Below are 144,179 nucleotides of genomic sequence, written 5' to 3' on the forward strand. Positions count from 1 at the left end.
TACTTTATAATAAAACTCATCTGTTAAAGAAAATGATGATAGGACATTCATTATAATAAATCAAATATCACATAGCTGAGAGGGTGATAGAGCAGATCGGTATCCCTCGAAAAAACATTGTCAACCTTAGCTTTGCCGCGGTTGACAATGTTTTCTCGGGACCCAATCTGCTCTATCACCCTCTCAGCTATGTGTTATTTATATCTTATCACATATTTTGATACGGATACGGATAAATTTTTAAGATTTACCTGTTATGTTTCATTAAATTGTTATAATTGAACTTTTTTCCCCTCTTTTCTGCAACACTTAAATATGTGATAAATTGCTTAAAGATTATAACATGTTTTTCCATATTTGCCCTGGTATCATCCCTCGACCCATATCGGCCCTCGGCTAAAGCCTCGAGGCCGATATGGGAGTCTCGGGATGATACCAGGGCTAATATAGAAAAGGGCTTGTTATAATCTATACATATTGATTTCATCCAAGAATGGTCGCATATATCATGTGGATTCTGTTTAGGTTGTCATGAATGACATTTATTTGTATCTAAATTATTGGTATTAACCAGTATATAAATCAGAGATAAACGTCGTAATGTAACTAAACACCAGTAAGTAAAATATATTGGGATGCTAGAATACATAAAGAATAAAGAAATAATAATGAGTGAGATAAAATAAAATATAGAGAAAAGTAACAGACAGTTAAAGAATATAGAAATAAACAACACCCCCAATCCGGACCCTCATTGTATACACGAGAATCTGGATGGAAACACAGAATATATAGAATAATAGATAAGGACAGTAGGAAGTGACAGGGGCGTAGCAGCCGGTACGGCAGGTACGGCACTCGCCGTACCAATAATGTTCGTTGGTACGGCATGCCGTACCTAAAATTTATATATAAAATATAAAAAAAAGCAAAGGTTTTCAACGGGAATAAAGAAAAAAAAGATATTACAGAAAAAAAAATAATGATAGAAAAGTCCATGTAGAAGTCATATATATATATATACCAACATACGGTATACATTCATAAGCAAAGTTCGAAAACTCGTATAAGTAGTATATACGATAACGAGTAATTGCCCTGTATTAATCAAAGTACGGAATTGTTTACTTACAAAAGATTTTAATTGATCATGCATATGGTCATGAACAGTCATAGTACTATCAATAGCATGGAAGAATCAAAGTTAGAACTCTCAAATGGAGAAACAAACGTTGTGCAGCAAGCATGGAATTTTGTGCGACTGGCATACAAGATTAAAGTTTAGCAAGCTATAAAACCAGTTTTAGTCCAGAATTTTCTCCTTTAGAAAATACCTGTACCAAGTCAGGAATATGAAAGTTGTTATTCATTCGTTTGATGTGTTTGAGCTCTTGACTTTACCATTTGATAACGGTATTTTCGTTTTGAATGTTCCTGGGCGGGGTTCAGTATTTTTGCTATTTTATTTTTTGCAATACAAATATTGTCAGTTACTCTGTATGCATGCACCTTAAAGTTTAGGTAATAATGACTAAAATATAAACGAGTTGTCCCAATTTAATTGCCGTGCCGATCTATCCGCTACAGAGACAAATAAACGATCTGCACATTGTTAAAATGCACATTCTGCTTGTAGGCACCAAGACGATCGGAATATAATCCAACTTCAACAACATCATACAGTAACACACTTTTACTGTTTTATTAATAGTCATGTGTTGGTAATATCTATTTGGCGTGGCTCGGTACTTATACATCCCGCCACCGTGGATATAAATCTAGCAGTCACATAGTAGACGTGCCAACCTTTGCATGATCCTAAGAAATAAAGTACATAATGATAGACCAGTCCTAGTCGCAGTGATTTTTTTTTATTTTAGTCACTGAAGCTCTAAGTCTGATCTTCGACGGTTTACAAATACGTTTAATGCTATTAGAAAATGTTATTCCATTATATTCCCCGAACTCCTAGCACCTAACTGTACATATATACATGTCATATGCATATAATTACAGAAATACATTAATACTAAGGGATTCGAATCAGTATTTCCCTCAATATATTAATCGGTCTCCCTGTAAAAAAAAAAGGCAAATAACTGCATATAATTTTCTTTTCTTCTGATCTTTCCTATATGATATGTGCCGGGGTGGTGTGTGTCCAGGACCTTAAGCTTGTCAAGACTGTCTCACCCAATTACGATCCTAACCATGAAAATTTATACTATATATTCCAAATGGCTTTGAATCTACTAAAATTGTTGAACTTGTTTAAACACAAGTAGATCTTCCTCTTATTAAAATTGAGAATGGAAATGGGGAATGTGTCAAAGAGACAACAGCCCAAACATAGAAAAAGGCAACAGCAGAAGGTCACCAATAGGTCTTCAATGTAGCGAGAAATTCCCGTACCCGGAGTCGTCCTTCAGCTGGCCCCTAAACAAATATATACTAGTTCAGTGATAATGAACGCCATACTAATTTCCAAATTGTACACAAGAAACTAAAATTAAAATAATACAAGACTAACAAAGGCCAGAGGCTCCTGACTTGGGACATGCGCAAAAATGCTGCGGGGTTAAACATGTTTGTGAGATATCAACCCTCCCCCTATACCTCTAGCCAATGTAGAAAAGTAAACGAATAACAATATGCACATTCAAATTCAGTTCAAGAGAAGTCCGAGTCTGAAGTGTAAACTTAGATGGACCGGAAAAGCATTTCAGGATCGAATGACTGACATAAGAAAAGATTTCTGATACAATGCTGTTCTACACTTTATATGTTGTGTGTCATTCGTTCGTCTTGTGTCATAGTTATGAATATTACACAGTTGTTAAGGGATAATATCGCTTAAATAATCAGGGGTCTTATTGTGAAACATTTCATGTTTTTTACGTCTTTCTGATAGTAACTCCCATCCTGTTTCGTTGTATAATTTGTTTATGGACGATGACTTAGTACCGCCAGTAACTATCAATGCCGCTTCAAATTGCATATTTTCTAGTTTCACAATGAAAATAGATTTTTTCGCAGTGTTATAGATTCGTCGTTTGTCTTACCCTTACTTGATATTATATGAGAAATTCTGAAGTTTATCCATCATGTTTATTTATTGGTCTTTGTAAACCGGGAATTTTGAAAATCTGTTCATCGGTCTGATCATAGTTCCCTTTACTTCCTGAATACGTTTAGCGAAGATTTGATAGTATAAAATTAGTTTAATAATTTCCTAAAACCGGTATGCATATACGGAATGGTGCTCATTTTTTTTTTCTGTCAAAAAATTTCAAGTATTGTAGGAGCATGATAAGGCCTGGCAAGGTGTCCAACACAAAGTTAAAGTATTTATTTTAGTTAAGATGTTCAACGGCCTTCAACTTTTTTGATAAAGTTTAATTGCTGCCTTTTCGACACGATTCATGTTTCAAATTCTGTTTTCTATAGTTTGAAATTGAATTAAACACAAAAGAGTAAAATAATTGCCCATAAAACTAGTTTTACAGGAACGAAATTTAAGTGTCAGGAGATTGTTAGAATGCAGGATTCAAGTTTCACTTTTTACCCTAAATTTTTATGATTTTGATTTAAAAAAAAAAGCGTCATATTTTAAATTGTTATCCATAAAACTAGGGTTTTAGAGAATCAAATTTAAGTGTCTGGAGGTCGTCAGAATGCAGGATTTTGCACTATTTATTAAAATTTTCTCGGGGGCCTTGAGCGGCCCCCGAACCCCTTGCCGCATAACCGCCTCTACGAGGCGGGATGCGTCGCTTCGCGACCCATCATGATTTTCTGCCGTACCAATATAAATTAGGATGCTACGCCTCTGAGTGATGCATTAATAAAAAAAAGATAGAAAAAAATAATAACTGTTTGAGAATAAAACATGAAACACCCCTGGGTGTTGAAACAGTAACGGATTGCTATGTACTCATATTGGTAATAAATGCTAAAAGTTTACATGCGGACAACTGCAGTTCTCCTCTGCACTTATGTAGAAAGGAACTAAACGGAATAAAATGAACTAAAACTTAAGATAACCAAATGTAGCTGTATTCGCTCCTTTCCATTTACTTCTTTAGACTGATTTGTAAACAACAGATGATTCAGTAATAGAAGAAAAGAATCAATCGGATGATGTTGACGATTTAGAGTTTAACGTCCAGTGACAAATATCATGTGCATATGATAACGACAACACGTTATATGTACCCTGTGTTGTATTAGAAAGACACTTTCCGACGGATTTGAGAACGTGCTACTTTGAACAGACACAAAAATTAAGGCTGAAGAAAACGTTAATAATAGATTCATGCATATTCCAGCAGGCAATCCATATCTATTTATTGAAGTGACACGCCCCTTAATAAAATGCAAAGGAAGTCAAAATAAAAATGTTCTTACTAGAAGGATACTGTTGCAGCGTATTGTCATTTGTTTTTTACTCAAGAGCATCTCATTCTTAACTTTTTCAAAGGGAAAATATAAAGGTAGCACAACTATTGTCGTGGCTAAATAACTCTTAACTGACACAATTTCAATTGTCCAACCCATTAACAGACTTTATTTCCATAATGTTCACTAAAACGTGGTATTACTCACGTTATATTACAATTATGAAATATTTACTAATTTCAATTTATATTTTAGAACCAAAGTACGATTTTGTGTCATTTAAATGATATTTAAAATTGTTTTTTTCGCCTTTCATTACAAAAATTGCTATGCGTATAAGCATAAATACTACATACTTGCGCGACGCCTTTTAGTTTTACTGAAAACTGCGCAGACTATGAAATGTTTTTACAGTTGGAAAATGTTCTATGATATATATCATTTTGTCAGACACTTTTCTTTTTTTGATTTGATTCTTATAATGTACCTAAAATCTGTATATTAAATAGATTTTAATATTAAAATTGTGCGTTTTACTCTTAACAGACGTATAACCAACCTGATTAACAGACCAACCGCCGATATAGCCGCATACTCAATATAGATTAACCGACCTATCTCTCGGTTAGCCGAGTGTCGGCCGTGATCTAATACACGGCTGTATTAAATATCATTCGAAAGCTAATAACCTGTACTTTCTGGTTTGCCCGGTCGTAAAAAAATCGTACAGTGCATTTTCTGTTAAATCAAGATCAAAGGTCATGAATAAACATTCCAGTTTTTTGCGATTACTAAACAAAAAGCCATTTTCTAATTCTTGTACCATAAAATTTTCCAAAAGATTATATGAACTTTATGGAACATGATATATTATTTCCAAATCAAACAAAACATAAGAGGTTAGATGCGCAATATTTCCCGAAAAATTGAAATTTATCACAAATCCTAAAAAAATGAAAAATTGTTCCAAAAGCAAAATATATCTTGGGGAATCGATATTTGTATGCTAAAAAAAGAGGTAAATATATATGTTTTAGGTCAAGGAATATTTGTTTTGTAATTTTAAGATGCAATTATTAATTATTGTTCATAGAACAGCCTTGTATTGAAGTGTTTGCAGTTGCCCAAAAATCTGCCATCTGCAAATAGTGATCATTTTGTTATTCTATGTTAAGATAACACATCGCTTATTGTCAATATCAGGGAGGAGAATGATTTTCCATAATAAAAGAAAGAGTATTTAAAGTTCGAAAAGAATATATACGAGCTAATTGTGGTAAAAATATGTTTTTTACGAAGTCAAACTTATTTACTTTTTGTAATCATGTTTAAATGCAAACATGACTCTGCGACTGAATCGTAGGCAACATTGAAATAAGTAACCTTGTAAAGAAACACTTTCTTGTCCAAAGCGGGATGTAAACGAACTAAATAGAATTCTGCTGCTTCTTATTTACCGTAAAATCGTGTTAGTCATATTAAATGTGTTTAGAAGTTTAATCGCTTTAATTGTTTGAATAAAAGATGCTTTGATCATTATCAACATAAGCTTTTAAAATACAAATGCAGGTCATTGTGTATGTAAAACACTATAAGCAGTTGTGAAATAAAAAAATGAAAAAGTTGAGTACCCTTCCTGACCTCATAAGATCATTCGCTGTTTTAGGCAGTGATCGTTTTCATGGTGTGCAGTGTTTTGTGGACTGTTGTTCGTCTCTTGGACTTTAATCTAATTTTGTTCATTGTTTTAATTAAGTTTATTTGATTCATGGTTTGAGATGTTGATTGTCCCTTTGGTATTATTTTATTTTAAAGACATTAACTTGCAGTAATGAAAATCGGCAAAAAACGAACAAGACAAGCAACAGTATACAAAACCCAACATATAAAACTACAGATTAAGTAACACAAACCCTCCAAAAATATTTGGGGTGAACTCAGGGGCTCCCAAAGGGTAAGCAGATCATGTTCCACATGTGACACTTATCTTGTGGCTATGTAATTCCTAACTCGGTGCCAAGCCTTATTCGGTAGGTGGCAATCAAGGTAGAGATGACGGTATTTTGGTTACGTCGATTGGAACTTATCAGTCGTCATCTGACGAAACAGATATTTCATAGTTGTCAACCAACTCATAGTGGCGTCCATAAAATGTTCTAAGGGATAATTTCAATTTTGTATTTGAACTCTGGTTTAAAACCATATTCGAACCACCATTTTTCTTCAAATGTCCTGTACCAAGTCAGGCATATGGCAGTTGGTATCCATTAATCTGTTTCTTTGTATGTTGGCGTTTGTTTTTGAAGCAGTTCAGTGTTTCTGTTATATCGTTGTGTGTCTCTTATAGTTGATGCATTTTCCTTGGTTTTGGTTTGTGACCCGGATTTGTTTCAGTTACTAGTAAATCGATTGATGACTATTGAATAGCAGTAAACTATAGTTGCCTTTATTTAATATCTTCATTGTGAGCAGTTACGCACTATCACGAAAATCGTGAAAGTAAATGCAAGCTCTGAAATATTGTATCAACTTGGAGATATATGCGTTACAATTGGGCAAGTGTATAAATAAAAAAGTTTATTTAATGTCGCGGGCAGTACGTCGACTGAGCATGCAAAGCATGCTATTAGTATAGATAGGCAGCCGCTGCTATAATATTGCTACATAGAAATGAAAACTTTATAATTTGGTAGTAAGGAGTGTTTTTATGGGTTGATTTATACTCTTCTCTTTTGTCGTAAAACTTGTTTTCAACCAACCCTCATCGTCGATTTCAAGATACGTGATAGAGTTAACTATATCTGTTGAGTCTTTTATTTTCAATTTCAATGGAAAATACGATTCCAACATTGTCACAAATTTGGCATTATTCAGTGAGATGACATCATCTATATAGTGGAAAGTGAAGTTTCAAGATAATGGTAGCTTCTTTTCAGTCGTCATCAGAAACTCTTGCATGAAGTCATCCTCCTATTCAGGAAGTCTAGTTGTAACTAGAATCGTTGCGGAATAATTATTCTTATTTGATGAATTAATGCGTTTAAACAATGAACAAAGCAATTTAAACAATCAAGAAGTCATGTTTTATAATGTTTTTACTGGTTTTTTAGTTCTTTGAAATTTCAATTTATTTTCTATTTATGTTTGTCTAAATCTTCAATTTCTTTTTTATGGTTCACATTTAATAAATAAAAGGTCTTTTCACTACATCAATATTTATGATAAAGCTACAAATCAAACAATTAGAAAAGTCGAAAGATGTTTAAATTATTGCAGTCTGGTAGTTAAAATGCAGATTGCAATCCCTTAGTTTCGCCCCCTTTCAAGCAATAGTATGATTTGCGCACATATTTTTTTACTTTAAATTTTTCAATTTCTTAAGAATTTGTTGAATAAATCTTATATTGACAACATACAATGTTTAAATAGGAAGAAATGCTTAAAAGCTGTTTTTTTTCGCAGATGGTGGTATTTTGGGCAACTGTATGAGTTGTTATGATTTGCTGTTTGATTAGAAGTAAGCATAAGTTTAGGAAATTTATGATGTCAAAAACTTCTTTGATAGTCATTACAGGGTTTTACTTAGTTTTAAGTGATTAGCAGTTGCATCAGATAGAAAAATTTGGGTTTTCACACATTTTGTTAACTTTTGCTCGAATTTCAGGAAACATGTGCTATCTAGCAAAAAAACGCTTTAAATATATAAAAATGCATATGATTAATGTCTGTTAATCTCTCTGCTAAAAGTTTAAATTGTTCGCATATATAAACTTAGTGTATAAAAGTCATATTATGCAATCAAGCTGAAATCTTAGAAAATATGTACTTATTCGTCCTTGACCTTTGATCTTGATTTGACGGAAATTGCACCGTCCGATTTTTTTACGACCGGGCAAAACAGATAGTACAGATGTGTAGTTTTCAAATGATATGTAATTTAGCCGTGTGTTAGGTAGGTGCATTAAGAATTTAATGTAATGGTTAAAGTCACTCGCCTAAAAAGCGAATTGTTATTTCACTATTTCACCATGTTCACTTTCTTTATTGATTGAACAACAAAAATCAAACTTAAGATTTTTTATATATCTCTTAGCTAGTGCCCCTTTAAGTGGGAATGCGCAAAGTGTTTTAGCCGATATTGTTCAGACAAGCGTAAAGACTATAACAGAAAACAGAACAGAGCTTTTCCGTGAGCAGCTTAACAATATCTGTAAAAGATTAAGAATTACCTGAATTGGCGCAAGAGATTGAGCGTAAAGCATATCCCAAAGCTGAACTGAAACTACCAGATATCTGAAGCTGAGTTCATTTCATTGATACATAAGATGATGCAGATACATGTTTGCGTTTACATCGACCTCACAAAAGCGCTAGATGATGCAGTTAAGTTCTAGCTGTTGAGCTCAAGGCATGTCATATCGCGGATAAACAGAGGGACAAACCTTCGAGTATTCGAAATTTTGCTATTTCGGAAAGTTTAGAAGTATCGCATTAAACAGCTATTTTATGTGGTAGAAAAACGACATTTACTGATTGACAGGCTCCTGACTTGGGACCACAGGCACTTTTCTCAGAAAAAATGTCCTATCTACCTTAATATTAAAGTATATAGTACATTTTATTTCTGAGGCAATTGTCTGTGCTTTAGACCAGGAATTTACACTGATTGATTTTCATGATTTTATAGCATGTTCATATTTTGTACTATTACACCACTATTCCAGGTTAGGAGATAGTTGGACGCCGCAAATATATTAAACCACGCCACATTGTGTGTGGGTCTGTCCAAAGTCAGGATCCTGTAAATCAGAGGTTGCCGTGTGATGCTATATATCGTATTTGTTTTCAATTATTGTTTTGTTCATAAATAAAGGCAACAGTAGTACACCGCTATTCGAAAGTCTTAAATCTATTTAGAGAAAATAAAACCGGGTTACAAACTAAAACCGAGGGAAACACATTAACTATATATGAGAAAAACAAGGGAACAACAGAAACACTGAACTGCAACAAAAAAATAAACGCCAACATACATAGAAACGGGACTATTTGATGACATCTGCCACTTTCCTGTCTTTGTAAAGGACATGTTAGGAAAAAAAGGGTGGGTTGAATCTGGTTTGATGGGTAGAAAAAGCTCAAATGAGGCGGTAAGTTTTCTCATTTAGACTGTTTTAATATTTTTCTTTTCCGTGCTTCTTAAAGCTGACTATGCAGTATGGGTTTTACTCGTTGTTGAAGGTCGTTCGGTGATCTATCGTTGTTAACTTTTATGTTATTTGGTCTCTGGGGGAGTTATCTAATTGGCAATTATATAACACCTTCATATAAAAAAAGGTAAAAAAAAACATAAAAAAAACCTGAGGTAATTGCTTCAAATCCTAAAATAGCTTGACCGGGTGCGTTGACAGAGTTGCAGACTCCTTCTCTGCAACCATACTCTGGCATATAATTCTTCATCCAGCCAAAATATCACAACCAAAAATACGACACAATTGTAGATCAAACGCCCAGTGTGGTATCTGAATATATATAAGAAAACTAGTCGAAACCGAGTTGAAACACTGCAAATTGTCGTATCCGATAATCGATCAGCCAATTTGAATTTTCTATTTCAGTCGTCAGATTCCCTTATAACTCTATTTTAGTGTCAAATTTTCTGAACATCGTCAGGAACATTGTCTGGAGTAATGACTTAATAATTTAATTCTCCATTATTTATATAATGTTGGTAGATCTTAACACATTAATAACCTCTGTTTTTGTTAACTTTTAAAATTTCTGGATGCGTTTTACCCAAATATATTGTTCACGTACATTTATTATCTAAATCTAGGATCACCTGGTTTTGGTGAGGCCTGTGAGTTTTTTATGTTGTTTTTTTTTTGTGTACTATTGTTTGTCTGTTGGCCTTTTTCTTTTTTAGCCAAGGTGTTGTCAGTTTATTTTTGACTGATGAGTTTGAATATCCCTCTGGTATCTTGTGTTTCTCTTGTACATACGTATTTTAAAAGACAAACAGACAGATAATAGTGCAGAAGACACGTATAAGAAACGTACATAACCAATGCATTTAAAATCAACAAAGATATTTATTGACATACACTTATTTTTAGAAAGACATGAAAATAAACAATACAATTAATTATTCGTACTTGGTAAATTTTTGTCATTTGATATATCAGAATAGGATTAACAACAGGTCAGATATTATGAAAGATCCAAGCAAGAAATAAAGACAACATACTCAGTAGTATACCAGTGTTCAAAAGTCATAAATCGATTTGGAAAAAAAATCCTGGTTACAAGCCAAAATCGAGGGAAATACATCAACTATAAGAGAAAAACAAAGGAACAACAGGAACACCGAAGTGAAATAAAAACAAACGCCAACAAACATGACAACAAAGCAAAAATAAACGACTTAAACTGAAGGATTTAAAACAAAAAATGGTCGTGAAGAACATAGATAAAAACAAATCAGGAAAATCCTCAAAATGTTATGAAAATATTGAAATGCCGATAAAACCCCAAATAAAGCCAACCGGACAAAGAACTAGTTCAACATTATTAGGTTAGTTGTTATGCATCTCTTCATATATCCTTAAAACAGAATTATCTATATTAAATAATTTTAATTTTTCATATATGATAACAGGTTTGTAAAATACATTATACGTATACATGTTTCTTTATCATCTCTTTTTTTTTTTTTCAAAAAATAATTTATTATATAATAGTATGTTGATTGATAACTAATAATTGATAAAAGTATAAAATTTGCGTAAATAATGTTTTGATTGATATCATTGTAATAAACAGAAACAGTATGTAAGAATGATATATACGAATTATGGAAAATTGCTCACTGGAGTACGTCAACAAGTTTGTTTTACTTTTTAAATTCGGTCCGTCCACATTCTGCATACACTATGAAAAACTACAAGAATTCGTTCCATTACCAATCAAATAGTTGTCCATTAATATACATGATTTTTGTTTTGCTCCAGGAAAAACAATATAAATATATATAAAAGTTGAAATGTAAACAAAATACAAGTTAAAGATTTAGAGCCAAATTCTGTGTATTGGTACATTTAGATAATATCTTTAGTCTTTCTGTCCTCTTTCATAAGACAACATGCTGAGATAAATCCAATTATCTGTAAAAAAAAAAAAAAGAATGAACATTTAGTATTATTACGTAAAACATAAAATAATAACAGGAAATATTTAGACAATATACGTATAGTGTCTTGAAATATGAAATTTATTTGTATGAGTCTTAGAAACGGGAAAATGCGAGGTTCTACCGAGCATTTTCCCGTTTCGTGCCGAATACAAATAAATTTCATATTTCAAGATACTATACGTATATTGTTTTTATACTGAAATCGATAAAAAAATACTTAAATAATAAAAATATGAAACAAATATTATTAAAAAAAGTGTTTGGAATTTCCCCCTTGGGGGTACCATTTTGGGGTATTTCCATAAACTTTTGGTAATCTAGGCGGTAAGCATTGAAATAGAAAGAGAAAATGAATTTAATTAATAACATTTGATAAACATGGTATATAAATTACCAATTTGAAGACATAACAGGTTTAAATTCATAAAAGTTTGACCATTGTTACTACACGTTGTCATGGTTGTGACGTGACGTTGTAAGTAGGCGGGGCTTATAGGTGAGTTAAGGTCATTGACGTATAAAGCTAACATTTATACGTATAGCTTTATCTGTATAGTAAAATAGCTGATTGCAGTATAAAAATGTATTTTACATTACATTCTAATAAGATGTTCTTCTCTCGCTTTGAAAACAAAGCCATGCTCTTATTCCAATAAAAACGGGCTGCGCGTGATTGGCGTCACATTTTCAATTGTAACGACAGCTGTGTTTTTAACAACGCCGCAAATCAAAATGCACATTTGTGTTGGTGTTGCTCACTAGGAAATTAAATAAAATCATTTTAAAAGTAAGTTTACATGTAATTGTTCATTTGTTTATCGGGAAACGGTTGCTTAACAAAGCGTTTTGGCTTTATCAATTCAAAATGGATGCCTTTTACAGTCCGCTTAGACATACAAAAGTTCAAACTTTTCCTTTTAGAATCGAAATGATTCTATCATACCATACTCTGTGCTTATTTTAACATGGATAGGCATTATATTTGTCAACATTTTATGCCTCGCTAACACTCTGCATAAAGATATTGACAAATGTAATGCCTACCAATGTTAATATAAGCATATAGCATGGCAGTATAGAATTATTTCTTAAACAAACTATACGAAAACAAACTACACATGGTCTAATTTGCAAGTCCTAAGTCTGGAGTCTGGAGTCTGTAAATCAGTGTTGAACCACAATCTTATAACCAATGGATAGACCTGATATCTTCTGTTTTTAATAAATACAATTTTAATATGCTTCCAATTCCAAATTTGTCTTTTCGGTTTATAACTTATCTCATTCATGCCTACAAAACGTTTATCAAACACTTACCTGTAAACCACCCATACCTGCTGCAATACCAACCATTATGTTGAAATATTTACTGAATTCTTCTTTCAGGGCTTCATAACATCCCTAAAATGATAAATCTGTGCATTAATGTAATGTTTTTGATATATACTTATTAGACATATAAATGTAGGAAAAAGGATAAGCGCAAGTTCATATAAGTTAAATCCCGCTCTACTATTAACTAGTAATTTTAAAACGTACTTTCAATATTTTCTGTATCGAGATAATGCAGAAAGAAAACATTTCATGGTGATCTATAATTAAGAGACACAGGTTAGTAAAGATAAAAGAGAACATTGATTATCGGGAGTTATTGGCGGAGAATTTACATGTTTTGATAGGTATGCACTGATCAATGCCATCGAATGACAATATTGAAACAGTTTTAGTAAGGTGCTTGTTTCACAAAATTAGATTAATGTAATTTTAGTTTTGAAAGATCCATAAAGTGTTTCGCGATTCAGACACACAAATGAACAAAAAAACTTAATTCCTCTCTAGGGAACATAGTCCTCGTTATCATGGGAAATTATCACCATTACATAGAAACATTGTCTTCATTATTTATGTTGGATTAACACTTTGATTTACCAAAGTTAGTACCACATCTTTTAACTATGAAGATTATAATTGAATTGTAATTAAAGGTTATTATAAATATAGAACAGCGGTATACTACTGTTGACTATATTTAACCATATGGACTGTCCATGGGATGAAACTTACTGTAGTATGCGCTCCAGTTTGAGTAACTGGACATGTGTTGTTCACCATAGAATTTATGAAGGTTGTCATTTCATCAGGGAAAGCATCTTTATTGTTAAACTGACAACATGTCAGAGGTATAGTTGCATTTGCTGTGATGTAAACACCGCTGGAATTATACGCATATGTTGTATTCCATGTGGTTATAGAAGCATATTCAGTTCGATTGACCACTCCACAACAATCAAGCTGAATTAATTAGAAATTCATATTAAGGAAGTTACAGCAATTCAAATTAAACATTCAACATGCTAATTTGTTAAATTCGTAAAGTATTGCAAAAATAAAGGGTTTTTTTTTGTACCAAATATAATAATTTTTATCAAAATGAAAATTTTGAAACGATGCATTTTGTTTTACCATGTCGAGGTGGTCGAGTAAGTTTTTTTGAAGTTTGTATAAAATTATATTGAAAAACTCTTGGCAGCAATCTTCCAGATACTAATAAATCATAAATATTTTCAAAGCATTCCGGAGCCTTTGAATATATAGTTTAATACATATTTTAAGTTGACATATAAAAACTACTTCTCTATAATCATCCTGAAAATAAAATACAACGGAATAACAGAGAGCCCGGACGAGCCATTCATATGTCATTATCGGTTGATATTACAAATTCCTACTTACCAGTATTTGTGCAAGGTCAAATGCTAAGCTGACAGCATTAGAAGTAGCATATGGACCAATATAGTTGTCATTCAACATGGTTTGTAAATTATCTTTTGCGTATGTCTCCATCTGTCAGATAGATTTAGGCATTATCGTAATAAGTATCAATCATTCAAACTACTAGTATGGTAATCAATCGTTAAATGTACCAGCAGTATGCTTTCAGTATTCAAAGTTTGTACCATCATAATTATCTTTCTTTTATTATGTTTTACTTTTGGTATATATTACACGTTGAAATGTCAATGACATGTTCAGAAATGTTCAGAAGTGAACGCCATGTATCAAAGACAACCGCTTTGATATGTTCATAATTGTAAATTAAACTGTTAACAATTAAAATTTGTATTTTTGAAAAACTAAGGCTTTTCTACCTCAGGAATAGATTACCTAATGCTTAGTTCGTTTCTGTATTTGTTACATTTTAATGTTGTGTCGTCATTCTCCTCTAATATTTAATGCGCTTCCCTCGGTTTTGGTTTGTGACCCGGATTTGTGTTTTTCTATCGATTTATGAGTTTTGAACATCGGTATACTACTGTTGCCTTTGTTTACCTTAGCTGTATTTGGCAAAACTTTTAGGAATTTTTTATCCTCAACGCTCTTCAACTTCGTCCTCTATTTGGCCTTTAAAACATTTTTTTATTCGCGCGTCACTGATGAGTCTTTTGTAGACGAAACGCGCGTCTGGCGTAAATATAAAATTTTAATCCTGGTATCTATGATGAGTTTATTTGCAAATTGATAGAGATGTTAGTTAGTGTTAATTCACAACTCAGCAATTATGGCTGCCCGAATAACACCGATCCATTACCAAATACTTAAATCTATTTCTCGATTTGCACTATCAAACAGTCATAATTAAGTCTCATCAAACGAAGTTTGTTTACTTTTTGCATCTTAATCTGTTCGTGAAAGATAACAGACAGTCAAGTTATATGTACCTAAGTTTCTACAGTATGAAAGGCAAAACTTTGTATTTTTGACACGTTCATATCATGGTATGACCAGACATAACATATGTAAAAGTACCTTATTCATGAAAACTGCCGCCAGTATTGCAGCCGCCACTTCCAAAACAATCATCAATCCTACTATAATTACGTACTGAAATTTAAAACAATATGAAAACTGCCAATAAAATCAAAACGTCATTTAGAGGCAACCATTTCAATTTAATAGTAGAAATTATTGTGTTTTTGTCTTGTCTGATAACGATTTCTATTTTCATTTTCTCAAATAGATTTGATAGCCTGAGTATGAAGAACATTACTTTGCGTTAAAGGTACAAAGTTAGAAAATGTTGAACGGAGGAATTTCCTTAAAGCGAAAGGTTATCAGTTCATGTGCCACTACGAGTTGGTTGACTGTATATGTTCCAGCTGCCGTAATCACAACCCTGTCCTCTTCGAATGTGACCTTCCAAATTAGATTTATGAACGGGCTTGAACTAACATGAGCAAGACGAAAGGTGCCACATGCCGAACAGGATCTGCCTATACTTCTGGAACACAAGCGCTCACCCTTTATTTTTGGTGCCATTGGGTTATGTTGTTCAGTCGTTATTTTTCTATGTTTTCTATGGTGTGTTTTGTTAACTGTTATTTGTCTAAAATTGATAGTTTTAGGGCTATTTTTGGTTAGTTTCCGACTTATTTTGAATATCCCTATGGTATCATTCGCCTCTCTCATATAGATATTGAGCGTCCAAATGACTTTACTACATTTATTACAAGTTTAGTAATTGAAAGCTATGTAACTCAGTCAATAATTGTAGAAATCTTCAGACAAATAAAGACAAAAACGTGACAGCTGAGGTTCGGTAAGTTTATTTCGTTATGTTTTATTCTTTACTTACTGTCCTTAGTAAACATTTGCTCTTCAGGCATGCGCCACAACATCCAACAAATGATATGCATAAAATGAATGAACCTATGGCAATTAAGACATGGGCGGCCCTTTCTATCAAAGATGGTGCATCAATAGTGTCTACAGCTCCATCAGTTGCGCTACGAGCCAATATCAGAATATCATTTTTTGCCACAAGGACATATATTCCGCCACCCAAACACGCACCACCGAATAACTGAAATATATATAACGATATATGATATATGACTTGATATATCACTTGATGATTCAAAAGTTAAAACAAAAAAGGGGGGATTTGGATAAAACTTGATGTTTATCAGCATTTTACAATTCCTATACATTTCGAACGCCATCTTACTATAACGAATGTCGTTGTTAAATGTGATGTGTGCTTCTTTGTTGAATATTTGTTTATTTTGAGATTGTGACACAGTGATGACTGCTGTACCCATATTTTCACAATTTTACATATTATGTCTATTTGTTCACGCATCGTTGTAAATATAATGGAATTTGATCGGCTGTCATACAAGTGAGAGATTTGGCACTATAAAACCAGGTTCAATCCACCATTTTCGACAGTTGAGGATGCCTGTACTAAGTCAGGGAAAATAATTATGTTTTATTAGCATGAAGTTTAAGAGTGGATGAGAAGAATACTATGTCAGCCTTTGTGTTTGTTTATCTCCTTTAGAGAGTCTCTTTTTTCTGTAGGGAAAGTGAAAATGGATAACAATGGAATACATTTGAAATTTTTTTTTCAGATTCATCATAAAATTCAAAATAGAAAACGGGTTCAACCTTTTGTGTCACTTTCAAGATGTTTGAATCTGAACATACGGAGTTTGATATAGCCTCATCGGAAAATTTGGCAAAGTAATAATTCTGTCATATTTCCTTTCCATATTGTTATCTTAGATATTAACAATTTTATGAGGAATTATTATAAAGAAATTGGTAAAGGAGATGTTATGTTCTAGTATACGTCAATGAACAGCAAGCTTCTTTAGAATACAAATCAGATGTGTTTTGTTTAGATCAATGCCATATTGCTACATTGATTGTGTTTTTTGTGTTATTTCTATCATAAAGCTTTTAAAAGTGTTGTAAAGTTTGATTTTTTTTTTTTAAATATCACTTTAACAATTGAAAAATCTAAAACGTCCTTACAATTCTTAAACTTCTAAAAATATTAAGCCTTTCATGTTACTGATTGTTGCAAGTTTGATTTTACCTAAGGTATAAACTTTCCTTATTTCATACAACAGTTTAACATTATATGTAATTAAATAAAACACTTTGCTTACCAAGAAAAGTATTCCAAATGTGATCAGAAAACATTTTGACAATCCGTCACAACATCCCATATTTTTCCTCTTCGGAAATATTTTTTAAAAATCGTGTATGTCCAGTGTAATACAAATGTAATCTGCCAATCAGTTCGTGACTCTTATTCTTTATATATGCACATTAGAATAAAACTCGAAGGTAAAATGAAGTTAAATGGAAAGAATTTAAACTTACAACATTGTTATTTCAATACAAATCGTAATTATGTCTTTCTTCACGTTGTATGTTATTTCCATAATTACCTAAAGTTAACAACTTTTAAACTTTACAATAATTATTTTCAATTCTATATGACTGAAAAAATAGTTAAAACATAATTGTTTGTAAATTCAGTAACAGGCAAAGAGTATTCCAAACAGTAAAATATATTTTTATAAGCTATACATATGTATTTTTTTTTTTTAAACTTTTACCATAATTACTGTTATCCATTTTTCTTACACATTAGTTGGAAAATAATATGCCCCCAAAAAACTAGTATCAGCAAAACACATGTAAAGCTTATGATGAACACAATTAAAAGAGGGTGTTGCGTCTTCTACGAGGCAAGTTAGAAAGAAAGCATACATAGCTTAATCCAAGGAATATCAAACCTCTGTCATACTGTTTACTCTAATGATGCAAATATTAAATGCTTCATAACCAATATTTTTAGCTTATTAGTTCAATGCGCTTCTGACTTAGCTCATCAATTTTAAATTCTATATAAGCACATCCTTAAATTTATTGACGTTCACATACTTCGACTTTAACCAATATAAACGATCATTTCAAGAGATATCGTAATTCAAAACAATTTCAAGTATAAGATATATATATCGTTTGGGGTTTCTTTTAAATGAAATGAAACTATCATCATGATAAAAAATATAAAAAAATAGTGTCAGTAATGAAATTAATATAGGATATCTGAAAAAAAAATGACATTAGTTAAAAGAAAAGACAATGCAAATTCTATTGAAATCCAATGGTTTGCAGGTCGTTGGTCACTGTAACAGTTGTAAACCGTGCATAAGGACGAAGAAAAAACGGAGGAAGGAATATACATATGGGTCTCTGTGTGTAACTCATATCAAACTGAAAAACGCCATTATGTATAGTTCTCTATTTTCAAATGGATGTACTTTTCACTTATTATTGATAGGGATTTAAAATCTTTTGAATTTCATGATATCTTATAGATGTTTATCAATAGAAGTTTTCACCCGTTTCAAAAACACATTTAATCATTGTACAGATAGAATATTCTTATAATCGATTTAAACTCGTTTTTTAACCTTTGAGGGAGAAACATTTGATAATACCAGTTTATATTATTTTTTTACATTGATTGCAATGACTACGAGGAAAAATTTAGGGTAAGACTTTTTCTGTATGAACTTCTATTTTAATTGCTTCTGATCTTATTTATTTAAGTTTATTGTATAACTCCCATTAGCAAAGTGGATGGCCTAGTGATCATTGTGTCTTTTCGGACGTCTGTTTTTATTTTTCTTCTCTTACTCTCCCCACCCCATACTTTCTACCTGTTACTCATATGACACAACTGACTGCAATTGACTCAAAATCTTCAATTTTTATTATGCACCATCTGGTTGTTATTAAGTTTAACTTTGAGGTTAGGAGTTTTCCGTAGTTAATTCAGAGTAAATACGCAGTGTACATGATGTATGAATGACTACAACAAATGCAGCAAACATACGTAATACAAATTAACTAATTTTAGATCACAGCTGAAAAATGTACACCCCTGCCTCCAATTTTGTAAAGATTTGCCTACGAAAATGTTTTTATTGCAAACTACGTTGTACTGCATTGTGGCATCGTGTAAGGTTTGTTCCCGATTGTCCAAATTTGTGAAATTTTGAATATTGATTGTCCCACATTTTTTCATGTTAAATGTTTTTAAATAAACGGTGTAACTGTGGTTTGTTTTGCAATATCATTGGTTTCATAAGTTGAAATCATCCAATTGTAGTAACCACAATCTAATCATGTATTCTTCGAAAGTGACCTGATGAATAAGAATTACCACCAGATTTTTACTTACAAGAACCTGAAATCAGTTTTCTTGGGGGTTCGTTTTGCTTAGTCTTTAATTTTCTGTGTTATGTATTGTGTACTGTTATTTGTGTTTTCGTCATGTTTCGTTTTTTTTGCCATAGGATTGCCAGTTTGTTTTCTACTTATGAATTTGTGTCTTTTGCTGTTTCTTTTATGAATCAGTTATTTGTTTTTATAGTGATTAAGATTATATTAAAGTGTTGACTTCTGTACCCCAATTTTTGACGTTTTTACCTATTATGTTTGTTTGTTTTGCTCACACATTGTTGTCAATATAATGGAATTCTATGAGACTGTTATACAAGTGAGAGGTTTAGCTAGCTTTAAAACCATATTTAATCTACCTTTTTCTAAATAAGGAAATGTCTGTACCAAGTCAGAAATATGACAGTTGTTTTCCATTCGGTAGATGTGTTTCAGCTTTTGATTTTGCCATTTTATAAAGGACTTGCCGTTTTAAATTTCCCTTGGCGTTCGGTATTTTCGTTATTCTACTTTTGAATATCCCTATAGTATATTTTGCCTCTCTCGTAATCAATATCATAAAACAGAATAAAATATGTTAATGCCAAAATATTTCCTCTTTTTTTTTTTTTTTTTTTTTTTACATCAAATTGACTTATTAGCTGTAAATATCTGATACACAAATATATTACAATTAAAAATAATCCGATTGTCTAAAATTTAAACTTCCCAATAGATACACAAAGACATACTCCAGATTGTCCTTCGTAATTTCTTTATTTCTTGCCTGTAATTTCATAAAGTAAGACATAGTAAATATAAGAACAAGGAGATGTTGTATCATTGCCAATGAAGCCAATTTCTACCAGAGTCAAAATGGGATGAAAGTAAATTAGTCTTGGTTACAGTTCAACCTGCAATTAACAAAACGCCAGCATAAAGTAAGATATACAAACGGTCCCGACAAAACAACAATATGATGATTATTTCATTGAAATGCAGACAGTAAAATTAAACCATTAGTCTATTTTATCTAAAGATTTATATTTTTCTTTTTTTAGGACTCTCTACAGTTTTAAAACGACAGTTTTATTCACACTATTAACCGTTTTTCACTTCGTAGATCTTAAAGATTATGCCTCTTGTGATTTCAACAACCTTTGTCATGGATGCAAAATTAGCCCTTTATTTATTTTGGACTGTTCAAAGAGAAACATATCAACTATTCCCATTTTCCCACTTGGAGTACATGTCGTAAACCTCAAATTTAATGAAATTGAAATAATCAGAAATGGAACTTTCAAAATGTTACAAAATCTTACCGAGTTGGACCTTTCCTTTAATCAGTTGGTCGAGTTAGAAAGCGATGCTTTTGTTGGATTACATAGATTACAGAAACTCAATCTGCAAAATAATACACTCAGATACAGTTTCCTATCCATCCCAGAATCAGTGTTTATGCCCTTGATATCATTAGAGTACTTAAATATAAAGTTTAATCACAAACCTGCAGAAGACAACTTACTTGAAAGTGATATATTTGACCTATACGCACCGACACTGGAAACGCTTGAAATTGACGTGTTCGTTCCTGTTAATTCACTAGACTCCGGTATTTTCACATCAAATATCACAAGTTTGAAAACACTTATTACTGGAATTTGTGTGATAACTGAACTTCGAGAAGCAACGTTTGATAATTTTGAAAAATTAGAGTATATCGATTTATCATCTTGTCCAATAGAAAGATACCAAAGTAATACACTGCAGTATAGGAATATCAAATATTTGGATTTATCGAACACGCAATTTTTGTCTGACGATATTAGCTTTTTTGCCTTTATGAACGACATTAAGACATGTTTTGTTGATACACTCGTTTTGTCAAACACTGTAACGGATTATGATGAGGTCTTCCATCATTTCATTTCAACTCTTTTTAAGTATTTGTCCAATACACAAATACGAGAATTGCGTTTGAGCTATAATTTTTTAATGAAAATAGAATGGCGAACCGATGAAATTTCTAGTGACATGGCGAAAATAGATTTGTCACATACAAAGACAGAACAGCATGCATACAATCATGATATTCCGAGTACTCTTCAAATTTTAGATCTTTCACATAACTCTCTCATCCGATTTGCTTATCCAATGGAAAATGTTGTGTGCTTAAATTTAAGCCATAATATTCTTTCAGAAATTGAATATGACGTGTATGTGAACAATGTCGGGACTGGTGTGAAAGAATTAGATCTATCGTACAATCTTATAACTAGTTTGGCACAATTTACCTTCCATCAATACTCATCATTAGAAAAATTGATTCTTAGCAATAACGAATTTAATGAGATCACATTTGACTTTGAACATCTTACAGATTTAAAATTGTTAGATTTATCCAATAACAGAATAAAATCATTTAGTCATAAAAACATGGAGATTTTGTCAGAATTGATGGAAAACAAAAACTTTTCTTTAAATTTGGAAAATAACAACCTTCAATGTACCTGTGATACAATTATTTTTCTTAGTTGGATGCAACAAAACCTCCTCCATTTCGTGAACAACAATTTATATAAATGTCAATTCAAAGATGGTAGTGTTGTGGTTCTTAATGACCTAAATACAATTATAACACTACTAGAAAGACAATGTCTATCTTTAACGGGCGTCATCGTTTGCACATCTCTGGGTATCTTAATTACGTGTATCATCATTGCAATAAAACTGGTTTATCGAAATCGTTGGATAGTACTTTATTACTATTATCTCAAGAAAAGTAAAACTCTTAACACTTCGGAATCGACAGAGTTAGAAGAGGGCTTTGTATATGACGCATTCGTTGCTTATGCGGAAGAGGATATGAAGTTCGTTCATGAAGATTGCATTCAAAACTTGGAAACAGACAAGAATTTAAAACTTTGCATCCATCACCGAGACTTCATTCCTGGAGAAGAAATCACCGTCAACATAACTAACGCTATCCACAGAAGTAGAAAAACAATATGTATAATCACCAAATCTTTTCTGGAGTCATACTACTGCATGTTTGAGTTCAACATGGCTAAAACAGAGGGGATTTATTCTCGAAAGGGAGAGAATACGTTAATACTGGTGTTCTGTGAAGATATCTTACCACGTGACTTACCTCTTGTGTTGTTGGAGCTTGTTCAAAGGAGATCTTACATTCCATATCATGATGATCAAAGAGGAAATATTGAATTCTGGGGCAGAATAAAAGAGGCTATTTGTGGCAATGAGTTGGAGGTACGGATGCTGAACATTTCATCTGTGTAATATAACTCTTCTCAATTATATTCAGCCTTAACATATCCAATATAGAGTATATAAATCATGTATATGCAAAAAGTCTAAAAGATACGAGACTTATTATTTGTTACGCCAGACACTCTTTTCGTTTTCATAAGACTCACCAGCTAGTAGCGCATGAACCAAAACAGTTTCAAAACCAAATCATATTATTACAAAGAATCAATAACTGAAAATTCCGAAAAGTTGCGCCAAATGCGCCTAAAACAATTTATAATTGGGTGTAAAAAAACAAACTTTAAAAGTTAGAATGGAACCTAAATAAAATCTCTAAATTGATCGAACGTATAATAATTATCATTGTGTCAACGTAGAACATAGAAAATAATAAAATTGAGAATGGAAATTGGGAATGTGTCAAAGAGACAATAACCCGACCATAGAGCAGACAACAGCCGAAGGCCAACAATAGGTATTTAATGCAGCGAGTATGTTATAAATCATCATTCAGTACTCGCACTGACGCACTCGGGGACTGACAGTCCACCTACAGAGATAATTACACTTAGAAAAAGAGCTAGGATTATCTTTTAACTTTACGTTCCACTTGAAAGATTATCTCGTCTCAATAATTAATTCAAAGTTTGCCGACTATTTTGAATGCATCAATCGCGTCGAACTTGAAATGAAATATACAAAAGATACAGTTAAATCTGCATCATAATTGGTTGAGAACAAAACTTTAATATAATCGATATGATTATAGCGTTCCAATTGTTACCTTTTCATTTTTGTGTAACAGCATTCCAGCAGCGCAAGCAAATGGACGATAGATCTCCCAGTTAAAGCGATGTTTGATAATCCTGGTACCTTTGATAACTATTGATAAATAATATGTTTCAATTGTCGTACCCATAATCTCGTCCTCTTTTCCTTATACATGACACCCCTTAGTTTAGTACGATACATGAACAACATGGCGGGTGTCTCATGTGCAGTCATGTGCCACAGGATCTGTTCCAGGAGGACACCTTAGTTCACCCCGGTTTATGGTGGGTTCGTGTTGATCAATCTTTCGAAATTTTGTTTTTTGTAATGTTGTTTGTCTTTAAAAGTTTTCCGTTTATATCAGTTAGTCATCTTCGTGAGTTTGTATATGCCTTTGGTGTCTTCCGCCTTTCTTTCATAAATTTCATGCTTCAGAAAATCATTTGAATTACGGAAAAGACCTTGATTATTCATAGCTCGTATTATTTGCCCGAATATATTTTTACTTTTGCCTTGGATCCTGGCTCACTGATTGACGGTATGTAAACCAGAGATTGGGCCAGTTTCACAGGCTTGCTTGTACCTGTCTGAGTCCCATGGGTTATATCTGATTGTCAACGTTTCTACAATAAGAGGTCAAAAGTGTTTCACACCTCGAAAACAACGCAATATTTTACATAAAAATATTTAAACAAAACTGTCTTAACAAAATTTCTGACCGACTTGAATGAAAATTTATACATCAAATACAGAAATATCTGCGGTTTGATGCATAAGTTTTGAAATATACTTATTTGAAATTTACTTTTTACAAAATCACTGTTTAAATACAAATCTGATTTTTGCCACAAAAACATGTGCATATGTGTGTTCTGAAAAAAATGGATTATTCGTATTCAAATAATAATTTCTCAGGAATAGAACGTCATAAAAACATTTCATTATAAACATAAAAAACTGCAAAAGTCTTTGAGGTTAACAGTAAAAGTTTTATTAAAAAGGACCTGAAATAAGTTATTTACATAAAAGAAAATGCTTTTTTTATGAAATGTATAACCATTTTAAGCATGTTTATATGTGAAACACTTTTGACCTGTGACTCTGTAAGAGTTTCGAATTTCAAATACTTAGGCATCATTGAATAGACATTTAAGGTTCATTGCACCTCTAGGCAGTTAAACTGGTACCGTTTAAGTTTGTTACTATAAATACATGTCAACACAAATATATTGTTTTAGGAAAAGATGAATCACACTTTGTCAAACCCCGCTTTAGTTCAAACAAATGATTCGTATAGACTGAAACCAAGATGCTTAATTCTTTTACTGGCAATATATTTTGTATATTTGGAGGACTATTTTTTCAACAAACAATAGTCATTCAACATGTGGGAGTCGACAGTTCTCCTTTTCTTGTCGACTTGTTCCTTTGTGTTTATTCGTATGAGATAGACTTCATATATGAGCTTTTAAGAAAGTATTAAAAGTAGCTAGCAATATCCATTTCTTACAGGGACCGTTATATAGATGATAATATGTATAAAAATTTAAGTGGCTTTGTTTAGAACATTTAATCCATCGAACTTAAAATTAGGTATACCACAGATATAGTAATTTTTGTCTCATATTATGACTTACATTTAGAAATTGATAATTCAGATCCGATGACAACAAAAGATGACGAATAAAGGGGTAATTCCAGTTTAGCAAAATTTTTGAACTTTCCATGTCCATACAGCAATATTATAGCATGTCCATGTATATCGTGTATATATCTCCGGTAAACACGATATTCTAGGACTTTTGTTTCCTATAATGATTTTCTTGAGGGTTGCTATGTCTTAAGAAACTATTGAACTGAGAGTTCCCATTGGGAACAGTGACCCTAAGTTGTACATAGTTTTTATGTCATTCTGGCTTTAATTTCAATGTAGCATTAATTGAACTTGTTTCTCTTATCCTTTTCTTTCTTTACAATGGCATTGTCAATTTCTCTCGACTACAATTTCCATTTTCTTCACTGTTTACGGAATATCCGTTTTACTGATATTTTCCTAAGTTCGTGACTACAACCCCGTCCTTTTTTTCAAGAAAGTGACATATCTAGTTAGACTTGTAACAGGGTTTGTTCTAACATGATCACATGTGGACAAGGTCTGCTTATCCTTCCGGAGCATCCGAGATCACCCCTAGTTTTTGGTGTGTTTCGTGTTGCCAAGTATTTAGTTTTCTATGTTGTGTTTTGTTTGTCTTTTTTTCATTTTAGCCATGGCGTTGTCAGTTTATTTTCGTTGTATGAGTTTGAATATCCCACTGGAATATTTTGCCCTTCTTTTGAAGATAAGTTCTATCGAAAAGAAAAAAAAATCGCCTATTACAAGTTCCAGCAGAAAAAAGAGAAAAAGGTAGTGATACATTACCATGGCTTAAAGTTGGCCTTTCGTGTACCCAAAACAGGCGAGGAAGTCAACTAAGGAGCGATGTGATTGGATGTAAGGGTATAATATATATATAATATATTCTTATTTATCTATGAATAACTGCAGTGTGTATATATACAATATAAATTTTGAAACACATCGAAATATTTTCTTTCGAATTATTCTAAAAGGCATCCAAATTCACTGTAAAATGACAGTGGACATGGATACCATGCATAAATAAGCTCAGTTCGAAGAATGACATGCTACCATTTGACTTCAATTTCTAAAGCAGAACAATTAAGTTCTAATATCACTTAATACTGTTTTGGTCAGGTTTTTATTATAAAAAGTAGTAAATTTAGAAAATGACAATATTGTCGCCTATGGAAGAATAAGCAGTCTATACCGTTTACCTATAAGAAAAGCCGGAATCAATCTGATTAAAGTTAAGATCTACCACAACTCGTGTGGCCGTATATATATATATATATATATAACGGGAAACGAGTCGGTTTTATTTTCCTATATAACTTCCTCTCTTTTCTCGTCTTCTTTCATGAGACAACAAGCAGACAGGAATCCAAACACCTGTATAATAAGAATACTTTGTTTTAAATGTGATTAATTTTTAGTACATGCTATATTAGATTTGAACTAGCTTTTAGTATCAATTTTAGATCAGTAATAGGTGTGTTTTTGTAAGTTGACTGGTGCGTGTGTCATGCAACTTTATACATATTTTGTTCTAATGTTGTGCTGCTACTATAATGTGAATAGCAACACCATACGTTATATCTTTCTTCAGTCCAGGCCAAAACATACATTTGAGTGTTTGTTCCGTTCTTACTCTCATAGTTTTAACTATCGAATTATAATCTATTTTGCTATGGTAAGGGCTTTTTAATGATGTGTTACAACATTGTCTTTGTACCTAACCCAAAATTCTTACTTTTCAGAGCAAACTTATATGTGTGTATGTGTGTGTATGTGTTTTTCTTTCGTGTAAATTCTAAGAAATCCGTGATTTATACTTACTTGCAGACCAGCTATACCAGACGCGATGCCTATCAAAATGCTGAAATATTTATTGAATTCGTCTTTCAAAGCATCATAACAACCCTGAAATACAAACAAAAAAGATGAACCTGTCTACTGATAACCATGTAGCTTGTTGTCGTGCATGTATAGCTGCTAAGACAGGTGGGATCAGAATAGTTAGACATGTGTGTTGACCAAATGAACAATGATCTCCGTAGTTTGGGAACCAATGATACTGTTGTATAATGGTTTGTTTATTTGTGAGTGTCAATACATGGTCGACAGAATGAAACATAACATCGTTTGGTGTTCTGATTTGTAAAATTCTGTGTGCGAGGAGCGAGGGGAAGTTTTCTGGGTCTTCTTCTGTACTGTTTGTAAGAATTACTTTAACCATTCTGGTTTTAAACTTGTAAATTTGAACATCTAAGAATGGGTAACGAAATCTAGAAAGTTTTTGACTGAAGCGCATTATATCATATGATGTATAGTTCGATTTTTTCGATTTGTAATCAGAATCAAAGGAACATTTTATGACAATACGACATGTTGAGATCAGATAGGGACGGGAAGAAATAATGAAATTATGTCTCTCTAAATTTTTTCTTTAGTCAATTAGGAGATAACTGTAATGTATTTTAAGCTCCGACGGCATCACTTGGGGATTTGATGGTCGCAAATTAAGTTTACTGGCGACGCGTTAGCTTGCGCGTACGTCCCATAGCATCAATTGTCAATTGATGCCATGTAAAAAAATTGACGTTATCCAATCAAAATGAACGTTACATACGTTGTTGCATTAGAATGGATATTCAAAACTTTCCCGTCCCTAAGACCATGCGATAATAATTAATCTTTAAAAAGTATCTTTATTGTCATGCTTCCCCCCAATTTTTATTTGACATTATTAATTACTTATACTGTTCATTTTGATATATTAAAAACGATAAGCAACTTACTGTAGTATGCGCTCCAGCTTGAGTAACTGGACATAGGTTATCTACTATAGAATTGAGGAAGGTTGTCATATCATCAGGAAAAGCATCCTCATTATTAAACTGACAACACGTCACAGGTATCGTGGCTGTTGCTGTGACGTAAACACCTCCGCCGGAATCATACGCATATGTAGTATTCCATGTGTTTATAGAAGCATATTCAGTTTGATTTACCACACCACAACACTTAAACTAAAATAAAATGCAAAACTATTGTTCATATCATACAAGCGACGAAGTGATTCTTACTTATAAGCAGTTTTAGCTTATTTTTTTGGCAAATTGCATATTCGTTCATTTGAGCAAAATACATTGGTGCATGAGTTGTTTGAGCTCAAACACGTCAGACGAATAGAAACAACTGTCATATTCCTGACTTGGTACAGACATTTCCTTATGAAGAAAAGTGTTGGTTAAATCTGGTTTTATTGCTAGCTAAACCTCTCAGTTGTATGACAGTCAAGCACAGTCGAACAACTGAACGTTAATAGTAAGTTTTGGTAAGAATTATAAATCTTATGTCTGTAAAAAAATTCACAAAACAACATTTTCACTAATATGATAAAAACAAAAAAGAAAATGTCCGAACAATTGTGTCCTTCAACCGATTTCAGTGATAATACATAAAAAGGATGTAAATGTTTCTACGCATGCGTGAACACAACTTTTTCTTGCTGACAGGACTTCGTTTTATGTGTGTTGTTGAATATATTGATATAATCAAAATCTCTCAAACTGAGGTAAATAACGAAAACATTTTGAAATACTACTGAAACGGGCTTTCGGTCCGGGATTTGCGTTTTGTCCGCTTTTGCTTTTTGTCCGATAATTCGAATTTTGTCCCACGCTTTTGCTCTTTGTCCACTGCTTTCAGTCCGTTTTGCAAGATTATCGGACAAAAAGCAAATCCCGAACCAAAAGCACCGTATTATATACGACATATGAAATATATATTTTAAATTTATCATACATTTAGTGGTAAATACAGGAGTTCTAAATATTTGATAAATAGCCTGCTGTTTAATCCATATCGCGCAACTTTGATATGCGCACCCCTTATCATACCCTTTATTATATACTTAGTAGTAAATACAGATAAATTGTATGTGTAATACAATCATTGGCAAGCGTGCTGTATCAGCCACCCGTGATGATATCGATATCAGCACGGTTGCAAAAGCTTTATCACAGACACCTTTAATCTGTATGACGTCACGTCATCGATTGCAATCACTGTTGCAAAGTCTTTATCAAATCCCTAATCTGTATGACGTCATGTCAAACCTATAATCTGTATGACGTCATTTCAAACCTCCTTATCTGTATGACGTCATACAGTCACATTAAAAAAACATCTACTTGAGGGATATAATAAAGTGTATTTGATATGGCTTTTTCAATATCACAAACCGTATCAACCCTCAACCAATATAATTCCTCGAGCAGAGCTCTTGGGATTATATTGGTGTCTCGAGTTGATACGGGTGCGATATTGAAAAAGCCATATGATATCCTCTGTTTATCACACTCTTTATCACACCCTTACCCTTTATCGCATCCTTTACCACACACCTACTAATTTTTTTTTATCTTTTTTATTTTTTTTACAATATTTTTCCTCAAAATGGGTCCTAAATGAACGGTCATTCGGACGTGACGTAATTTATTAAATGACGTCATTGTTTGGAATTTGACATCACAAACGTCGACAGTTGGAAAGCAGGTCACGGTTTGACCCCAAGTTTATCAGCAACAATAGAGTCACGTGACCGTGAAAATTCAGTAAAAAAACGGATGAGACAAACCTCATTTTAACTCACTGAATACTATTGTCGTAATAAAAACTTATTGACCTAACTAATCTTGAGTATCCATAGTTTATTCTCGTCAAAGCTCACACATCAAATCAAAGTCCTTTATTCTTTATTTTATCTGCAAACTTGGAGTTCGGGTGAAAATTGTCAAGTCTCCTGAACGAAAAATCTAAATATTTAGGAGGAAACTAAAAATGATGGGCTGAATTTAAATTTAATAAAGCATCTCATTAAGACAAACACTCGATATGAATATCTCGGCAATAGAATGTTGGATACGCAAACGTCAAATTGATTTCAAACCGAAGCGGTGGTTTTTATGCCGATTTGTACAAGTGGTTATCTCCCCTTAATATCACCAGTCAAAAATAAAAACCCAGCAAAATGCATAAAAATTAAAAAAGGAGTTTACTTTACAAAAATTAGAAAGAAAATAAACGAAACTCGATTTATAACTATGTTATGATAATATAAAGAAGAGATACTTCCCCCTATTTTTCAGAGAAGGACTAAATTTAAATATTAAAAGACAAAATATTACTGCAGTAAAAAAAAAAACAATTCAGAAATGTGGATAATGACACCTATACATGTAAAATTAAAAACCTAGCTATATTGAAAGAAATTAGATCTGGCGGATGAAATATACTACATACATGTAATTTTTATATGTGGGATCATTCCTAGCAGAATTTTTTTATAAACACTTCTGATTATATTTAATGCAATAAAACATAGTTTATACAATTTCAATAATCTTTCTGAAAATTGATATAATTATTAAATAAATAGTACTGATCATATATATTTTATATTTTAAAGTGTGACCAAGAGTCACAACAAATTTCTTCAAATTAAGAGAGCCTTTAAACTCAAGCCTATGTTTCTTAGTTGAACAGTAAAATACAAAAAAGGGATTTATAAGTTTTATACCAAAAATATTGACAGAAATTCTGTAAAAAAATATGCTTTAAATTATAAGTGAAAGTGACACAATTTTGAATTTCAGAATCATTATTATTGTAAAATTAAACTATTAGATTAGCTTGCACAGTAGCCCTTTGTCTTATTTCTCAGGGTATTTTATAGATTATGAAAGTAAACTTTTTGGAAAAAATGGGGCTTCTTCTCTTAAACAGGTTGCTGTATCAGCTTCTTTAAATAATTACATATTTAATAAACAAAGTTTTGTGTATATACTTTACCTGAATACTAGTAATAGGAAATGAAATGAAACTGGTGGGACAAATTTTGTGCATTTTACTTCAATAATGATCAAAGATGCTTAAATTTGACAAGAATTTGCCATTTGAATAAATTCAATTTTGTAAGAACACATCTCTATGAATAAACTTCTTGTTTGGCTGACTTGGCTTGATAAGCTAGTTTTTGCTCTTATTACCATAAAATTGAGAATGGAAATATAGCTTACTAAGTAAAGAGATAATAATATAAGCAAGATTTTATTAACTGACCTTCATTTTCTTTTTTCATATGTTTTTTTCCTACAGAATTTTCTTTGCAATGCATTTTCTATTGCTATTTTTGTGCTTTTGTCCATCCATACAGTAAATCTAGGTTATCAATAATTTGTCAGATCTGTCAGAATTTTCCAAGACGTTTAGCTTTAAACGCAATAAAGAAGATCTTTGTTTGTTGTTTCACTTTTCCAATGTGTAAATTTTTACTATGCACATGACCCTGACACATATTTTGTTATAAACGTTACATGACGTATGTTGAAAAAAGAAAACAATGTCACCGTCAATTTGTGTAGGGGATCAAAAGGGGTTTTAGTTACTTTAAAATACAAGTATCGTATGGAATTGTGAAAATCCACAACTTTTAATCAAAATTTCATTCATGTCTTTAATAAAATCAGTATTTTAGAGCACTTTGAAACAGGTACAATGAAAAGAAGCTAAACTTTACTGTTTTGAAGTAGAAACGTAGCTAAAACCAGATAAAAATTGACATGGCTGGTGGTCACTAAAATTGATGTATAAAAGTAAAAAATGATGGCTTCAAAACAGTGTATAAATTTGAAATAGGTTTCCCGGTTTCATTTAAGATTATAACCGTTCTTTTCTGTATTTGGATACGCAAACGTCAAATTAGGAAAAATCGATTTTTTTTTTGGCGAACAAAAAAGATGGTTATTTTTTTCAGAACGGACAGGATAAAGGAATAGCAATAACAAGCTATTTTTGTAATGTTTGTATGTCGTAAAGAAATTATATTGGTCACAAAACCTACAAATTTTTAAATTTAATTATAATAAAAGCATGACAAGTTGCAAAAAATACTTTAAACGTCAATCTTTTAGCCGATTGATTTGGCGGACTTTTTGACGTTACGGACGACTGTAGCGCCACCTAATTAATTCCCCCTGCTATTGTTGCTGATAGAGCTTGACGACAACGGCCGTATCGAAGGACTTGCTTTCCAACTGCGAGTTTTCATATTTCTAACACACGAACTGCAACTATAAAAAAGAACTGAATGAAATACCATACAAAACACACAAAAGAATACAATAAACGAAATATTTTTAAAACAACAGCACGCACATTGTAAGTTAACCAAGGTGCTTCGGACAAGTGGCTTCGGATGAGTAATTGAGCAGTTCTTTTAAATCTTTAAAAACAAGACAAAAGTAGAACTGAAGAACTGTTAGGGATCAGAAAGCAGTTCATATATACTCTCCTGTTGAAATATATGATAAAGCGTATAAAACATGGCAAAATCCGTATCACATGCCGTATCACCCTCGACCAATATCATCCCTCGGACCTAAAGGCCCTCTGGCTTATATCTGTATCTCGGGATGATACGGCATATGATACCGATTTTGCCATGTATTATTCTCTATTTACTCACCACGATTTGTGCCAAGTCAAATGCCAAACTTATAGCATTAGAAGTAGAATAAGGTCCAATGTAGTTATCATTCAGCATCGTCGATAAGTTGTCCTTTGCGTAGGTCTCAAGCTATTCAATACAAAATAATTTATCATAAAAAATTTGGTAGATCTTTGTTAATTTAATTTATTTTAAGATTTATATTTGTGACACTCTGCTGATATAGAGATAAGATTGCCATAGTTTACATTAATGATTTTTAATTTTCGATTGAATACACTATTTGTCAATCCTTATTTTTCTTTCTGTATACATAAGCATGCTCAAGTCATTTTTTTTAATACTTGCATGGTCATGTGAAGAGGAAATATGTTGTTAGCAAAATACTAGAAAATACTAGAACACTTATATCGGATATGTTCCTTACGTCGTAACTACAATCCCCTTCCCTTTCATAAATGTGACCTACCGAATTATACTATTTACCGGATTTGTTATCTCATAAGCAACACGACGGGTGCCACATGTAGAGCAGGATCTGCTTACCCTTACGGAGCACCTGAGATCACCCCTAGTTTTTGGTGGTGTTCGTGTTGTTTATTCTTGATTTTTCTATGTTGTGTAATGTGTACTATTGTTTGTCTGTTTGTCCTTTTCATTTTAAGCCATGGTGTTGTCAGTTTATTTTCGATTTATGAGTTTGACTGTTCCTCTAGTATCTTTCGTCCCTCTTTTATGATTTGTTCCATATTTTGTGATGTCTTCTTATAATCTGGATTCTCCTAACTCCTTCCAGGAGAATTAAATAAAGGCAACAGTAGTATACCGCTGTTCGAGCATTAGCTGTGATATGCATGTTCACCGATTTAACTCAAATTTTCATATTTGATTTGAAGCATATTTAAATGAATTTCCTAATTACAAAAAGAATCTAAATATCCATGGACTCATTATCATGTATATCAGCATTTCATGTCTATTTTAGATGGGATAACGTCCAATTAATAACCACCAAGATGACCCACAAAGAAGGTCGATGGTCTATGATCTGATATTATTAGATATATACACATCGGAAATACGCAAGCGCGTGTAATCGTATGATGACGAATTTTCTACGTTTGTTTGGTTTCTTGTCTTGAGTAAAAAATATTTAAATATTCGTTTTTTACCTGCAACAACTATTCTGTTGGTTCTAATCGGTCAATGAAATGGATCTTCCAATGTGTCCCTTTAGAGCTAATTTTCTAGTGCTTGTACCTCTAAATGTTTGGTTGGCTTGCTTGTGTTGTTTGTATAAATATTTGTTCAATCTTAATTACTATGCTTAATCAAATATTTGTGCAAACAAAGCAAGCAAGCCAATCACATCTTTAACTACAAGCATAGGAAAATTACTCCAAATGTTGACATTCCTGTCTTTTTTAAATGGTACACGCCAAGCACATTCGTAACCCATCTCCAGCTTAGGGCTAATTTGAAGTCGCAAGCATATGAAGTTGACTTATTGACTTGCAAGACGATAATACGCTAGCGACGTTTTTGGGATTTTTTAAACAAAATTTAAATCAACTTACTTCTTATAGCGAAATATGATTACAAAGTTCCGTATAATAAATGTATGAAATAAAACAAAAAGTCTTTTAATATTTTAACGAAGTTGTAGCTATTACAGTCTTTTCATTTCATTTCAATAGGAAAGTGTGTAGTGGTCTACTATGAAACAAAGCTGTTAGCAACATACCTTATCTTTATAGACTATAACTAAGACCACAGCTGCTATTTCCAACAATAACATCAGTCCAATAACAACGACATACTGTAATTAAAATATGACTAAAATAAATATATGTCAAGTTAACATGTTTATTCTATATTACTATCATTTAAAGAACTTACTTTATTTCAATTGACTACTTTAAAATAGTTCCTAATGAAGGTAAATCTATGTTAGCGCTACAGAGGCATGAAACTGATAACGTGTTGTTTTCAATTTTTTCAGAACTTGGTCGATACGTCTGCTGGTGGACTACAAGTCCCCGAGGTTATCATCAGCTCCTTAGTCAGTACTTCGGTACAGCCATGATTTATAACAAACCTTTCTAAAATTGTAAGTTTATACAATTTGAAAAAAAATCGTAGAAGATTGAGAGAAGCTGTAAGCAGAATAATTAATGATCAGCAAAACAATATCCGCAACAAAAAAGATGTTTTAAACATGACATCTTCCGGTCTATAATGTAAGAGTGTATCAATTGCGTTTAGAAATTATTAAGAGACAAACGGGTGTCAAGTCCTTCAGGCAAAGTTGGCCTTAGAAGGATCTGGCAATTATTTTAGGTTTCCTTTGATTATAAAGCTCTTCAAATGTGTCTCATACATCAATGGCTTTCAAATAATCGACTTTGGGCGTTCCTGGTGAAGGTAAAACAAGAAAAGCGCTTCGAAACTTTGAAATTGAAAACGTGTTATTTTTATTTTTCAATACGAAGAGATGACATTAAAAATACTAGTATTTCATGATTCATATTTTCATTTTGAGTCCCAATCTTTTAACACTTACTATTCTGAGCAAACATTTACTCTTTAAGCATGCACCACAGCATCCAACGAACGATATAAACACAACAAATGCCCCTGTAGCTATGAGGACATAAGCGGCAGACTCTAACAATGAAGGAGTATCTACGCTATCAACTGCTCCTTCCGTAGCACTTCGAGCTAATATCAGTATGTCATTTTTATATAAGATAACAAAAATTCCTCCTCCAATACATGCTCCACCAAACAGCTGAAAAAGTGACAAATACTCTTTTACTCTACGACTAAATGAACTGCAAACAAAACTTTTTAACACAGCATAAATTGTATTACTTTAGACTATGTATATATGTATGTCCATAAAAAAAAATCACACCAGCAACCACTAGAGGATGTTTGCATATATATTTAACTTTGCTGGTATATCATTGATTATCAGATGTGTTGTTACATCAACTGAACACATGTTTAACGTCGGCACGTTTTCTATTTGATTGTTCCAAGTTAATTGTCTGTCATTTTTGTATTATGTATTTGTTTTTCATTTGCATATTGTTTTCTGTAGCATTTAATTTGTTCTTGTATTGTGGCGTTGCAACACTTTTTTTTATCTTATTAGTTTTTCGTTTGGTATTTTGTTCCTTTATCAAGCCGGTGTTTGTCTCATTTGAATTGTTATTAGTAGTGTGATGTCAAAAACTTTCAAGTTCAGCTTGCTTTGCGGTAAAGTTTTTGCTCATTGTTGAAGGTAGTTTAGTCGACCAATTCAATTGTTGCTTACATCTGCGTCATTGGTCTATTGTGGATATTTTTGGCTATTATATACAAGAAAATATCGATAAGTGTCCTATGTTAAAATTTTCATTATTTTGTCTTTGATGGAAACATATGTTAATGTTACCATGCAATCTACGAAAAATCACAATAAAAATATAATAAAAGGAAAAAAGATACTTTTTAGGACAGTTATATATCATTTCACAATTTGTTTTAAACACTTATTAACAATTCTACTTACCAAGAAAAATATTCCGAATGTGATTAGAAAACATTTAGATAATCCGTCACAACATCCCATATTTTACCTGAAAATAGATTCAAAAAGTGTTTAGGCAGAGTATGAAATAAATTTAATCTCAAAGTCAAGTCAAGTCTTTAAGAAACCACGTTTACGAACAACAAGTCAGTGATAAATGATTGAAACGGAGGATTTTTTTTTAACAGAAAAAATAAACATCAAAGTTGTTTTTTCTAGAATGCATGGAAAAAGTTAATAATAAAATCATTGAAAAGGGTAAGAAATTTGTGGTTTAACTTTGTTTAGTGGTTATTGACATGATATTTCAATTGTATTTATTGCAACATCTTTAGGAACAGACTAAAATGTTTGTTCGTAATTTTTTTTTTATGGAAAAATGTTAACTGTCAAATTGAGAAAGTCTACATATGTATTACTGACCTGTATTTATGAGCTGTTGACACCACATAAAGAAAAACACTATCTTAACATAAATATATAACAATAATATTTATAATACTATAAAACATGCTTAAAGTTAGACTTTAAATCAATAAAATAATTTAAGATACAATATCCGTTATCTTTTTTCAATTCAAACACGTTGTAATACCTAGTTTTCCTAAGTCGCTTAAGTTTTAATTATGAGTTTTGTTTATATAATATCTTAAGTTAAGACGTTGAGACATGTGGTGATATCATTGTAGGAGATATTAAAACTAGCGTCATGCATTGTTTAAATGTCTCACGTGATACCTGGTTTTTTTCAGAAACAAATATCAAATGTCAGCGGGAAGTGTGAAAGGATGTGGCAAATAGGGGGAGGGTACACACATTATTATCCAAAGGGAACTGTAAAAGTAGATGAGCATTTCTTAGTGAAAAATCCTACTTTGTAAAGAATCAAAAATGCTTCTATCTCAAAAAGTATATGAATATTGTAGACTTTTTACAGGACACATATTTGTTTCTTTTACAAACAAATGTGCTTAATTTTTCACACTAAACTGGTGATAATACTGAATTCTGTCGCAATTTCTAAAAGCCTACACAGTGCATTCTTATGAGGTTACGGGTGACTTACTCGATTGTATCCAGGATGAATCGTACATCAAATTTAAGGTATAAGCATAAGAAGAAAACAACTAAAATTTATGATATTCCAAACGAATATATCAAGGTACGTTGAGCTTTTTGCTGCTGTGTGCATGCTTCAACCACCAAGCGAGTCTAACGTCATTTTAATGACAAAAGCCATGAACAAGAACAAAACAACAATACTAATAATTTTTGGTGTGGGAGTGTTGTGATAATGTAAGCACTTCTCTAGTAAAATTAAACTTTGAGCCACTGTAATCATCAACTACTCATAGGTAGGACTATACGTCCTGCAGGCTAATATTTACGTTAAAACTGGCATGTAAAAAAGCAATGCAAATGCAATTCTTCTTATTTTAAAAACATTTGAGTCAGCTAATAATTGTTAAAGCGCTTGACACATTTTATTTAAGATGAACAATCACAGAATGTCCAGTCCTTCGTCATTATTTAGATGGAGTGATATTTTTAAATTAAAGTGAGGCACATTTTTTCCCCCTTGAAATTGATACATAATAACTTGATCGTATCAATCTCCAGTATGTTAATTCCGTGCCAATGGCGAAGATCGAACGTGATATTTTTGTGTGTGTGGAATATACCGTATAGCAAAGAGCAAATATAGTCTTAATTTTCATCTCGGTCAACTCACTTTACAGAACCTGCATCAATCAATCAATCAATCAATCAATCAATCAATCAATCAATCAATCAATCAATCAATCAATCAATCAATCAATCAAACTCGCACGCATCTTTTCTCATCACTTGCGTCCGTCGTCCGTCGTCGTTAACTTTTAAAAAAATCTTTTCCTCTGAAACTATATAATGGGCAAAATTTAACCAAACTTGGCCACAATCATCATTGGGGCATTTAGATTAAAAAATGTGACCCGGCCACCCAACCAAAATGGCAGTCATGGCCAAAAATAGAACATAGGGGTAAAATGTATATTTTGGCTTATAACTCTGAAACTGAAGCATTTAGAGTCAGAGGCGGATTTAGGGGGGGGCCAGGGGGCCCGGGCCCCCCCTTTTTGGGAAAAAATTTGGTTGCTCATATAGGGAATCACTGAAGCGTGACTGGAGCGGGCCCCCTCTTAGGTCAGTCAGTGGGCCCCCACTTATGAAAATTTCTGGATCCGCCACTGAGAGTAAATTTGACAACGTTAAATTGTTTATCAGGCCAAGATCTATCTTTCCTACAATTTTCAGACGAATCCGACATCCGGTTGTTGGGTTGCTGTCTCTGAATTGGCAATTTTAAGGAAATTTTGCCGTTTTTGGTTATTAACTTGAATATTATTATAGATAGAGATAAACTGTAAACAGCAATAATGTTCAGCAAAGTAAGATTTACAAATAAGTCAACATGACTTAAGGAGTCATTGCCCTTTATAGTAATTTTTTACCAATTTTTCGTAAATTTTTGTAATCTTTTACAAAAATCTTCTCCTCTGAGACTACAGGGCCAAATTTAACCATACTTGGTCACAATCATCATTGAGGTATCTAGTTTTAAAAATGTGCGGTTAACCCAGCCAATCAACCTAAATGGCCGCCATGGCTAAAAATAGAACATAGGGGTAAAATTTAGATTTTGGCTTATAACTCTGAAACCAAAGTATTTAGAGCAAATGGATCAGGGTTAAATTGTTTATCAAGTCAAGATCTATCTGCCCTGAAATTTTCGGATGAATCGGACAACCGGCTGTTGGGTTTCTGCCCCTGAATTGGTATTTTTTAAGGAAATTTTGCCGTTTTTGGTTATTTTCTTGAATATTATTCAGTATCGATAGAGATGAACTGTAAACATCAATAATGTTCAGCAAAGTAAGATCTACAAATAAGTCAGCATGACCAAAATGGTCAGTTGGTCCCTCAAGGATTTATTGCCCTTTATAGTAAATTTTCAACAATTTTCATAAATCTTGAATTTTAACAAATGTTTTCCTCTGTAACTTAAGGGTCAAGTTCATTATAGATCATTAGATAGATATCATTGTAAGTAGCAAGAATGTTCAGTAAAGTAAGATCTAAAAACACATCACCATCACCAAAACACAATTGTGTCATTAATCCATCTGTGTCCTTTGTAGTCAGCACTTTGTTGTGCTGACATGAATTGTCATTGATGTGGTTATATTTATAAATTTAATGTTTACAAAATTTAGAATTTTTTGCCATACTAAGGCTATTCTACCGCAGGCATACATTACATTAGCAGTATTTGGCAAAACTTTTAGAAATTTTGGTCAGCAATGCTCTTCAACTTCGTACTCTATTTAGCCTTTTTAACATTTTTGGATTCGAGCGTCACTGATGAGTCTTTTGTAGACGAAACGCGCGTCTGGCGTATATACAAAATTTAGTCCTGATGAGTTTATTTGTTTAATATGCACATAGACCAAGGTGAGCGACACAGGGTCTTAAGAGCCTCTAGTTTTTAAATTATAAAGCTCTGTATTGAAAGCAAACGTTAAGCCACATATATATATATATATATATATATATATATATATACATACATAAATTAATTACTCTTAAAATCAGCACAACAATGAATTTGTTCCTTATGCTAAACACGGATATTCAAGTTGGTCCGATATTGGTTTTAAAAATAGTCCAGATTGAACACTTCCTGTCTGTTCAAAAAGGGGGATGGATTTGGACGAAACTAGTTTGGTGTCTTCTCTTGAGTTATATAAGACACAGGTATAAACAACTATTTTTTTCAATGAAATTTGTAATCTTCATAGTAATGCAATTTGCAAACAATGTCTTCTTGAATGAACAATTTAGCTTGCAATTAAAATTTAAAGTGGGGTTCAGGAATCTTAAATTATTTGGAACGTTATATACTTGTCACTGTGTAAAAAGTATGTTATATTCAAAGTTTAGAAACGCCAGCTTATGTGTATCAATGGGATGGTCAACTGTCAATGTATAAACAGGGGCGGATCCAGCCATTTTGAATAGGGGGTTCCAACTCAGGACAAAAAGGGGGGTTCCAACTATATGTCCCCATTCTAATGCATTAATCTTCCAAAAATAGGGGTTCCAACCCCGGAATCCTGCCCCTGGATACGCCACTGATAAATGTATCAATCCATTCGCCAATATAATCTATTCAACCTGGGTTTGTTTGAACTATTAACATGATTAAAAATTAAAAAAATTATTCACCAACATGACCAATGTCCAAACATATGTTGAATTAATGAATCACATGGTTTGACCATTCTAAATAATTATGACATCTTGGAAGGCTATTTCATTTAAAATTTTTACCAGCATGACAATTAAGAGTAAATGTATACATGGTATATTAAAAAAGACACATTGTTTATGAAACTTCATTAGTGGATCCAGAACTTTTCATAATCCCCCATGGATCCACCTATGAACTTTTTAAAAAATATTAAAAGACAATGAAAGCATCATTGATAATTGTGTTAAAAGATAGTCTTGACCTGTTATTTTTTAAAGAGGCAGTAATGTCTTCAATGAGGAGAAGAGTTAATCACATCAGTGGTCAAAATGCTTTACATGTACATGTATCTGATTGTCTGTTCAAACTTCATACAATGTAGTTTAAATTGTATTAAGTTTGAATTAGGAAACAGGTACAATTAACTTTTGTTAATCAACACTGAATAACATTAAAGTACCAGTACCTTTGTTATTCAAAATGTCATGTTCACAAACTCAGACATCTGGCATGACCTGATTACAAATTTCATTCTACCAAAAATGTAAATTTAAATAGTTCCTGGTTTAACACACACACTCACACCAGCTATAATATTTACTCACGCTAATTTTTAATACAAACATATTGTTTCAGCTTTCTCAGGTGGAACAAGCATTACAGGCAGCAGGAGATAATGCAGATCTATTACAACTCAAATCTGATTTAAATGAGGTCATTAGTCTTACCAATGGCAAGTATATACAACAAATTATTGCATGCATTTATTATTGTGATTTTGTCATTTTAGACTAAAATGTGATGGTGAGAAAAATACTGTTTAATCATGTTAATTCATATAAAAAAAAATAATCTTTGACAAATTAAGAACTTCAACATGTTCAACAAGTTATCTAATTGGCACTCATACCACATTCATGACATTGTACCACATCTTCTTCAAAATATATCTATTGTTAAGAACTTTAAAGCTCCAACCTTCTCAGGCAAAGTTGACCTTACATGTAGATGACATGGATGAATTCTACTTTAGATCTGATTATGGTCATGTATAAAATGTAGCTTCTAATGGCTTATGTGTCTATGTAATATTTTATACATCCTCGACTTCCAAAAACTTCCAAAACAGTAAATAATTGAGTATTCCTGATGAAGTTAATTTTGTTAAAGCCAGAAAAATACTTTTGGCCCACAAAGTTGTAAATCATTGTTTTCATTTATAAATTGAACCCCTGTCAAATATCTATACTATTAAACGAGAAGACCTCATTTTTGGTGTCGCTTCTCTTCTTTCCAGAATAAATTAATCAACACGCCTCTGTGTCCTATAGGTACAGTGCATAGTCGCATTTGTCATCCATTCATATGATTATTCAGATTGAGTTATTTTAGGAGAAAAACGACTTTTGTACGAAATTTTAAGTCAGATTAGACTTCCGGTTTGCGTTTTTCTGTATACTTTGAACATACATATACTACGAATAAAGTGTATTTTCAGAATTTTATCTGCTATCATTTTCAAGTTTACTATCCACGGCGGTCACAGAGTTTATTAAATAGAGAGGGTCTGTATACTATATCAATGATCACCATGGATCGATTAGTAAACTTAGAATTGAAAGTAAATACGCTTTATTTATATAGTAATGAATGTTCATAATATATAGATAAGCGCTAAAATTATTCATGTGAACTTTTGATACTTTTTCTGAAATTCTCCAGTCATTAAATCTTTTACAAAATTCATTGATTACATAAAAAAAAGAAGATGTGGTATGATTGCCATGTTAAGACAACTCTCCACAAGAGACCAAAATGACACAGATAGTAACAACTATAGGTCACCGTACGGCCTTCAACAAAGAGCAAAGCCCATACCGCATACTCAGCTTCAAAAGGCCCGAAATGACAATGTAAAACAATGGAAACGAGAAAACTAGCGGCCTTATTTATGTACAAAAAATGAACGAAAAACAAATATGTAACACATTTAAACAAACGACAACCACTGAATTACAGGCTCCTTACTTAAATAAATGTTCATAACATACTAAATGTATGTTCATATTGAAATTGATAGAAAACCAAAAATTGGGAACTTTGGAAATAAAGGTGGAGGGTAAAAAAACATTTTCCTGTCCCCAATAACCTATGACTTATGATACTTTTGCTGAAATTCTCCAGTCATTCTGTATTTTACAAAATTCTTCCAACAACACTTTACATACTTTAAACTACGCTCTGAATGCCCGCGATTTCGCGGGTGTGTTCTTGTAGCTTGTTAAAAGTGAACACAGACTGTTCATGCTGTTAGTCAGAGATGGACTCATTATAGACACTATTTAAATATATAAGTTATAAGGTGTACAAGCCTATTACTTATAATCATTTATGTAATAGAAATGATAACAGATTAAAAAGTAATATAATTGATCTATACATGATAAAATAAAATAAAATAAATAATTTGTATTAAAGTGTCGCATATTGGTTGCAATAAAAATAATTCATACACAATATACATACATAATAAAACGACCAATATCCAGCCAAAAACTGACTTACGAGACACTATGTTATACCAAATACATATTTACAGATTAAAATAGCGTAAAAATAAAATATAAAAATTAATATACGTCTTTTCCACAAATAAATAATCCTGAGCTTGAATCTCTAATAATAAGTTATATAAAACATAAACTCATTTCACTAAAAATGATAAAAATTCTTATTTCCATGATAAATGTATATGTCTATAATACAGTAGAAAAGATAACAGATTAAAAAGTAATTGATATATGTCTGCAAGGTGCTCTACTTCTGATATATGGATATATTAAGGATGTGGTATGAGTGCCAATGAGACAACTTTCCATCCAAGTCACAATTTATAAAAGTAAACCATTATAGGTCAAAGTACAGTCTTCATGGTCTTCAACGATGAACATGGAGCCTAGGTTGACACGGAACAGCAAGCTATGAAGGACTTACAAAAATTACTAGTGTAAAACCATTCAAATGGGAAAAACAACAGTCTAATCTATATAAAAATGAGAAACACTTATGAACCATATCAACAAATGACAACTACTGAACATCAGGTTCCTAAATGATATAATTGACACACCAGACTTCATTGATCATGTTCATTACTCATTAACTAATATACAAATATTGCTATGCAATTTACAATAAACTGTTACCTGAACTCAGACATAATTCTAGGGAGTGATATTAAGGATAAAAAGTAATTAATTTCTATCATGTTTATTGAAGGCTTTACATGCGTTGACATATTTTGAATTTGAGGCATTTTATATGTGTACATGTATATGTACAAACAACATGTAACTAAAGCTTGATAACAATCTTTAAATTTGTTGACAGAGAGTTTATTAGCCCTGAAGAAACGTGAAATATTAAAAAGTTTAGAAAACCATGACACTGACAATCAGTCTTCATCGTCAAAGATTGATGATGAATATGCTGCTTTTCAGGTAACCAACTTTGCACAATAAGTTAATTAAGATCTGTTTTCTTGCTCATAAAAATTGTCAAATGGTTTTAATTGCTTTTTTTACAAGAAAAAAATATTTCTTTAAATACTAATTTTAATATTTAGTTCTAGAATAAAACTTCACCAACTTTTTACATAATTTATACAGTTCTATTCCCAGTTTGCTTAAAGGGTCGGGGGAGGGGGGGGTTCCTAATAAAATATTCTGATCCCCAATTTGATGATAAAAAAAATATTATGGCCAAGCAGATGACTTTTTTTTTCTGAATCCAGATTTCCTCCTTACCTAATAATGTTAGATATTGAAGAAACAATAATTTGATTGAGAGCATAGAAAATCTAAAAAAAAGTTTGGAAATAACCATAACCCCCTCCCTTGAAGTTACATGTAAATGGTTGCTGCTTTATGTTTGCAAAATTTTTTTTTGGGATGGAGATGTTTTCTATCTACAAGTACCCACTGATTGATGAATCCATCAACAATGGTGTGTTTAGCTCTTGTTTCATGACTTTCTTACAGGTGTCCGATTGGTATTTTGATATTTTATACCTTAGTTACAGATTTTCTTTGATATAGTTTTAATTTGTTGTTCTTTGCAAAATTTGGTTACATTAGACTGCTGCATTAAAGAATTTGTATTTTTGTCTAACATCAAAACTTTGAGTCTCATTTATTTGTAAATGTTTATCTCCTATTCTTTAGCTTGTATAGTAAGTAATAATCTTGATGATTTTTGTGTAGATCATGTGCTGCAGTGGGCATCAGCTGTGTTCCTTCAGATCTAAAGTACAAGAAGCATTAAAATTTTGAATTGCAAGTTCTAACAGAGATATTTCCTAATTTCCTATTTTAAAACTTGACCATGTACCTTTAAAGTTAAATAATCATATGCAGACATAAACATATTAAACAGAAACATATGGTGTACAGTAGACAAATCTATAAAAAAAAAAAAAAAAAAAAAATTAAGTCAGAACGCTGCAAGAAATTTAACTTGAGTCTCTCTGAAATGTATAAAATTGTGCATAATAGTTAATTAATTATTTAGGCAATGCTTGGAAATGAACTGACAGGCTGTAAAGAAGAACCAATATCTTCCACACATTTAACATGGTCAAGCAGTGACATTGGCAAGGGACACAACTCCAGTTTACAAAAGGAAGTGAAAATTGGATCAGATAATAACAGTGACAATTTTGACAGTGATTACACAGAACAATTTAAAGATTTAATTGGTGGAATATGTCGTGTTCCATTTTCATTTGATTGGGGAAATTTAAGTTATTATAATGCCATGATAACAGGAGTTGTGAATCCCGACTCTGATGATAATATACCTAAGGTAATATATATATATAATAGAACTTTTTCACTCGTTTTATACATGTATAATGTACCTTGGAAAACTCTTTAAGTCCCATCATAGTGGAACATGTTATTTTAAACTTCAATTAAATATGTAACTTAAATTATTTAAGTTGTCTCCTAACTTGTTTAAAGAGGCATTAGCTATGATATATATATATATTCATGAATGAAAGAGAACAAGCTAAATAACAGGAATAATAAATTGCTTTTAGCAGCCAGTTTGGTTCAATTTTGTCAAAATAAGCTAAGAAACATGGCTGATGAATTATTAACTTGAAAGTGAGTAATTTGACCTCATTCATTCCCTATTCATATGACCTTTAATTTAACCCCTTAGCTATAGATGGGTAATGCATGAAAAAGGCATGTTCAGTTATTGAAAGAAAAAGAATGTCAACATTGAAAGTGAAACAAAGGTAAACCATTTGAATATCTATATAAATATATTTTTCAGGTTCTAGTCATGTTTTGTAATCCTACCCATAATTCAATGCTTCCATGCAAGTATTTCCTGGAGGGTCAGTGTAGATTTCCAGATGAAAAATGCAAGTAGGTTTTCCTGATTATTCCTTAGATACAAATAATACCCTTTTTTACATACAACTAGTTTTGTACTTTTAAAGGATAACAGATGTACTGGATAAATCATGTTTAGATTAAAGTATGAATAAAGACCCTATCATCATCTTTTATAATGATACTTTTTTCTCTTTTGGAATTTGTCACTACAGTTAAAGTGAGTTTAAAGCTACTCTAATAACTGCATTAGGCATATGTCCCCTTTTTATCAGCTTCTGGCTGTGAATTATATAAATACAAAAGTAACATACATGTATATAATAACATTACATGTATGTTTCATTTTAATACATTATTTTGATTGGTTATCAGCAATCTTGCGTCATTCAGAAATCATAAAAAATAAAATTGAGAAAGGAAATGGGGAATGTGTCAAAGCGACAACAACCTGACCATAGAGCAGACAACAGCCGAAGGCCACCAATGGGTCTTTAGTGTAGCGAGAAACTCCCACACCTGTAAGCATCCTTCAGCTGGCCCCTTAAAAAATATGTATACTAGTACAGTGATAATGGGCGTCATACTTAACTCTGAATTATACACAAGAAACTAAAATTAAAAATCATACAAGACTAACAAAGGCCAGAGGCTCCTGACTTGGGACAGGCGCAAAGATGCGGCTGTGTTCGCTTTACCTCTAGCCAATGTGGAAAAGTAAACACATAACAATACGCACATTAAAATTCAGTTCAAGAGAAGTCCGAGTCCGATGTCAGAAGATATAACAAAAGAAAATAAATAAAATGACAATAATACATAGATAACAACAAACTACTAGCAGTTAACTGACATGCCAGCTCCAGACCTCAATTAAACTGATTGAAAGATTATGTCTTCATCATATGAATCTTCATTTCCAAATGAAACCTTAACATTCATGATGACACGAGCTTCCACAATAAAATGCACAGGTAAACAAAAGAAAAACTTGATAGAAATCAGGTTTTCATGATCCTATAAAAAAATGCAATTATAAGTATTGAATACGTGCATGACTATGCGCTTCATATGAAATGTACTTCAGTTAACGCTTTCATACCCCAATAAATTTACAAATAGAAGCATTCAATTCTTAAATAGATGTTTCTAGTTTAAACCACCTTGGTATGTTGATAACTTTTCATATTCAGTTTTTAAGGATGATTTACATGTCTGTACTTTTGTTTACAGATTCTCCCATGGTTATCCAATTTGTCTAGACGATTTAGAAGAATACAAAGAACTAGACTACAGGTACTCACAATGAGACATGGTTCAACTTTGATTTATCAAACAACTGAAATAGGAATTAAACTTATAATTTCATATATTTTTTTGTAATTATTTTATTTTTCATGAAACATGTGAAATTACATACATCAGTATTTGATACACATTATAAAAAATAAAGTAATACTTGAAAGATCAATTAAGTCATAAGGATATTATACAGTCAGGGGTACTACTTGTACAAGTCATTCTTCTTTACCTGAAGAATGAATATAAATATACCTATATATTAAGTAAATTTGAAGGATACTTATACAAGTAAATTTAATTTACTTGTATAGGTAAAAAAAAAATCAGCTGAGTTATGTCCCTAAGACATTCAGATTATTTTACTTGTATAAGTAAAAAATTCATCCTATCTTCTTTTCTTGAATTCTTAGGATTTCTTTGTTCTAATAGAATTTTGAATTGTCTGCCCTTTGCAGATGTCTTTACTTATCATTTAAGTGTAATTTCATGGACAATGAAAATCCCATTTGTCTGTTATCTTCAGAACACTGCTCATTTACAAGCCCCCAAGGAGCAATTTTTGAAGGCCTTGTGCAAATACTTAAAATCTTTGCGCAATCAGTTTCTTTGTTGAATTAATAACTGTAATAAAAAATTATGAGTAACCTGGGAAAAATCATTAAAGGCATGATTTTACATCTCAAAACTTGAGAATTTCATTTTTAGCATTTCTATTTTCACTTAGAATTACAATTTGAAAAGGAGAACTCTCTATTTAGTTAAGGAAAATATGTGTATATGTCTGAAATTAATTTATAAGTAATCTTTAAACACCCAATTCTTTAAATATAAAAAAAAAGACGAAATTGAGTTGTTAGTGTATCACAAAATAAATCTGAATTGAACCCCTTTAGAAACTGAATATTTCATTCAAAACAAACAGTTGTTTTGTTTGTACAGTTTAAATTGCATAGGGATAACTTGTTTTGTTTCCTGACTGATACTGTGGTTTCATTTATATTAGTGGGTACCAATTGTCCGGGGATATTTTAATAAGTGGTTTTGCTAAAGTCTGCAATCTAGCCTAAAGGAAATTTGTCATTCGTTGAATATTTGATTTGGTTGTTCACCAATACTTGAGAAATCAATAAAAATTGATATTCAACGAAAATATTAATGAATTCAATATTCTGTGTTGACATTTAGTTTTTCTTGGTTTTGTTACGAAAAAGTCCACTGTAAAATTCTTTAATTGATTGCATTAGAGTATGATATATAATAGTTAATACTCTATAAAGATATAAAAATATGTGGTATGAGTGCCAATGAGACAACCATCCATCCAAGCCACAATTTGTAAAAGTAGACCATTATAGGTAAAAGTCTTCAACATGGAGCCTTGGCTCACTCCGAACGCTATAAAGGGCCCCAAAATGACTAGTGTAAAACCATTCAAATGGGAAAACCAACAGTCTAATCTATATAAAAAATATAAGAAACAAGAAACGCTTATGAACCACATCATCAAACAACAACCATTGAACATCAGGTTCCTGACTTAGGACAGGTGCAAACAAATGCAGCAGGTTTAATCGTGTTAATAGATACCAACCTTCACCCTTATCTGAAACAATAGTGTAACATCACAACATAGAAAGACACACTATAAAATATCTCGGCCATTTTAATTGCAGTATGCTCAAACTTGAAGATAAATGTTTGGCTCGTTATGAAGATGATCTTTGGTATCCGGGAATGATTGTTGATCTCCATGACGATGATCATGTAACAGTTATGTATAACTCCTATGAGGAGACAGCTAAACTTGAATTAAAAGATATTGTTCCCTATGGTAAGTAAATTGAATTATTTCTAAATATAACATAATTTTAGAAAGCTGTATTACAATTTTTAGAATTACTCACAAGTAACTGCTAGTATATAATAATCTGTTTATCATACACAATTACGTTTTAATAGGCTGTATCTTGATAACCTGTTTTTAAAGGAGGAGGCTAGCTAGAGGAACACTTCATGGATATTTGATTTCACTGTTTTGTTGAAGGCAGCATACATGCCTATAGGAAATTTGTCATCCATTGAACTAATAGTTTCGTGGTTCACCTTTACCTACAAATCCAAAAAAGATGTTATCCAATGAATATTAGTGAATCCACAATGTACACTATTTAGTGAATCCACAATGTACACTATTTAGTGAATCCACAATGTACACTATTTAGTGAATCCACAATGTACACTATTTAGTGAATCCACAATGTACACTATTTAGTATTGATATTTGGTTTTTCATGGTTTAGTTAAGACAAACTTATCTACCAATGTCAGGGTTGAACTCACAACCTCAGTGTTGACAGACCATTTTAAATGAACTATATATTTCAACGGCTCTAATTCAATTTTAACACTATTTACAAACTATTCCATGGACCAGTTTGCCACTTAAAATATATAGAAATATGTTGTGAACTTTTACCAAAATATAAAATTATTCACAGTTTTCTAGTACATTTTTGTAGTATAGGTTAACAATTGAATGGATATTTAGTTTTTTAGAAAATAGATGTAAAATGAATAGGCTGAATGGAGTATTTTGTATGGTGGCAGAATATTGATTTTGTTGTAGCATGAATATAAAACTATTTTTTAGACAAACATTCAGATGACTCTGATAACAGTGATAATGACAGAACTCAGCCTCTTTCTGGAAGTGAGAATGAAGAAGATGAACTTCCTGTGTTTCTATGGAGACCATCATCAACATCTGCCACATTCGGTGAATGGGAAGCCCATACAAAGGTGTCTAATTCATATTAGCTTCTTTATATAATTACTTGTTGAAGTTTATTGTGAAATATGCATTTTAAGTTAAACTTTCCTCATCATAGACACAGGAAAAAACTTTATTTTTCTTTAAATGTAATAGTATTAATATGTGTTTGATTCTGAGAACTGAAAGTTGCTAATTTTTTGGAGCAAGGTTACTTTGTAGATTAAATGACAAAATCCAGTTCAGTTTGCAAATAATCATAAGCTAAGAAAATATGGAGGAACTATGACTGTCCCTGAAGCTAAGAAAATATGGAGGAACTATGACTGTCCCTGGGAAAGGGGATAACTAATACTTTATAAGCTGAAAAAAATTCATGTCTAAACTAGCTTGGAAAGACTTGCGATCTTACATAGTAAACAAAATTAATCTTGCAGACAGCACATAGTCTTTCAAAATTGCACTTTTCATTAATAAATTGGCTTCACAATAGTAGAAACATAACAGTCAAAAGTCCTTGTCACTTTGAGAAGTAAATTCTTCTGTAATGTTGACCTTTTCATATAAAATCTTTTGAAAACGTTATAATCCTAAACAGTTTATTGAACCTTAGTATTAGTTTTATAGTTGTAACTGTGACCATGTCTGCAGAGTAAGTGAACACAGTTTTGCATACATCTTAATCTCATGCTAGGACCAGGTTAACAAACATATTTTTACTGTGTATATTGCTGTGTATTTCTTTATTCTACATTGTCTAGAGGTATAGGGGAGGGTTGAGATCTCACTAAATATGTTTAACCCTGTCACATTTTTGTGTGTTTCCGAAGTCAGGAGCCTCTGGCCTTTGTTAGTCTTGTATTTTTTTTTAAAGGGAAACTTCGCAAAAAAATCAAAAATTGATATTATGTCCATTCTGTATAGAAATGTTCAAATTTATAGATATATAAGTTTTATTCCGCTAGATAAGAGATCACCATCGATTTTAAATTTAGAGTATCAATTCTCTGCGTTCCGCCATTTTGTCATCTTTTCCGATTAAAAATCACGATATGTCTATAAACCACAAAGGACCAAAACTAAAGTAACCGATGTAGTCGTAATTGGGTGTCGATATCTTGTCAATCGTACGGTTGTTTTATCTGACTAACTAACTTGATACGGAAAATGTTCTTAATTTTTTTAAATAACCATAGTCTGTTATTTTTAAACTGTATATATTGGAATTAGTTAAAAAGTCAAACTTCAAATCATAAATAAGGGTTCCGTGAAAATTGTTTTCGAAAATCGAATTCGTTTATAATTCTTTAAAGTAATAAATTTTATTCAAATAAATTTGTATCTTCGTATCTTCCCTCATCTGATCACCAGCATGGCTAAAGGTATTACTCCCAAAGGTATTGTGAGGGGTGTGAGGTGACACGTCCAGGTATTCAAGCGATTTCCTGTCGGGCTTGCAAGTTCATGCATCGTTTCACTTCTGTAGGTATTGATCAGTGTACATGACTCTCCATTTTGAACTATCAGGTGTATAATATACATCTCTGTCTTGCGTGTCCAAAAGTGATATAATATACTAGTCATTACTAAACTCATACGCTTGTTTATAAATAACATTACTGGTGTAAAGAATATTATTTATAAAAATATAAATAATACCAAAAAAAAAAGATTTGATGAAATATAAATCTATTTACATTTTTTTCCAAGGTTTAATTTGGGAAAATGTAATATATACTCGTTGTCAATAGTAAAGGATAGATTGGAACACACCAGAAATATTGATTTAAAAAAAAATGTATGCACTTGTCGACGATTCGTTTCTACGCTTGTATAGCCATGAAGTTACGGAGCTATATCGCAGTTTTAAATATATACATGTATACATTGAACATAAGAACGAAACATACATTTTGTGTAAATCGGGGTAACAGTTTTGTAAATAGACTAGTCCACGTATGCCAACAGTATGTAATCATCGAGTTTGATAGACTATTGTATACGAAAAGAAGAAGAAGAAGAGGACCAATTTGATTTAAATACAGGTCGATATATAACTTGCTTCGGTTCATCGAAGTTATGAACATAATTAATAAAATCACAAATTTACATATCAATTAGATAATATTCGAATAAAGGAAGAAATTCGACTTCATCACAATTGTTTCTACATTCATGTAAAATATATGCAACTGGACGTACACTAAACAAACCCCAAGGGATGTGAATATTTTCTAGGAAAACTATTGAGTATTAAAGTTTCAAATTAATTCCGGGATTTATTTTCTTTCTTGATATTCAATGACAGCAATTTAAAGAATAAACTGCTTGTCCGCTTTAGGGGTATTCTTGCCAGTTGAACAGACTTTAAGATGACATTAAATACGATTTCGTTGTCTTTTTTTTTAAACATTGTTGGTCAAATAGCTAAAGTATTATACGTTGTGAGAAGAAGACTATTTTAATGAGGACGCTCCCGATTATGAATAAATTTGGTTGACGTTTTTCACACTTGAAAAGAATATCTATTCGTAATTTTTCGATTCCATTTCAAGAGTATCGATCCTTAAATTTCCTCTCAATTTTTTAAAACATCTTTTTATTCAAATAGCTGAAGTATTCATGCGTTGCGAGATTTAAAATATTTTGATGAGAACATTAATTCCTAAATAGGTAAATAAAGATCGCTTTGGATGGACTAAATGATATAATTGCAATCTGTTTGAAATATTAAAGGTTGCCGATTCTAATTTAAAAAAGTGCAATTTTTAGTTCATACACTCGTGTTTAGAAGGCTATTTTTAATTATAAATTTATTCAATTAAAATAATTCAGTATTTTATCGTTACAAAAGTAATCAGAAGTCATAATTCATTTAAAAGTGAGCTTATGCAAATTATATAAAAATATATAACAGCTATCCAGTGATTGTGCGACCTTATTTCTCTCGTAAATTCATTTTAATTCTTTTTCTTACATTTCTGTGTCTAAAAACTATAACTGACTCCCGCATATCATTCAAACGAAATGTTGTTCACACCTGAAATGGTGAACCGTGACGCCTAGATGTCACTGAATGAAGATCAAAAGATTAGAATTACATAATGCTAATCTTTTAATTACCTTGAGTTTAACTACGCATTCAACATTCACTAAGTGTCACAAATTAATACACATTTTATTTCCACAGTACAAGCAAGTGAAAATGTTTGCTGGAATGACGCAAAAAGTTCAGAATACAAACATGTATTTTTTAATACACTATCAATCGTGTCAGTTTCATATGTTTGTTTAAAGTGTTTGAAGAAAAAAATCATAAAAATGTTCTATTGTATTATTTACTTTAATTACTAGAATTCGTATAAAAAATCCACACATAAATCCTACAATCTAATTTTAAAAGTTGCATGGCTATCACTTACTTTTCGTTGGTTAATAGCTACACCAAAGGTCGTCGATGCGCTTTAAATAGCGTTATGAGTTGGTTAAAGAACAAGACTTAAATGAGATTAATTTCACTCCCGGCATGCTCAAAGACTTAAACTACGTCACATAAGTCAGGAAGTTTGAAAAAATAAAATTAATAATTCCCAATTTTCTTCTTTATTACTTTTCATATCGAAATAAAACTTGGTGAATATGTTTTTTATGGTATTATGAACATAATAAGATGAAAAGTGAAAAATCGCGAATTATCCCTTTAATTATAGTTCATTTATATGTTTTGGAGTTTAGTATGACATCCAGTTTCACTGATCTAGTACACATTTTTATTTAGCTGAGGCCCACCTTTGAGTGAGGGATTTTCTAGCTGCATTGAAATCCCATTGGTGGCCTTCCCCTGTTTTTTGCTCTATGGTCGGGTTGTTGTCTCTTTGACATATTCCCCATTTCTATTCTCTCAATTTTATTTAAGATACTTCATAGCTTTGATATGATTTTTTCTGGCAAAAACAGCTCAGAACAAGTGAAACTGTGAGCTACTGCTCACTGATGATACCCCCGCCGCAAGTGGATAATATTAAGAGTGTAAAAATATGCAAGTGTTCGGTAAACAGGAAGTTGTCGAGTGATGAATCTGAAAACGCATCACACAGTATGGCTGACTTATATAAATCCTGAAACCAAATTTCAGAAATCATTGTATTGTAGTTCCTGAGAAAAATGTGACGAAAATTTTCAACTTGGCTATCATGTGTAAAATCATACAAGTGTTCGGTAAACAGGAAGTTGTCAAGTGATCAATCTGAAAACGCATCACACGGTATAGCTGGCTTAGATAAACCCTGAAACCAAATTTCAGAAATCCTTGTATTGTAGTTCCTGAGAAAAATGCGACGAAAAATATTCATGAAACGGACGGACGGACTGACTGACGGACTGACGGAAGGACAGACAGAGGTAAAACAGTTTACCCCCCTTTTTTAAAGCAGGGTTTAAAGCCGGGGTATAAAAATGGACAATATAAACAGTCAAGTCAGGAAATTTCATTCATCCAGAAAGTCTGCAGAACATCAACTGAATGGATTTATGGGATGATACAAAATTGTTGACAGCATTTAATTTATCATAAATACAGTGTGAATGTATCTGGTTATTTTCCTAGGGTATTGGTATGAAGTTGATGAAAAAAATGGGTTACATTTATGGTCAAGGACTTGGGAAATCAGGCTCTGGCAGAGTGGAACCTGTACCTATTCAACTTATACCTCAAGGTAACAGTAGAAATTAAATAATTTAATTGGGAAATGTTGTTAATGACTATTTTGAGTTAGGAATATGACAGTTGTTATCTAAAAATTAAAATCACTAATATACTGAACTCAGAGGAAAATTCAAAACGGAAAGTCCATAATCAAATGGAAAAATCAAATGATAAAACACATCAAATAATGGACAACAACTGTCATATTCCTGACTTGATACAGGCACAGAAAATGATGGATTGAACCTGTTGTTATAGCGCTGAACCACTGACTTGAATGACAGTTTCATCAAATTCTAATAGTTTGTTTCTATGTATGTTGCACTGTCGTTTGATTTTTGTTGCACTTCATGGGTGTTTCTGTTGTATCATTGTTCGGTTTTAGTTTCTAACCCGGATTTGTTTTCTCTCAATCAATTAATGACGTTTGAACAGCGGTACAGTACTGTTGCCTTTATTTGAAATGTTTTTTTTTGTCAAACTCATAGCTAATGGCCCTTTATGTTTTGGTAAACCAATATTTCTGCATGAAATCTGAATTTCTAAAAGTTTCTGACTGCTTTTCATATTTCACAATATTTTATGTAAACATGATTTTTTTGTGTATTTTAATATTTTACAACTTTATGAATAGGCAGTAACTGTTTTCGAAAAGGGGGAAGGTTATCACATATAAATGAGACAAACATATGGATAGCACATTTATCTTTTGTTTTTATAGGACAGTCGTTAGATAGAATCATGGAACTAAAGGAGCTTGCCGGAGATCAAGATTTGTTTGATGTTTTAAAGAAACAGAAGAAAGGAAAACATAAAAGCAAGGTTCCAAAACAGAAAATAGTTTCAAAACAGAGTCCCACAGATGTGTTTGAGTTCATAAACAAAAAGTTATCAGGGAAAAAAGGTAAAAGCTATCTTTGTTTTTCTTTACAAAACTCTAAAGTGATAATCTTAACAGAGTATTGACTTTTTTAACTACCAGTATGAAAGTCAAGTTCAAATGGTTGTACTTCTTTCCTTCCATACATTCTTTTTTGTGAATTTGTCGTCTGCTCTGTTAATCAATCTGGATACTGTCATCATGTGTCCACCTCATGTGGCTCTGATAATCCATTTTCTTTGAACTAATATTGTGAAGGATATGGCTAGTAATTTGCTTTGATTTTGAAAAGACATTGTTCATACAAAGTGCTCAAGGCAAATGTATATGTACAGAGTTGTTATGTTGACAACCAAAAGGTTACAAGTTACATGAGTGAACACTGCCAAAAATACAAACCTGATGCAACTGCACTCGGCATTGATAATTTACAATAATAATTTGTTGCCTTCATATTTGACACATATTCATTTTTTTTTTAAATGAGACAAAAGGAAACAGGGGTAACTGATTTTTCTCATACTTGATTTAATTTACTCTACTTTTCTCAGCTGTTTCTGGATTTTTTTCAGTTTTTATACGAAGACAAAAAATTTGCTGTTGTATATTGGTATCACGTCGTCATCGTCATAGTCGTCCGAAGACGGATGGTTTCTGGATAATAACTTTAGTATAAGTAAACAGAAATCAATAAAATTTTAACACAATGTTTATAACCGCAAAAGGAAGCTTGGGATTGATTTTTGGGGTTATGGTCCCTAAGGTTTAGGAATTAGGGGCCCAAAGGGCCCAAAAATAGCATTTATCTAGTGTCAGAATAATACGTTGTGTATAAGTTTTTCAATTGTTCTGAAATTGTACCACAATGTTTGATACCCTAAGTAGAATGTTGAGATATATTTTAAGGGTTATGGGGCAAACAGTCTAGGAATGAAGGGCCAAAAAGGGGCCAAAAACAAGCATTTTGTAGTTGTTTCAAGTCAATAAATTGGAGTGATTTTTCTTTGTCCAGAATAGTTGTTGAATCACCTAAAACCAATGGTTTATATAATCTTCTTTGTAAATTGGAATTATCTTTCTTTGTCCAGAATAGAAGTTGAATCAACTTAAATCAATGCTATATACAATATACAATGCAATATTCACTTTACTACCAACTGATAAATTAAAGCAATCTTTACCATTCAGTGATTACAAGCGCTTTGATTACCATTCTAGGGATATTCCCCTTTACAAGTGGAAAAATTGAAGATTTTTTTAGTTTCTGTTCTCTTAACTTAAGTTTGTCTCAACCAAATTTAATGAAATGTGTATAAAATGCTTATTACCTCTAAACTCAGTTTAATGTCAATTTTTGGCAGCTTCACTTTAACAGTTCTTGAGTTATGTCCCTTTATAACGTTATATGCTAGCGGGGGCATCATCTGTGTCCAAAACATCTGTGTCCTTTTGGACGCATTCCCCATTTATTTTTTTAGAAGTTACTATTAATTAATATTAATTTTAACCATGACTGTATGACATTTTATATTTTGATATTTTATAATGTATTTAAATGTTGCAAACTCCATTAGAAATTTGAATTGAGATCATTGTTGGAATAAGGGAAAAGGGGGAAGTGAGAAAAAAATTTGAGGGGGGGATCAATTTTTTTTCTCATTTCAGATTTCAGAATTTAAAAAGAAAATTTCTTCAAATATTTTGTCTTTGAGAGAATTAATATTCATCAGCATAGTAAATTGCTCGAAAGCCAAAAAATATTTTTAAGTTCATTAGACCACATTCATTCTGTGTCAGAAACCTATGCTGTGTCACAATCCAAATTCAGAGCTGTATCCAGCTTGAATGTTGTGTCCATACTTGTCCCAACTGTTCAGGGTTCGACCTCTGCAGTCGTATAAAGCTGCGCCCTGTGGAGCATCTGGTTTTTTCTTAGTCTACTATTTACTCTTTAATTTAAATAAAAACATCTTTTTTATGTTTACATATTAAGTTATTTCCTCTTGTTTTTTTAAAGGCAGTGCTTTAAGGCCTGACTTTCAAGTCATGAGGTTCATCTTTCCTTACGCTAATCTTTGCTGGGGGTCATTTTGCAAGAAATAGATCCGGAAATGTTTAAATTTCTCCTCTACTTTTTGTGGTATGTATTGGTTTTTGTTCCTTTCATTTACATTGGGAAATAAAGAAACGATCAGTGTGTATTGTTCGTTTTAAAAATCTGTTTATTAACGTGTCTTTTGCATTATAAGCAGTCAATCTGATTACAAACTATCATTATTCGAATTCCGTGTGGAAAGAGGTCCGTTCAATTTCGAGTACTATTTGCGATCTAAAGATATTTTAAAATCATTTCACTCGTTGATATAACATGATATTATAATTAAAAGTCGACTGACCGTGAATTATATTGCATAATATACAATTTAAAGTATTTCTGTACGTGAAGCCGTATGACGTTATAACTCGAATAATTCAAGCCCTTTCCGTGTCCTATTTTCTCCCACACGAGGGCTTGAACTCCTTATGATCATTGGCCGCGTCGCCTGTTCTCTGTGAGAGAGAGCCAATTAGAGGCGATCAGGATAATGAGTCTGCGCAACTCTCTTGTAATTGTCTTACCAAACACGTGTGTTCAATTAACACAAATCCGATAATAATTAATTAACATCAATCAACATCAGTTTACATCATTTAACATCAATTAACATCTGGAACTCCTCCTTCTTTAGCTGCCAATTTAAATAAAAATTCCCATATTGCAAAGCGGTGTGAAAATTCCGGTTGACGGTCTTGATCGAGGAAGACGTTCAGGCGTTAATGGGGCCTTCGTAGATCAGCGGAATATAACGACTGAATTATTCGGGTTAATGACGTTATAGTTATTTCGGTCTCAGTTATGTAAAATATGAAATTATCGTTCCTGAATAGGGTTCCACTAATTAAAGACAAGAAGCGTCAAAAAGTGATAAGAAGCGACAATAAAATTAAAATAGCGATAAGAAGCGACAATATAATTAATTTAGCGAGAAGAAGCGTCAAGAAGACTATAAAGCGACTATACATAAATAAAAAAAATGTCATTGCAACAACTTATTCCCCATAGATATTAAAAAAAACATGCATTATTTTTTATTATAGGGGCGGTTATAAAACATTTTTTATATTACTGCACATTGATAGATAAAAATATGTTTTTATTAAGAAGAAAGGGATTAGTTTTTATTAGATATAAAAAAAATATATTTTATGCACACGCTAAAAATTGGCCATCAAAACAAAAAAAAATCAATTTCCTTTTAAAGAATTTATTGAATCAAAACCATGCAATATCATTTCCTTTCTAACAGTGAAATTCTTCTTTTTCATAGGGACATATTTGATAGGTGTAGCTCACCCTATCACATCAAATGAGAATAGCCTCGTGAGAGAATTACGATTCGCTTGTCCCTTGTTAGTTATTGTCGCTTCGTCACTTAATTAAACTTCTTGTCGCTGTTTGTCTCTAAAATTCTTCTTGTCTCTTATTAGTGAGACCAGTCAGTTCCGTCCTTAACTTCCGTTTTTGCACTGCAAAACAATCACACAATTAACGATGCCTAGTCCTTGTTGGTGTGTACCTGAGTGTCATTTAAGAGGAGGACTTGCATTTCTAAATGACTTAATAAGAAGGAAAAGTTGGATCAACGCCTTGGCTCAAACGTAGATTGTCATGTGCGATGCAATCGTAGAACCCATATCAATCAGCTGTTGTTTGCAAGGCACATTTTACTGAAAACGACTACGTTCAGGAAACTATTCATGGTAAAACTTTATTTTCTTTAAGAAATATATACTGTTATTTATATAATCGCCATGCAAGTAAACCAAAGTCTGTTTGCAACCGCAATTATCGTTTTAGAATAAAAAGGGGGGTGAATTCAAGACGTCATAACTTTTGGGATTACGATTCAATATCATCTGTTTGACATTTTTTGGTTAATACTACAATTGTATGGTTTTTCTACAAGAGATATATATTATACTGATAATTATTTTAGCAGTCATTATGTAAATTTCGGTTGTAATGACAAGAATTCATGAGCTATGCCTCGGGCTTTCTTGAAAAATATCAATGACAATGTTAACAGGAACAAAACATTGACATGAATGATGCTCTCCACCTATGTTATAGTTATTTAGGTATGTGTGTTGCACAAGTCTTTCACAAGTTTCAAAAAAGCTAATGTTATAAAACTTTTTTCAGGGCACATACCCACTTTATAGAGACTTGTCTACTGCCATGCATTCCCATCCTATTTTCATGCACCATTTGTAAGCAAGAGACTGAATGGTTTACAAAATTAAAAATCAGGACGGTGTCCCGTTAAACCAAAAGAACTAAACTGGATGAATATTGTAGGAGAAATCTAGAGGAAAGTTTTGATTTGTGAAATTGGTTTTCCTGAACAGATGTACATTCATCCTGCAGGAAAGATTTATAACTGTCCACCACCAACTGACGAGCTAATGTTGAGCTTCACAGATGGAATTACTCAAACACCATAAATGCCTATGTTTTCAGCACAGATTTCACAAATCATGACACAGCTGTGCATTTTTATGCCCCACCTACGATAGTAGGGGGGCATTATGTTTTCTGGTCTGTGCGTCCGTTCGTCTGTTCGTCCGTTCGTCCGTCCTTCTGTCCCTCTTCAGGTTAAAGTTTTTGGTCAAGGTAGTTTTTGATGAAGTTGAAGTCCAATCGACTTCAAACTTGGTACACATGTTCCCTATGATATGATCTTTTTAATTTTAATGCCAAATTAGAGTTTTTACCCCAATGTCACGGTCCACTGAACATGGAAAATGATAGTGCGAGTGGGGCATTCGTGTACTGGGGACACATTCTTGTTTATACCTGATAAGAGTCGAAAACTAAATATTATTTTTATATAAATAAACATATATTGTGTCATTTTAGAACTTATATTTTTCCAAAGGATGCATGAATGAAAGTAGTGAAATTCATTTTGCTTTGATATATAGATTTGAATTACAATTGTTCATGTTATTGTAATGCATATAAAAATAAGGAGATGTGGCACAATGTAAATATATGATATTCTGTGAGTTTATCAAACTAAAGGGGATAAGAAATGGGTATAAGCAGTTACAGGACTGTACTACTGTACAATCTCCAACAATGAGAAAAACTCATACTGTAAAGAGAATTTCATATTTACAAGTAAGTTTTGTTTTTGCATTGAATAATTTTCTTCTATTGTCTTAAAAGCAAATATGGGAAGTGGTTAAAATGCTAATGAGACAGCTTTTATGGCCACCAGATGTCATTGTTACCTTGATTAAAAACTCCTTTTTAGCTCACCTGACCTGACTCATCACTTGGTTTCGTCGTCCATAAACTTTTACAAAAAATCTTCTCTGAAACTACTGTGCCAAATTTAACCAAACTTAGCCAAAATCATCATTGCGGTATCTAATTTAAAAAATGTGTGGTTAGACCCGGTCAACCAACCGAGATGGCCACTATGGCCAAAAATAGAACATACAGGTAAAATGTAGATTTTGGCTTATAACTCTGAAACCAAAGCATTTAGAACAAATCTGACATAGGGTGAAATTGTCTCTTCAGTGAAGATCTATCTGCCCAGGAATTTTCAGACAAATCTGACAACCCGTTGATGGATTGCTACCCCCAAATTAGTAATTTGAAGGAAATTTTGCAGAGTTTGGTTATTATCTTAAATTTTATTATAGATAGAGATAAACTGTAAACAGCAATAATGTTCTGCAAAGTAACATCTACAAATAAGTCAATATGACCAAAATTTTAAGTTGACCCCTTAAAGAGTTATTGCCCTTTATAGTCAATTTTTAACAATTTTCATAAATTTTTGTATTTTTGGTTAATTTTTAAAAAATATTTTCAACTGTAAATACTGGGCCATGTTTATTATAGATAGAGATAATTGTAGCACCAAGAATGTTCAGTAAAGAAAGATCTACAAACACATCCCCATCATCAAAAACACAATTTTGTCATTTTATATGTGTCCGTTGTTTAATATGCACATAGACCGTCCAAGGTGAGCGACACAGGCTCTTGAGAGTCTCTAGGTCATTAATACAGGTAGATAACTTTATCATGTTTATACTGAAAAATAATTTTGCTTGGAGGGAGAATTTTAAAAAAGTTCTGTCTTCAAAAGAGTTGACATGTAACTTTTGTTACTATGTACATTAACCATTATGTTACTTGATGTTCTAGCAATACACACAGAACGGAGACTAGTCAATCTTCGTGAATTATTTTTCATAGGATAGGAGTAATTGAATATGTGTATATAATTAATAATTAAAAATAGTTTTATTTACATTAAAAAGGAAAAGTTCTTATGTCTTAAAAATGCATTTCATGGCGAGGTACAGAAAATATACTGTAAACAGTAGACTATAGATATAGGTGAACTAGGTACAAGAGAACTCTAAATCTTAAATACTACAAACCACCTCTGTTCTATGGAAGATAATGATATAACTGGACTAGAAATACACACAACCTGTAATTAACTGCCTTTACAGCGCTTTTGCGCTTTGATTCATATATGGTATAGGTTCAGTGACATTATATAGAAGATATTTCTAATTCTTTTTTCTGAGATTGCTTTCAAGGTGCCATTTAAAGTAATTTGCGCTGTGATGTTCCTTATTGAGTAGGTGTATTTCCCCAATTTTAGCCCCATTTATGGGCATTATGATTTCTGGTCTGTTCGTCTGTCCGCCCCTCTGTCCCGCTTCAGGTTAAAGTTTTTGGTAGAGGTAGTTTTTGATGAAGTTGAAGTGCAATCAACTTGAAAGTTAGTACACATGTTCCTTATGATATGATCTTTCTAATTTAAATGCCAAATTAGAGATTTCACCCCACTTTGACGGTCCACTGAAGATAAAAAATGATAAGATAAGATGAGCATCTGTGTACTTAGGACACATTCTTGTTATGTTTAATTTGATGTTTTTTGAAAAGCTTTACTTGATTTTCCTTTGTCAAGAAACACAGTAAAATACTGAAAGTCAGGAATGTATAGATACTTGAATAGCTATATGACAAAAAGGCCAACTCAGGGAATTGAAACCTTAATTGCCTAATAACTCTAAATTGGACAAGTTAAAGTGTGTCTGGTAATTAAAACAAAAAACGTATCATTTTACATCAGCCAAATGATTATAATGACAGTTGAATTGTGAAGTGATTTATTCAGTTGTTCTTTCTTTAAATGTGCTGAAGTAATTTGTTAGTGGAGAGTATACTATTATTCATGATATTACCATACAAGAACTTGCTTTGAGATATTGTATCAATTGTTTCAGAAATGTAAACACCATAGGCTAAGAAAATGAGGTGTTACTAGTTAAAACTAGTAATACCTAATAATATCAAAAATAATATTATGTTTGTTATATATCATAGTTTTTAGTTGTCCATCAGCGTCTGTTTCAGATATATATCTAGATATAAAACAGACCTTCTTTTCTCTGTAGTTTTATCATTTAAAAAAATGTACCATGAAGTCCACACTAACTTGTAACTTAGTATGCATGCTAGTTATGCCACATGTTTGGTTTTGATCGAAATATTGTTGTTCACTGAACAAGGAAATGTGTTCTATGGGTCAGCATTTCAAATAATCAAATAAACTCATTGTAGATACCAGTCTTAAAATCAGTGTATGCCAGATGCATTTTTTCATTTACAATAGATTTATCAGTGAGAGTCGAATCAAAAAAAATAACAAAGGCCAAATGAAGTATTAAGTTTAAAAGCATTGAAGACTCAAAATTCTGAATCTTGTTGCAAAATACAGCTAAGGTAACCTTTTCCTTGGCTAGAGGGCTTAGATTGTGATATGTATTTGAAATCAGTAAAAAGACTACTTTAGATTGTGCTTAAACAATAAAACACTTTAAAACGTAAAGTATATAATTAGATACATGATACTCAGAATTTGGCAGTGTATTAATGCAATATTGATTTGTTTTTCATACAATGCATCAATCTTGAAAATATTCATAGTCATTTTCTTCTATTCAAAGTGCAGACGTTTTTATAACATCCTCTTCTTTCATTTATTCAAAATTGTTATAAATTCTGTATATTTAGTTTTCTCTTAGTTTAAGTATACTTTTACTCAGAGTTTATAGTGCCCCAAGGTATGCTTGGAGTTATAAATAACTCTCTTGCCTTTTTAATTCATTAACGAGGAAGATGACTTTATCTCCACACAACTGATATTCCACATTTCTGTCATTGTGCCAGTTGGTAATTGAAACTGTGTAACTTTATTAATTTTGGGACAAAGTCACTTGACTTGAATCTCTATGATTGGTTTAAATGCTTCACCTCAGTTTGAACGGTGAAAATAGTTTAAAATGGAAATTTAAAGAGGCTTCAAACAGGCTTAAACAAATTTAGAGTGCATTGATGTGAAGCAATTCGATATCGGTTATCCATCTAAAGTAACCATTTACATACAAAATAAGAGGAAGTATTAGACAATCATACACAAATTTTTGTTGTTATTATTAATTATTGGTTATTTTTCTATTTGAATAACCCAATTCTGCTAGAATAATTTCTACTAAAGTAAGATAAATTTGAAACAAGCTGCTAATATATTATATTCCTTTCAATACTTTTAAAGAGATCCTGCAATAACTGCCACAAAAAACCCATTGAAGATGTGCATTATATTGTGTGTTAGAATTTGTCAATTTGTAATATTTGTGAATTACCCATTTTATGTCTATTTTTTGGGGTAAATATCTAAACATTTCTTGAATGGTGTGAGAAAAATATTTCTACACACTACTGAAAAATCTGTTCTCGGCAAATGATTAGTCGCAATTTTATTATGACGTCAAAATATTTTGTTTTCTTCTGAATTTTTCTATTGTGACGTCATGAAAAAAGGCGACCATGCCTGATGAATAATTACGGTAAGAAATAATTCATGGGGGCTTGAATATATCGTGATTTTACCACGGGTTGGCCCTTTATGACAAATATTTTACCCCTGAGCGATAGCGAGGGGTAAAATATCGGCATAAAGGGACAACCCGTGGTAAAATCCAGATATATTCAAGCCCCCATGAATTATTTCGATTCTGATAGGACACATACGGCAATTCTTTTGGATCGAAGCGCTCTAGGTGTAGGCAAATATTTGCCGTTCCCATGAATAAACGCACTAATAAACTAGCGTAAAAGAATGGAGCAAACTGCATTAGTGACATGCTTAAACTATTTAAAATAATGTATTTAGACAGTTTTGGATGAATTTGAATGATAATTTATTTATATGTCTTATATGATGTACAATAAAGGGCTTTTGCCACATTTTAGCATCATTTGTGTATGTTTCCTTGTGATGATTTTCGGATTCACAAGCGTGTATTTTCCCGTAAAATGCTTGCATTCTAACGTCATTGTTCTATGACGTCGGGTATCTCTTTCATAAAAAAGCATATGACGTGGGAGTACAATCGGAACAGCACTGGCAATATATTCATATTTTACCACGGGTGTGTACTCAAAGCGTTTGAAAGACGTCATGTTAGAATAAAATTTAACTGTCTTGAGTGGAGTAATATCGTAATACACTTGTTGCAGTGTAGGAATCTATATTAACGTAACATTCAGTACATGAAAAAGATATTACTATTGCCTTTATTTTACCTCTGTTTATTTATTGTTTCGGGTCAGATAATATATTCTGTTAAATTAATTTTATGTTTATTGTATGAACAAGATTTCATCTCAATTGACATTCAACATACTCTCATTGAAGCTGTACATTTACAAATTTTAACAAAGTATAGTTAGGGCTATAACAAACGAACCCATGTTATATTGGCATGATAGAGATGTTAACTCATAATTTAAAATGTATTTGAATAGATTACCGTTCATAATCCAAGTAAAATTAATTGTTCTCATGACTCAAAGAAAAGTCATGTCTAGAATTATCCATGAAGTTTGTTATTTTTTTTTATCAAGTAGTGTGTAGTAAGAGCAGGAACTGCTCATCATCCCTGATCTGACTTAATCACAGGTTTTGTTTAAAATGGGTTCATTTAGTTATTGATTGAATTTGTACTCTATTTCCGTGCTATGTTTGTTTGTGTCTGTTTTGTTTCTATATGTTCTGTCTATCATTTGTCCTAAAGATTCCTATTGTCAATTTTCGATCAATAAGATTAAGAAATAAATGTCCACGGTACACAGATGATGCACCCACTTGCATATCATATAAAGTTTTAAAGGGACATAACTGAGTAATGGTAAAAGTGAAGCTACCCAAAATGTGTACTTTATCGGAGAATTGTGCATATAAGTTTCATAAAAGTTAGTGTAGGCAAAGTGAAGTTGAAGAACTGAAACGAAAAATTCAGCAATTAGTCTATTTGTATAAGGGCATAATTCTAAAGCAATTTAAGTGAAACCCCCGAAATTCAAACTTGATCTGTCGTTTGTGGTAATAAGCATTGTGTATGTTTCATAACTTTTGATTGAAGCTAACTAAAGTTAGAGAATGGAAACACAAAATTCAGCAATATTTATTTGTAAAGGGACATTAGAACGGTTAAAGTGATGCCACAAAAATTCAAACTTGGTCGGTGTTTTGTGGTAATAAGCCTTTAGTTTTGTCTACGTTTCATAACATTTGGTTGAGAAAAACTAAAGTTAGAGAACGTAAACCAACTTTGGTACGTACATACGGACGGACATGAAGGATAAAACTTAATGCCACTTCGATTACGACGGGGGTATAAAAATATCGTTTATGAATTTTATGATATCTTAAAATTGGACAAGAGTTAGTCATCAGTCAGTTATTAGTATTGTAAGAAATCACATGTATGACAATTTTTCACATGTATGCATCATCAACGTAGTTAAATAATAGTAGCAATGCGGTTGTCACTAGCCTAAGAATAATGGAAACTTCTGACCATTCTGGATTGTCTTTCCGTCATTTTGTTTTGACATTGGTGCTGTCTGTTTTTCTTTGACTTATGGCTTTTTATTATTTTTATCTTCTCCTTTTAAGGTTAAAGCTACAAAAGCAATTAAAAAAAAAGTGATCACTAGATATGATCGTTTTGTTGACTGTTCTATTTTGGTTTTTAATTGTCCACAAGAGTTTGTTACAAGTAAAAGAACTATAATACTTGTTTTTACCCTTTTATATATATCATTGACGTTGTTATATTCAGGCAAAAGTTACATGTTTTATGTACAATCATATAGTAGCAACTACATTGTAAACATTAATTCTATATTCAATCTGATAAGTCACAAATATTGCAACCTGGTCATTTCAAACTGACCCATTTTGTTTGATATATTACGTTATATAGTGTTTTGCTCAATTTGAATCTGAATAAACCGATGAATTAATTTATTATACTTCACGCTTGATATCTCTTTAAAATAGCTATTAATCATAAAGTTAGAACTATTAGAGTATGAGTACTAAATATAGAATATCATAGAATAGAATGTCTTATTCATTTATTTATCAGATACCATTATAGCTATTGTCTTAGCAACATGTTTTAACAATTGTGCTTAAAACAGTATACGCTTAGCAGCATGTTTACAAGCTTAATATCTTTTTTGAGTACTTGTATAATTAATAAATGGATCTTTCAGCAAACAAATGTCACAAGATTATTATACTGTATATCATTATTATAAAATGTTCTCAACTACCACAGCAAGTTATAATATATTTGAGCTGAGCACAAAATTTGAGAATGAATATTACTAAGATGGTGTAATTTCACAATGACATTTTAGTCCTTTTTTATAGATCGCCTCACTGTAATAGAATAATTTAGAACCGCCAGCTGGCTCAGTTGTATTTTCCAATTCATTTCAGCATTATGGGTCATATTCTGAACCAGCTGAATCCATACGTGGTTTTTCCATCCCAAGTCGTTTTCGTATACTCTGAACATAGTCACGGGACATAGAACGTGCCATTCTAGTATGTTCAGGGGAAGACAACGGTGTACGATCATGTGATATAGATCTAGATCGCGGAAGTTTATGTTCAGAGGAAGACACAGAAGGTTTGTTTTCGTGTGATACAGACAACGAGCGAGTCATTTTGCTTTCTGGTGAAGTCACAGATGACTGTGGAGAAGTGCCAGCTCTATTTTTGTATATTCCCATACTTTTGGCTTCTAGAAGCTGACGTTTGCAAAGAGCAAGAATGCGCTTCGTTTGCTCGAGGTCGTTTGATAGTGGTCGTTCATTTAATGTTTTTGTCATAATATCACAATATGGAACTGATGATTTTCTGTCTCGAGTTAAACCTCTGTAGCGGTTATCAGATAAATCTATTCTAGACTGTGCCAAATCTTGCTGAACATCACTTACAGAATGACGTCGTTTCGAACTTCTTGGACGGTGTCGTGTTTTTATTGACTGGATTTCTGATTCGATGCCGTTGCCATTTGATTCCTCTGGTATTGGAGAATGCATAGGGTTTTCTGATGTCATGCTGCTTGTCATTGGAGTAGAACTATTATCATCTGGTAATATTTCGTTATATCGCATTCCGAATTCAGTAGAGAATTTATGAATAAGTTGATCAACTGTAAGTCGCTGTTGTTCCTGATCATCAGTCAATGAATCTGGAGTGAACGATTGACCATTTTCTATTAGGAAATTTTCATTTTGAAGAAATTCTCGAGAAAAACTCGGAGGTAAAATTCTTTCTTGGTGCACATCATTTTCATGTTTCAAGTCGCCTACTGTAGAATCTGTCGCAATACTTTCATCCTTTGTTTCATTATCTCTACACTTCCATATTTCATCATGGGTAGTGGTAAATGTCAAAAACCCTAAAAGTTTATCTAACTCCTCTTCAAGTATTTGCCCAGGTGCAAATGACACTTCCGTTTTTTCTACAGCAACTGTTTTGCTTAAAATCTGTTCACAACGATTAGCAACGAGTTTTTCATATTGTTCTATTCCTCTACCACAGCCGTAGTTTAAAACCAGTCGAATGAAGTCTATCACACCGAGGATATTTTTCAAAAGCGATTGCAATTGTTGCCTGCCTTCAGAAACAGGATTAATTGAGGCGTGATGTTCACCATAAGAATCAATTTGATTCAGTAATTTTCTTTCTGCCTGGCGTATCGTGGTGATCAGTTGCTCTATTTGAGAATGAATTTGTTGTTCAATTCTTACTCTGCTTCTCTCCCATGTATCACCGGAAGTACTTATACCATCCAAACGATAGATGATATGCATTGCCTCTGTTTGTAAACATGATAGTTGGTCTTGCAAAAAGTCTCGCTGTGTAAAAGAATATTCGGAGGAAGACGATGGCGTTCTCAGTGCTCGGACTTCATTGTCTAAAATAAATTCGTGCTCCTGTAAAGCTTGTGAGAAACTGAATGTATTCTTCAAACTATTTGTTAGTTTTTCTAATCTCTCTTCATCAGAAAGACCCTTTAAAGCTTCCGATATATTAATAGGTTTCTTAATATCACAATCAGTTGTTTCAAAATCGGCCGATTTCTGACGCTGAATAAAATTCTGCCATTGTATATTTTCAGTATCTGAATATTCATCATAAACGTCATCTTCATTGTTTGTCTTTGGATTTGCTTTCTTCACTAAGACTTCATAGCTATCTTCTGAATCGGAGTACAAGCCTGGAAAGAGTGGTTCTTGTTTCTTACGTAGTGATAATGTCGGCACATTACTGGCGATAGAATGTTCTATAACTTTGTTATCGAGAAGACCTTTCAATCCTGTTCCCGGTAATGTGTTACTTTCCTGACATATTGGACAAAGAAGCTTTCGCTCTTGGATATTGTCGGATGATTTGTGAATATAAGCCTGTAAACAACCAAGGCAAAAACTATGAAGACAAGGCAAAAGTTTTGGATGATTGAATATACCAAGGCACAGCTTACAACATATTGAATGTGACAGTGGCAAGTTATGAGACGAACCTCCAATGTTTCCCAAAGATGCAAGCAGCTCTGGAATTTGTCGTTTCGTATTATACGACATCATTCAAGTTCCTGTAAAATAAAGACCATGCAAATAAGTAGTTCGCGATAATAATCAGATACATGTATAATGGACGATATTTTATCTTTACTCATTTTGGATATGGTCTTTCGTTTAACATTTATCGATTTCAAGATTTCCAATACTGATTTCTCTAGAAGTAACTTGCATATTTTGCATATTCATATTTCCAAAAATACATTTCAATATGTCACAGCATGACATCATTTATGAATGCTTGAAAAAATGTTTCACAACAATATCCTCAAACTCATGAGTACCTGAGATACTTAACTTAACTTATAATTTAGTTTACCAACGCGTTTCTTCTGCATAAGCCTATACGCATTTTCCCTCGATTTAAACCAATTAAAAGACTAAATCAACTACAAAGATAAAATGCATTGTAAGCAAAAAATCCAAAAAATAAGATAATTCCATTTGGCTGTTTAAATGTTATGGATATAACTTCGATGATACTATCTGTTAAACAAGACACTTCCCTAGATAAATCGTATTACTATCGATTTCGTCTGAAGTTGTTCAGAAAATTAGACTATTATGTAATATAATAGTTTATGAATGATTCATGCTCAGGATATAAATAAACTCATCATAGATACCAGGACTAAATTTTGTATATACGCCAGACGCGCGTTTCGTCTACAAAAGACTCCTCAGTGACGCTCGAATCCACAAAAGTTAAAAAAAAAAGGCCAAATAAAGTACGAAGTTGAAGAGCATTGAGGACCAAAATCTTAATAGTGCAAAGAACTAAGGTTAGAAATGTTTTTAACAGACGCGAGTCGTCTCAAAAAAGTTTAGACATCGATTTACTATTTTATTATGGTGAATAAGTAAAACAATGCCGGATATAATATTCAGAGTTATGTCATGAAGGGTAGGCAGTTCGACGAATTGTAAGTGTGTCTGAGTATTGTGATAAAGTAAGGTTTCACATCCGCTCCATGCTGTGTGGTCTCTTTTTGGAACTCCAAGAACACTGCTCTTTTTTTAAATCAAAGATAACCCAAAACACCAGATTGAAGAGTTTGATCACTGCGTAGTCATTTTAATTGGGTAAAAAGAATGTTATATATCACCAATAAACGCGAATTTTTTAATCCGTGTAGAGATTAATACCAAAATATAGCATGCATGATAATGATTCTGTAACTTAGATTATCAAAGAATATTTATAGTCTAAATTTTGAAAAACCGAGTATTCATTTGGTGGAAGAAGACAATACAGTAATTTTTATTTCTGAAGTTCGTATAACTAAACGTTGATTTTCTTCTTCTTATATTAATTGAAATAGATACAGAAAATCTAAAAGTAATCATTTAACATAAGATATACCAAAAATCATTCATAGCTGCTGTGGATTTAATATTAATATAACTTACCTTGAAATTATACCTGATGCTGGGGTTGGAATAAAGTAATTTTGCACTGCATATTTTCTAGTCTGTATTTTCTTCGTATAGCTAATCAATAAATAATCCGTCAGTGAATCAGTCTGGAAACATATCAATGGAAATACATATTGGAATATAACCATTTCAAAATCGATGAAGATAATGGGATAGCATCCGTTGTTTAACGTTGTGCAATGTACTATTTGATTAATTTAAATATGTGTTGTCCATCTGAAGCTGTTTTAAGTCATACATTCTTAAATTCATGTACACAATAATCCTTCCCAGCTATAGCTGTCTGTACTGCAACCTGGGACAAAAATATGTCGGTTTACGTAACACATGCACACAACAATCCTTCTCAGCTATAGTTGTGTGGACTGTAACCTGGGACAAAAATATGTCGACCTTTTTTGCTTCAGACGATGTATTCTAATTCAAATCCTTTCACTGGGACTGCTGTGAACAAAAAAAGAAACATTAACTTCCGAGTCAGAATAATCAATTTTTCTTCACGGTTTGTTGATTTTAGCACTATTGGATATAGCTTTCAATAAATTAAGGTGATGATACTACATAAAGAAGATGATAATAAATAAATTGAAATGAATGAATCTGCTTGTCCGGAAGAGTTTAGAATATTTAATCTAGTTTACGATGAAACATTTTGTGGATGGTTGGTCAGTCATATCAAGACATAGGATATGTCTACTCTGAAGAATATATTTGATGCAAAAAAAAATAAAGAATTGTACAATAATTAAAACTATTCAAAAGGGGTTATTTGAAATTTGAAAATGTCCGTACCAAGTCAGAAATATGACAGATGTTGTCCATTCGTTTTTTATGTGTTTTGTCATTTGATTTTGCCATTTGATTAGGGAATTTCCGATTTGATTTCCTCTGAGTTCAGAATTTTTGTGATTTTACTTTTTATTACAAACGCCGCTAAAGAGATACTAAATGTAGTTGTAGAAGTTTCACGGTAACTCTTGACACAACTAGCGTATAATCAATTAAGCCTTACAGGTAAATGTTGACTAAAACTCTATTTAGATAGTCAACATCCCTCATATTAATTTTGTTTGAACTAAGACACAACATCTTCAGGGTTTGAAGTTTTCCGTGATTTAACCAAAAACAAAACGGGGAAAAGGATACTTTTCTGATCATTTCCCAACTGTATTTTTGCGGGTATTTTTTTGTACAAACTAGGTATTTAAAATTGTATGAAGAGTATTTCTATTTAACTTGGTCTCTTTGTTCTGGTCGACATAAGTCTACAATATGCACAGATCGAGCTATGCAAGCGTTTGATGCCTTTAGTTATGACAAGTTTTTGTTTTAATTTTATTTTAGATAATTACCATATATTTTTAATGTTTCGACATCTTTAATTTCTATCTATTTTTGCAAATTTTATGTTTGAGTCTTCGTACTTTGAAAAATTAAGACATAGTACAGCGGCAAAGTTGTGTCTGTTATTACCTGTCCCTTCTCAAAGACATACATGCAAATAAAAATTAGTACATTTTGATGATGTGCCTCTGATTGATGTTTATGACTTGAATTTAACATGTTACACTAGATAATTTCACAGTTGTTAAGTTGGATAATATTTATAAGTTCACCGAGAAGAATGGTTTGTCATTCATGCTGTAAAATACGCAACATGAATTAAATATGGATATCAATTCGGCAATAAACCGTTAATCATCTTTTTACAAGCATAACACATTCTCATTGTTACCTTATAGGAAGAAAGTATGTAGATGCATATAAAAGTTATAATCTGTTATTGTAAAATGTTCAAAGCTTGGAATGAAAATGTCTTTTGGAAATCAATTTATTATTACACTGTGGTGTTCCTTAACCGTTATTAATAAAGTATTTTCAATGTATATATATATATATAGTAATTATATTTTTAGTCACATCTGCAAACAGCGCTCAGTTGAAAAGAAAACCTTGACCTCGTTTCCTTATACAGAAATATTTGTTTTTATTACTGATATACACTTTGTCAGATGCTTGTTTGTGTTTCTTCTCTTTATTGTTCTTACGTGTATGGTGGTTCTTAAGATTAATAACTAACGAACTGATTTTTTGCCCCATTTATGGCTATTATATTTTCTTGTCTGTGCGTCCGTTTGTCTGTTCGTCCATTCGTTCGTCTGTCCCGCTTCAGGTTAAAGTTTTTGGTCAAGGTAGTTTTTAATGGAGTACAATCAACTTGAAACTTAGTACACATGTTCCCTGTGGTATGATATTTCTAATTTTAATCCCATTTTCATGGTCCACTGAACATAGAAAATGATAGTGCGGATGGGGCATCCGTGTACTAGGGACACATTCTAGTTTTTGTCTGTCTCTTGAGAAATGTTTATAACCCCTCACTGATATGTTATAGTAGTTACAGCCCCGCGTTGCAAAGTTGGTACAGTAATAAATTTACTGCCAATGGGGTTTTTAAGATATATATTGAATTTGATGGTTCTAAATTTCTCGATAAAAATTGTTTCATAAGAGAAATTGAAAAAAAAGTTTGTTTTCATTAAAATCTAAAAATTAAATTATACAACATTGTCAGATATTATTTTTTTCTTTACGTTATTGAAACTTTATAAAAATTATAATTGGTCTCGTTAATAAAAGATGAATAGTCGGTGCCTAATGTATACTAGGTATTCATGGTGTTTGTTTTCTAAATATGTACATTGTCCATGTATCTAATTTTGATTAATGATTTACAGGGTACGTGTGATTGGTGGTTTACTGCAAGAAGTTAGCAACACAAGTATTCAAAACTAATCTTTCAGCAATAAAAAGTATGGAATAAATTTAAAAGACCCAAAAACAAATGGACATTTTTTTTTACAAGGGATCAAAGAATGATCATAGTTACTTAAAGCAAGTACCTACCTGCTAATATGAAAACGTATACACACTTATATCAGTTGCTGCAATTTTGACAACATTTTGTAAAAAATTGTATCAAGTATTGTTCTATCTGTTTATTGTAAGGGATTAACCCATATTTTCTTTATCTTAGGTGACATTAAGGAACTGATTCCTGACCATCATGTTCACATCAATCTTAAGAAACAGAGTAAACCAACAAAAGAAATAACAGTGAATGACCTTTCAAAAAGAAGCGACCGAAATATAAATGTCCAGGTAGGTTTAAAATATATTTATTTAAAAAAATTATATGACTTTAGTATGCATGCATAGTTTGATAAATCAGTTATACACGATCAAGTTCTTTTGAATATCGGATGTTTCTTGACAATCTCTGCAGCTTTCTTACTGCCCTTGTACGTCATGGGCGTTTAGTGCAGTGATCTCTGCAGCTAGTAGGATTTAAACTTCAGAATGTTATTATTATATTGTCTCGTTATTTTATGAAATTAATTTGACTGGCATAATATAAACATGTCTCTTATTTAACAATTATAATGGCATTGGTTTATTAATGCCATTTAATTGGTTAGTGAATATTAAAAACAATAACTACTACTATCTAAATTACTAGATATTTTCTGAACAAATCATATGCCAAACATTATGCCTGTAGAGTTTTAATATTTCGTTTTCGTTGACTAAACAAAGCGTTGCTAGCAGCAGCACAAGATTGTCGTCTTAATATTTATTAGGCTAGATACAATTTTAAGATAAAAGTTATAGATAATAGATTTATTGCTGTTTGTTAAATGCTCAGTGGCAAATGTTTCTAGTATTTTAAGAACGATGATATTTTAAAAAAATGATGATAAATGCAACTTCTGCAAGGTTAAGGTAAATTCTTATGAAAGGATGAAAAATTTGACTGCCAATGTAAAACATGAAGAAAAGGGTAAAGTTATTGCCTTATAACAGGCCATCTACAGAACGAGTTGTTGCGAGGATTCTTAAACATACACAGAGCATGGCAAAACTAGTCGATACCATCATAATCGAATTTAAGGTCAAATTTTGTACACTATATTTTCGTCCATATAATGATTGTCATATCAATGTCATGTGTTGTATTATAGGCTCTTTTCTATTCTTCCATCTGTTAAAATTTGTATTGTAGATTTTCAAAACACATGAAGAAATGAAGAATGTGGAAAAAGAAATATCTAGATTAAAACAGTCACTCTCAAGAAATGAAAATAAGTGAGTACATATATTTGTGTAAGCACTAATTGATATGTCCAGTCAAACCGGTTCATTCCCCCAGTCTTTAATCCTTACCACAGGTATTCAGACAACTCAACATCTCTGTATATATTCTTATTTATAAAATTATCAACCTTTTCAGCATACTAAAAATGCTGAAGAAAATATCACTTTGCAACAGCAAGGAAACTTTCTAGTGATAATATTATGGAGTACCAATTACTGGGATCCTTATTAGGTCCAAATGAAATTTCTGCAGCATAAAGTTATCACTTGTCCATTGGCCCTTCCTTGGGTCCAAATACGGAAGGTATCTGCATGATACATTGACTATTCCTTGCCTGATTGGATTGAGACTTAGCCATGTGGAAGCTATAGGAAAGAGGAAGAACTACATTTTTGTGTGGTCAATATGTCAAGGTTCAAGGCCAACTGGTTCTTAAAACATAAGTTTTTTTAGCTCACCTGTCCCGAAGGAACAAGTGAGCTTATGCCATCACTTGGCGTCCGTCGTCGTCTGTCGTCGTCTGTCGTCGTAAACTATTTCAAGAATCTTCTCCTCTGAAACTACTGGGCCAAATACTTTCAAACTTTAACTGAATGTTCCTTAGGGTATCTAATTTATAAATTGTATCCGAAGTTTTGATCTATCAACAAACATGGTCGTCATTTGCTAAAAATAGAACATAGGGGTCAAATGCAGTTTTTGGCTTATAACTCAAAAACCAAAGCATTTAGAGCAAATCTGACATGGGGTAATATTGTTTATCAGGTCAAGATCTATCTGCCCTGAAATTTTCAGATGAATCAGACAACCCGTTGTTGGGTTGCTGCCCCTGAATTGGTAATTTTAAGGAAATTTTGCTGTTTTTGGTTATTATCTTGAATATTATTATAGATAAAGATAAACTGTAAACAGGAATAATGTTCAGCAAAGTAAGATTTTCAAATAAGTCAACATGACGGAAATGGTCAGTTGACCCCTTTAGGAGTTATTGCCCTTTATAGTCAATTTTTAACCATTTTTCGTAAATCTTAGTAATCTTTTACAAAAATTTTCTCCTCTGAAACTACTGGGCCAAATACTTCCAAACTTTAATTGAATGTTCCTTAGGGTATCTAGTTTGTAAATTGTATCCGAAGTTATGATCTATCAACAAACATGGTCGCCATTGCTAAAAATAGAACATAGGGGTCAAATGCAGTTTTTGGCTTATAACTCAAAAACCAAAGCATTTAGAGCAAATCTGACATGGGGTAATATTGTTTATCAGGTCAAGATCTATCTGCCCTGAAATTTTCAGATGAATCAGACAACCTGTTGTAGGGTTGCTGCCCCTGAATTGGTAATTTTAAGGAACTTTTGCTGTTTTTGGTTATTATCTTGAATATTATTATAGATAGAGATAAACTGTAAACAGGAATAATGTTCAGCAAAGTAAGATTTACAAATAAGTCAACATGTCGGAAATGGTCAGTTGACCCCTTTAGGAGTTATTGCCCTTTATAGTCAATTTTTAACCATTTTTCGTAAATCTTAGTAATCTTTTACAAAAATTTTCTCCTCTGAAACTACTGGGCCAAATACTTCCAAACTTTAACTGAATGTTCCTTAGGGTATCTAGTTTGTAAATTGTATCCGAAGTTATGATCTATCAACAAACATGGTCGCCATTGCTAAAAATTAAACATAGGGGTCAAATGCAGTTTTTGGCTTATAACTCAAAAACCAAAGCATTTAGAGCAACTCTGACGTTGGGTAATATTGTTTATCAGGTCAAGATCTATCTGCCCTAAAATTTTCAGATGAATCAGACAACCTTTTGTTGGGTTGCTGCCCCTGAATTGATAATTTTAAGGAAATTTTGCTGTTTTTGTTTATTATCTTGAATATAAATATAGATAGAAATAAACTGTAAACAGCAATAATGTTCAGCAAAGTAAGATCTTCAATTAAGTCAAATTGACCAAAATTGTCAATTGACCACTTAAGGAGTTATTGCCCTTTAAAGACTTTTTTCACAATTTGTTCATCATGTTGACTTACTTTAAAAAATCTTCTCCTTTGAAACTGCTGTATCAATTTCAGCCAAACTTAGGCTAAATGAGTTTCAGAGTATCTAGTATAAATTTTATATTTTATTTCTTTGTATGTCAAGAAACATAGCTCCTATGGCTAAAATAGAACATAGGAGAAAATGATTATTTTTTTTGGCTTTTGAAGAAAATAGGACGATCCAAAAACCATTTAAATAAATTGAAAAGCCAAAATAATCATTGATGAGAGATTTAACCAAAAGAATTAAGGTGAGCGATTCAGGCTCTTGAGAGCCTCTTGTTCTAGAGTAAAATAGTTACAGAAAGGTCAAACCACGTTCAGAAAGGAGCTGGTTTTATTTGATTTAGATACCGAAATTACTTATCCATGTTTCATTTTTGTTTCAGGGATAAAGGAGTAGCCAATGTGATAAAACAGAAAATATCGGCCAAAGAAGAATATTTACAGAAACTTAAACTTTCGGAACAGACAATGCAAAATCACCAGACCAAAAGATCTAACCATAAAAAATTAACGGTTTTCTGAAAATATGGAGATTGTGTAATGTTATGCTTGATTATTTATTAAATGTCACCCATGCAAACTTTTTTGTGTTTATGTAGTTGATTGGACATAAATAGAGATAAACTCACCAAACCTATGGCATACTGGATTCCAAAATGTATATCCAAATTACAAAAAGTTCAAAGTTTATTCTGACAAAATTGAACCAAGCGGACTACTTATAACAAAATATTATTTCTGAATTCCATTTAATGAATGTTTTTTACATAACAAAGTAACGCCTCCGCTTCCATATAATGTTATTAAGGGACATAACTCTCGAACTGTAAAATGCACTACCCATATTTGTATTTGATCTGAGTGTTGTGGTAAATAAACTCATCATAGATACCAGGATTAAATTTTGTACATACGCCAGACGCACCTTTTGTCTAAAAAAGACTCATCAGTGACGCTTGAATCCAAAAAAGTCAAAAAGGCCAAACAAATTACGAAGTTGAAGAGCATTGAGGACCAAAATTCCTAAACATTTTGCCAAATACAGCTATGGTAATCTATTCCTGAGGTTAAAAACCTTAGTATTTCAAAAATTCATAAGTTTTTTAAACAGTTAATTTATAAATATGACCATATAAATGATAATTCATGCCAGCACAGAAGTGTAATAAGCATTGTGTATATGTTTCATATCATTTCATTGAGGCAAACTTAAGAAAGAGTTAGAGAGAACAGAAATGAAAAATCTAGCAATTTTACCATTTATTAAGGGGCATAACTCAGAAACTGTAAAAAACTCCACCAAACTTCGAACGAATTGGATCTGTTTTGTGGTTATTAGCATTGAGCACAATTTTCATAATATTTGGTTGAGGAAAACTAATGTTAGAAAACGGAAACGAAAACTTCAGCATTTTTGTTTCATTTGTGAAGGAACATAACTCTCGAACTGTAAAATGCACTACCCATATTTGTATTTGATCTGAGTGTTGTGGTAAATAAACTCATCATAGATTCCAGGATTAAATTTTGTACATACGCCAGACGCACCTTTGGTCTAAAAAAAGACTCATCAGTGACGCTTGAATCCAAAAAAGTTAAAAAGGCCAAACAAATTACGAAGTTGAAGAGCATTGAGGACCAAAATTCCTAAACATTTTGCCAAATACAGCTATGGTAATCTATTCCTGAGGTTAAAAAGCCTTAGTATTTCAAAAATTCATAAGTTTTTTAAACAGTTAATTTATAAATATGACCATATAAATGATAATTCATGCCAGCACAGAAGTGTAATAAGCATTGTGTATATGTTTCATATCATTTCATTGAGGCAAACTTAAGAAAGAGTTAGAGAGAACAGAAATGAAAAATCTAGCAATTTTACCATTTATTAAGGGGCATAACTCAGAAACTGTAAAAAACTCCACCAAACTTCGAACGAATTGGATCTGTTTTGTGGTTATTAGCATTGAGCACAAGTTTCATAATATTTGGTTGAGGAAAACTAATGTTAGAAAACGGAAACGAAAACTTCAGCATTTTTTTTTTCATTTGTGAAGGAACATAACTCCAGAACTGTAAAATGCACTACCCATATTTGTATTTGATCTGAGTGTTGTGGTAAATAAACTCATCATAGATTCCAGGATTAAATTTTGTACATATGCCAGACGTACCTTTGGTCTAAAAAAAGACTCATCAGTGACGCTTGAATCCAAAAAAGTTAAAAAGGCCAAACAAATTACGAAGTTGAAGAGCATTGAGGACCAAAATTCTTAAACGTTTTGCCAATTACAGCTATGGTAATCGATTCCTGAGGTTAAAAAGCCTTAGTATTTCAAAAAATCATAAGTTTTTTAAACAGTTAATTTATAAATATGACCATATAAATGATAATTCATGCTAGCACAGAAGTGTAATAAGCATTGTGTATATGTTTCATATCATTTCATTGAGGCAATCTTAAGAAAGAGTTAGAGAGAACAGTTTCATTGAGGCAAACTTAAGAAAGAGAGAGAACAGAAATGAAAAATCTAGCAATTTTACCATTTATTAGGGGCATAACTCTGAAACTGTAAAACAAATCCACCAAACGTCGAACGAATTGGATCTGTTTTGTGGTTATTAGCATTGAGCACAAGTTTCATAATATTTGGTTGAGGAAAACTAATTTTAGAAAACGGAAACGAAAACTTCAGCATTTCTTTTTCATTTGTGAAGGGGCATATCTCTAGAACGGTTAAAATGACACCACCAAAGTTCACACTTGATCTGTGGTTTAAGGTAATAAGCATTGTGTATATGTTTCATAACATTTAGTTGGGGCAAACTTATGTCAGAGAACGGAAACGAAAAATTCAGCAATATTTTCATTTAAAGAGGAACATAACTCTAGAACGGTAAAAATGACGCCATCCAAATTCACACTTGATCTGTGTTTTGTGGTAATAAGCATTATGTATAAGTTATTCAGCATTTGGTTAAGGCAAACATAAGTTAGAGAGTGGACATTTTTTTAGCAATTTTTCCATTTGTAAAGGAGCATAACTCTAGAACGTTAAAATGACGACACCAAAATTCAAACTCTTGTGTATATAAGTTTCAAAAGTTTAGTAGAGGCAAAACTAAAGTTCGAGAACGGAAACCAATTTTGGGTTGTACGGACAAGGGTTAAAATAATGCCCATCCGTTACGGCAGGGGCATAATAAATGGGGATTGTGTCCATGAGACACAGATGATGCTCCCACTTGCATAACATATAAAGTTATAAAGAGACATAACTGAAAAACAGTAAAAGTGAAGCTACCAAAATTTGTAATTGATCTAAGTTTTGTGGTAATAATTATTGTGTATAAGTCTAACAATTTGGTTGAGGCTAACTTAAGTTAGAGAACAGAAACGAAAATATCAGCAAATTTTCGATTTGTTAACAGGCATAACTATAGAACGGTTTAAGTGACACCACAAAAATTCAAACTTGAACTCTAATAAGCATTTATATAAGATTCATAACATTTGATTATGGCAAATTAAAGTTATAGAAAGGAAACGAAAAATTCAGCATTGTTTATGTTAATATACATATATATAGTACGGTGACCAAGTAAGGAAAAGTCGCTTATTTAAGGAGTTTAATCGTCATTCGGACTATACGGCTGTAAATCACAGTATTGGTAGTTCAAAGGTTACACTTTACATTTTGACTTGTCGTCAAAAAATCGTACGGTGCAATTTTTGTAAAATGGGCTTTAAAGTTCGTTCCATTACTTTAAAGAAAAAAATACTTTCAAAAGATTTTTGGCCTACATTCTAAAAGAACATTCGGGATATGCTTTTTGTTATTATATACATTGTTGTAACACATTATTTTAACAATTTCAAACAAAGTTTAGCAAAATTAATCCGTTATTGAGGATTTTTTGTAAAAATTGAATACTACGAATATTTTGCATTTAATAGAGTACGTTTCAATTCATTTTCATCATTTATTTTTACGCAAAATGTAAAATAAACAACATTTATATGATATTTCAAACCTTTATTGAATAACACTTTCAAGATCATTTATCTCAGAAGCATTATTTCAACTTGTGCATTGAAACAAAATATACACTACAAATTGAAGATACAGGTTTTCCACTTGAAATTCGACTTGTAAAAAAAATTGAACCGGACCGATACTATTATTTTAATCTATAAATGATATTTTGTATCACAACGATTTTTCATTGCTGACATTTGTTCAATTCGATTTTTTTGGATAGTTTATGGTCCCATTTCGTGTTGGTTATCGTGTTTTTTTATGTCTTTTTAAAAGATTTCATATTTTCGTATGTTTATTTGATATGGGTTTTTTTCTTTTTAAACATTTCAAAAATTAAGAACCAAGTCTGAATTTGGACATGTAGTTATCTGGAAAATGTTTGAACTAGGAAGTCCTTTACAATTAGGTTCTAGTAGTTAAAAAAAGGCAACACATGGCTTTTAATTTTGAAAACTGTATCGTATGACAGAGAATAAGTACTGAATCAGTCACCTCCTTTACTGTAAAGAGTAAACGTTGCTTCTTAAGTTCTGTTGAAACTCTAAATGATGGAATCTGCCAGCAATGTGTTGTAGAGTATGGGTCGTTTGTTGAACCTAATTTGGTGAACCAATTCAATTCTGATGCCTCGTGTGCATTTTCCCTACCTTCCTTTGGCCCATCACTCACAAAACACACCAGTCTGAGAAGTGGTATGGCATTGCTTAAATGTATTGATGATAACGAAAAAAATGACCTTGCAGGTGACTATTATAAAAATGTGACCCAATGCTTTTCGCTAGCGCACACAGTAGCAGACATATTTTTACGGCTACGACATGAAAAGCTCAATAAAGTTGTCTGTTGAAAAGGAAAGCCGCACAAAGAGTACACCTTCAACCAAAGTGTATCAGATTATTGAAGGGAGAAGGATACTGACTGGAAGAAGTTTCTTTCTGTTAAAGAAAACCAACAGGCTCTCCCTAAATTCTTTGGTAGTTTTTCTTTTTTAAAACTATGACAAATCCCCTATGATTCCACCTTATAGTGAGCTTTACTCAACTGGAACGTTTGTAAATCCGAAATTGTCGAAGTTATTTCAGACAATAATGTTAATGACTGTTGTAACTTGCTTAGCACTCACCAAGGGCCAATACTCGTATGATAATTAATGCCTTATACTTTGACATGAAGTAAACAGAAACGGGAAAGAGCGACAGAATAATCCTAAGGACCTCTGATACGGGTGTGATTGTTCTGTGTGTTCACTACTGCAAACAAATGACACATGCATGCGAGTTGTAGGCGCAGTTGGATGTGTACGGATTGCTAGTTTAGTCTTGTACATGAATGATTTATTAGTTGTTGGTTGCTTTGAACTAGCTGTCAGATAACTGCGAGTAGTCTCAGATCTGTTCCTAGTGTCTTTTTGTTGTTTGGATGTACAAGTACCCGGCTACGTGCAATTGTATTTTTGTCCATCTGATGAGTTAAGCCTTTTTCAACTGATATTTCCTGTTTCCCAAACTTTGAATTTTTGAAAAAACTAAGGATTTTCTTATCCCAGGCATAGATTACCTTAGCCGTATTTGGCACAACCTTTTGGAATTTTGGATCCTCAATGCTCTTCAACTTTGTACTTGTTTGGCTTTATAAATATTTTGATATGAGCGTCACTGATGAGTCTTATGTAGACGAAACGCGCGTCTGGCGTACAAAATTATAATCCTGGTACCTTTGATAACTATTTAGACCACTGGGTCGATGCCACTGCTGGTGGACGTTTCGTCCCCGAGGGTATCACCAGCCCAGTAGTCAACACTTCGGTGTTGACATGAATATCAATAATGTGGTCATTTTAATAAATATCCTGTTTCCCAAACTTTGAATTTTTGAAAAAAAAACTAAGGATTTTCTTATCCCAGGCATAGATTACCTCAGCCGTATTTGGCACAACTTTTTGGAATTTTGGATCCTCAATGCTCTTCAACTTTGTATTTGTTTGGCTTTATAAATATTTTGATATGAGCGTCACTGATGAGTCTTATGTAGACGAAACGCGCGTCTGGCATACAAAATTATAATCCTGGTACCTTTCAAAGTCAAGTCAGGCGCCTGTATTTCAATGGTTGTCGTTTGTTTATGTGTTACATATTTGTTTTTCGTTAATTTTTTTAGCTCACCGGGCCTAAAAGGCCATGTGAGCTTTTCTCATCACTTGGCGTCCGTCGTCGTCGTCGACATCGTCGTCGTCGTCGTCTGTCGTCGTTAACAATTTTTCAAACATCTTCTCCTCTGAAACTACTAAATGGATTTGAATGAAACTTAGCATGATTGTTTCTTAGATTATCCTGTACAAAGTATGTGCTTCGATTTTTGATCCGTCAAAAAACATGGCCGCCATTACTTAAATAGAACATAGGGGTCAAATGCAGTTTTTGGCTTATATCTCAAAAACGAAAGCATTTAGAGCAAATCTGACATGGGGTAAAAATGTTCATAAGGTCAATTTCTATCAGCCCTGAAATTTTCAGATGAATCAAACAAACCATTGTTGGGTTGCTGCCACTTAATTGGTAATTTTAAGGAAATTTTGCAGTTTTTGGTCATTATCTTGAATATTATTATAGATAAAGATAAACTGTAAACAGCAAAAATGATCAGCAAAGTAAGATCTACAAATAAGTTAATATGACCAAAATTGTCAATTGACCCCTTAAGGGGTTATTGTCCTTTAATGACAATTTTTCACAATTTGTTCATCATATTTGCTAACTTTAAAAAATCTTCTTCTCTAAAACTGCTAAACCAAATTCAACCAAACTTCAACTGAATGATCAGTAGGGTATATAAAATAAAGTTTGTGCTTTATTTTTTATTTCGTCAAAAAACATGGCCGTCAAGGCTAAAAATAGAACAGAGGGTAAAATGCAGTTTTTGGCTTATATCTCAAAAACTCCAGCATTTAGAGCAAATAAGACAAGAAGTTAAAGTATTTATTAGGTCAAGGTCTACCTGTCCTGAAATTTTCAGCCGAATTGGGTTACTGGTTTTTCAGGTATAATGCCCCCGAATTGATGATTTTAAAGAAATTTTGCAGTTTTTGGTTATTATCTTGAATATTATTATAGATACAGATAAACTGTTAATAGCAAAAATGTTAAGCAAAGTAAGATCTACAAATAAGTCAATTTGACCAAAATTGTCAATTGACCCCTTAAGGAGTTATTGCCCCTTAAAGACTTTTTTCACAATTTGTTCATCATGTTGACTTACTTTAAAAAATCTTCTCCTTTGAAACTGCAGTATCAATTTCAGCCAAACTTAGGCTAAACGAGTTTCAGAGTATCTAGTATAAATTTTATATTTCATTTCCTTGTATGTCAGAAACATAGCTCCTATGGCTAAAAAAGAACATAGCAGAAAATGATTTTTTTTTTTGCTTTTGAAAAAAATAGGACGATTCAAAGAACATTTAAATAAACTGAAAAGCCAAAATAATCATTGATGAGAGATTTAACCAAAAAAATTAAGGTGAGCGATTCAGGCTCTTGAGAGCCTCTTGTTTATATAAATGAGGCCGTTAGTTTTCTCGTTTGAATTGTTTTTACAAAAGACTTGAAAGGACACACACGACTATTGTAGTTACAGAATTTTATGAGTACTGACGAAGATGAAGCCCTTGTTTGTGTAAGAATTTAGTTTCGAAGATGTATGATCTGAGGAATGATCTCTTTAAATCATTCCATCACGATATTAATAAAATTCGCGTCAAGCTTGCCACCAGTAAAAAAGTATGTTTAGTCAGGTTACCTCTCTGTGAAGGGTAAATTTTGTCCGCATAAAACATTGCTAAACCCCCTGTTTTTTTTCACCTTTAGAATACGGTTGGCGAAAATTAATTATTTCATTACACCCCGTTATTTTAAAGGGCATATGTCAGCAGAATTCTTGCAGGATCTTTTGTGTTCATGTTAGAGAAATTTATCTTCATGTGAAAAGTGTTTGTTCACAACAAAACCTTACATGTACGGATCTTTGCTCCTTTCAAGGGTAAGAATTACGTAGAAATTCCTTGACAGATGAATCAGAAGATACTCCAGGATGAAATCTGTTTTCTGATCATTTTGATTGGATTTTTTAATGTTCTTTGAGCTAATTAATGGTTTTTGGTTGCAATGAATTACATGTATGAGCTTTTTCAAAATAAACATTCAGGATAGAAGGCTTTACTTGAAAACAACATTTATCTTTTATTGCTGAGGTGGAATGTCACCCGGCAAGGTAACTACTGTAACTTTAACAGTTTAACGGAATTTGTATTCATCTTGTATAATAGAACAAGTGTTGAAAAACGCCAATTTTCAGAATTAACCGATTACTAAGTAATATGTTCCTTTTTTTTTTTTTTACATTTTCGAGATAATTCATTTTCAATTGATTTGAAAGTTAACACGAAATGCTGATTATATCTTTCAATTGTTAAGATACAGAAAGAAAAAAAGAAAACAGTATGTTGATCTTTGACCTTAATTTATGCAAAACTGTTACCACATTTCTTTTTGACGACATCGATATTCCAAAAGTACTAATTTTTCCGAATCCAATGATATATGATATAGCCATATAGTATGTTTGACGATTAAATTTTAAAAATATTGGGTTTGGTCACCGTACTATAGGGGCATAACTCAAGAACTGTAAAGGTTGCACCACCCAATTTCAAACTTGGTCTGTATGATGTGGTAATAATTAAGCATTGCGTATAAGTTATATATTATTAGGTTGAGGCAAACTAAAGTTAGAGAACTGAAACGAAAAATTCAAGTGAAGACACCAACATTCTAACTCGATCTGTGTTTGTGGTAGTAAGCATTATGCATAAGTTTCATAACCTTTGGTTGATTCAAACTAAAGTTAAAGAACGGAAACCAATTTTGGTTCGTATAGATAGACCAGGGTAAAACTTAATGCCCCCTCCGCTACGGCGGGTGCATAATACATGGGGAATGTGTTCATATGACCCAGATGATGCCCCTGCTTTCATATCATTTAAAGTTTAAAAGGCACATAACTAAAGAACGGTAAAATTGACGCCACCCAATTCAAACTAGATCTGTATTGTGTATAAGTTTCATAACATTTGGTTGAGGCTAACTAAGGCAAGAGAACAGAAACGAAAAATTTAGCAATTTTTCCATATACACTGGTGGTAAGCGGATGGTCGTAACATAAAGTTACGGTTAGCCGAAAATGGGAGACAACTCTGAGGGTCAGTTTTTCTTTCCGATTTTCGTGCAGTAAAAGGTTTATTTTAGCCAAATCTCTTGTCTCATATGTATTAATCGTCAATGCGTTGATATTGAAACAAAATTTGATGCGTAAAAACATTCCAATTTTCATTAAAAAAAATCGAGTATGATGATCGTAACTAAAACAACTAAAAAGTTGAGGATGGTCGTAACGTAAATTGTGTTGGTCGTAACTCTTTATTAAATTGGACAAGATTTTTTTAAACGTTGCTTTTATTATATGAATATATTATATGATATATTTGTGTGTGTGTGTGTGTTTTTTTTTTTACATACAACGTATAGTAAAGCAATTTCGGTCCGTGTTACACTTATCAATTCAAGATTTTAAAGAGTTTTCAAATTTTAGTTGTTTTTGGAATTTTTATTAAATTTTTGAAATATCAAAATTCCAAATTTTTAAAATGATTTGAACTTTTCACCAAATAATAAAAACTAAAAGGGGTAAAGAGACGGGAAACTGTAAAGTGCATAACCGAAGAAAAGTGTAACGAATCGAACAAAACAGTTCAAAATAAAATGAACAGACACTGTTACTTAAAATATAATGTATAAAATAAACCAAGAGGCAAATAGTTGTAAGCGTCTAAAATCAATAACAATATAACTTTCTCAAAATGGGAGAATTCATTTTTAAACAAGAAACACAGCTCTGGTTATGATCATTCTAAGTTAGGGATAAACAAAAAAAAGCACGAAATCTATCAAATCATTTTTAACTACAAAATAAATGATTTAAAAAAGGCGTTTTTAACAAATTGAACATGACATGAATTAATAGTTTCCCGATTTTCTAAATTTTTTTTTTAGATTTTGCATCTACAAAATGTATTAAAAAAATAAACTTTTAGAAACTATTTGAGGATGTTCTTACTAGGTGAAATTTAAAAAGACATCTACTATTTAGAATTGAGACTTTCAGTCGAAAGAGCATTAGTAAGGATTCAAAATAAGCTAACACATAGTATATTGATAGGTTATTGAGGTCGTTATCGAGACTATAGACCATACCCGCGACATCGCGGGTCCGTACCTAAATTAAAGAACATACGCCTTATTTTTAGCCTGGATTTTTAGAAGTCGCATTGTCATTTGGTAAAAAAAATTCGTAAGGGTTCCGCGGAACCCAGTGTCTCGCCTACTTTTGCTGTTAATCGCAGACTCAACAAAATGAGGAAAAACATCAATAAAAATTTCCCTCTCGATACTGTCTTTTGATTGAAAGAAGCTTCCAAGTTTGGTAAAAAATCCAGGATAGTTTATGAATCTAATAAATGTTGTATAAACTTTAACTGCAGACTGTAAGTAATGTTAACTGGAAGAAAAACTTAAGTCCATTGATAAGTAAAATACGGAAAAAGTGAATTTTTTTTTTACAAAATTTACTTCTGAATAATATCTTATGATCAGAAACAAGCTTCTGTTTAAGTTTGGTAGAAATCCAGGATAGTTTAAGAACATTATAAAAATTTTAAAAACTTAAACCACAGAGTGAATGTTTTGTTTCTGGCAAAAAAACTAAGTCCATTTATAAGTAAAATACGGAAAAGTGGAAATTTATTTTTACAAAATTTTCTTTTTGATACTATCTTATGATTATAAACAAGCTTCTGTCCAAGTTTGGTACAAATCAAGGATAGTTTATGAAAGTTATTAAAATTTTTAAAACTTTAACCACAGAGTGAATGTAATGTTTCCTCGCAGAAAAACAAAGTCCATTTATAAGTAAAATATGGAAAAAATGGAATTTTATTTTTACAAAATTTACTTCTGGATACTTTCTTATGATCATAAACAAGATTCTGTCCAAGTCTGGTAGAAATTCAGTATAGTTTAAGAAAGTTATTAAAATTTCAAAAACTTTAACCACAGAGTGAATATTTGTGAACGCCGCCGACGACGACGACGACGACGACGACGGAATGTAGGATCGCTTAGTCTCGCTTTTTCGACTAAAGTCGAAGGCTCGACAAAAATCAAGCTGATTATAAGGTGCACAGTTATTCCCTGTACAGTGACGAAGTTCAGGTATGATTATTATCCGTGGTTATAGCAAATCCTGAATGCACCTATTGGTACCATGCCAAATTGCCTCCGTTGAAATTATGCTAACATCTCATAGAGCAAATAACACGGATGATTAATATCATAGCCGTGTTCTAAGCGACACGTACATGCAGGTCATACATTAATTTGTTGGATGAAATCAAATCGTTAGCTACTGATGGGTGCCGTAAGAGGTTCTCAGGAGTTTTGAGCGAGGATTTCTTGGCATGGGTTGGAATACTGAATCCATGGGGTCGCAATGGACGTTGTGTTAGCTTCGAACGTAAGAGGTTGTTGAGATCTATTCTACACTGCTATCTGCTATACACACTGAATACAACTTTAAGTGAAATGAAATACATGATGTACGAGTAGCTTGTAGCCAGGATAATATCAAAGATAGAACTTTATGCTTCAACTCAGCGTGCTGGTCTTTTAAAGCTGAATACATTCATACAATATCAACATATAACATAAACATTATTTTCAACCTGCATATGTTTGTGATAGTTGCCGCAGTAAATTAAGTTCTGCCTTGTAATATCATCCTGGCTACAAGCTACTAATATGTGATCTTACTATTCAATTCAGCGAGTGCAGCAGTGTAAAATATAAGTAAACAATATTCCTACTTTCGAGGTGAACACAATTTTCATTGCAACACGATGTAATCAGTTTTCTATCCGTACCAATACTTCGAACTGATATCAATATATGATCGTTATGCAATCGATAAAAAGTAAATAAAAAAAACACGATAAAAGCTTCAGGACCCGAAGCGCATTTTTAGATTTACCTTCATCAGGAACGACCAAAAGCAGAATATTTGAAGGACAATGGTTGATAAGAACTGCAATAGTTGATTAAAAGTTAAAGATGATTGTTTAAAATTGTACGTTAAATAATTTTATCTGCCGACATGATTGCAGTTAATAAAAAGTCGTATACATATATAATAAAAAATAAAACAAAATGAGGGAATACACGCGTATTAAATATTTGTATGCCTGAACGTGCAGTAAGAGATATATTAATATTCAACCTTAAAATCCTATTTGGCTGACTGCGAGTTGATCAGCTTTCACTGTTGCTCCTAAAGGATGGGCGTTTGGAATACATCAGAACTGTGTATGTTTCATAATTCTTTAACAAAATTTCTGCATACTATTATCAAAGTAACAAATAATATTGTTTGTTGTAAACCATATATGACATCGGAGTTTATCAACATGGTTATGTTCCCAGTACTTTTAAAATACTTTGGTAAAAGTTCGTCTAAATACTCGAGTTACGACCATCATCTAAAATACAGTTTTACTATAATTAGTTAAGACCATCATGCTCAAATTTTTTAATTACTTTTTAAAGAAAATTAGAATGATTTTATGTATCAAATTAGGTTTCAATATCATTGCACTCAAGATAAGTGTGTTTAAGACAAGTGGTTTGTCTCAAATGAACCTTTTACTGCACGAAAAGAAAAACTTATACCTAGAGTTGTCTCCTCTGTTTTACTTTACGACCATCCTCTTAACACCAGTGATATAGGAGGCATACCTCTAGAACTGTTATAGTAAAGAGTTATCAAAGGTACCAGGATTATAATTTAGTACGCTAGACAAGCCACCAAAAATCTAACTCTATCTTTGTTTTGTGGTAATAACCTTCAAGTACAAGTTTCATACCATTTGGTTGAGGAATCCAACTTTGGGACATACGGACAAGGGTAAAACTTATGTCCCTCCGCTACAGCATAATAAATGGGGAATGTGTCCATGCGACTTAGATAATGCCCCTACTTGCATATCATTCAAAGTTTTGTAGGGACATTACTGGCGAACGGTAAAAGTGATTTTACCCAAATTTGTACTTGATCAGAGTTAAATGGAAATAAGTATTGTCATGATTGTTTTTTAAGTTTCATAACATTTGATGGAGACAAAAAAGTTAGAAAACAGTAACAACTAATTTCTACAGGGGAAACAACTCTAAACCCGTTTAAATAGTAATCAAAGGTATTAGGATTATAATTTATATAATTAGTACACCAGACGTGTTTCGTCTACATAAGACTTATTAGTGACGCTCATATCAAAATATTTATAAAGCCAAACAAAGTACAAAGTTGAAGGGCATTCAGGATCCAAAATTCCAAAAAGTTGTGCCAAATACGGCTAAGGTAATCTATGCCTGGGTTAAATCGAAAATTTCAAAGTTTTGCAAACAGGAAATTAATAAAAATGACATTATTGATATTCATGTCAACACCGAAGTGTTGACTACTGGGCTGGTGATACCCTCGGGAACGAAACGTCCACCAGCAGTGGCATCGACCCAGTGGTGTAAATAGTTATCAAAGGTGCCAGAATTATAATTTAGTACGTCTGGCGTGCGTTTCGTCTACATTAGACTTATCAGTGACGCTCATATCAAAATACATATACAGCCAAACAAGTACAAAGTTGAAGGAGACACCACCAAAATTAAAACTTGATCTGTGTTTTGTCGTACTTAGCATTGAGTACAAGTTTCACAAAATGTGATTGATTTGCTAACGATGTACAAAGAGTAAAACTTAATGCCCCTCTGCTACAGCGAAGGCATATTCTTAATTTAGTTATTTGTTCTATTTGTAGCTTAAAATTCCCTAAAATACTTGAAACAGTTTTTTCAATCATATATACTTCCAATGCTTAAACAGCATTTAAGAATTTTGCATGGAAATACAAAGTCCACTACCGGTTATAAATTCATTCTATTGGAACAAAATGCGAATTTGATCTGGAACTCATGGATAAAACTATATACCAATTTTTGATTAATTTCAAGCATGCTGAAAATAAGTGCAGGGAACTATTATTCGAGTTAATTGTTCAAGTTCAAGGAGGATAACTCTGCACAGTATCATCTGACCAGAACAAAATTTGAACTTAAATCTGTAACCTGTCATGAGAAAACTAATACACCGAACATTTATTCAATACCTTAAAACATTAAGTAAGTAGGTGGAAAACTTATATCTTGGAGCGAGTGCCAACCTAGTCCCTGAAACTTCATTGGTAGGGGACTAATAACCCAGAAAATGTAGTCGATGTTTGACCAATGAATGACATTCACATTATTGGGATCTGTGTAAACGAGGTAAAGATCAGATGACGCCTTGCAGTCATTCCATAAACCCAATATAAAAGAGTCCACTAAACAGAAAACTGAAAGTTTTAAATGAACCATGGAAATGAGTCAAGGTCAGATGAACATTGTCAAATATTCTCAATTTTAAAGATATAAGGGTTACAGGAACCAACAAACTAGTTATATTAATCAATTCTGAGAAAATCACAAGTAAAATAAGTTTTAAAGACATGAAGCTAAACTCGTGTACCTAAGATCAATGAAAATAGGCATTTATATATATAACACGGTTTATGCTGGGCAAACATTTGTAAATGTAGATCTCCACAGGCGATGAACAAATTGTTTAGACCTCGAATAGGTTTTTCCTCTCATAATGTGTGCCCATATATTTATGTAAGGTTGCAAGCCCACATTAAATATTTGATTTGATTTTAGTTTTCTGAACCCCAAAATGAAGGACAGGTAAACATACTATTTACCAAGCTCTACTTGTATCAATTTTTACTATCATGCATATTAAAGAAGTTACATGTTAATGTGATATAAATATACCATGCCTGTTTGTACTTGATTAACAGGATTTTAGATAGATTTTTAACATGTTCATAAGACAAAATTTATACAGACACATTGCTGCTTTAATTCGAGTCTATCGTTTTTCGCCAGTAATTTTGTAACCCTTTATAGCTTGCTCATGTTGCTGTTCAGTGAGAGCAAAGGCTTTGTGCTGTGAAGGCTGTACTATAACCTATAACTGTTAACTTTTTACACATTCAAGTTGCGACTTGGATCCAGAGTTCTCTCATACCACATCTTATTTCTTTTGCTTCTCATCATATGGATCTCCCAATATTTATTAAAAAAATCAATTTCAATTTCATGTAGCATCAACTTCATGGTAAAACAATCTGAACCAAAAACTTTCACCTAAGAATATACTTGTAACACAATCTTATTTCTATGTTTAGAGAAGTGTCTAAAGTGTCTAATCAGGCTCAAAACAGTTATTCAGTGTATAAAGTTCCTATTATTGTAAATGAAATTTCCTGTGATGTAACTATAAAACTACCTAAACCAAAAGCTTAAACCTGATATGGGAGACTTACAGACCAGAAAACACAATGCTCTCTTCTACCAAAGAAACATACAAACAACCCTTGAACCAAAGCTTACAATATGTTATCATTTGTATATATATATTGTGTTGTCAATCTTATGTCCAATTCCAGGCTACTTCATGACATCAATCAGCAGAACTTCGGTTTTTGGAGCTATAATTCTATCTCTCCTACTATGTGTTATCTGTACATTTAGCTTTCTACTGATTCTGACCATTTCTATTAGAGGTGCATTTTGAAAAGCCTATGATGAATATTAACAATGATAAATGCACACATGTAGTTCTGAATTTACAGCAACATTTCAGTACAACTTCATTACATTCTGATCATCAAATGATATGCAATGAGGTAAGGCCAAAAAAAAATATATGTCTGTTTCCTGTTTCCCGACCGACCCCGACTCAAACCCCCCGACCCTAGATCTTTTTATTCAAATCTGGAATAACATCGTTTCCGGTCGGGAAAAATTCATTTCCGGTCCGATCCAGATCCGTATTTTACTATGCCCAAACATCAAAATGGCTGCTCCCAGCACAAATGTGCTACAATTAAAGTTTAAATAATGTCAGCACTGGGAGGATTATTCAATTAAAGCTTCTTTAAAGGGATTAAATCATTTTGGGGTACAGGACCCTAACCAAACATGACATTTAACGGACTGCAAATCTGACCGGGAGTGCAAAAAAAAAAAAAAAAAAAAAAATCCCGACCTACCGACCCTGATTTATTTGCCTTGGAAGCAGGAAACAGACATATATTTTTTTTTGGCCTAATAAAGAACAAGATTTTTTTCACATTTTTTTTTTTTTTACTTCATCTGAGATATCTGACAGTCTCTTAACGATTAGATTTAGCAACACGTTCCAACTCGTCCTTCTTCTTAATAGCATGAGAATTAGATGATCCCTGAAAATAAATAAAAAAGTCATAACCATATAGCTTAGACAATTTATCTGTAAAGAAACAAAAATATTTGCAACAAAAACACCCAACACTGCAAATGTTTTTGAGCATATGCACAAAGTGTCAATATCAATTCAGGTCAATGTTGCACATTTTATTTCCTTTATAATTCGGGAAGGTAACAAATAAAGAAATAACTTTCATGTGTTAAAAGTTGATTAGTAATTGTCTTTTATGTTGTTTTGTCTCTTAACATTTTTTGTTTACCATGTTCTTTTGATATCTTTCACTTCTCCTTTTCAAAAAAATACTGTTAACTTATATTTTTCTATAATTCAAGTTATGTTGTGTTGCGGTCAGGCTGATGTTTATCCCAAATCTCCATTCATTTATATGCAGACTTTAAATGAAATCTATACAAGTGCTAAAAATTCTAAAGTATATATGATAATTCAGAACAAGCGAGTACAAGCTTGGAACATGATCTCATCACAATCAGAGAGGGCAAGTTCATATCATCATAACTATCATATGTTTTTATTTAAATTTGTCATTTCATTCAGGTGATGAGATTTTTTTTATAGTGTGGATAAATTGAATATTTCATGTTATTATGCATCACAGGCAGAAATTAATTTTCATATTGTTCCTATTGGGTAAAAATTCACTAATTTTGTTTATGCATTTATTTCAATACACCATACATGCTAAACGAGAATGTAATATTGTTATTACAGTCTATTGTTCTCTATAACCAAATTATACAACATAAAACAGAGTAAATACTCAATCTTATGGATGAGAAATTAATCCCTGTCCCGGATTCACACTTTTGATTCTAAAAGAGCTTTAAAATAAAAGTTTGTCCTATCTTAGATTTTAAGTAAAGAACAGTATACATTATACATGTTATAAATTTAAACATGGGTGTTAAATTCAATGAATTATTAGTGAATACCTTAGCAGCATTGATGAGTTCATCAGCCAAACACTCAGCAATTGTCTTAATATTTCTGAATGATGTGTCCCTGGCTCCAGTACATAGAAGCCAGATAGCCTGGTTTACTCTTCTTAGAGGTGACACATCAACAGCTTGACGTCTTACTGTACCGGCACGACCAATTCTGGTGGAATCTTCTCGTGGTCCACTGTTAATGATTGCATTCACCAACACTTGTAAAGGATTCTACAAAATATTGTTAATTATAATTTAGGAGTCAATACAAGAATATCTTTATATACTGAACCACTGTTTCCAGAAAGATACTTTGCAAGCCATTTAATTTTTTTAGTCTTTGGCTGTTGATATTTATTCAATATTAGATTTATTGTAAAAAAAATTGAGATTTGCCATGTAGTGGTGACCCATTTCTTAACTTTTCATATCATGATACGAAAAGTAACTTGGTTTTTTTTTTTTTTTTTTTTTTTTTACAATTACTGTTTAATTTCTTTTTCTTTCTTTCAATCATAGACTAAATGAGAGTAAATGAGGCCATTACTTATTCTTTTACATAATGAATAGAAAAGGTTTTATATCAAATATTATTTGTATGTTAAATCATAGTTCAGAAATGAGTACAAATTTAGAACAAGATCTCATCACAATCAGAGGGGGCAAGTTCAAATCATCAAAACTGATATTTTCATTGCTTGGCTAAGGATCATAGGTCTGTTGTTAGTTAAGGTGACACTTGCAGTATTTTGATATGTTATCAAAGTAGCGAGGTTTGGAGATGCTTTTCAATCCAAATCTTATATATTGGGACATAGGAATCATTTATAATAGAACACTATTGACAATTATCCAGTCACAGATAAATGTTTGGAGTTGCTTTTTTTTTAATTTTAAATTTTTCAGATTCAGACAACTTTAATGCTAATTAATCAAATAGGGTCAAAGGTCTAAAAGAGGGAAGTTTGAGAGGCAGGAAACGAGCATACCTTTGTTTATTAGGTCTAAAGGATCAATGTTTTTCTTTTAATGATAGAGTCCAGTAAACACAAGTATGACTTAAATGACAATATCATGACCAAAATTAACACCCTGTCCCCCTACAAGTCAATATTGTTACCAAAACGACAATATCTTGACAAAAACATTTACATTTGACATATATATATATATGACCAATTAATTCAGACCAAAAGACAAATAAACACACTTGACAGACTATTTCATGACTAAAATATTGGCACATAAAAGATAGCATCATGACAATGAGAAAAACTTTAAGCAGTATTTTCTTGTTATAAAAATGCTTGTTTTTTTGAATTAATGAAAGTCCTCTCCACTGTATAGACAAAACATAAAAACAGTTTTGAAGAGTTTTTAGTTCCTGACTGAAATTACAATATACATGTATGTCAACAGACAAGAAATATTCCAATTCTAAAATTATTAGTGTTTTTAAATCATAGTTCAGAAGTGAGTACATAAATTTAACAAGATCTCATCACAATCAGAGAGGGCAAGTTAAAATCATCATCACTATGATATTTTCATTTCTTTACTTAAGTTCAGGCTACTGGTATCAACGATTGAAAACAAAAATTAGTTTTATATTGGTTATTATAACTGACCAAAAACTTTTGGAAATTGTCCAGTCAGAGATAAACGTTTAGATTTGCTTTATTTATTTTTCAAAGATTCAGACAACTTTAATGAAAATTCATCAAATAGGGTCAAAGGTCTAAAAGAGGGAAATTTGAGAAACAGGAAACAAGCATATCTTTGTTTTCTAGGTCTAAAGGATCAATGTTTTTCTTTTAATTATAGAGTCCAGTAAACACAAGTATGACTTAAATGACAATATCATGACCAAAATTAACACCCTGTCCCCTGACAATATTGTTACCAAAATTAACACCCATGACGACAATATCTTGACAAAAACATTTACATTTGACAAATAATCACATATGACCAACAAATTCAGACCCAAAAGACAAATAAACACTCTTGACAGACTATTTCATGACTAAAATACTAGCACATAAAAGATACCATCATGACAATGAGAAAAACTTTAAGCAGTATTTTCTTGTTATAAAAATGCTTTTTTTGTTTTAATTTAATGAAGTCCTCTCCACTGTAGACAAAACATTAAAATAGTTTTGAAGAGTTTTTAGTTCCAGACTGAAATTACAATATACATGTATGTCAACAGACAAGAAATATTCCAATTCTAAAATTATTAGTGTTTTTAAATCATAGTTCAGAAGTGAGTACATAAATTTAACAAGATCTCATCACAATCAGAGAGGGCAAGTTAAAATCATCATCACTATGATATTTTTATTTCTTTACTTAAGTTCAGGCTACTGGTATCAACGAGTGAAAACAAAAATTAGTTTTGTATTGGTAACTGACCAAAAACTTTTGAAAATTACATGTATCCAGTTAGAGATCAATGTTTAGATTTGCTTTATTTTATTTTTCAAAGATTCAGACAACTTTAATGAAAATTCATCAAATAGGGTCAAAGGTCTAAAAGAGGGACAGGAAACCAGCATACCTTTGTTTTCTAGGTCTAAAAGATCAATGTTTTTCTTTTAATCATAAAACCCAGTAAACACAAGTATGACTTCTTAAATGACAATATAATGACCAAAATTAACACCCTGTCCCATGACAAGACAATATCTTGACAAAGACATTTTACATTTGACAAATATTCACATATGACCAATAAATTCAGACCCAAAAGACAAATAAACACACTTGACAGACTATTTCATGACTAGAATACTAGCACATAAAAGATAGCATCATGACAATGAGAACCAGATGCTCCCCAGGGCGTAGCTTTATACGACCGCAGAGGTTGAACCCTGAACGGTTGGGGAAAGTATGGACACGACATTCAAGCTGGATTCAGCTCTAAATATGGATTGTGATTAAATAGTTGACACAGCATAGGTTTCTGACACAGAATGAATGTGGTCTAATGAACTTAAAATATTTTTGTTTGCCTTTGAGCAATTCACTATGCTGTTGAATATAAATCCTCTCAAAAAAATGTTTGAAGAAATTTTCTTTTTATTTATGAAATCTGAAATGAGAAAAATTTAAACCCCCCCTTTTTTTTTCACATCCCCGTTTCCCTTTTTCCAAAACTGATATCAATTCAAATTTCTAATGGAGTTTGCAACAATAACTACTCTTTTAAATACATCATAAAATATTAAAATGTAAAATAAAGTGCTTGTTATCACTGAATGGTAAAGATTGGTTGGTAGTAAAAGTGAATATACATTGTTTATTGTATAAAACAATAAAAAAAACTTCATCAGCAACATTTTATATTGGCAATTTTCCAATGAAGTTATTTACATAAAGTTATTGGCAAATAAAAATAGAAAATGACATCATAGTCAGGTCTGGCAAATGTCCAACATACATTATCTAAAAACATTTTAGATAAGATTAGGAAAAAAAGCTTCATCAGCAACATTTTATATTGGCAAATTTCCAATGAAGTTATTTACATAAAGTCATTGGCAAATAAAAATAGAAAATGACATCATAGTCATGTCTGGCAAATTTCCAACATATATTATCAACTTCTATTCTATACAAAGAAAGATAACTCCAATTGAAAATTAATTGCTATTGCACAATATTGTGCAATTACATATTTCTTGCTATTGTGCAATACTGTGCAATTGAAAATTTCTTGCTATTGCACAACACTTGATATGGAATCCTGATTTGGACCAACTTGAAAACTGGGCCCATAATCAAAAATCAAAGTACATATTTAGATAAAGCATATCAAATAAGCCCAAGAATTTAATTTTTGTTAAAATCAAACTTAGTTTATTTTTGGACCCTTTGGACCTTAATGTAGACCATTTGAAAACTGGACCAAAAATTAAGAATCTACATACACAGTTAGATTTGGCATATCAAAGAACCCATTTATTCAATTTTTGATGAACAAAGTTTAATTTTGGACCCCCACTTGGACCAACTTGAAAACTAGGCCAATAATTAAAAATCTACGTACATTTCTAAATTCAGCATATCAAACAACCCCCAGGATTCAATTTTTGTTAAAATCAAACTAAGTTTAATTTTGGACCCTTTGGACCTTAATGTAGACCAATTTGAAAACAGGACCAAAAATTAAGAATCTGCATACACAGTTAGATTCGGCATACCAAAGAACCCTAATTATTCAATTTTTGATGAAATCAAACAAAGTTTAATTTGGACCCTTTGGGCCCTTTATTCCTAAACTGTTGGGACCAAAACTCCCAAAATCAATACCAACCTTCCTTTTATGGTCATAAACCTTGTGTTTAAATTTCATAGATTTCTATTTACTTAAACTAAAGTTATTGTGCGAAAACCAAGAATAATGCTTATTTGGGCCCTTTTTTTGCCCCTAATTCCTAAACTGTTGGAACCAAAACTCCCAAAATCAATCCCAACCTTTCTTTTGTGGTCATAAACCTTGTGTCAAAATTTCATAGATTTCTATTAACTTAAACTAAAGTTATAGTGCGAAAACCAAGAAAATGCTTATTTGGGCCCTTTTTGGCCCCTTATTCCTAAAATGTTGGGACCAAAACTCCCAAAATCAATCCCAACCTTCCTTTTGTGGTCATAAACCTTATGTTAAAATTTCATAGATTTCTATTCACTTTTACTAAAGTTAGAGTGCGAAAACTAAAAGTATTCGGACGACGACGACGACGCCAACGTGATAGCAATATACGACGAAAATTTTTTCAAATTTTGCGGTCGTATAAAAATCTAAGTACATTTTTGGATTCAGCATATCAAAGAACCCCAAGATTTTAATTTTTGTTAAAATCAAACTAAGTTTAATTTTGGACCCTTTGGACTTTAGTGTAGACCAATTTGAAAACAGGACCAAAAATGAAGAATCTACATACACAGTTAGATTTGGTATATCAAAGAACCCCATTTATTCAATTTTTGATGAAATCAAACAAAATTTAATTTTGGACCCCGATTTGGACCAACTTGAAAACTGGGCCAATAATCAAGAATCTAAGTACATTTTTAGATTCAGCATATCAAAGAACCTAACTGATTCATTTTTTGTCAAAATCAAACTAAGTTTAATTTTGGACCCTTTGGACCTTAATGTAGACCAATTTGAAAACGGGACCAACAGTTAAGAATCTACATACACAGTCATGACAGTTAGATTCGGCATATCAAAGAACCCCAATTATTCAATTTTGATGAAATCAAACAAAGTTTAATTTTGGACCCTTTGGGCCCCTTATTCTGTTGGGACCAAAACTCCCAAAATCAATACCAACCTTCTTTTTATGGTCATAAACCTTGTGTTTAAATTTCATAGATTTCTATTTACTTATACTAACGTTATGGTGCGAAAACCAAGAAAAATGCTTATTTGGGTCCCTTTTTGGCCCCTAATTCCTAAACTGTTGGGACCTAAACTCCCAAAATCAATACCAACCTTCCTTTTGTAGTGATTAACATTGTGTTTAAATTTCATTCATTTCTATTTACTTAAACTAAAGTTATTGTGCGAAAACCAAGAATAATGCTTATTTGGGCCCTTTTTTGGCCCCCAATTCCTAAACTGTTGAAACCAAAACTCCCAAAATCAATCCCAACCGTTCTTTTGTGGTCATAAACCTTGTGTCAAAATTTCATAGATTTCTATTAACCTGAACTAAAGTTATAGTGCGAAAACCAAGAAAATGCTTATTTGGGCCCTTTTTGGCCCCTAATTCCTAAAATGTTGGGACCAAAACTCCCAAAATCAATACAAACCTTCCTTTTGTGGTCATAAACCTTGTGTTAAAATTTCATAGATTTCCATTCACTTTTACTAAAGTTAGAGTGCGAAAACTAAAAGTATTCGGATGACGACGACGACGACGACGACGTGATAGCAATATACGACGAAAAATTTTTCAAATTTTGCGGTCGTATAAAAACTTTAAGCAGTATTTTCTTGTTATAAAAATGGTTTTTTTGTTTTAATTTAATGAAGTCCTCTCCACTGTAGACAAAACATTAAAATAGTTTTGAAGAGTTTTTAGTTCCTGACTGAAATTACAATATATGTCAACAGAAAAGAAATATTCCAATTCAAAAATTCAGAATGTTTTTAAATCATAGTTCAGAAGTGAGTACATAAATTTAACAAGATCTCATCACAATCAGAGAGGGCAAGTTAAAATCATCATCACTATGATATTTTTATTTCTTAACTTAAGTTCAGGCTACTGGTATCAACGATTGAAAACAAAAATTAGTTTTGTATTGGTAACTGACCAAAAACATTTGAAAATTACATGTATCCAGTCAGAGATCAATGTTTAGATTTGCTTTATTTTATTTTTCAAAGATTCAGACAACTTTAATGAAAATTCATCAAATAGGGTCAAAGGTCTAAAAGAGGGACAGGAAACAAGCATACCTTTGTTTTCTAGGTCTAAAGGATCAATGTTTTTCTTTTATAGAGTCCAGTAAACACAAGTATGACTTAATTGTAATTTCAGTCGGGAATTAAAAACTCTTCAAAACTATTTCAATGTTTTGTCTACAGTGGAGAGGACTTCATTAAATTAAAACAAAAATAGCATTTTTATAACAAGAAAATACTGCTTAAAGTTTTTCTCATTGTCATGATGGTATCTTTTATGTGCTAGTATTTTAGTCATGAAATAGTCTGTCAAGAGTGTTTATTTGTCTTTTGGGTCTGAATTTGTTGGTCATATGTGATTATTTGTCAAATGTAAATGTTTTTGTCAAGATATTGTCGTCATGGGTTTTAATTTTGGTAACAATATTGTCAGGGGACAGGGTGTTAATTTTGGTCATGATATTGTCAATATATATCATATAGACAAGAAAATTTCTGAGTGTTTTTAAATCATAGTTCAGAAGTGAGTACATAAATTTAACTAGATCTCATCACAATCAGAATGGGCAAGTTAAAATCATCATCACTATGATATTGTCATTTCTTTACTTAAGTTCAGGTTACTGGTATCAACGATTGAAAACAAAAAATTGGTTTTATATTGGCAACTGACCAAAAACCTTTGGAAATTATCCAGTCAGAGATAAATGTTTAGATTTGCTTAAATTATTTTTCACAGATTCAGACAACTTTAATGCAAATTCATCAAATAGGGTCAAAAGACAAATAAACACACTTGACAGACTATTATTCATGACTAAAATACTAGCACATAAAAGATACCATCACAACATGAGAAAAACTTTCATCAGTATTTTCTCCTTATAAAAATGCAGCTTTGCTAGGTTTTTTTTTAATTTAATGAAAGTCCTCTCCACCGTATAGCCAAAACATTGAAATTGTTTTAAAGAGTTTTTAGTTCCTGACTCAAATTACAATATATGTCAACAGACAAGAAATATTCCAATTCTAAAATTCAATGTTTTTAAATCATAGTTCAGAAGTGAGTACATAAATTTAACAAGATCTCATCACAATCAGAGAGGGCAAGTTAAAATCATCATCACTATGATATTTGATTTTTTTTACTTAAGTTCAGGCTACTGGTATCAACGATTGAAAACAAAAAAATAGTTTTATATTGGTAACCGACCAAAAAATTTGAAAATTATCCAGTCAGAGATAAATGTTTGGATTTGCTTTATTTATTTTTCAAAGATCCAGACAACTTTAATGAAAATTCATCAAATAGGGTCAAAGGTCTAAAAGAGGGACAGGAAACAAGCATACCTTTGTTTTCTAGGTCTAAACGATCAATGTTTTTCTTTTATAGAGTCCAGAAAACACAAGTATGACTTAAATGACAATATCATGACCAAAATTAACACCATGTCCCCTGACAAGTCAATATTGTTGCCAAAATCAACACCCATGACGACAATATCTTGACAAAAACATTAACGTTTAACAAATAATCACATATGACCAATAAATTCAGAGCCAAAAGACAAATAAACACACTTGACAAGACTATTTCATGACTAAAATACTAGCACATAAAAGATAGCATCATGACAATGAGAAAAACTTTGAGCAGTATTTTTACATTTAATGTAAAATTGCTAATTGTTTTTATGAATTTAATGAAAGTCCTCTCCACTGTATAGACAAAACATTAAAATAGTTTGACGAGTTTTTAGTTCCTGTCTGAAATTACAATATATGTCAACAGACAAGAAATATTCAAATTCAAAAATTCAGAGTGTTTTTAAATCATAGTTCAGAAGTGAGTACATAAATTTAACAAGATCTCATCACAATCAGAGAGGGCAAGTTAAAATCATCATCACTATGATATTTGATTTTTTTTACTTAAGTTCAGGCTACTGGTATCAATGATTGAAAACAAAAAAATAGTTTTATGTTGGTAACTGACCAAAAACTTTTGGAAATTATCCAGTCAGATATAAATGTTTAGATTTGCTTTATTTATTTTTCAAAGATTCAGACAACTTTTATGCAAATTCATCAAATAGGGTCAAAGGTCTAAAAGAGGGACAGGAAACAAGCATACCTTTGTTTTCTAGGTCTAAAAGATCAATGTTTTTCTTTTAATTATAGAGTCCAGTAAACAAAAGTATGACTTAAATGAGAATATCATGACCAAAATTAACACCAATTAGGACAATATCTTGACAAAAATTAACACCCTGTCCCCCTACAAGTATTTTCTCTTTATAAAAATGCTTCTTTTTTTTGAATTTAATGAAAGTCCTCTCCACTGTATAGACAAAACATTAAAATAGTTTTGAAGAATTTTTAGTTCCCGACTCAAATTACAATATATGTCAACAGACAAGAAATATTCCAATTCAAAAATTCAGAAGTTTTTTTAAATCATAGTTCAGAAGTGAGTACATAAATTTAACGAGATCTCATCACAATCAGAGAGGGCAAGTTAAAATCATCATCACTATGATATTTTCTTTTTTTTTTTAACTTAAGTTAAGGCTACTGGTATCAACGATTGAAAACAATCAAAGAGCTCCCAAAAACTCTTAAAATCAAACCCAACCTTCCTTTTATGATCATAAACCTTGTGTCAAAATTTCATAGATTTCCATTTACTTATACTAAAGTTATGGTGCGAAAACCAAGAATAATGCTTAATTGGGCCCCCTTTTGGCCCCTAATTCCTAAACTGTTAGGACCTCAACTCCCAAAATCAATCCCAACCTTCCTTTTGTGGTCATAAACCTTGTGTTAAAATTTCATAGATTTCTATTCACTTTTACTAAAGTTTAGTTAGAGTGCGAAAACTAAAAGTATTCGGACGACGAAGCCAACGTGATACCAACAGTCAGGGGTACTACTTGTACAAGTGTATTTTATCTACTTGAAGAAGTAAAAAAAATATACACATATAAGTAAATAAATAATGTTTAAATAATCTCCCCTTAATTTTCTAAAAAATTTACTTGTATAAGTAAATTTTTCTTCCAATCCCAGAAAAATCCTCAAGTTTTGAGATGTAAAATCATGCCTTTAATGATTTTTCCCAGGTTTGCTCAAATTTTTTCATTAAAGTTCAATGTTTCATCTCATTAATTCATCAAAGAAACTGATTGAGCAAAGATCTTGTATATTTGTGCAAGGCAATCAAAAATTGCTCCTTTGGGGCTTGCAAATGAGCAGTGTTATGAAGATAACAGTCAAATGGGATTTTCATTGTCCATGAAATTACACTTACATGATTAGTAAAGACATCTGTAAAGGGTACACAATTTAAAATTCTATTAGAGCAAAGAAATCTTAAGAATTCAAGATAAGAAGAAAGGATGATTTTTTTACTTATACAAGTAAAAATGAATGCCTAAGGGACATAACTAAACCAATTTTTTTTTACCTATACAAGTAAATAAAATTCACTTGTATAAGTATCCTACAAATTTACTTATATGTGTATATTTTTTTTTACTTCTTCAAGTAAATAAAATACACTTGTACAAGTAGTACCCCTGACTGACCAATAACGACCAAAATATTTTCAATTTTTGCGGTCGTATAAAAACAATAAATATAAATACTGCTTAATTCTGATTTTCCGTGTTGTTAAAAACACGCATATAAGTCAAGAGAAATATCAAACATGAAGATTATTAAAAGAACATTATATTAAAGTTGTTTAAGTTCAATCCCTTTGTTTGTTTTACCTTTTAAAGCAAGATAATCACAAGAATCTGAGATGTTCCTTAATGTTTAGAATAAAATGATTGACGTGAGGGCATTGCCCTGAGCCACTGGTACAAGTCTACAGATTGCTTTCAAGCAATCGTATCCCAAAAATTAAGTTTTATATTGGTAACTGACCAAAAACTTTTGAAAATTATCCAGTCAGAGATAAATGTTTAGATTTGCTTTATTTACTTTTCAAAGATTCAGACAACTTTAATGCAAATTCATCAAATAGGGTCAAAGATCTAAAAGAGGGACAGGAAACAAGCATACCTTAGTTTTCTAGGTCTAAAGGATCAATGTTTTTCTTTTATAGAGTCCAGTAAACACAAGTATGACTTAATAAAATGACAATATCATGACCAAAATTAACACCAATGAGGACAATATCTTGACAAAGACATTTACATTAAATTTCATTTGACAAATAATCACATATGACCAACAAATTCAGCCCAAAAGACAATTAAACACACTTGACAGACTATTTCATGACTAAAATACTAGCACATAAAAGATACCATCACAACATGAGAAAAACTTTAAACAGTATTTTCTCGTTATAAAAATGCTAGTTTTTTGTATGAATTTAATGAAAGTCCTCTCCACTGTATAGACAAAACATTAAAATAGTTTTGAAGAGTTTTTAGTTCCTGACTCAAATTACAATATATGTCAACAGACAAGAAATATTCCAATTCAAAAATTCAATGTTTTTAAATCATAGTTCAGAAGTGAGTACATAAATTTAACAAGATCTCATCATAATCAGAGAGGGCAAGTTAAAATCATCATCACTATGATATTTTCATTTCTTTACTTAAGTTCAGGCTACTGGTATCAACGAGTGAAAACAAAAATTAGTTTTGTATTGGTAACTGACCAAAAACTTTTGAAAATAACATGTATCCAGTCAGAGATCAATGTTTAGATTTGCTTTATTTTATTTTTCAAAGATTCAGACAACTTTAATGCAAATTCATCAAATAGGGTCAAAGGTCTAAAAGAGGGACAGGAAACAAGCATACCTTTGTTTTCTAGGTCTAAAGGATCAATGTTTTTCTTTTATAGAGTCCAGTAAACACAAGTATGACTTAATAAAATGACAATATCATGACCAAAATTAACACCAATGAGGACAATATCTTGACAAAAACATTTACATTAAATTTCATTTGACAAATAATCACATATGACCAACAAATTCAGCCCAAAAGACAATTAAACACACTTGACAGACTATTTCATGACTAAAATACTAGCACATAAAAGATACCATCACAACATGAGAAAAACTTTAAACAGTATTTTCTCGTTTTAAAAATGCTAGTTTTTTGTATGAATTTAATGGAAGTCCTCTCCACTGTATAGACAAAACATTAAAATAGTTTTGAAGAGTTTTTAGTTCCTGACTCAAATTACAATATATGTCAACAGACAAGAAATATTCCAATTCAAAAATTCAATGTTTTTAAATCATAGTTCAGAAGTGAGTACATAAATTTAACAAGATCTCATCATAATCAGAGAGGGCAAGTTAAAATCATCATCACTATGATATTTTCATTTCTTTACTTAAGTTCAGGCTACTGGTATCAACGATTGAAAACAAAAATTAGTTTTATATTGGTTATTATAACTGACCAAAAACTTTTGGAAATTGTCCAGTCAGAGATAAACGTTTAGATTTGCTTTATTTATTTTTCAAAGATTCAGACAACTTTAATGAAAATTCATCAAATAGGGTCAAAGGTCTAAAAGAGGGAAATTTGAGAAACAGGAAACAAGCATATCTTTGTTTTCTAGGTCTAAAGGATCAATGTTTTTCTTTTAATTATAGAGTCCAGTAAACACAAGTATGACTTAAATGACAATATCATGACCAAAATTAACACCCTGTCCCCTGACAATATTGTTACCAAAATTAACACCCATGACGACAATATCTTGACAAAAACATTTACATTTGACAAATAATCACATATGACCAACAAATTCAGACCCAAAAGACAAATAAACACTCTTGACAGACTATTTCATGACTAAAATACTAGCACATAAAAGATACCATCATGACAATGAGAATCAAAGAGCTGAAAGCTCTGAAGAAAAATGACGCCACTGTCTCTAATATTGGGATAGTTTTTATGCAAGTCTTGATTTTCACATACCGTAATTAGTTTAACAATGCAACATGTCTCGTAAGCAAATAATTGATATTCGTATATGTGTGTGTGTGAAGTGAAGGTGACAACTGGCTGTTTTTTTTTAAGACAAATGAATAGGTCAAGACTACCTGAATTGTACAAATGAATACCGTAGAAAGGCTTGTATATTTCTCAATGGTACATAGTCTGAATCCGGGTCCGTTCTCGCCCAACTCATGTTCTCCCTCTTTCACTTTCACACCCTACATGTTCGCACCCAATCTTAATTGGTTTTGTGTTTAATAACTCTGTAAGCAAGTGTTTTCTTATAAGTATAATTGTTGTCATTGTCTTAAAATAAAGTGAGACAGCATTTTTGTTTGTGTTGATTGATTGATTGATTGTTGGTTGCTTAACGTCCAGTGGCAAATATTTCATGCATATTCAGGATGAGAACAAGTTCACAATAAATACAATAGGTAGGTTGATACAATAGAGGCCATCTGGGATGATGGTCGGAGAAATTTGGACTGCCACCGGAAAAAGAGGGTATATTGGATAGGAACAGAAATTTGGCCTTGCAACAGGCCACCTACGGACCCCTTAAAGAGTTGTTGCAAGGGTTCTTAACGTGCAAAGAGCGTGGCACTCTCTTTACACGAGGCATCAGATTTAACGTCCCCCTTCTGACCGTACGTGACTGCGAACTTGATACATCCCGCACAGCCAAACGGACGCCCCACTTCAGCAAGCGTTTTACTGCCGGTCGGGAGAAGACCAAGTGACCATATTTCTATTCCCCAGTCACCCTTGGGGAGTGTTTGTGTTGAATAAATCTTAATCATGTTTTGGATAGCGTATTGTTATTGCAATTTAAAACGACAATCATGATTTTCCAATTATTCAACTTGAATTTGAATTAAAATTGGGCGCGAATGAGTAGAGTGCAAACGGACCTTGGGTGTGAACGTGCGAGGTGCGAACGTGTAGGGTGTGAAAATGTATTGGGCGCGAACAGACCTGATACCACATAGTCTGAACCCCCTTCTCCCACAAAATATTAAGTAAATAATCTTTGTGTTACTGTTATCAAAGGTCTAGTGAAACTCAGGTAATTTCAAACATTTGTCAAAGAATTCTAGTCAACCGGCACCGGGTTAAATTGGCACCTGGACAAATAAGCACCTGGTTAAATCGACACTGGATATAGTCAATTCGTCACCCATGTTAAATATATATTTTAACAGTATTTTAAGCAAAAAGAGTAAAAATAAGAAAGGGGTTGCCAGAATTTTTTTCAGTATTTAAGCAAAAAGAGTTTAATACTAACTTTCACATTTTTGGGTGTTCATGTACATTTTGTATATATTTATTTTTCTCAACTAAATGACTTTTTTGGCTTATTTTTAATGATATATATATATGAGTAACCGTTACGGTAGTCCAAATAATTATTACGTCTGGCAATGCTTTTTAAATTTTATTCTGGGACACCTTCTTATGACCGCAAGGCTATGTTAATTCTTTTCTAGGACGCCTTCTTACGAAGCCTTCCTACGAACGTCTAAGGAAAGCGTCCCAGAAAAAAAAAATAGCCTTGCCAGACGTCATTATTATTTGGACTAATACATGAGATATTTGATATTTTTATGCATTATTTTAACCAGTTGAGCATTTTACAGGATTGTTTGTTTAATGCTGTTTAAACTTTACTGAAAAAAAACACCTAAAATTTGCTAATTATTTGGCATGAAAGTTTGATTTATTGAAAGGGACTCTTAGTTTTCCATTTTATTTTAATTAGTGTCTAATTGTTAAAACAATAGCTTGGGTAAAGTCTTCGTTGTTTACTGTACCCTTATACACAACAACATATTCACTTTGGTTTCGTTGTTTACCTAAATACACAACAACATATTCAGTGAGTGACGGTGGATTTCACAGTGAAATTCACTATGTACTTGGTACCTGTTATTAATTAATTGAATAGAAAATATTATAACAAATATTATTGGATGCCGAATTGACGTCAAATAGGTGCCGATTTGACTAGATGCCAATTTATTCAGGTGCCGACTTGACTTGTACGTTTCAATTCCTCTGCGATCGTTTGCGGTATTTTCTTGAGAAAACATATTTTCCATCATCAAAGAGAAAAAGAAACTGCTTGAAAATGATTCTGGAACGCTTCATGATTGTTTCAATAAGTTTAATTCACTCAAAAAACAATTTAAAAAGTTGCGATGTTTAAACAGGAAGTTTCAAAAGCACGTGTAAAAGAAGAAATTAACCGGTGAGAGTGGAAATCCGTACATAACAGATATCACTATAGTACGACTTTGAAAGCAAAACAGTTCCATCTTTTTGTAAAACAGTCTTTAATATACCTATCACATTAATGTTTGAAGGGGCTTAAGCTTATTCAAACCATATAAGTCGGTATGAAACACCAAAACGGAATGATCAATAACCGATTACGTTTTGTAGTTTACAAATTCTAAACTGGTTCCTGCCAAACTACAACACTTTGTTCGAGTGTAGTGAAATACAAGCAGAAACCAGTTAGTTTGTAAACTGGTTCCTGGCTGATTACTACACAATGATCATGCATAATGATAACACAAGCAGATTCCAGTTTGTATGAAAAATAGTAAATACGAAACCAAACGCGGTAGGCAGAGAAATGTAATGAAGTTCAGGTCGCCAGTAATGGAACAATGACTGCGTCATTTTCCAAAAACTTTAAGCAGTATTTTTTTGTTATAAAAATGCTTTTTTTGTTTTAATTTAATGAAGTCCTCTCCACTGTAGACAAAACATTAAAATAGTTTTGAAGAGTTTTTAGTTCCTGACTGAAATTACAATATATGTCAACAGACAAGAAATATTCCAATTCAAAAATTCAGAATGTTTTTAAATCATAGTTCAGAAGTGAGTACATAAATTTAACAAGATCTCATCACAATCAGAGAGGGCAAGTTAAAATCATCATCACTATGATATTTTTATTTCTTTACTTAAGTTCAGGCTACTGGTATCAACGAGTGAAAACAAAAATTAGTTTTGTATTGGTAACTGACCAAAAACTTTTGAAAATAACATGTATCCAGTCAGAGATCAATGTTTAGATTTGCTTTATTTTATTTTTCAAAGATTCAGACAACTTTAATGCAAATTCATCAAATAGGGTCAAAGGTCTAAAAGAGGGACAGGAAACAAGCATACCTTTGTTTTCTAGGTCTAAAGGATCAATGTTTTTCTTTTAATTATAAGAGTCCAGTAAACACAATGACTTAAATGACAATATTATGACCAAAATTAATACCATGTCCCCTGACAAGTCAATATTGTTACCAAAATCAACACCCACGACGACAATATCTTGACAAAAACATTTACATTTGACAAATAATCACATATGAACAAAAAATTCAGACCCAAAAGACAATTAAACACACTTGACAGACTATTTCATGACTAAAATACTAGCACATAAAAGATACCATCATGACATGAGAAAAACTTTAAGCAGTCTTTTCTCGTTATAAAAATGCTACTTTTTTTTTAAATTTAAAGAAGTCCTCTCCACTCACAGTGGACAAAACATTAAAATAGTTTTGAAGAGTTTTCAGTTTCTGACTGAAATTACAATATATGTCAATAGACAAGAAAATTTCAGAGTATTTTTAAATCATAGTTCAGAAGTGAGTACATAAATTTAACAAGATCTCATCACAATCAGAGAGGGCAAGTTAAAATCATCATCACTACGATATTTTCATTTCTTTACTTAAGTTCAGGCTACTGGTATCTACGATTGAAAACAAAAAAATAGTTTTATATTGGTAACTGACCAAAAACTTTTGAAAATTATCCAGTCAGAGATAAATGTTTGAGATCGTTGATTTGCATTTTTTCTTTTCAAAGATTCAGACAACTTTAACACAAATTCATCAAATAATTAGGGTCAACGGTCTAAAGGAGGAAAGTTTTGGAGGCAGGAAACAAGAATACCTTTGATGTCGAAGTCTAAATTTAAAGCATCAATGTATATTTTTTTAATTTAGAGTTCAGAACCAGGGGAATTACATTGTTTTAAGTCATGCACAGAAATTTAGATCAAACTTCTCTATCAACTGCTCAAATTATGTGAAAGCACATTGATCTATTAAAATATCAAAGAATCATCAGGCCAAAAATAGCAAGATAAATTCCTAAAAATTTATGTTTAGTTTTGAAAATCATACAGTCTTTGTAGGCATCATCAACAACTAGTACTGACACATCTTCCCACCAATCAATAAGAGACAAAACATGCAACATCTACCAAGTTCCTGACACAGTCTGCACGGTTAGCCACTAGTCCGATGCCCCAGACTAGTAAAATTTCATTCGGACTAGTAAGTTTTTGCAAAATTTTGTTTGGTCCAATAAGAAAAATGTCAGAATATTGGTCTTCGGACTAGTTGTTGAAAAAAGTTTTTGGTGCAGACTGCTGACATGAGTTCCAGGTATCAAAGTTGAGAACAAGCAAGTACAAGCTTGGAACAGGATTTCATCACAATCAGAGAGGGAAAGTTGCTATCATCATCACTATCATGTGGTTGTACAGGTTATTTCCGCTTACATTTTCCTATTTTATAAGACTCTTTTAACTTCATTAAATCATTGTTCAAACCTTTATCATTTTATTTGCAATAGTTACTTAATCAGTTTTTTTAAACAGTGAGCACGTGTTTTCTTCTGGTTTTTTATATCTGATCATAAATATACTGAAAATTTATACAAGGTTATAGAAAATGACAATTAACACCATATCCCTGATGTCATGATTGTTAATGACAGTTTCTTACCTCTCCAGTCAGCAAATGAATTATGTCAAAAGCATGTTTAACAATTCTCATGGCAAGGAGTTTCTTGCCATTGTTTCTTCCATGCATCATCAAGGAACAGACAAGTCTTTCTACAATTGGACATTGTGCCTTTCTGAAACGTTTCATCTGGTAACGTCCAGCTGAGTGGGGCAGATATTTAGCATATTTCTCTTTGACAGCAATGTAATCCTATAAATGGACAATTATTTAATATAACTATTAATGCATTTGGCAGATATATTTCATACAGCAATAACACACCTCCCCTCGCATAAGTTACAAGAACACAGTTTTGCATATATATGTTATAACTATCGAGTGTCCTCCAACTACAACTTGATGTTGATCAGGTTTAAAGAATTCTATACTTAATATAAAACAATAAAAATCTGTTTTGAAAACCAATTAACGGGATCGAGCCAAATCCATAAGGATTTTTAAAATGGTCCCCAGGATAAAAAAGTTATGTTTGCAAATTAGCCTTCAACAGAGAATTTTGGGTCGTATGTGTGCTAAATAGGCTGCCAAGTCTACTGTTTTAGTATGATAAACTGAGGGCTGTAATTAGCATTTTTACTGTACCTCTTAATTATTTCATATAAACCTAACTTACAGTTAAACTGATATCACTGACTTGTACATCATCAGATGACCATTTACCAAACAACTTTATCTCTGGTAGTTCTGCTACAGCAGGTGCTGGCTCATCCCAACTTTCAGCCATTCTTAAATTTTACCTGCAACAACAATTATGCAATAGTTCTATTATGAACCTCTTTTTATGGTTGTATTAACATACATGAATCTTTAAAACAGATGGGGAATCAGCGATCACCATGACCTATTTCAAGTACGGCTTTCATAATTGTGACTTAGATGGCGAGTTGTCTCAGTGGCACTTGCATCACATCTGCTTATATCTAATAACCCCTTTATTGTTTTTGATCAATTAGAATTGAAACAAGCATTCATTGAGTATAGGGCTTAAATTAAAATATTGTTTGTTTGCCCTTTACCGACCGACCCTATCAATTCGTTCCGCCTGAAAATCTTTTATTTGTACTTACCAGCAAGATTTTATTTTATTTTATTTTTTCGTTCCTACCAAAAATCTTATATTTGTATTTCCCGCTCAAAACTTTTTTACCGGAATCCTCGGGTTTTATCTTTACGTATAAGGTCCAGTCCGTTTGGTATCACCTGAGCGTTTGACATGAACACTTGCATTTGAAGTTTCAAAGCATTTGTTTGAAATCGATGTTGAACGCTTTCTGAAATCATGATATGAAGTACGTTACTCTGTACCTTTAAACTTAAAGAGCAGGGTTCATTTACAAAAAAGTTTGTTTGATACAAAAGTATTTACGTGTGTACAAACTAATTTGTAAACGGACGTTGTATTCTATGTAGGGATGGCCTTTTGTGATCCGCATATCAGAATGATTATGTTAACTATGCCGCTAAATTATTTATATCTGACATGAACCAAAAGTGACAAAACCCTGAAAAGTGGAGAATATCTGGCAGTAAAATCGCCAAGTTTTCCATACAGATCATTTATAAATGTGATGCAAAATATGTGACAATTGAGTTTTAAGTCTTATATAGCATTTTTATTGGAAAAAAAGGCACACACGAAATTTGTAACACTCTAGGGACTTTTCTACTAGTAATTTATATCTGCCCGGACATTATCTTACCAGTACAAAGTTATCTCTTATATATTTTTTTTTCAAAACTAATAGTCCCAGCGGAAAACTTATTTGCAAAAACAAACGGACAAAAAAATGACATTATGCAGATTTTGTATCTATAAAATAAAATATTTTACCTACCTGCCTACCCATGACAAATAATATACCGAGCCAAGTTATTTTTTTGGGGAAAAAAATAAAATATTTTACCTACCTACCTACCCTGTTTCAAAACATAGGGTCGGAAAAGGGCAAACAAACAATATTTTAATTTAGGCCTAGCATGGCAATATACATGTAACATCCTATCGTAGTCCAAATAATTATGACGTCTGGCAAGGCTATTTTAATTTTTTCCTGGGACGTCTTCCTACATCGTCATAACGCCGAAGCCATTTTTTACGTCTGGAGTTTGGTAATATTTACTTTGTTTGGAAATGATTTCCCACAATTACCAACGACACGTGACTTCTGATGAATATAAAATTTAAAATCCGTTAAAATTTGACAGACCCAAATTTCTGGATAATGTAAATTGAACGTTCTGGAAATTCAGATCCATTAAAATTTACCAGATTTTAAATTTTATATTCACCGGAAGTCACGTGTCGTTGGTAATTGTGGGAAATCATTTCCAAACAAAATAAATATTCCCCCACTTCAAATGGAATCGTATCTTGTTTTATCCTTTCTTTTGGATATTTTTTGGAAAAATTTACATCAATAAGCACATAAAAGGTAGGACTTTGTAAATACGTAAAAATTTCTAACCGACAATAAAAATTTCTTGTTAAAATTAGGTGTCAAAGTTCCCCCCAAAATTTGCTTTCAAACTCCAGACATAAAAAAATGCCTTCGGCGTTATGACGTCGTAGGAAAGCGTCCCAGGAAAAAATTAAAATAGCCTTGCCAGACGTCATAATTATTTGGACTAATCCTATCGCTGAGGCAATTTTTTCAATCTACACTTTTTGAGAATTTTCAGTGGATCTTCCAAGATACAGATCTAGAACTTCCCCAGAGTGTACAAAATATCAAACTCTCAATGCCATCATGGTTGAACTCTTATTAGTTTGAAAGATTTTAACCAATCATCTAGAGACGAAGTGGTCAGTACGTTTCAGTGTTGTAAGGATTCATTCAGATACATGTACCAATAAACATTATTTAATGAGGGATATCATATAGGAATCCAGGTATGTTTGCACCCATTCTTGTTCGCACTATTTAATAAAGGTTTGGTATTGTTTATAATCATGCTTTAATAAGTGTATTGTTATAAAAAAAAACATGTCCAAAAAAAACACAACATTCTCAAAACGTAAACATGTTTTAAATTTGACGAAATATATAAATGTTGAGGAATATTCATTTGTCATGATGATCAAGGACTTATATGACTAAGTCATTAATCTCCAAATCATGTTCGAGAGAGAAGATTCCAAAAGGCTTTCAAACTTCTTACAAGCTGTAAAATAATTATCTTTGATTTTTTTTATTCAAAATCTTCCGTTTTTAGTAATTCTACTCTATTAAGAACAAAGCTAGCCACTTATATAATTACTTTAAACCAACATATAACAATTATACCACATTATTTGGCAAATACCAATAAATGTACATGTAGGTGCAGACATGTGGGACCCCTACAAACGTGTAAAGTGAAATGTGTTTTTTGGGAGCAAACGGACATGATACCATCATCTATAGCCGAGATGAGTTTGATCTAAACTGACAAAAGGTGGAAATCACAGTTAGGTTACAATTCCATATGGCACTGTAGCTTTCAAAGTCTAGGTATTTTTATTTTGCTGAAACAGTGAAAGGTAACAGGTTACAAATTTCTGACTGAAGTGGTCTAGTTTATTGATTTTTATGACATTTGGGAGAAAGTAATCGAGAAGAATAAACATTTCTTGTCATATCAAATATATTTGTTGTGTATTTTTCTTAATTAATTGGAAGAATTAAGCATTTTGATGTAATATTTTAGAGCGAAGCAGTTCATGCTTCTTACCCCGTGGGTGAGCGGAAGTGTAAAAGACCGGAACGGGGTTTCCTCATTGATTGCACGGGCTCTGTTGAAAGTAACTTTAGAGTCAACGTAGGAAAATATTCCGGATTTAACTGTGTGCTTGTTTGATTCTGGATTAGGACTATATTTTTTTAACTGAGTAATTTCATTCGCAGCAACAAAAAAAGTAGTATTGGGACGTTATAATAATTTAGATAATATAAAAAAAAAATGTATTTATAGTCTACATGTGTTTCTGAGATGTGTTACAGTAATCTCAGATATGTATGCATAAAAAAACATTGTAATCAGGATTCACCAAATATGATTTATCTAAATGTCATGAAGATAGCCGGACAATTAAAACAGGTGCATGGATGTAACCAATGCCCATTGCAAAAATGGGGGTTCAAAACAGGAACAGTGGTGGATCCAGGAATTTTTCCAGGAAATTGGGGCCAACTGACTGACCTAAGAATGGGCCCGCTCCAGTCACGCTTCAGTGATTCCCTATATAAGCAACCAAATTTTTTCCCAAAAAGGAGTGCCCGGGCCCCCTGCCCCCCTAAATCCGCCTCTGAGGATTATGATTATTTTGGTACACATAGCAGTGTGCCGCATTATATAGTATCTACTAATCTAGTCACAGGCACTTGTCTCAGAGACAAATTCCTTTATATTAAGCTTGCTTTTATATGAAGGTATACAAATAATAATCTCAGACAAGTGCCTGTGTCTACAGGGTGAAAAGTTACTCAAAGCATATTATTATACCCGTCAAAAGATGTTGATTGGTCGGGGTTTGCAGAATATTGTATATAGAAAACAAAAAAAAAACCAACATAATGAAAAATGAATGGAGAAAACATGAATAGCAAAAAAAATAACCACAAAGAATATTTTTATAGTCGAGAGTAATGGGGTGCAAAAGAAGTATAAACTAAACAAAACCTCATGATCACGGTGGGAATAAAATCATTCATGGACTACTGAAAGACGTACAGCTAGAAAACAAAGAAATCGTCCAATTACAGAAACATCTGATAGTAAAATCATTGACAACTAAAAATATCAGAATAAAACAAGTTTGTTTTTAGAATAATATGTTAGAGACTGGTCATTTGTAACATGAATGAGGTGCGAGAAAATAAGGGGAGCCCGGGGGGGGGGGGGGGGGGGGGCTTTAATATTTTTGGTTAAAGAAAAGCGGGGTACATAATTTTAAAATACTTCAGATTTTGGGGGAGATTAAAATAGTTTGATGAGATGTGAGCACTTCTGTTTCAAGCATGCAAAACATATAGCTAATTTGAGATCATTTGATGAATACTTTTAAATCGGACGGTGTCTGTATGTCGTATGAAGTGTCTAACAGATTCAGATGTCATATCTATATATTTCTTGTGTCATGATTTTGGAAATCGGAAATAATTCCAATGTTAAATATTTTAATCGCGTGAGTCATGACCATCTTCTGCTTGAATGTTGGACATAAAGAATGACAAATATGGTTTTATGTCTATGTTTTTTTTTATCACGTTCATAATATATACCCCTTTCCTAAATAACAAAAACACTGATAATATTTTCATAGTTGTTTCCCAACATAATTAATTGCAAAACTCATGGTTGAGCATATATTTCAATGGCAATTGGAGTCAAGTGTGGCATCTTTTATGTGTTAACGTGAATAATTTCCCTTTAAGACCAGGATATATGGATTCAGGCCATCCACATCCAACGGCAACGCATTCCTTACACTATAAACATGTCTTTTTTGGCGGTAAAGACATCATTGTTTTGCCTTGCTCCGCTCAGATCAATTGGACAATTAAAAAGCACAAGTTTCAACATGTTCTTCCAGAAGAGTATTTTAATCTGAAGTTATTTAACTCAGAGGCTCCAAACTGGGAAACATTAAATCAGATATAAATTAAAAGTACTAGAAGAAAAGATAAAAACTATATATGATACAAGTAACACCAATGAACTTTGGCAAACATTCAAAGAAGATCTTATAAAGACGATCAGTACTAACATACCACAAAAACAAATAACACACAAAATGAAATTGCATTGGATCACAGACCAACTAAGAATCAAGATTAACAAAACAAAACGTCTGCATAAAAAATCTAAGAAAAATCATCATCTGCAAATTAAATACAAACATATGAAAAAACAACATTGCAGGCAGACATGCGCCGTCAGCTTATTGGCATTATATTGAAAACATGATCCTAGACCTGCCAATTGAAGAACTTGGAAGCACCAACAAAAAAAGTATTTTTTGAAGAGTTGTCTCATTGGCAATCCTACTACCACATCTTTTTATTGTTATATAATTTTGTTAACCCCGACTACTTTTCCCAGATAACAAACAATCAGGGAAAATTTTGCCTGGGAAACACAATCATGTTTTGTTGTTTTTTTTTTGCCGTGGAAATTACTCATCAATTACAATTGAAAATGTAAAATGTTCAAAGGATATGTTTTTTATTTGTTTCCGACCAATTTATGCATGCATAACATTTGAAATTGTAGTATGTCCAATGAAGAAACGTTTGTTTGTTCTGTTTCTAGTTGAATTGATTCGGTTTCATAAGTAAACAAGAGATATATTTTTTGTTTTTAGATAATGCAAAGGCTGTCATTCGACATCATACCAAGGAGGTCATATAACCACCTTGATCATACATAGATTCTATAGTTGATGAAAATTGCAAACAAGAATATACTTCTTTTAAGAAACAGACAACGTTCCATTCTCAATTTTAACATGCGGTAGTTTCTTTTAATAAGTAAAATTTTAGAATATTATACATGAATAATTTCACCAGAAAACAGACAAAACAGACAAAGGAAGGATATTGGATATTAAATCAGTACATGTACAGCAAAAAACAGAAAAAGCAAAGGAACAGTGTCTTTATTTATGTTCTTCATTTCAAAGTCACAGTGAAGCAATCACCACGGAGCATCACTTTGAGCGGAATTCTTTGCAAAAAGGAGCCGATCACGCCACAACTTTACAAGTTAAACAATAAATTTTAGAAGATTACACGAACGATTAGTGATCCAAACAGGAATATCTCTAATAAAGAAATTATAGCCAAAACGAATACATTTTTTTACGAAAATGAATAACATCCACAGAGAATAGACAACACATATATATTTCTCTTTGAAACTATACATATTCGACATGTATTCATGAAACGTTTCACAGGCTAAACACAGAAAGTAACACCATGGTACAATTTTACGCGTAAGTATTTCCGATATTTTGCACCCGTAATGATCAGTAATCTTATAGTTTCAGGGAATAACATAACGGACAACTTTAGTCAGTTGCGATCTTAGGTTGGTCCCCTCCGTAAAACATTCAGTATGCCTTCGGATTATATTTATATACAAATATTGATATATTGTCAAGAATTTCAATAACGGCCGTGAAACAGACGTTTGCGATCTATACGCTCTGCATTACGTCATTGGTTAAATTTAAGGGTTTTAAATCCGACAAGAAATCGCATGAATACCAAGAGTCGGTTTTACAAAAAAAAACTTACGATGAAGAGTGATCGTTAGTCATGAACAATTCAATATACTTACAATCAGAGACATATAATATTGTATTATAATATGTCTCTTGTTTCGATCAATCTTAGTCGTAAGTATATTTGTGAAAGCTCCTGAACGTAATTTACCTCACAATACCTCTGACAATAACTCTTTTAGCCATGCTGATGATGAAATTAGAGAAGGACCGAATCGATTAAATGATATATTAAAGTGTTATGAACAAATTGGAAATTTGAAAATAATTTACACGAAACACCGATAGTTAATTATTACTTAAACTGTTGCTTTACACTAATTCCTCTATAGATTCATAAACTTAGTTAAAAAGACCAACTAAAAAGCGCCCGAAAGACCATATATATAGTTATATTTTAGATATTCAATCGGCAGACTTTTCCAGCTCTTAATTATAAAAAAAAACCAACTTTGTTCCTTATCAAGTTCATTTTTAAACAAACAGTTACCTGATATATAGCACAACAATGTCTGGTATAATTCTGTTTGGAGGATCCTTGAAACTTTCTGTATACGTTTGTCATTATCTTGTGACGTCGGTGAGAAGATCTTAGAACAACTGTACGATTGTTTTGGTACTTTGTTAAGGAATGACTGTAATATTTTTTCTGTCTATGAAGAAATAACATAAAAAATTTGGTGCACACTGAATAACGCGCGTAGCGGGTTATTTAATAGTGTGCACCACAGTTTTTATGTTATTTCGAATAGACAGAAAAAATATTACAGTCATTTCTTATAATTTAATTCTAAATTCCATTTTAAACCATGAAAAAACGTTGATGACGTCACGGTCACATGACTAAATTATATCTATGTGCTAATAACAAAATAACGTCAGCCAATCAGAAGACGCATTGCATCCAAAATTAAATTATTTGTTTATAGACATCACGTTGTGGATACACGTAAATAATTGATTTTCTCAATTTAAAATCGATGGTGATATCTTATCTAGGAGAATAAAGCGTTAATATTGATGAATCAGTGCGTTTTCATACAAAATGACATAATAGTATTTTTTCATATTTTTTTTTGCGGACTTTATCTCTAAGTTTGGCATACTAAAACTAAGTCGATAACACATTTTTCAATTATTTGGCATGATAATTATAGATTATCGTTGATCATCTCAACGAGATTGATTTTTTCTCTTGAGCCGGGACGTGCATGAAAGCGAGAAAGGCAATCGAGTTGAGATGATCAATGATAAAATTGAGAATGGAAATGGGGAATGTGCCAAAGAGACAACAACCCGACCATAGAAAAAAACAACAACAGAAGGTCACCAACAGGTCTTCAATGTAGCGAGAAACCCCCGCACCCGGAGGCGTCCTTCAGCTGGCCCCTAAACAAATATATACTAGTTCAGTGATAATGAACGCCATACTAATTTCCAAATTGTACACACGAAACTAAAATTAAAATAATACAAGACTAACAAGGCCGAGGCTCCTGACTTGGGACAGGCGCAAAAATGCGGCGGGGTTAAACATGTTTGTGAGATCTCAACCCTCCCCCTATACCTCTAGCCAATGTAGAAAAGTAAACGCATAACAATACGCACATTAAAATTCAGTTCAAGAGAAGTCCGAGTCTGATATCAGAAGATGTAACCAAAGAAAATAAACAAAATGACAATAATACATAAATAACAACAGACTTCTAGCAGTTAACTGACATGCCAGCTCCAGACTTCAATTAAACTGACTGAAAGATTATGATTTCATCATATGAACAGCAGGCACAATCCTTCCCGTTAGGGGTTTAGTATCATACCATCATAACATATATGAGTAGTACATAACCCGTGTCATGCCAACAACTGTTTTTTTAATAAATGTGTTTAGTTCCGATGCAAAGACCCTATAAGTGAATCAATATTAACGCCAAAATATGCAATCTTTAATGACCTGACAACAGTATCGTAACTATATCCCTTCTTAATAAGTCTATTCAAAGGTTTTGTTAGTTTTTGAGGTGAATACTGATACCTTTGTGCTTTATAAAGAATATCTCCATAAAAAAATGGATGTGAAATACCTGAACGTATAAGAAGTCTGCATGTTGAGCTATATTTACGAATGATGTCCTTATACCGATGATAAAATTTAGTAAATGTTTTGACTAGTTTGTGATATCGAAAACTCTGGTGTAAAAATTTTTCAGAAATACATAAATAATCTGTTTATCGCTATTTCACCTATGACGACGTTGTCAATTTCATGTCAATTTCGTTAGCAACGCCACGTGCCTGCTTAGTTTCTAGCGATAATTTTCCAACTCAAGCGAGTAGAATGATATGAAAAATTATCACAAAAAAAGATCAAAGGAAAAATGCACAAAATAGCGATAATTTATAATACCCGATAAGAATAGCAACAATATTTCATTTTATCTTTTTATAGATAAAAGAAGTTTAGATTATACATCAATGAGACAGTAACACATCGACGTCAACTGATATAGATTGGTGTTTCCACTTGCAAACGTACAGGAGCTGATCCATCAAAAAATTACATCAGACTTGGACAAGTTATAACACAAGTGATATACATTCTTCATTTAAAATTATTTCAATAAAACAATATCCCCATTGAGTAATAGTTTTCTTTGCCCCAATATATCTTCTTACTTTTGAAATAACATTTTTGATTTTAAATGCAGCTACAATTTAACAATAAAAAAACACACGGTGTCAGATACAATGCTTCTCATTTAATTATATCAAAGTAACAATTTGGTGGAACATTCATAGTGATTACTCCTTCAGTGACTATTCTTTCACCATCTTCATCTGACATTTCAATTGTAAATGCACCATTTAACTGCTCTTCAACTTCCTTCTTTGTTATTTTCCCCTGTAACATAATTATATGTTTTGTAAGTTGATGTGAATCTTACTTCCTGTTAAATTGAAAAGCGATGCCAAGTAAAATCAAAATCAATAATTCAGTTGTATTACTCTGACATCACAGTAGCCGATGTAAATACAAGAAGCTTATTCATGGAGTAAAATATATGAGGGTAACTGAAAAGTATTTGTATTCTATCATGAAGTGCTTCAACATAATTGCATCTCGTCTCTATCGTGACAATACTATAACACTGCGTCTGTCTAACATGGTAAAATGATAGATTTAGTCACAACCGAAGGAAAGTATACGTTGTTTTAATGATGTCTCAATAAGACAAGCAGTTTTTAAACATAGGTATAAAGAATAGAAAACTTCTCCAAAAAGTATATATTATTAAGTCAGTTTCATATTTAGTGAAGGTATTGACCATTTGTCAATTTTTGGTGGTTGAATATATAAACCATATATCGTAGCCGCAGTCATTACAAAACACATGGTTGTATTAGTGTATAATTGCCTTTGACCAAATGCATGTTTTAAGAGTATGCAAGTTAAAAGTAGTGTCAAACTACTAGTAGTATTCTGTATAATTTTCCAGCGCCGTATTAATTTTGTTGGTGTAAATATCTACCCATCTATTGCAATACTCTGATTTTACAAAGAATCGTTTCGCCATGTAAGAGTCATTGTACTGCTATCAAATATGTTACCGTCTGTTAAACAACAGATTATTGACAGCTGTTCATTTCATATGATATTTCAGTGCATAGTCTATCATGATTCTAATGAAAGACATTTATTATTTGCAATAAAACTTATGCAATAAGTGTTCCAACAACTAAATTTAAATTAAACCCTTCGAAAGTTTGTCTTTGTTTACTGTAGAGCTTTGCCTATTGTTGAGTTTGACATGTCTTATAAAGTCTTGTCATTGGGTTGATGTCTCTTTCGTTTATATCTTTCGTTTAGTGGTTTTGCATTTTTGTTTTGACTTAAACCGTTGTTGTTACTTTTCTATTCGTTCTCCCCTGACTTTCAAGTTTAATTGACGCGTCAGCGACTTCTCAACTTCATTTCCATCAGACCAAACAATTGAAAAGGAGATGTCTGCATAAAACCATAGATCATGTCAACATTTTGCTGATAAATGAATTAATAAAAAAAAAATATAGTCAAATTCATACAGAGTTGGTCTTATTGAACCAAACATTTTAATCTGGATGAAAATTATAAAACGACCTATTGAAGCATCATTCTTTCACAAAGAGACTGACTTTAAATGTCAGGATGACTTAAGTCCTATTAAAATGCAACAGATAAGCTAAATTGATGATAGAGGATATTGGATAAATGTTATGCACAAATTTCGTACATTTTCTACCAAGAACACAAGAGTTGTTGTAGTACGTCCCAGGTTTGATTGACAGACTGGTATGGATAGCATATAATATAACAATCACGAACTCTTGTATACAATTCTATCTTATATCCAGTCATGTATATATTTACTTACATCAGCAAGTGTGGATTTCATATTTTTAACATGGTTTAATATTGTTGCGGCTTTGTAAATCAGAATACTACATGCGACTGCGCTCATCAACCCCATGGTAATGGTCAATACTTGTCCTATTGAAAACAAATTCATTTATTATTCAGGTTTTGATTGCTGATCTAATAAATGTTTGGTGTTTCAAAGTTGAACTTAGATAAATTTGGGTACTTTTTCAACTTATAGCCATCCAAATATTAACATATCATTAGATTTCACATATTCGTGGTGTACAATGAAGGTCAATGCAGAAAAGTGATGCCGACGCATGCCATTTATAATGGGATTTTTTTCCATGTGAATAATTTTGAAAAATGCTGAATGTAGCATTTGACAGATTCTGGCAATAACTAAGTATGCAAAAACTATTATAAAGTTTGAGTATCCAAGACAGTGAAGGCAGATTTAAGTTATTATTTTTTGTGGTTTAAATTCATACGGACAATTCAATCTTCTTACGATTGTTTAATATTATTACCAATTATGATGTTATTGAGTAGACTGATGGTAGCAAGACCTATTCAAAAGAAAACTTCAAACTGGGCCGTAACATCTATTGAATGTTTATCTGTCTGAAATACTAAGACCGACTATTAGGTCCCAGTGTCTCAAATCACTAGCGATATGTTCTGCGGTCTAAGATTTTTATATACAATTACTGTCGACTTTTTTGCCATTTTATATTTTTTTTGTTAATTTGCTTCTTCGATTTCCAAGATTTTGACATCGGTAAGGTATTGTCGCTTTTTGTAGACAAAAGATTTTCTTGAGTTCCAAATTATAAGCATGGTTTGTTTTATTTACAAATCTGTTGAAATATTTAACAACCGGAATTGCTTGTACTAGATAACAGTCATTTGGGGGTTTATATAAAAGGTAAATGACAGTATATTCATACCTGCAGCATTGCCTTCATCTGGCCTATTTGGTTTAGTTGTAGTAGCTTTCTTTTCGAGTATTGAAGCTTCAAATGTTCAAAGTATGTCATTTTCAATACACATGATATTAGATACAGGTTGTAATATTAGGATAAAGTTCAATCAAATGTGATTCTATATCTATAACACGAACCCCACATCAAACCTAGCGTGATGTCAGGTGCTCCGATCAGGCAGAGTCCTTCTGCTTATAAGGCACTAGTCGTGTTATTTAAGTATGTACAAACCCAGTGTTAGCCTAATTCGATAGGACAAAAGGAAAAGAGGACGGCATTGTAATTATAATAAATGAAACATATTCTTTGTCATCTGTGAAACAGATATTCCAAACCAGTCAATCAATTCGAGATTGGATCCCTTTAATTTTGCAAAGAAATGATTTGAACTACGCCACTTTACTAAAATAATCAAACATAACCGTCTTCTATGAACTTGCACTCAAAGACACGGTGACGGACATGGCAATGCTTCAGAGAATGAAGATAAAAAGACATTGTTACCAGAAGTAATATGAAATTGTATGAAATGATAAGCTTATACTCGACGAAACATCAATACAGCGACATAGTTATCAAAAAATTCATAAATAAAAACTGAAACGTACCTTGTTGATCAGTGACCATTGGATATGTGTTGTCATTATCCTGAATTTCATTCTCTGTTGAGACCCCATGTTCATTGATAGGTTTGTACTCTCCAATTGTTACTGAAAATTGAAAACGTTAATTTTGATTTCTAATGCAATTATTTTGTAACAATTATTCTGATTGGATGACAGCAAGCGTAAAATTCTCTATCTTCTTGTCTGTAACTAAGGAAGCCGACATTTTGAATTTCGGAATGTGTTGACATGTTATGTCTACAATAATAAACAAAAAACTCACTTTTTGCGCCTAAAAATCTTCTTTTTATCAAATTTTATTACATTTTGAAGCGGCACACAGAAGCCAGAAAACGCCCGGTGTTTATGTTTGTCGCCGGAAGCATATCTATGACGTCACCTAGAGTAGGGACCAAAGAAGATAACATCTTTTCGCGGAATTTTCTTTAATGAAGATTTTACACTGAAATAATGATTGAAATTTAATTATGAACTTGTTTTGCATTAGAATAGAGATAACTGTATTGTATTTGAAGCTTTGCGGACGTCCATCGGTAGTTTTACTGTCGCAAATACCCGTTTACCTGTCTCCGCTCCGCGTCGCCAGGTAAACTAAGTAAACATTCTGCACTGGGAATAAAAAGTAACAGATTTACCTTGCTTCCAATTGGATCATTGCTGAAGAAGGTTTAAAAAAAGACATAGGCTATGATTTCCATGTTAACGACACATGTTTCCAAAATACGTTTCTGCAAACGGTATCAAACAAAATTACCTAAATCCCCCTTTTTTCTATTTTTTGGAAGTTCATGTCGCTTATCATTTAGTTGTTTTGCGTATTGCTGTCCGTTATATTGGTTTTTTTTGCAATGTTATCGACATGCATTTTTGTCCCTTGATTTCCGTTTTCAAACAAAGCTTTCTTTTTTCTCTTTTTCAGATGAAAGCATTTAAGTGAACTTACCCTTATTTTTTGTGTTCTTATCGTATACTTTTTGTTATCAAAACATTTTACTTTTGCAACCTAAACTATTAAATAAATACATTAACGTTGTGCACGATGTTCCTACAATTAACACGACGTTACACTAAAATGCGGCGTCAAAGAGGGTTTTTGACTTTGATTAATTTTTGCAAGTTTTATTCGTTTTTTTTTATATGTTGTTGGTTGTTCTTTTTGTGATATCATTTTATCATAAATTACCTCAAGTTGTGGAAATCGATTTAATAATGTTTACCTTTTAAGTTATTTCACCAAAAAATGCAGTGCTTACTGTGGCAAGTCATGTAGGAAGGAAAAATTGGACGGAAGTACATGTATACGGTTTTCCATAAATAATGTGCAAAACTTTTATCATAGGATGTTTAACACTTATGGTGCATATCATCTGTTATTGTAAAATTTCTATATCTTAATTCAACCCCAATACAAATATATCTGACACGCTGCAAGTAAATCGAAACATTTTTAACCTTGATTAATTTGAATAGAATTGTATTTTACTTGGCACATAATTTGTCGAAATACACCCCTTCAAATTCTTGAATCTTGGCTTGAGAATTATTTTCCAAGTCATCTAAAGTTGCTTGGTGAAATTGTTTAACTTCTGATATACATTTTAAAATATAGAAATCTACTCCTGAATTGTCCGTAAAAACGGCTAATATAATCCCGGGTTTTATTAATAATTCAATGAAACGGTTTTCGTCGCTGTGTTGGATTTGTCTTTCAATTACCTCAATTGCATGCACAAGTTAATATTGACAAAAAGTTCCGGCTTTGCTAGTACATGTAGTACAGGAATTACTTTCAGTTATAACATGAATAGCAGGACAAATTGCGAAGTAAAACATTCCGTGGACTTGTATTAAGTCTTTTAATATAATTGGAGAATGCACCTTGAGGATTTTCTTGGTGTTTCCCATTTGTCTTTGCAAAAGTTAAACGAAGTTCATGTAATGAGATTTAATTTCCCTTTTCACGATTCTTTTAAATAAATCGATAAAATCTATAAACGATCAATAAAAATTGCAAAATTTAATTAATAACCTGTGTCGAATCTATGTCCCGGTCGGAGTCTATACATGTAGCAACATGCACTATTCTTTTTTTTCGGCAGCCATCATTAACTTTATCCAAATTTCACCAAACGATTTGTTTTAATTATCGAAACTTTAGCACATGTAACGTCGGAAATTAGCGATTTTCGACGTTTTTAGACGTTTGGACAAAATGGCTACCGTTTTGTAATGTGTTGAAAAAAATTATTCCTTTAAGACCCAAATATGTAGTTAATAAGAAAAGAATTTTGGCATTTTGTACTCTTTGTGTATCTAACTTTTGTTTTGATCAATTATAAATAACTTATTGAAATATCAGTTAAAACATACGCGTTAACTGCTTTGAAAAATGAAATATCAATTTGGACAAAATGGCTACCGCTTGAAAAACGGCTGTGTAGAGAAGATTTTATAAAATCTGCAATATTTGACCTCACGAACAATGAGGCAAATGTTTGTACTTTTGGTAAATGTTATTATTGTCTTATTCTTTTCATTCATTTTCCGCTATATCTACTTATAAATTTCACTTTCAGTCGTTAAATTACCGAAAAACGTCGTTGGACATTTTGCTTATTCTTGCTTATTATGCAGCCACTGACTCAAATGAAATTTGGCAAAATAACGGCTTTAACGACACAAAGAACCGACACATGTCGTTGTTCCTGCCAAGTTTCCGGAAGATCAGAGAATAAGAAATAGGATCACTATACATAAGAGTTAAACCAGTTTTTCATAAATGTAACGTTGGACATCCGTTTTTTTCACATAGCTTTGTTATTTTAATCCTCAGATATACTGGTTATTACTTAGTATATGATCAAGAGCTATAAAAACATAATTTGAAATATATATTGAATTTGTTTTAATAGTGGTTCGTGTTTGCTAACATTTTTATTTTGTTCTGCGGAGGAAATTTCGAAGATTCTGTTTTAAATCCTAGGGGTTGTAGGAACAGCGTGCGTAACGTTATTGCGTTACTTTGACCTTTGGATATTAACACAAAGTCGAGTTACATTGATCATGTCATATATCAATTTTTTTTAACTTACTTGAGTACGGTCTCACAATGAAAGCCGACATTCCCTCGGTCTTCGAAAATATAAAATCACGACATGACAATATTATACAATCCTCTAGATTTCCAAGGAGTGAACACTCTTCAAGTTTCCAATTGTAGTTGAATCCAGTACAGTGTATACCATAAGATATCAAGGAAATACATTGTTCCTCACATTCGACTGTACTGTTTGCCGAGATGTTTTTCAGCCAAACTTTGTTTACAATCATAGAATTGTTATTTTCAATGAAAGGAATTTTTTCTGGAAAAAATGGTAAATATATAAAACTACAGACACAAACGCAAATAAGCCAAGTTGTTCACGAATTTTTATCAATTGTTAATATTCGAAAAATAACAAATATAGGGCCTGTTTTATATTTTGTGAAGTATATTCTTGTGTTAATCTGTACAAGATAAGAGTAGGATGAAGACTGATATGTTTCAATTGTCGTAACCACAATCCCATCCTCTTTTCTCTGAATGTAACCTACCATATTAGACTTAACTCCGGGTGTGTACCTAAATAAGTTCGCCTGACATATAAAAAAAATTGAAAAAAGTTTGTCGGTAAATCAAATAATTACCTATAAAAAAGAAGATGTGGTATGATTGCCAATGAGACAACTCTCCATCTCCACAAGAGACCAAAAAGGACACAGAATTTAACAACTATAGGTCACCGTACGGCCTTCAACAATGAGCAAAGCCCATACAGCATAGTTAGCTATAAAAGGATCCGAAATGATAATGTAAAACAATTCAAACGAGAAAACTAACGGCCTTATTTATTTACCTGTTTGTTTTTCACACATAAAGGCATGTATATGATTGGTACCGTCTGTGTACGACTCATTTAATTCAAAGTTATCAGACATTGCTATAATTGGTATTATTATAAGTTCAGAGCCAATTTCATAGTAACTGAGACGTCCAACACCAAATGTCCTGGCTGGTTCATCAGACACCACAAGACCGTTCTGATTGTTACTCAAGTCACTCCAAAATAAGACCAGGCTTAAAAAAAAACGGAACATCTGTTGATTAAAATATATACTAGTACCTACAATATATGGTATAATAGCTCAAAATTTTCAGGAATGAAAATATGGAGATGAAGATAATGTCCATGACAATTTTCATGAATTGAAATATAATTTAGTTGATCACTTTAAACCTTACTGACCTTCGTTTGAGGTAAAGAACTTGTTGACAGACTTTTGGAGTTATAATATTCTCCAACTATCTTGTTTTGTAGATATTTTATAATTAGTGTCGAATAAAAATTTAACAGACAAAGTCCACCAATCAAAAAAACCCCAGGTAATTGAAGAAAGAAGTCCAGTGAGTTTTGAAGATAATTATACAAGTACTATTGATATTCATGTAAACTAATAGAAAATTCACATATGTTACAATAGCCATGATAAAGAGAAATGGTTTGTTCATTTCTCTTGTTTTACTCTATACACTATTGTCGTCACCATACTCCCGATATATTTCCATCGGAAATTAGATTGTAACACCACTGAATTGTTGATTACATGCGAAAAACCACATATGCAATACGTTGTTACCTGTCCGGAGTAACTGAAATCTAACTTGGATTTCAGGGGTTGTGATGATAAGTCTTTAGTTTTCTATGTTGTATTTTGGAACCAGGTTCAACCCATCATTTTATCTTAAGATGACCTGTACCTAGTCAGGAGTATGGCATTTGATATAAAATATTCCTTTTCCATGTATGTTAGCACAATGTTTTGTTGCATTCAGTGTTTTTGGTGTTTCATTGCTTTCCACTAAGAGTTAATGTGTTTCCTTCGGGTTAAGTTTGTAACGCGGATTTGTTTTCTCTTAATCGATTGTTGATTTTTGAACAGCGACATACTACTGTTGGCTATATTTGAAATAGTTTTATGTCTGTTGATCATTTTCCCTATTTTGCCATGACGTTGTCAAATAATATTCGGCTTGTGAGTTTGAATATCCCTTTTATATTTTATATATTTCTTACTAAAGGAATTAAATACTTTAATGTGTACCTTGTTAAGTTCAGTTTCAATGAATCGTCCGAAACGCTGAGCCCGTATATTAACGCGTTTATACCGATCAGTGTAGTATTTGTATATTCACAATACTTCTTCGCTTCTGTCCAAACCACTTTTTCGTCATAGAAAGTTAGCTCCGAAACAGCTTCAATAAGTTCATTAAAAAAATAATTAAAATAGCGTTCAATATATCGCCAAAAAATAACTTGCTTTCGATTACATGTAATTTTTATGAAGAATATAGAGATGAAAAGTATTTATTATTGCATTTCTGTAATTTTATTTCAGTTTATTGTTAAATGTCAATATCGTAAATATAAATATTCTACGCTACTTAATACATTGTCCACAAAATTTCCTCATAATTTTTCATTAGGTCCACACGTTATATTATTAACAAATCGGTTTTTTAATTTTACAGAACATAGACAGCTAACTTGGTGCTTATTTCTATATATTTTGGAAATATTAAGTATTAATGATATTTGCTCCTTTATTTTTTTATTTTTTGTCAAATTCTTGGAATCATCTGGTTTTATCCATGTATTGTTATTAAAAAAAAGGCCCACTAACCCCTACTTTTCTTTTCATAATTTTATAACATCAAGTTTAAAAAGCCATTATTCGAAATCTTATAAAATCCTTGTTATTTTTTAATAGTTTTTGAAACAAAAAAGGTGATAAGGTGAAATGTATGAAAAATCTAGAGAGAATTATTTCCCGCCAAATTTTCAATGGCTTTTATCTCGAAACAAGCACACGGACCCTCCATTTTTTTCAACTTTTTTAGTTTCTTTATTTATAGACTATCAATTTTTAACAGTCTTTTAAAAAGCTTATTATTTTTAAACAGAGTAGTGAACATCCTTGAGTGTTATGTCTATAATAGATTATAATCCAATAGTGTAAATGCTGAATATTATCATGTTATGTTATGTTTAATATATTTTTGAATACTTTTATTTTCTGTTCCAGTATTATATAAAATAGTGACTGTCACTACTGTTATTGTTGAAAGTTAGCCAGGAATGATTCATATATAGAAAAGATAAGTCCTGAGATAACTTTCAACCCGAGATTTAATGGCGAAAATATAAGCTTTCAAAGTTTCTTGACGGATTAAAAGGAAAAATGTTACACTGTTTGGCATGTTTTGAGTTTTGTTTTGTATCTTCTGAATTGGACCCATTACAGTGTTTTTGGCATTTTTTTACGGTTTAAAATGAGGGTTTTTTTTTTTGCAATCTTAAAATGAGGTTATTTTTGCACTCGGTTGTTGAGCATTTTACAATATGGTGTTTCACAAGCTTTTGATCTGGTCATGAGTGGTCAATACTATTTACTGTCTTCCTAAATCGTTCTTTTAGGGATAATAGGAGTGTTTTCTGGCGTGAAATTGTCTATTAACTGCACGTTCACGTTATTCCTGTATTCAATATTCATATATGCATTGTCTGATTCAGATTTTTATTGCTTGGTCTATAAAAATATAAGTATATAAAAATGCACTTATTTACTGATTTAAGTGTGTATTTGGATCGAAAATGTCACGAAGACAAAACCTTTAACAAAATAATGTATGGGTTTCAAAAATCTGTTCAAGATTTTCCTGGGACTTTAAACATCAGGTATGTTATAATAAATACCTAAAGTAAGTCAGGTATTGTTTTTTCCTAAACAAATGTGCTAGACATGCCGGTTAAGAGGATTACACTACGGTTAAATAGTCTTAAAAGAAATGATTTCAAAATAAATAAATATTACCTGTATCAATGAGTATATTAACGTCATTATCACAGAGTACATGCTGTACCACTGATTCGTTATTGCAGTCGTCTGCTTCCCACCCTATAAACTGTAATTCCTTATAGACAAAATAAACACATAATACGGATTCAAGATCATCAAGGCTGTAATCAGTTGTATACGGAACAGTTTCATTAGATCTGGTACCTTTGGGTGTTTCGTTGTTTACTTTGTGTATTGACCATACATTTGCTAAACTGGTGAATATATAATATAAACAAAAGAAAGCAAATATATAAAGTTTCTAAAAGTTATCAAATCAAACTGAACAAACTCAAAAAGAGAATAATTCAATTGGAAATAACATGTAAATAATTCTAATTTTAATCCATAGTTTTAAACCGATTTTATGCTTTGTTTTTTGGTTCATTTTGATAGCTTAATAAAAAAAAAAGCATTGAGTTCATGACAAATCATGGAATCTACCTTCAGATTCTATTTATAGAGAAAATAATAGAAAATCAAAAAAATCAAATAACAAAATCTGTTCTCTACTCTTGGGAATTTGGGGTCCTCAATGCTCATCAAATTTGTACTTGGGGGCTTCATAACTATTTCAATCTGAGCGTCACTGGTGAGTCGTATCTAGACGAAACCACTCCTGAAGGATGTAGTCAGGTGAAATTAAAAATAATACCATATATCAGACGAATATTGTCCAAACGTCCTTTCAGCAAATGTTTCAATTCCTTTATTTTATTTCTAATATCTACCTTTGTGTCTTAGAAATATAATGAAGTTTCAGTTCTCCGTCACGGACTGTCACCAAACAGTCGTATTGTCGATGATGGCGTTTTTATTTGGGGTATACTTAACCGTGAACGCAGAAAGTTTTCATTTCATGACGTAGTGCATTAGTATGAATAATTAATTCTGTTTATATTGACATTCTAAATAAATCAGTTAGAAGACGAGGAAAACAATAATAAGAATCAATATGGTGATAATGAAGCACTTAATGACAGGACATTATTTATTGGAATTGGAATGTAATGTCAATCATTAGTCTATACTCTAATATAAAGAGCTGATGCACTGCTTATTGACGCAAAAAAAAATAATGACGTCTTCTTGCAATAAAACATAAAAGTACAAGTTGCTATAAAGAGCATATTATGTAAGGCCCATTGTACTTAATGAAAAAGAGATTTCAACCATTATCAATATCCATACCTTATATATATGAAAGTAAAATGTATCTATTTAGCAATTTAATCTTACGTAACGGGATCTAACTCTGCTAAAACTAACGGCAAATATTCTTTTTCCATTTCATAATTCATTGATTGTGTTGAATACACCAGTCGTTGATCTTTTGATACACATAATTCATAAGCGTTTTTCCATGTCATTTCAGTAATTGAAAAATAAGTTCCTATCAGAAAAAAAACCACACTTTATACATGATTAATATAGCTTTCATATAACAAGTATTCAAGGCTATAATATTTTGAAAAGCCCCCTTTAGAAAAGATAGTGATACGAATACAATATCAATGCATAACACAAAATACACAAATTTGAACAGATAAACACAAAAAAAAATACTTTAAATCTAATTACCATTGTTAATTAGGAATGAGAAACACTTTAAACACTTAATTTACATTGTCAATTAGGAATGAGTAAATGTTTTGCAAAATTTGTAAACATATGTGACGCATAAAAATTGAAAACGTTTTTTCTGCTCACAGTCTAGTTCGAATTCTTTTTCGCATGACAGTAAAATATAACCGAAATCTTCATCCGCTTATGATCCAAGAAAGGCACTAAAAGTTTTTGGGTTTATGCATAGTAACTCGCACCAGCATTCATCCTGAATGTCGGATAAATAATCACATGATGAAATTGCGTGAATACACAGGAGTTAATATCTAACATTGCTACCAAATATATCACACCAGATGCGCATTTTGACAACTCATGTCACTTCAGTGAATCGCAAAGCCAATCTTATTAAAATCGCAATAAAAATTAAAGAAGGGTCCATGCTTTTAGCATGAATACACAACATGGAGTGCTTTTCAAGAGACAGTCGATCAGTTAACCAAAAATTACACAATTCCTGGTTTCTAATACAGCTATTTTAGCAATTGCAATGAGGAATAAAGAAAAAGAATTCATTTGTGAAGTAGATGAATAATGCTTGCGTTTACAGTATTCTATAAATGCACAAGATTTAATTCCAAATGAAGTATGTCGTATTCTAGATAACAGAAACAATAAAACCGAAAATATTGAAAGGTGTATTTATTTCAAGTAACATCTCTGTCCGTTTAAATCAAGCAACCGCTAATGCCGTTTTTACATCGTATTTATTTATATATTATATTGTATTGTACGCTTTTAACAAAAAAACCAATGCCTAAGTAAATTAAACCTTTATGAATAAAGCAATATTTTGTATAACTTTAAAACATACATGATCTAAGTATAAAGATTTGAAAGAAAATCTATAAAAACCGAATCTAACCGGCGCTTCCAAAAATCATATATAATGATAATCACTGTGAAAAACAGAGATGATATTTGATTTGTTCTCAGGTAAATTATGCAAGATGTTTGGCGTTTTAAATCGATTTTAGGTAAAACGTTGCTTACTCATACAGGTGACACATTGATTATAACATTAGTTGCAACAACATGGACTGGAACTTGACTTCAGAAGCATAACACACTATACTGACACACCAAAATTTTAATTTTGTCAACAGAGAAATTTAAGAACAAGGATTTTTGTTGTTGGTGTTGTTTATAATAGAAAATTGGTAAATAATAGATTATATGGCGAGAGGCGAGAAGAAGGACACCTCTGTAATTTTCCTTGTCGACCATGTACAAGACAATGTAAATACATCACACTTAACGTGTGTATTCAGATGTGTCAATTTCATAACTATTTCGGATTGATCATTTCCATATTCAAAATAAATACCACTGCAAAAGTGTAGCCTTTATGCAATAACTTACTTGTGTGAGGTAAACAAATATTTACAAAATGTAGACTGAATTTTTTTCCCAACATATTTTTTTAATTTTTAATCTCTGTAATATACAGATTTTTTGTCAAAATCGCTGTACAGTTAAAAAAAGTATTCAACATTTACACAACTTTGAAGATCTTTATTCTAACATGAGTGTCAAAGTGTTTGGGAAAATAAAACATTCGAAAAAGAAAATAATGTAGAATGTGACATTACCCTTTATTAATCTTTTGCACAATATCCATGAGAAAGTCCAATACACCTAAAACATATGTTATTAATAACATTTTAATGGTGTATATCGAATATTAAGCAATGCTCATCGTCTTAGTTCTCACCATGTTACAATGGTCTAATCAATTTATAACGAAACAAATTAGTTTGTTTTGTTTCAGATATAATAGATGCCCGTCTGTTAAATACACGGAATTTGTTTTGGGAAAAGATGGTAAATACTTTATGTACATTTCTGAAATATTATGTTAGATACTGGAAAAGATATTTAATACAGGAAAATTGATGTAAAATACTGGAAATATGAAAATAAAAAAAAAATAATAACAAAAGAAGAGCTTTTCCCAATGTTTCATAAAATTCCATGGTTTGACAAAAATTGTTGATGACTGCAAAAGTCTAGAATTAAACTGTATCTTAATTCTAACTGTGAAAAATCTATAAACAATATTTTGAAATATTGCGAAATACTACTCTTTGTTCTTCCGTTTGGTCGTAGATAATCTTCTTCATAAAATTCCATGAAGGTTTGCATATTTGTTTGCCAGCTATAAAAAATCAACACATATAGAACCGTGATATTGACGCCGACGAAGACTGAATATAGAGTCGTTACGAATCATGTTCATAACATAAATATCGCAAAGTAGAAAAAAATACAATAATCAAAAATGAAAACATTGCTCCTTGTAATAAACTGACAAATTCCGCACTTCGAGTAGTTTAATATATGAGTATTAAGCCTGAACCACTCAGTACTTTCGGTATCTGAAAAAACCTGAAGGAAATATTCTTACCCTTCGGGAGCACCCGAGATCACACTTAGTTTTGGGTGAGATTCGTGTTGCTTAATAATAAGTTTTCTGTGGTGTGTCTTGTGTGTTGTTGTTTGTTTCTTGGCTTTTCTGTTTTAGCAATGGCATTGTCAGATTGATTTCAATCTATGAGTTTGAGTGTCCCTCTGGTATCTGTTGTCCCTCTGGTATCTGTTGTCCCTCTTTTATTTTAATTCGATGTAGATAATTGATAACTAAGTAACGTACCCATATAAACATAATTACAGTAGAAGTCTTTATCTTATGTATCTTTGGTTTCCTGAAATTATTATCTGCGTTCGCTGAATGTATATAAAAAAAGAATTGACCATGAAGATACAAGTATAAATTCAAAATCAGCTGTCATGGTCTGTTTTTGGATGCATGTTTTTTGTTCATTGGTACATTCTGTTGACTACGTTAGGTTTTTATTTTTCTGAAAAGCAATTTGATGTTACTGAGATCCGTGATTTATACCATGCAATTCTATACATCAGGTATACACTGTATTTTAAAAAAATGTATATAAATAGAAAAACACCAAAAACATCAAACTCCGAGAAAGATTAAAAACGGAAAGTCCCTTTTCGTATGTCAAAACCAAAAGCTCAAACACATTAAAAGAATGAATAACAACTGGCATATTACTGTCTTAGTACAGGAATTTCCTTCTGTCGAAAATGGTGCATGAATAATCCTGATTTTATAGCTATGTTATTACTTATAATATTAGACTACTGTTCATGGGCACTAGAAATTTAGTTACTAATAACAGAGATACTCAGACTAACGCTACAACCCGAGTTAAATGGTATACCAAAATAAGTTTTTAAAAAATCAGGTTAAGGTTAGGTTGATGTCCCGACCTCATGTCTAATGAGTGAAAACACTGATAGCAAGATGAAGTTTATACCACTATCATCATTTTGGAAAAAGTGTTCTTCACTAAGTTTTTTGTTACAAAAGTTTTATTAAAAAAAATGAATCCGCATAATTTCCCTATCAGACAAAACCACTAATAGATTCCAGGCTAATTATTTGGCATGCCAGACGCGCCTTTAATTACAGAAGACTCGTTAGTGGCGCTTGAATATAAACAAAAAGTTGGAATGTACCATCAAATATATACAAAGTTGAAAAATGTTAAAAATAAACATTTGTAAAAGATTATCATTATAGTATCCCAAATATATATAGAGGAAAATTCATAAGGGAGCTATTAAACCCAGCGTTCAAAAATACGAAGTTAAAGTCATTCCTTCGTAAATTTTACGGACGCCATCACGAGTTGGTTGACCGTTTTGGAATAACCGTTTCACAAATGATATCGGATATGTTCCTTACGTCGTGACTACAATCTCCTTCCCTTTCATGAATGTGACCTACCGAATAAGACTATTTACCGGATTTTGTCATAGAATGAGCAACACGACGGGTGCCACATGTAGAGCAGGGTCTGCTTACCCTTCCGGAGCACCTGAAATCACCCCTAGTATTTGGTAGGGTTTGTGTTGCTTAATCTTTAGTTATCAATGTTGTATTATATTTACTATTGTTTGTTTGTGTCTGTTTTTCTTTTTCCTATTTAGCCATGGCGTTGTCAGTTTATTTTCGATTTATGAGTTTGACTGTCCCTCTGGTAGCTTTCGTCCCACTTTTTAATTATTAGAAAACTCAAATACTTACATTAACCATCTAACTACAGAAATATTTGCAAATGTTTGAACAAGTAGACTATAAACTTGAAAGGTGATTTTACATATCAAAAACCTATAATTGACTTGAAAATATCGATATTGTCCTATCGGTAACAAATACACCGTCTTTGATGCAATATTCAGTTATATCTTTTCAAAAAGAATTTTATTTAAGAACGTATAATTTTGAAACTCAATATTAATAAATTTTACAGTAATGTCCACAAACCAGAACAGTACTATCGTAAATATGAAAAGCTAAAATTCTTAAATAAATAATTCAAAAATTGGAAATCGACCCCTTATATTGATAAGCTTGGTATAAAATTTGAGGCACCTTTTATTAACACATCAATCGTATCTATTCTGCTATACTGTCTTGAGTTGGAGATTGTCGTATTGCTAATGCGGCTGTCTTGTTTAAGTCCCCCTGGTACAATCTCATGACTGTCAGATAATATATCCCTAACTTGATCAGATAGTTCAATATTTTTTTGTATCATGAAATACGATAAAAAAAGATTTGTAGCTTAGTCACCAATTGACGCTATTGTTGTGTCGAATATAGAGGAAGATTCATAAGGGAGCTATTAAACCCAACGTTCAAAGTTACGAACTTAAAGTCATTCCTTTGTAAGTTTTACAGACGCCATCACGAGTTGGTTGGCCGTTAAGGATAACTTTCACATATAGCGGCTATGTTTCTTATGTCGTACAATCCCGTATTCTTTTCTCGAATTTGATGTAGACTTATAACCCAGGTGCGGTTCGTGTTGCTTAGACTTTAGTTTTCTATGTTGTGGGTTGTGTACTATTGTTTTTCTATTTTACTATTTTTGACTTTTTGATGTTTAGTTGAACCTGATGATAATAACGTTTCATGTGTTATGTAATAAAATTGAGAATGGAAATGGGGAATGTGCCAAAGAGACAACAACCCGACCATAGAAAAAAAATAACAGCAGAAGGTCACCAACAGGTAAAATTAAAATAATACAAGACTAACAAAGGCCAGAGGCTCCTGACTTGGGACAGGCGCAAAAATGCAGCGGGGTTAAACATGTTTGTGAGATCTCAACCCTCCCCTATACCTCTAGCCAATGTAGAAAAGTAAACGCATAACAATACGTACATTAAAATTCAGTCCAAGAGATGTCCGAGTCTGATGTCAGAACATGTAACCAAAGAAAATAAACAAAATGACAATAATACATAAATAACAACAGACTAATAGCAGTTAACTGACATGCCAGCTCCAGACTTCAATTAAACTGACTGAAAGATTATGATTTCATCATATGAACATCAGGCACAATCCTTCCCGTTAGGGGTTTAGACCGTGTTAACATTGACCTAAACTCGGTGTTGTGTTAGTGTAATTCACACGTAAGCTAAACACAATTACGTTCCCATTGATAAAACTCAATATCTTCATGTAGTTTAAATCATGTCTTGTCAATATGAAGTCGATAGTCAATGTAGGCCTTGTGTGGGTTAAGTATACACAAATCAAGGTATTTGGTAGAACATGAATTTTAGCATTTATATTTGATAAAGCAATTGTCTTTTGGATGAAAATAATATTTATCAAAATTGATAATACAGTACATATCGAATTATTGGTTCGAACTATATATATATCTGTGTTGAAAAAAGGTAGCTTGACAAACATAGGAAAGAAAACTTTGGTTACTACATTCAAATTATTACTACATTACATTATATAGTAATAATTTTAGTGGCTAATACTTTATCACCTATCACAGTTTCATTTAAATGTTTTTTTTTTGGTCTAAAAATGAAAGACATGAACAACCCCGACAAATTTTAGCCTCCATCGGACAACCTTGGTATTCCCCGGTTGATAACCCTTGTCGTACTTGAATGATCACAAGTTAACTCCCTTTACAGTATGACGTCACTTAACCATAAACAAAAACAAATATGGCTACGACCAAGTAAAAGTCCATCAAGTGACGCAGATACCAGACCAAACAAAACTTTGAAAGTCATCTATTGTCAAGGATATCTCTTGTAAAAGGCCCCTTTTCAAGGCAATTTATATTTTAAAGAAAGCGTCTACCTTTGTTATACATACGCGAAAAGTCAATAGACACAAAATAGTTTTCTAACGTAAGTGTTTAGACAATCTATTACAATATTTTACTTTTCTTCTTAATTTATATGTTCGGTATTTTAAAACAATTATGGCCCATTAAGTCGGAGAATATCCAAAATTGTCAACCCGATTAGGGGTTATATATCCCAGTAAACACACGACGTACTCCCGACGTCGGTTAATGGTCGTCTGAACGTCATGTCGTGAGTTTACGTCGTACCAACGTTGTGGGAACGTAAAAATCCAACGTTGGATTCAGACGTACAGACGACGTTATAAAATTACGTCGGATTCACGTAAATTTAGTACCTTGTCAGGACGTAACATTTTATTACGTTGTGACAACGTGCTTATAACTGTCATAATCCGACGTAACATTTTGTTACGTCGTATCGACATTATGAAAACGTAGTGAATACATTGTAAAAATCTGGTTTTATGGGACGAATTTTTGTTGTATGTCATAATGAGTATTCCTGGATTTATCGATCCATCACCTTCACTAGAATATATTTACGATTTTTTCGATTTAAAAAAAAACCTCCCCCTTTTTTCCCGCAGACATAATTTCTAATATATGTATTTTATATGAATATTTATTGTTTAATATATCATTAACATTTTGTCATCATTTATCACTTGGATTTCATAATCATTTTTTACGATTTGATTAGTGTAACGTTCAGCAGTACTCGGGTTTTACCGCTGCATACTATGAAAAGTCTGAGCATGCGCACTTTTGCCGCTTGATTTTTGAAAACAGTGAGAAATTTGCAGTGGAAATTTAACTTGATCGAGATTCCAGAACAAAGAAAAAGGTAAAATAATGATTGCACATTACACCACATAGGTTCTCCATGATAAAAACAAGTTTGATTGATGAAAATAAAACAGCTGTTACCGTGTTGGGCGCCTCTTTCAAGTCTGTTAAACGTGACCGTGTTGAAATATGATACTTTTTCTTATACCGTCAATATATTGCACTGATACAAGATATTTTAGCCATAATGTGTGTTATTTGAATCCATTTATCAAATTGCTTGATTAACTTGTGTTGTTTCTGAAGATATATGCAATTAAAAATAAGTAATAACTGTAGAAAGTAAAAAAAGGGGGAGGGGTGCACAGCCACAAGTACTTGTTTTCTATATGTGACAAGAGCTACTATCCCTGTATATTAAGGCTACAAGTGTCTTTTGCTCTGTTATTTTTTTATAATCATTGAAGCATAAAAGTCTTATCCATGTTATCAATATCAGAAAATGTGAAGCTAAACATCTCAGCACTTTAGATATCTGGGTCCATTACAAACTCCGCACATTTCAAACTTGGCATATTACCAACTCCGCCTATTAATGATAATACTGCATATAGCACTGGGGATCGTCGCTAACATGCATGAAATATTTGCCACTGGATGTTGAGCAACAAACGATCAATCATTGTATCACTGGGTCTGACATGGAAATAGACAATTGTGCCAATAAAGATGTTGTTAAATATAGGCGTCACAGAAAAAAATTAAGATAGCCATCAAAGTTGTCGTAATGGGACTAGGTCGTTGTAGAAAGGCGTCCCAGAAAAAAATAAGAAAACAGCCTTCCAAGTCTTGAAAGTGTCATAATGATTTAGACTAGGATCTAGCCTTGAAAGTTGGGTAACATTTTCTTGTTTTCATGGTAAAACCCAGTTTACAGGTGTTAAAAAACAGTACATAGGACATAGGGACATCTTATTTGCTGTACAATTTATAGTATGAAATCTACATGTTTATCAATGACGAGCTACATGTACAATCACTAAATATGTGATCAGAAACAATGTTGTAATCAATCATAAAACATATGAATTTTGGAATGCATTTAAATTTGTCACTTTGTTCTCTTAAAGATTTGTTGGACTAACATGCATACATTTTTTTTATATATAAATAAGGCGGTAAATTTCTCGTTTAAATTGTTTCACATTGTCATTTCGGGGCTTTTTATAGCTGGCTATGCGGTGTGGGCTTTGCTCATTGTCGAAGGCCGTACGGTTACCTATAAATGTTAATTTCTGTGTCATTTTGGTCTCTTGTAAAGAGTTGTCTCATTGGCAATCATACCACATCTTCTTTTTTATATGAAACAGACAGAAGAATATAAAAGATAATTGAATGTATTTTTGATTTTTTTTCCAGAGTCTTGTATATAAATCCACGATCCAATGTGTCTGAGGTTGAGGAAATCATTGCAGTAACCATGTAACAGTTAAGCATGCACCAGCTCAAAAATTTGGACTAAGATTTTAAAAAGGTACACATCAATTGATCAGCTCTTTTTATGTCCTCCTTAACTAAGTGATATAGTTTAACTCTTGTACTGTACGTACATACATGTACATTGAACTCAAAATTGGATTCTGTTATCTAAAGTTTGCCTTAACCACATGTTATGCAACCAATACACAACGCTTATTATCATAAAACGCAGAGTTTGAATTTGGAGAGCATCTGCTTTACTGTTCTCTAGATATGTCCTTTAAATTAAGTTTGATGAGATCATTTGTGGCTCATGGACACATTCTTCTTATATTAATTTTATTTATCAAATTATAATTTGTTGATTTTATAGATTGCGTTCATTGGCATATGCTATGAGGTTTTGTATCGATGTACATTCTAAATTTATTAAGGTAGAAACCTTTGCATATCTTAAATTAATTGAAAACTGACAATATTGTGAAACCAAACTTCCTTTATTGTAGAATAACCACTGGTTGCTCCAGAAAATATGATGTCCCCTTTCCCCCAGGGAAAGCTCTTAAAATTTATTTGGGGGTCGTTGTGTATGAAATACCAAAATGCAAAAGGAGTGTTGTTCTTATAAATTTTTAATTCTGTCGGTGCTGTGATTTTTTTTAAGGGCTTAGGGCTGTCCCTTAGGGGCGGACATAGTATTTTCTGGAACAGACATAATTTTATTAACACATGTTCAATTTAACAACAAATTTATTTTTTAAATAAAAACAAAGTTAAATCATAAGATATGAATAATTAATTAAGTTAAATTTATAACATACATCATCAAAATGTGTATAATTCGCAAAGATACAAACATCTCAGTAACAACACAACATAATTATGAATCTGCAGTTTATTATAGGACCAGCAATAGACAAAATATTGATTATGTTTAAACACAGGATAATTTTTAAGAACTGCTGTAATTCATAAGTTGGGATCAATTTATTTTTTTGTATTTTATAATTTATGATTTTTTTTTCAGAGATCTGAAACCAACACAAGACCAGCTGGGTCAATATTCCTAATGCGCCTCCAAATGAGGAACACAAAAGTTATGTGTAAACAAAAATTGTCTCTGTAGTGATATTGAACATGTTTCATTTTTAACAAGTGACTGAGCTTTACCATTTGTGTTGATCTGGAAAGTAGAGGATCATAGTATAAATATGTAAAAACTATGGAGTTTTTTTAATGTATTCAAAGTATTTAATTTTCAAAGAAATTGTTGTGTGAAAAAAATCGCACTTCGTATTCCGAAAATTTAACCACATATATGTGAAAATGTCTTAGCTTCGAAACAAGCCATCCTACATATCCAGTGTACTATATTGACTGAGCTAGAGTAGAAAACATTACCAATACCAACTACATGTATGCAGAAACAATTGCGCAAATGGCCCAGCTGATTAGAGGACAGAAAACCAACATTTGGAATGACATATACAATGTATACAACCAACACAAGACTAAAATTTGGAATAAAAATTAAAAATTCAGAAACAAACTATTATTTTTTTTATTGGTTCATGTAGCTACCTGTACATTGTAAGAAAAAAAAAGTCTTAACTTTTGGATAGGTCTATCATTTTGGTCTCTTGTGGACAGTTGTCTCAT

The 144,179-nt window shown here is 32.1% G+C and overlaps 6 protein-coding genes and 2 long non-coding RNA genes across 8 annotated transcripts; 3 read left to right on the top strand and 5 right to left on the bottom strand.

The window, feature by feature from the left end:
• Positions 1-11,054: 11,054 nt before the first annotated feature.
• LOC143062157 (CD63 antigen-like) lies at positions 11,055-17,689 on the bottom strand. Its single transcript, XM_076233957.1, has 7 exons — positions 17,545-17,689; positions 16,224-16,451; positions 15,398-15,472; positions 14,324-14,434; positions 13,655-13,882; positions 12,908-12,991; positions 11,055-11,561 (listed from the first exon to the last, which is right to left on the bottom strand). Exons 1-7 carry the CDS (start codon positions 17,602-17,604, stop codon positions 11,496-11,498), a joined length of 852 nt encoding a protein of 283 aa, XP_076090072.1. The 5' UTR covers positions 17,605-17,689; the 3' UTR covers positions 11,055-11,495.
• A 1,157-nt stretch (positions 17,690-18,846) lies between these two features.
• LOC143063097 (uncharacterized) lies at positions 18,847-22,999 on the top strand. Its single transcript, XR_012974938.1, has 2 exons — positions 18,847-18,945; positions 20,677-22,999. It is a non-coding gene; the product is annotated as an uncharacterized LOC143063097 (long non-coding RNA).
• Positions 23,000-26,398: 3,399 nt separating this feature from the next.
• Positions 26,399-36,902, bottom strand: LOC143062158 (CD63 antigen-like). Its single transcript, XM_076233959.1, has 8 exons — positions 36,791-36,902; positions 36,350-36,416; positions 35,354-35,581; positions 34,535-34,609; positions 32,809-32,919; positions 28,076-28,306; positions 27,114-27,197; positions 26,399-26,666 (listed from the first exon to the last, which is right to left on the bottom strand). The coding sequence occupies exons 2-8, from the start codon at positions 36,407-36,409 to the stop codon at positions 26,601-26,603; spliced, it is 855 nt and encodes a 284-aa protein (XP_076090074.1). The 5' UTR covers positions 36,410-36,416; positions 36,791-36,902; the 3' UTR covers positions 26,399-26,600.
• Positions 36,903-40,082: 3,180 nt separating this feature from the next.
• Positions 40,083-78,043, top strand: LOC143063109 (zinc finger CCCH-type with G patch domain-containing protein-like). The gene is made up of 13 exons (XM_076235078.1): positions 40,083-40,162; positions 41,295-41,391; positions 44,049-44,158; positions 45,228-45,521; positions 46,002-46,096; positions 47,297-47,359; positions 49,039-49,196; positions 50,016-50,164; positions 54,742-54,850; positions 55,562-55,744; positions 74,290-74,414; positions 75,316-75,398; positions 77,847-78,043. Exons 1-13 carry the CDS (start codon positions 40,109-40,111, stop codon positions 77,983-77,985), a joined length of 1,659 nt encoding a protein of 552 aa, XP_076091193.1. The 5' UTR covers positions 40,083-40,108; the 3' UTR covers positions 77,986-78,043.
• Positions 67,528-71,361, bottom strand: LOC143063108 (uncharacterized). The gene is made up of 2 exons (XM_076235077.1): positions 71,226-71,361; positions 67,528-69,829 (listed from the first exon to the last, which is right to left on the bottom strand). Exon 2 carries the CDS (start codon positions 69,819-69,821, stop codon positions 67,665-67,667), a length of 2,157 nt encoding a protein of 718 aa, XP_076091192.1. The 5' UTR covers positions 69,822-69,829; positions 71,226-71,361; the 3' UTR covers positions 67,528-67,664.
• Positions 78,044-93,884: 15,841 nt separating the features above from the next.
• LOC143063110 (small ribosomal subunit protein uS7) lies at positions 93,885-115,939 on the bottom strand. Its single transcript, XM_076235079.1, has 5 exons — positions 115,912-115,939; positions 112,814-112,937; positions 112,180-112,389; positions 94,961-95,188; positions 93,885-94,005 (listed from the first exon to the last, which is right to left on the bottom strand). The coding sequence occupies exons 2-5, from the start codon at positions 112,922-112,924 to the stop codon at positions 93,937-93,939; spliced, it is 618 nt and encodes a 205-aa protein (XP_076091194.1). The 5' UTR covers positions 112,925-112,937; positions 115,912-115,939; the 3' UTR covers positions 93,885-93,936.
• A 6,090-nt stretch (positions 115,940-122,029) lies between these two features.
• Positions 122,030-128,825, bottom strand: LOC143062159 (uncharacterized). The gene is made up of 5 exons (XM_076233960.1): positions 128,571-128,825; positions 125,461-125,562; positions 124,817-124,882; positions 123,880-123,995; positions 122,030-122,369 (listed from the first exon to the last, which is right to left on the bottom strand). Exons 1-5 carry the CDS (start codon positions 128,806-128,808, stop codon positions 122,223-122,225), a joined length of 669 nt encoding a protein of 222 aa, XP_076090075.1. The 5' UTR covers positions 128,809-128,825; the 3' UTR covers positions 122,030-122,222.
• A 12,129-nt stretch (positions 128,826-140,954) lies between these two features.
• On the top strand, positions 140,955-144,032 carry LOC143062160 (uncharacterized). The gene is made up of 3 exons (XR_012974580.1): positions 140,955-141,099; positions 142,461-142,575; positions 143,548-144,032. It is a non-coding gene; the product is annotated as an uncharacterized LOC143062160 (long non-coding RNA).
• Positions 144,033-144,179: the final 147 nt, after the last annotated feature.

This window comes from Mytilus galloprovincialis, chromosome 2 (assembly GCF_965363235.1).
Source record: "Mytilus galloprovincialis chromosome 2, xbMytGall1.hap1.1, whole genome shotgun sequence".
NCBI classification, from domain to species: domain Eukaryota; kingdom Metazoa; phylum Mollusca; class Bivalvia; order Mytilida; family Mytilidae; genus Mytilus; species Mytilus galloprovincialis.

Excerpts from the sequence above, each read along its gene's own strand:
- LOC143062158 (XM_076233959.1), bottom strand. The coding sequence starts at position 36,409 with ATGGGATGTTGTGACGGATTATCTAAATGTTTTCTAATCACATTCGGA. Across the intron at positions 34,610-35,353 it reads GTAAATGTTTGCTCAGAATA|TATGTCGTTGTTATTGGACT; the intron begins GTAAGTGTTAAA and ends TTTTAATTACAG. Across the intron at positions 28,307-32,808 it reads TTGACTTGGCACAAATCGTG|TTTAAGTGTTGTGGTGTGGT; the intron begins GTGAGTAAATAG and ends ATTTTATTTTAG.
- LOC143062157 (XM_076233957.1), bottom strand. The coding sequence starts at position 17,604 with ATGGGATGTTGTGACGGATTGTCAAAATGTTTTCTGATCACATTTGGA. Across the intron at positions 16,452-17,544 it reads CATTTGGAATACTTTTCTTG|TTATTCGGTGGTGCGTGTTT; the intron begins GTAAGCAAAGTG and ends TATATATTTCAG. Across the intron at positions 13,883-14,323 it reads TTGACCTTGCACAAATACTG|CTTGATTGTTGTGGAGTGGT; the intron begins GTAAGTAGGAAT and ends TAATTAATTCAG.
- LOC143063109 (XM_076235078.1), top strand. The coding sequence starts at position 40,109 with ATGGATTTGGACGAAACTAGTTTGGTGTCTTCTCTTGAGTTATATAAG. Across the intron at positions 41,392-44,048 it reads GGTCATTAGTCTTACCAATG|AGAGTTTATTAGCCCTGAAG; the intron begins GCAAGTATATAC and ends ATTTGTTGACAG. Across the intron at positions 55,745-74,289 it reads AAAGTTATCAGGGAAAAAAG|GTGACATTAAGGAACTGATT; the intron begins GTAAAAGCTATC and ends TCTTTATCTTAG.
- LOC143063108 (XM_076235077.1), bottom strand. The coding sequence starts at position 69,821 with ATGATGTCGTATAATACGAAACGACAAATTCCAGAGCTGCTTGCATCT.
- LOC143062159 (XM_076233960.1), bottom strand. The coding sequence starts at position 128,808 with ATGATTGTAAACAAAGTTTGGCTGAAAAACATCTCGGCAAACAGTACA. Across the intron at positions 125,563-128,570 it reads CATTGTGAGACCGTACTCAA|TAACAATTGGAGAGTACAAA; the intron begins GTAAGTTAAAAA and ends TTCAATTTTCAG. Across the intron at positions 122,370-123,879 it reads TGAAATCCACACTTGCTGAT|GGGAAAATAACAAAGAAGGA; the intron begins GTAAGTAAATAT and ends ATTATGTTACAG.
- LOC143063110 (XM_076235079.1), bottom strand. The coding sequence starts at position 112,924 with ATGGCTGAAAGTTGGGATGAGCCAGCACCTGCTGTAGCAGAACTACCA. Across the intron at positions 95,189-112,179 it reads TTCATTTGCTGACTGGAGAG|AATCCTTTACAAGTGTTGGT; the intron begins GTAAGAAACTGT and ends AATATTTTGTAG. Across the intron at positions 94,006-94,960 it reads AACTCATCAATGCTGCTAAG|GGATCATCTAATTCTCATGC; the intron begins GTATTCACTAAT and ends ATTTATTTTCAG.